Source organism: Monodelphis domestica, chromosome 5 (assembly GCF_027887165.1).
Source record: "Monodelphis domestica isolate mMonDom1 chromosome 5, mMonDom1.pri, whole genome shotgun sequence".
Taxonomy (NCBI): Eukaryota; Metazoa; Chordata; class Mammalia; order Didelphimorphia; family Didelphidae; genus Monodelphis; species Monodelphis domestica.
The window spans coordinates 233490433-233634611 of record NC_077231.1 but is presented as its reverse complement, the minus strand read 5'-3'; the positions used below and the strand labels follow the sequence as shown (position 1 = coordinate 233634611).

The following is a 144179-nucleotide window of genomic DNA, read 5'->3' as shown; positions in this document are numbered from 1 at the left end:
CATGCTGTCAGTATATAGCAATTCTACTCCATGACAATCTTCACTTTAGCTAAACCCATTCTATTCCTGAAGGATATGCCCCTAATGAGCTATGATCACTCATCCTTTCTCCAGACCAGAATCATGACAAATTAACCATGAGCAAGCTGAATAAGAGATCAACTTTTTTCTTTTCATAAGTGTAAATGACTTCTTTTAGCCCCATAATACAAGAGAAGAGTAGAGTAGTCCTAGTTATTTTTAAAAAGTTTATTGGGGGAGCTGGGTGGCTCGATGGACTGAGAGCCAGGCCCAGAGAAGGGAGGTCCTGTGTTCAAATCTGGCCTCAGACACTTCCTAGCTGTGTTACCTTGGGCAAGTCACTTAACCCCTATTGCCTAGCCCTTACCACTCTTCTGCCTTAGAACCAATATACAGTATTGATTCAAAGATGGAAAGTAAAGGTTAAAAAAAAAAAAGAATTTTATTGATACCTTTTTAAACTTTATAACACCCTCCATTCTCCCTTATAACAAAGAAAAACATTAAAGCAAAATTGATAAGGACTATGACTGACAGCAGGCACTATATTATACATCCACAATCTACCACTTCTGTACTGAGAGGAAGGGGTATTTTGTCATCACTTTTCCAAGCCTGAGATTAGCTATTGTAATTAATCAGTTTGACTTCTTTTTTAGTGTTCCTTTGGTTTACATTATTAAATGATAATAATATAATATGTAATAAATATGTATAATAAATAAAATAAATATATAATAAACTAATAATAATATTTTGATATATTCACCACAAAAACAAGTGTTTTCTCTCAGAAAAAGAGAGGCAACCAGCTCTCTGAGAGTCAGAGGGCACTTCAGCATTACCCCCCAAATTTTTTCTGGTGGTGGGTAGTAACAATAGCAGGTATAGAGGAGTGATAGACAACACTCATCCTTACTACTGAAGACTCCAGCCATGGAGTCCATCGTCAATGGTTTGAGTTCATAGGCATCAAGCCCATACTCATGTGATTTAGCGCTAGAAGGGACATTAGATATTATTTCTGGGGATTCTTAATCTGGGTTCCCCACATTTTGATAACAGTATTTCAGTATAATTGACTTCTTTTGTCATCTTATAGACTTTATTTTAATATATTTAAAACATTATTTGAAAATGGAATTCCCAGGCTTCCCCAGACTGCCAAAGGAGTCCACAACACACACATAAAAAAACGGTTCAGAAGCCCTGAGTTCTGATCTAGCACCTTCATTTTATGGTGCACAGCCTTAGGTGAAATGTCTTTACAATCACACAGGTTGCGAGTGGCAGACCTGGAATGGAAACCCAAGTCCTCTAATACCAATATTGCTTCTCAGGGCTGTTCATTCCTCCTGGCTGTCCTTCATGCCTGTAACGCTTTTCCTCCTCCATTTGGGCTACCTCCCTGCCTTCCTGTAAGTTCCACCTAAAAACCTTCCCCACCCCCTCTTCATTCCAGTGCCTTTCCTCTAGACCATTTCCTATTTATCTTCTACTGTGATAATGGGAGCAAGGGAAATATATATATCAATTATGACCGCTGAAATATGTTTTCTACTGTGTCTTGGTTTTATATAAATATAAGATGGTCGCCAGGGAATATATTCCCAATTTATGAATATGCCCAAGCAACTGGGTTTAATAGAGAAATTTAATTTATAATACACTGATTAATCAATAGAAAAAGAGAGAAAGTAAGAAAGGAATAAGAATGAATAAATCAGTCAGTTGGTTTTATCACTCACCCAAGATCTCTCTAGGTAAGGCTTCTCATGCCAACCTCAGGCTCCACCTTCAAGAGAGCCTCCTTCTCAGAAATGTTTCCAGAGAATTCTCCTCCTTCAGAGCCAGCCTTCTCTCCTGGTCCTCCCCCAGAGCAACCTCCTCAGTCCTCCTTCAGAGCAAAACCTCCTCCTTAGAGCAAAACCTCTCAGAGCAAAAAAACTCTCCTCCCTCTGTCCTCAGATCCCACTATATTTAAGGAAACCATCTAAGTTCCCTCCCTTCAGTTCTCACATCTACCAATCACTGTCGATGTCTCCCCTGTGCCAATGGTGGCTCTAGCTTAACCCAGGACTGCCCAGAGGTCTGTCCCCTTTGCACATGTCTGTTGAAGGTCATATTCTCAAATAATTAAATCTTGATCTTTGCTGCAGCCCTTCCTAAATCCTGTTACTCTGAGTAGGGTAGAGATTGTAGTTTCCAAGACCTGGTTCTGTCATTCCAAGTATCTCTATTGTATCAATTCTAAAATCAATCATGACTCAAAGAACTTCCTGTTCTATGCTTAAGCATAGGTCAAAGCCCTTTCCATTGTTTAGCAAAAGGTTTCTGTCCTAAAGTAGTCTTAAGTAGGGAGGAGAAGGACCCTCCCATGCCAAGGGTTTTCACATTCCAATAGAGTTCTTACTATCAGTAGGAAATTTTTTCCAAGTATGAAATTTCCCAATGGTGAAATTTCCAACATTCATAAGTCTAAGAAATTTTAAGGTTTACACTACATAGCTTGCTTTGTATATATTTGTTTGCATAGTTTCTTCAATAGGTTTTAAGCTCCTTGAGGATAGAGACTCTCTTTTGCCACCTTTTTGTCCCTAGCACTTAGCATAGTGCCTCAGATCTAGTAGGTGTTCTATTAATTAATTGATCAATTGATTAAAGAAATCATCTGCAAATCGGGTTGACCCACTCAATGGAAGCTGTGCAACTTCATTTGGCTCCACCCATATCTTATCTTGCCTCCACAAATAAGTACAGTCCCATCTTTTGAGGGGTGCTGATGTCTCAAGCCTTCCCTTATCCTCACCCAAATGAATCTCTTCTACTGGCCTCCAATAGGACTCAAACTTACTACCATTAGGATTAATTCCTATATCTATAAACATTCATTAACTAGATGTAGAGGGAGAGATGTAGAGAGTACCTGAGGACCTTAGCAAGGTACTTGGCTTCCCTCAGCCTCAGTCTCTGCACATATAAGCTGCATGGATTGTGCCAGACAGTCTTGAGGACCTCCTGGCTTTCCATCGGGGACCCAATGGTTTGTGTGACCTTGAAGAAGTCATTTCACTTTTGTGGGCCTCATTGTCTTAAAATGGACACAATATTGGATCCTTCCTCAGAGTTCTTTCGAGGAAAACTCACTTTAGGCCTGACAGTTCTATAAAAAGATGTGATGGTTATCCCTAAGGCTCCATGATGCTTTACATTCTATGTGTCCCATGAACCAAGCGCACAAATGCAGATGAGTCAGTCATAGAAATATGGAACGTTGGTCGGTCAACAAACATGTATTAGGTGCTTCCTCTGTCCAAACTCTGGGCCATGACTGGGATACAAAGAAGGGTAAAGGTAGTCCCTGCTTTAAAGAGTTGCCTTCAAATGAGGGACACAACATTTGAATAGCAGGGTGAAGCACCGCTAGATACCAAATAGAGGGAAGGGACTCAGCATCTGTAGAAGGCAGGGTTTGAGCTGATCTTAAAGGAAGCCAGAAAAGCTAAGTGCTAGAGGGGATGGAGCATCTTTCTAGATGGGGGAGGAGGATCTGCCTCTGGGACAAAGCCAAAGTGATGGGGAGTATCGTGTGGGAGAAGCATCACATAGACCCTTGTAGCTGCACTGGAAAGCTGGGGGGAAGAGAAATGTAAGAAAACTAGAAAGGGAGGAAAGTGCAAGGTTACAAAGAGCCAAAATGCCAAACAGAGAAATTTATATTTGCTTTCTTTTTTTTTTAAGCCCTTTCCTTCCATTTTGGAATCAATATTCCGTATTGGTTCCAAGGCAAAAGAACAGTAAGAGCTAGGCTATGGGGGTCAAGTGACTTGCCCAGGGTCACAGCTAGGAAGTATCCAAGGGTAGATTTGAACCCAGGACCTACCATCTCTAGGACTGGCCTTCCATCCACTGAGACTTCCAGATCCCCCCTATATTTGGTCTTGCAGATAGCTCCGAGAGCTCTTTGAGAAGGGGGTGCTTTGTGAGTGAAAGGATCATCTAGGAGAGATGTTGTGAAGGTAGAAACAACACAACTGGACCAAAGATTAAATATTTACTGTGAGAGCAAGGAGCTGAGGATGACTGTGAGGCTGTATGCATGGGGGCCTGGGAACAGGTGGCACCCCGACACTAATAGGGAAGTTTATATTTTTTATTTTTTTAAATTTTATTTAATTAGATGATTTGGAATAATTTTTCATGGTTACAAGACTCATGTTCCTTCCCTCCCCTTTCCCCACCCCCTCCCATATCTGATGCGCAATTCCACTGGGTTTAACATGTGTCATTGATCAAGACTAATAGGGAAGTTTAGAAGATGCTTTAGGGGGAAAGATCATGAGCTCTGTTTTAAACCCTTTGAGTCTGAGATGCTGTGGATAATCCAGTTTGAAATGTCTAAAGGGCAGCTGGTGAGGCAAGACTATAGCTCAGGTGTGAGATAAGGACAGAATCTATAGATTGAGGAGTCTTCACAAAGGTTAGATATGATATGATCATTGAGTCCCTAGGAGTGGATGGGAACACCAAGTGAGTTGAGAGAAACCTTAAAGATCACATAATCCAATTATCTCATTTGACAAGAAAGATAATTGAGGACTAGAGCACAGGAGCAATGGTATCCCACAAATATTTGGGAAGAGAACCAGGATTCCTGGTTTTCTGATTCAGTGCTCTTTCTTCAGGTGAACTAGCTATTGAGTAGCACAAAACTGGACCATGAGGAAGCAAGAATGGTGTAAAGATAATTTTAGGGTTGTGACTTAAATCTCAATTAATTGGTTGCCAAGGGAAAAAAATCCAAATAAAATACCTGTCAGTCTGGAAATTTATGGTAATTTTAATTAATATAGAGGGAAGAATTTAAGGAGAAAGAGGGAAGACGATTTCTCCCACCTGGCCTGTGCCAGGAGGAGTTCAAGATTTCTGCCACTAGGTCTCTGAAGGAGATTAGAGGCTTCTAAGAGGATAAGTTTGGAAAGTAAAGGAGAAAAAACTCATCCAGAAACTCACCACTGAACCAGACAATAGCTTGTGGCCACGTCAACATGCCAAAAGGCATCAGCCAAATCTCCGCTGCCAAAAAGTCCCGGAGAGAGGAAGTGAGACAAATATATAGACCTTTCACTCTTGTGTCCTCTCCTCTAAATGCCCATTCATTGGTTCTTATTTTCTTTGATTAGATTATATCTTTAGAGTTACTTCACACTTCTTTGTTAAGTTCACCTTTTGGTAGTTACTTGACCTTTTTGTGATTAATTTAACCTTTATAGTTACTTAACACCTTTTTGTATTAGGATCTAAAAATAGACTTAGCTTCACTATAAAATAAGAACTAAGTACCTTTATTGTTCAATCAGGAGATTACAATTTCATCTTCACCATAAAGTAAGATCTAAACAGGGTGGAGTAATTTAAAGTTCACAAGACATTCCTGATTTTGTTAGTCTAAGCAGGGTGGAGTAATTTAAAGTTCACAAAACAGTCCTGATTTTGTTAGACTAAGTATCTTCATTGTTACAATTAGGAGATAGCTAAATCCAATTTTCACAACGGCAACAGGTAAGTTTTGATGGAGAGGAGGGAAGAGGAAGAGGGTTGCTCATTTTTGAGTGAAGCCCTTGTTATCATTGTATCTCAAAGCCAAGATGGAAGTAGTAAGAAGTAGTGGCCAATAGACATGACGACTCTCTCTGCCTATGAATCCATGGAGTTGGGAAAAGAATCATTTTACCTTAAATAGCCCCATGGTGGAGAGAAGACCTCTTCTGTTCTGAATGATCTTTAGGTAGATAAAACATATCTTTAGTATTCTTCCCTCTGGCAATACGCCCTTCCATGTTTGGGAACCTTGTTCAGTGCCCTCCTGTTCACGAGCCTGTTCTCTTTGGGGAGATGGTGCACTGTGTTCCAGTCCTAGATACAATTAAAATTTGAAACGTTCTAGCTACAAGTTTCTAGAGGAAGTTTGAGACATTATTATACAGTACCTGAAACTATAAAAAACAAGTTCTGCAGTGGTATTGTCCCCAAACTGCTTTGTCAGTTGCTTTCCCCAGACAAATTATCTCACTGAATTGAAAAGTAATCTGATTCAGCAAACATTAATGGGACACCTACTATGTGTAAAACACTGACAACCAAATACAACTGCACTGGAGACTTCCTTGGGGTTCATGTCACAAGGCTATGTTCTAGGTGATATCATATAAAATTAAGATCTACTTGTACTTCCTATAACTAAAATCCCTCAGGCAATTATATAGAATTCCCAGCAATAACAGACCATGTCAGAAAGTAATCCCCATTTCAAGAAGCTGAGTGTGTCTAGGGGGAAGCTTTTACTTCTGCCCATTTTCTTTCTGTTTCTTAGTGCTATACTTTGTGATTGAGTATGGGCATATATATGAAATTATGTGGGTGGATATGAAAACTTATTCAGCAGTAATTATAGCCGTGGCAGTATCAGAACATCAAAGGCTCTACTTGTTCACCTAGGGGTCCTGGAGAACTGGATTTAGTTTCTAGGGCTGTCTGGTTGGCATCTGCTTCCTGCGCCTTGGTGAATGATAAGCTGTCTGTGGCTCCACTTATCAACTGGACAGCACTTGGCATGGGTGGATGCTGGTGATGATATAGAGTGTATTGTCATCACCAAATATTTATTGAGTTTCTGTGATATATGCATTGTACCAGGTGCTTTTCTTTGGCCCTTTAAGCAGAACCTTTTGTGTGTATTTGTGTGTGGGTGGGATGGGGATTTGAGGGCTGCTGAGATACAAGGTCTCAGCCCTATCAAAGGCAGAAAAATGGCGCTCTGACTCATTTTATACTGAGGAATAGAAGGAATATTCAAAATTCCTTTTGGTAACTTTATCCAAAATCAAGAAATCAAAACCATAAAATTCTTTCTCAGTTTGACACTGTTCTGAGTAAGGACAGTCTGGCACTTTGGGCCAGGGCTCAAAATTTAGTTATGTCTATGTACCAAAACAAAACACTATTCCTTTCTCCTATAGTCCTTCTTCTCAAGTAAAAACATATGCAAATAAAAACCAGTTAATATAAATCAGATCATATTGTTAACTTGTATTCAGGTTGTAGTTCACTAAAATCTCTAAATCGATTTTAGGCAAACTTTAGTCTAGGCACACAAGCTTCACCCACCTCATGCCTTAAAAAAAAGATGTTTTTTGTAAACGAAATAATGTCTTTTCATTCAAAGAGTTTCTAAGCCTGCATTTCTATTCATGTTACATAAAAGGATTTTTTAGAAACAAAGACTTCTAGATTAAATTAAATTATAATAAAAGTTAGATAAATGTAGAGAAAAAGCTATCCAATTTTGCTCTTCTTTGCCTTAGTTATCTTTTCTGTCAAATGGAAATAATAATGATAATTCCTCTCTCTACCCTTCATATTACAGGTGTGAATCAAATGAGATGACTTGGTAGGTACTTTGTAAAGAAATTATAAGTTTTAAAAATTGTCATTAGGTTGTTTTCAAATGTAGCTGTATTTCCAGAGACCCTAATCTTATCTCTGAGAATCTGACTTCTTACAAAGGAGTGAGTAGGCAAGGCGTAAAAATGGAAGCCCATCATTTGTCTAGGTTACATAGTTAGTGTGTTTCAGATCCTGCCATGAATCAAGAGGAGACTAGACTGATCTCCAGTTAGCAGGCTCTTGATTCCTATTAGCTTAGATAAAAATATGGGATCGCCCCTCTAACTATATTCAGTGTAAAGGGAATCAACCTTGACTGTGCCACCTCCTATAAAAATTCTAGGGTAGTATTTACAAAATTTTATTTTAGTTTTTACTTGGGGCTGAGCTATTTTCCCTGGCAGACTAAAAGGTTGCCAATATTTTCTGCCAGCCACATACCTTCTAACATCTCTTTGCAATTTTTTCTTTATCTCTAGAAAGAACATTAGGTGGTGATTCAGTCATTGAACCCAACAGTGACATCTCTGAGACAGCTAGAGAGAAAAGTCAAGGAATTCTGAAGATAAAGGCTATTTGAGAAAGATTTTTGTTTCTCATATGGTGAAAGATCACACCCCTTCCCCCCTCCAAAAGACTGGCTGACAGACCAAAAAAATATAATGGAAATATTGAGCTGAAAGGAAATCTCTACATGTCTCCAGAATACTTTTCATCACCTATGATCATTCTTAACAGGCTAAAGCTTCATTAATTTAGACTCCATTATCAGACTTTACTTTTGAAAAAAGGGATTTGCTAAGCAATTGAATGGAGGAAACAAGATTGGTGGTCTTATACAGATTGGGCATTTTCCATGCAACCTGCTTTCAAGCCTCTTAGAAACACTCATTTACATATAAGCTGGAATGCTAATTGACCCAAGGGAGTGAGATCTATTTTAACTCCTCCTCTAAGTAGTTCTCATCTGTTCTCTAATCTTCTCATGTTAGTTTTGTCTCCTTAAGGATACCTTAAGCTGCTTGAGCGAAAGAACCCTGTTTTCTTCTCTTTTGTCCCTCACTTCTGTCTTTGTCTTTCTGTCTGTCTGTTCTATAACATCTTTTGAAAGCACTACCAGTCTATCGCCTGCTTTGGTAGTTATTACTGGATATCTAGTTATTCAATACTTCAGTGGATCTAGGCTCTCTCAAATAAGATAATAATGTATGTAAAGCTCTTTGCAAATGCTAAGATACTTTGCAAAATTTCAAGTGCTATATTGATGTCAGTTATTATTATCTCATCAATATGAAGACTCTTTCCAAGGAGGCAGATCGAAACCTGTGCAACTTTTCTTAATCTCTTTGGATGCTTGTTCCCATTTCCTATAAATGCCCATAGAGACTTCACAACATCCTTGGGGCCTTCCTCTAAGTCTTAACTTTTCATGAATATCAGTACAGCCCTTGGGCAATCCATTGGTTATCTTCCTTACTTCATATATTACTCCCCACCTCCTTATCTGAACTGACATTTCCTTGATGATGACATCAACATGTTTTGGTTTTTGCCTAAAGTTACAAAATAAGAGCTTTACTTCAGTTTTGATTGAGGGCTTCAGTTTTTACCAGGTGAAGGGATTCAAAGCTACAAAATTCACCTTCAACAAAGACACAGTCCTGGGAGGAAGTCTTAACTCTTAACTGAGTTTTCTTTTGTTAGAGGTACTGTCTAGGAGATAGTTGTCATCCTCCTCTAGCAATCCCCAAGGGTCTGATGTGAAGAGCTCCTGGGCCTGAGCAACTTCCCAGGTACAGGTAGTTGGTGCTGCCTATTAACTTTTATTAGTTGGTGACATACAATTGAGGGCTTGTCATATGCTAATGAATTGTTGTCTTGACCAAACCTAAAATTGAGTTCAGTTCACATTATCTCAAAACTTTAATGGCAGCCTATTTTAAGGCTTTATTTATTTATTTAAGGCACTGATGCCTTCTGGCACAAAAGTGCCTCCCTGGAGCCTTTGCAATGGACACAAAGGGCTTACTTGCATTGGCAAAAGCCAAAAGTGGGCCTTGAATGATACAGTTTAGGGAGGGATTCCAGAGATAAAGACTTTTGAGTTCTGTCATTCATAGAACCATTCTGTCAATCTTTCTCATCTGCTACGTAAGTAGGCGCAGAATGATCTCAACTATTTGACTGTGCTTTGTAGAATAACACATTAAAAACCTCATCGATATAGGTACTCCCTCCAGTGGTACATGTCACAGACCATTGTAGTCCACTCACACTGTGTAATTCCCATTTGTGTGATTCCACATGTCCTCCACAGAGGATATATTTAAAGTGCCAGATTTTATGGTAACTAATGAAATTTAAGAGTAGTAGAATTCATCTTCTTTAAAAGTATTTCATAAGTTCTTTTCTTGAATGCAAATTGGCCTTCCAAATTGGTCCAGATCTGGGAGGTTTTTACTTTATTGAAGGGGAAGAAGTGATTTTCTGCCATATCTATTATAGTCAGGGTCAGTCTTAAAGGGCCTCAGCTAATTGGCCTGTGTGAGGTGAGGGAGGGTGTTCATTTTGATGCATCTAGCCTTCACAGCTCCCAGTAGAACAATAATCCCTTTTGTCCAGTCTAGCTTTTGCTCTACTGGTTTGCCTTGCATTCTACTCCAGTTTCTGTCCTATCCCATTGCATGATTCTTCTTTGATTGCCAAAGCTAGGTTTTCTCTTTTCTCTGCCATGATGCTTTTCTTGGTCATTTCTGACCCAATTTTACTTAGGTCTATTTTTTTTCCTTATTGCTCCTCCTTCCTTCCTCACGTTCCACCACTGACTTCAAGGACCAATTCCCATAGAGCTTCCTACACCCTGCAAATAGACATGTAAACAGATATATACCTACCATCTTTCTATATATCCTAGAATCCCTTCCATGGGACTTTCCCATTTTTCAGGCTATGTTATAACATATTTAGTGTCCATCTCTGTAATTGTGACTTGGAGGGTGATTGGAAGGCTCTCTGTTTTTGTTTTTTTTTTTTTTTGTCTTTGAACATATTTTGATGGATTGAGCTTACATATAACTCATGACATAGAAACTGAGGTTCAGTCAATCAATTAATGAGCCAATAAACATTTATTAGGGACCTACAATGTGCCAGGTGTTGTGCCTAGTTTCACAGAGAACAAAGACAACTATCAAATAGTCTCTGCCTTTAAGGGGCTTGTATTCTGTTTGGGGAAACAACACATGCACTTGCAATTAATTCAAAATATAGACAAAGGAATGACAAGGTAATTATTAAGGGGGTAAAGGCTCTAACAGCTGGAAGAGTGATGTGGAAAGGTTCCATAGAGGGAGTAACAAATGAGATAATCTTTGAAAGAAGCTAAGAGATGGAGATGAAGATGAAGTATATTTGGGGCATGGAGGTCAGCCTATGGAAAGGCAGAGAGTGGGAAGATGAAACATTGAATCCCAGAAATGGTAAGTAGGCTAGTTTGTCTGGACTTTAGAATGCCAAAAGGTAAAGAATAAGTCTGGAAAAGTAGGCCAGTCAGATCAATCAGCCCATCAACCAACTTATCATAAACATTTATTATATGCCTACTATATGTGCTAAGCTACACTGTGCTAAGCACTGGAGATACACAGTGGCAGAAGACAGTTCCTGACCTCAGGGAGTTTGCAATCTAATGGAGGAGAAAACCTATAAAGAAATATATACAAACAAGCAATGGAAAGGACAATTCATAGATAATCGATATATGGGAAGGTACTAGAATTAAGAGGGTATAGAGACAGCTTCTTTAGAAGGTGTGATTTTAGTATCTTGAAGGAAGTCAAGCAAATCAGTAGTTGGAATGAAGGAGGGAGGAGGTATCAGTGGCTTATTTGTGGAATGGCCAGGAGGTCAGTGTTCAGGAATGTGGAATAAAAAGATTGAAAATGTAGTTTGGAGAGGACTAGATTGTGAGGGGCTTTGAAGGCCAAGCCGAGCATTTTGTATTTGCTTCTAGAGACAATAGGAAACCACTGGAGTTTATTGAACAGAGGCTGATTGAACATGATCAGACCTACACTTTATGAAAATCACTTTAGTGGCTGAATGGAGGATGATGCGTTGGAGTGGGGAACGACTTGAATCAGGCAGACCCACAAGCAGGCTATTGCAATAATCAAAGTGGAGGAGATAAGGACCTATATTAAAGTCGTGTGAGTGTCAAAGGAGAGAGTGTACTTGAGAGATGTTGCAAAGGTGAAATGGATGTCTTTGGCAACAGATTGGACATGGGGTGGTGGCAGAAGAGAGTGAGGAATCTAGAATGACTCATAGGTTGTGAGCTAGGGAGACAAGGAGGATAGTGTTATCCTTTATAGTTATAGGGAAGATAGGAATAGGGTAGAGTTTTAGGGAAAGATAATGAATTCTGTTTTGAACATATTGAATGTAAAATATCAACTGGACATCTACATAAGTTTGGAGGTCTGGAGAGAGAATAGGGCAAGAAATGTAGATTTGAGAATTATCAGCAAAGAGATGGTAATTAAGTCCATGGAAGCTGATAAGATCACCAAATGAACTAATATAGAGAAAGAAGAGAGGGAGGGACACCTTGAGTTAGAAGGTGTGATCTGGAGGAAGATCCAGGAAAAGAATGGTCAGATAGATTGAGGAAAGAATGGTATCCTGAGAACCTAGAAAGAAAAGACCATCAAGGAGGAGTGATCAACAGTGTCAAAAGTGTCAGAGAAGTCATGGAGAATGGGGACTGAAAAAAAGCTATTGGATTTGGCAAATAAGAGATCATTACTAACTTTGGAGAGAGAGAATGCTTTAGTAAGGTTGTAAACTAGATTGTAAAGGGTTAAGAAGATAATAGAAAGACAGTGGAGGCACCTTCTGAAGATGGCTTTTTGAGGACTGGGGCAGAAGAGATAAAGGATAACAATTAGCATGAATTAAAGAAGCAAGTGAGGTTTTTTCTGGATTTGAGAGACTTAGACTTGTTTGTAGGCATTAGAGAATGAACCAGTAGAGAGGAAGAGATTATGGTGGGAGGAGGGGGATTGCTTTTATAAGTAGTAAACTTGGTAAGAAGTAAGGACATTTCATCATGTGAGACAGGAGTGAAGGAAGAGACAGTAGAAGGCAGTTGAGTCATTGGAGATGAGGAAAAGGGAAAAAGAGGGAGTTCATGGCAAATGGCCTGCATTTTTTTCTGTAAAATATGAGGCAAACGTTGGCTACAGGTGGGGGAAGGGAGGAGGGGAAGGGAAGAATATGAATCGTAACCATGGAAAAATATTCTAAATTAATTAAATAAATAAATGGAAAAAAAATGAGGCAAAGATTTCAGCTAAGAGTAGGGACCCACAGGAAGTTTGGAGAGGTATGAAAAGTTTTAGAAAAGCCTCTATCGAGAGGGATAGTGAATTGATAAGGGAGGTAGAATGGGATTGCCTAATATCAGTGAAGGCTAGGTTTAGGTCATGAGATATAAATTTGAGGTGGACCTAGTCAGAATCATTGTACAATTTTTTTCTCTACCTTTTTTCAACAATACATGTGTAAGGCTGAAGGCTATGGATGGTGGGAGTGATCTAAGGCTGAGCTTTGGCCAGCAGTATATGCTGATATATGCAGCATATATGCAGATATGAAGGCTAGAGATTTAAGAGAGGAAGCAGGGTAGAGTTGAACTGATTCACCAAAAGATCAAGATGGGGAGAAGAGGGGAGAGTGGCTAGCTCATGAGAGATGACTTGGTAGAGAATTGAGAGGTCAAGGAGATAGAAGTTACAGAGCAGATTAAGAAAAGCAGAGCTTAGTAAGGTAAGGCAGAGGGAGAAGTGAAAAGTTAATGCATTATGGTTAGATCAAAGAATTTCAGAATTTTTGAACACAGAGGTGATACAATGGTAGGTGATAGCAAGATCGAGTCTATGACCATCTTTGTGTATAGGTGAGGTGGGGCCAAGGAAGCCTGTGGAAGGTGAATAGGCTTAGGAACAGTGGTTAGGGCATTTGAGAGAGAATCCATATGTATGTAGATGTCCTCTAGTATAAGGGCAGGAATTTGGGAGGAGAGAAAAATTGTGAGCCAGGTGATAAAGGGCTATAAAACCATTTTTATAAAAAGTTTGTATTTCATCCTGAGTGCAATAGAGGGACTCTGGAGCTTTCTGAGCAGGGGAGTGAAGTGTGTTTAGAGCTGTGCTATAGTTTTGCAGTTTTGTGGAGGAGGGATCAAAAGGGAAAAGATGAGACAAATTTGGAGTCTTGTTGCAAGAGTTTAGATGAGAAGTAATAAGGGCTTGAACTGGGGTGGTCGTCATGTAAATCAAGAGAAAAGGATCTTAGAAAGGCCAAGACTAGGGAAAGGCAGTGTGTGATTATTGTGAGGCAGTCTACAAAGGAGTAGATGAAATCAAGGGTACACATCAAGGAACACCTTGACAAGGAGAGGTGCCACCTCTTCACCAGAGACAGTAATCAAAAGAGAATTGAGGAGGATGGCAAGGGACTGTCCAATAGAGATGAAGAATGTAAAGATGAGATTAAGAATAGGGAAGAGAGAAGTCAGTGAGTAGATTTTCTCTTCTCAATAAAATCTGAGGAAGAGTATTTTACAAAGAGTGAATATGGGTGTGAGTGTTGTAAAAAGGAGGTTAAAGGGGAGATGAGAAGTTACTGGGTTTACATAAACCAGCTCAATTTCCCCTTGCTTGTGCCTTAAGTCATGGCTTCTAGAAGCACCAGAATTTGACTTGTTTTTTTTCCCCACCCCCACCTCCAACTCAGGATTTACTCCAGGAAGTTGGTGCCTTTCTAGGTCTGCAGCAAAGATAAGGGGCCTTTAGTTTCCAAATACTCAAGCTAACAAAACATCAAGTATAAAGCAGGCTTTATTTAACCTAGCAAGAAACACAAAGGCGGTGTGGTGGTGTCCCATTTCCCTCACCCTCCCCTATCACCAAGCCCATAAACTATTAAGACAGCTTTCCTTTCTTCTCCCAGGAGCTCTTCTTCCTCAGGGACCTTTACAGGGACCTGTGCTATACTTATTGGTGCCTCTCTTGTGTTGGGAACACCCCCTCTCCTCTACCGGTGAAAGCACTTGTATTTTCTAGGGAGGCAAGCAACCCATATGTCCAGAAAGCTCTATGTTCCCAGGAACCCATGTAGAAGGAAAGAAGCAAGAAAGGAAGAAAGAAAAAAAGGGAGGGAGGCAAGAAGGAAGAACAAATATATACAAACTATGATATAGATGGTTTAAATAGTAAATAATTAAGAGAGGGAAGGCACTTCTAGTATCTTCTACATGCCCTGGCATCTTGTAGGCACTTAATAAATGTTGATTGATTGGTCAGTATTAAGAGGGTTGGGGAAAGGCTTCCCGTAAAAGATGAGATTTTACTGGAACTTAAAGGATGCCAAGGAGGTTAGTAGTTGAAGCAGAGGAGGGAGGGAGAGGATTCTAGACATGGAAGGACAGCCAGAGAGAATTGGGGGAGCCAAAAAATAGAGAGTTGTCTTGGTCAGGGAAACATCAAAGGAGCCAGTGTCTCTGGATTGAAGAGTATGTGTTGGGGAATCATGTGTAATAAGACTGGAAAGGGAGGAGTGGGCTGGGTCATGGATGGTTTTGAATGTCAAAGAGAACATTTTGTATTTGCACCTGGAGTTAGTTAACAGGAAACAGCTGGAGTTTATTGAGTAAAAGGGTGTACCTTGATCAGATTTACCCTTTGGTGACTGAGGAGGATGGACTGAAGTAGGGAGAGACTTGAGGCAGGCTACCATGGCGATCTAGGCATGAGGTGATGAGAGCCTGCTCTAGACAGGTGAAGAAGGACACTGAAAAAGGAGATAAGAGGGCATACATCCACTTTCTACCCTGACATTGTGGTTAGAGTCAAAATTAATATAAAGCTAGATTTTATAGTTGCATGCAATATATGTTATATGTAAAGTCACTACCCTTTATAATAATCACAAGAGAAACAAATATTTGGTTATGTTTAGGAGGATCAGTGGTGGGAAGAATGCAGACTTTATTTCACAGATATTGGTTATCAATTTCTTAAGAATTTAATACTCTGAAATTTCCATTTTTCCCCCTCTTGTTTCTATAAAGTCTGTGGCCTGGACTTGTCCTGACTCTTGAAATTCTCTATACCTATGCCTAGGAGGTTCTTATCTCAAAGACTGGATTTCATGGAATTCCTCTTTCCTCATAAATTAATGCTTTGTAACTATGGCTTACCTAAACTTTCTTCCCTTTGTTCTCTGGAAATAGCTCTCTAATTTTTTTATTTCCATTGGTACCATTGTAGGTCAAATCTTCATTACTTCTTGTCCAGACTGCTAGAATAGCCTCACAAGTGGCTTCTCTGCATCCAGTTGCTTGCTCCATGAAGATATCCTTTACCCAGATATACTTCAGTCTCTTCCACTATGCCCCAGCAACCTCTTCAACCTTAAACATCATTCCAACTCTGGAATTCCTACTTCCCAAATACTCTCCAAGGATGGGACCTTCCTTCTGATGGAATGACTCCTCCCAGAACCCCCACTGACGAAGGAAACTCAGGGAGCAGAACTAACATTCAATTTGGAGTCCAAGGACCTAGGTTTGAATTCTAGACCCGCAGTTTATTGTGTAACCTCTCTGGATCTGTTTGCTTATTCGTGTATTGAGGGAATTCGATGCCAGCTAACTTCTTTGGTTTGTAAAATTGAGATTTGGGGGTTAGTGTCCTGGATCACAGTGATCCGTGGAGAAGAATACTACAGTGCCTGGAAGCACAGCCCTGTTCTTTTCTGGGTTCTTTGTACTCTGTGTTCTGTGACCCTGTTTTCTTTTGATTCTGCCATGTTCTGATGTCGTATATGAGTGCTCTTGTCCTCTGAATATGGTGAATCATACTGTCGGGGCTCTATTGAGGAGTACTTTGTACAGAAGGACTTTATGTCAAAGTGAGTCATGCAGATAGATCTTTGTGCTGGGGTTACTTTATTCCAATGTGACTCATCCTGTCAGTTCTCCAGCCTGAGTGGCATTCTGAATTGGCCTCTCTATATTTTCATCTGTAGACAATTGATTCTAAGGTTAATAAACTGTGGTAGCTGGAAACTTCCTAAGGAATTCTAGTCTATTGCTGTGAATATTTGAAAAAACCATTCACAAATAAGTTACATACATGATAAAGAGGAAATGATCACCAGAGGGAAGGTACTAACTAGCATTGAGGGGGATTGAGAAAGGTTTCCTGTAGAAAGTATAGTCTTAGATAGAATTGTTTCTAAACCCTTAGAATAGATACTGGATACTGGGCAGAAGAGGGGAAATGGCTAGAGAATTGGGGTTCAGGGACTTGTGCAGAGTCACACAGCTAGGAAGTCTCCATGACCAGATCTGACCCAGGACCTCCCATCCCCAGGCCTGGCTCTATATCTCCTGAGCCACCTAGTTGCTCTAGTTTGGGCCAGAATTTGAAGTTAATTATTATAGAGGGAGAAGAGAAGAGGGGCCAGGACAGAACTTGGGAGATAACTACAATCACTAGGCATTATCTGGATGAAAATCTAGCAAAGGAGACTGAGAAGTGGTCAGAGAGGTAGGAGGAGAACCAGGTTAGAGAAGTGTCTCAGAAACCTAGAGAGGAAAGAATATCAAGAAGATACCCTCAGTTTCCTTATCTGTAAAATGAAGAATTGTGAATGACCTTTTCAGTCTTTTCTTGCTCTAAATCAGTGATCCTGTGAACTAACAACAAAAAGCATTGAATGTTTTTGCTTTTCTTTATAAGCACAGTGCCTTGAACATAAAGATTTAATAAAATCTTCTTGACTGACTGATATGCTTGTAGGACAAAGAAAACTTCCACTGGCAGAATACCCACTAGTAGAATGCAAGCTTCTTGAAGGCAGGGACTTTTATTTTTATCATCAGTGCCTAACCTAATTTTCTCAAACGTAGAAAGAAATTAGTATATGTTGAGTAAGATTAAATGGGGGTTGCCTAGCCATAAAAAGCCTACTGAAATCTAGAATCAGAAGAGAAGAAAGATTAAGCTTAACTTGGAATAACTTGTAAATTGCTATTGCTGAAAATTCATTGTCCTGTGGTCAATCCAGACATAAATCTCTCTTCAGATAAGGTACATAGTCCATCATTGGGCCCATGATCAAAGACTTTCTACTTTGGTAAGACTTGCCAAAGTTTGACCTCCAATGGCATAGCTTTTCAGCTGTAATGACCCAAGTTACTTCTGTATTTTGATCCACTCTCTCTGCATGTCTTCATTTATAAAATGAAGAGTTTGGATTAGATGACTTCTAAGGTTCCTTTCAGTAAACTACAATCTATGATTCTTCTATAGCAGGAGTTCTTAACCTGGGGTCTATGAATTTAAAAATTATATTTGGAGGGGGCAGCTGGGTGGCTCAGTGGATTGAGAGCCAGGCCTAGAGATGGGAGGTCCTAGGTTCAAATCTGGCCTCAGATACTTCCTAAGCTGTGTGACCCTGGACAAGCCACTTGACCCCCATTGCCTAGCCCTTACCATTCTTCTGCCTTAGAACCAATACACAGTATTGACTCTAAGATGGAAGGTAAGGGTTTAAAAACTACACACACACACACACACACACACACACACACATATATTTGGATACCTGTGTTTCAATGTAAGTAGTTTCCTTGGTAATCCTATGTAATTTATTTTATTCTTCTCAAAATATTATTCTGAGGACATCATAGGCATTGCCAGATGAACAAAAGCAGTCCATGATACAAAAAAAGGTGAAGAATCCCCTTTCTCTAGTATCATTGATAATTGTCATCCAGAATCTGTTTGAAGACTGCCAGGAATAGAGAATCCATTATCCCAGAGAAAGCTCATTCTTTTCTAGGACTGCCTTAATTGGTGAGAAGTTTATTTTTCCCTTGAACCAAAGACTATCCCTTCACAATTTCTATCCATTGCTACCAGGTCTGCTTTAAGAGGTCAAGATGAACAATTCTAATTCTACTCACAAGTAAAAGTCCTTCAAAGGCTTAAGTATAGGATCTTGGCTCTGATAAGATAACTTCAGCAAGTTAAATATCTCCAGTTTCTCCAGCCAATCCTTATAGAGCATGGATTTCATTACTTTCGCTACTTGGTCAAAGTCCTCTGGATGTACTCCACTTTATCAAAGTTTTCTAAAATGTGGTCCCCAGAAGTGAGATGAGTTCTCCAGTTGTTTTTTGACCAGGACTTAGTAACCCCTTTCTAATTCTAGATGTTATTCTATTAAGACAGCCTAAGTTATTTGAAAGAAACGACTATATTTCTTAAGAACTAACTTTCTGGGTCTTAACTTCTATTAATTCTGATTCTTTCCCTTCTCCCCTGCCAAAACCAATTTGAATCATTGAGGTTTTATACTTCAAACATATTGTAATACACAGAGTTAGTTCTAGGAAAATTGATGAACTGATCTTCACATTTTTCTTTTCCTTCTAGGCTATTGGTTGTATAATTAAAAATCTGTTACCCTAAAAAAAAGAACTACATTTCCCAGGACTCCACTGACTTCCTATCATTACATACTTCCTGTAGATAGGGGATATTAGGCAGGGACACAGAAGGTCCCATCTCTTTACTTCCTTTCCCTGGGCTTGGCGGTGGTAAGGCACGTGTTTGAACTGGCTGATCAGCCATGGGCACGTGGTTTTTATTTTGTATCTTCTTTATTCCTTGATTTCTAATGGTCATTAATAAATCTCTTAAAATATGTTATTTTTATTATTGAGATTTAATTTTAACTTTTACATGGTAAATAAATTCCTGTAGTTTTCTAATGCTGCTCGAGGTCTCCCACTTCCCCAGCCTGCCATTCCCAATCACACTTATTCTGAGTCTTTCCCAATCTTCTTTTTCTTGACTACTTAATCCTTAATCTTTTCTTGTTTCTTGCCACCTGCCATCATAGTTTCCCTATCCTCAGAAGCCTGCTCCTCCTAGTATAATGATGAATCAGGCCGGTTGTGAATGGGAGTGATTATAATGGCAAGAATATGGATCCTGAAAGGTTCAACTTCAAAAAAGCCTACTTTACTCCCAGGAAGGGATAGACCACTTCAGAGAGCAACTAGATATTTGATCTACCCTTTCCTTTAACTTCCTATTACTGTTGAGGCTCCCATCATTCTTTCAGTCACCGCAATTTGAAATTTCAGTGTCATCCTTGACTCCATACTCCCATTCAACCCACATATCTAATCCATTAACAAATCTTGTCATTTCTATCTCCAAAGCACCTCTCTTTCAAATGTATTATTTTCTATTCACACATCTACTGTCTTATTTTAGGCCCTCAGCATCTGTCGCCTATACCTTTCACCTAGATTATTTGTCTCCCTTCTAGTCTTTCCCCCTCTCCAGTCTATCCTCAACCTAGTGCTGCAGTGATTTCCATCAAGGGTAGGATTTGTCATGTCAGCCTCCCTATTAAAAAAACTCTAGTAGCTTCCTATTATTTCTAGGGTTTGACATTTTATTCCTATTATTTCTAGGTTTTGATATTTGACATTGAAAGCTCCTTGGTCAATCAGGCAATAAACATTTATTAACTTCTTACCATGGCAAAGAATTGGAAATTGAGGGGATGTCCATCAGTTGGGGAATGGCAGAACAAATTGTGGTACATATTGGTGATGAAATACTATTATGTTATAAGAAATGATAAGCAAGATGATTTCAGGAAAAGCTGGAAAGATGGACAGGAAATGATGCAGGGTGAAATAAGCCAAAATGGGAGAACATTGTATATAATAATTAATAGCTATAGTGTATAATGATTATCTGTGAAAACTTGAGTACTCTCAGCAATGCAATGATCTGGGACAATCCTGAAAGAGTTTTGAAGGGGAATGCTATCCACTTTCAGAGAAAGAATTGTTGGAGTCATTTTTCATATTGGTGTATGTATGTATTTTGGGTTTTGGTTACTTATGTGTTTGTTCTTACAACAATGACCAACATGGAAGTGTGTTTTGCATATCAATAATAATAATAATATAAAATTAATTTCCTACTCTGACAGATACTTTAGCACTGGGGTTAAAGAAAAGCAAAAACTTCCCTTAAGGAGTTAAAGTTCTAATGGAGAAACAACTTGTAAATATCTAGGTACAGACTATATATAGGAAGGCAATAGGAGGCCATCTGAAAAGGGAAGACAGTAGCAATTGGGGAAAAGACTGGAAAAGGCCTCGGGTAGAAGATGGGTTTTGAACTCAGTTCTGAAGGAAGTCATGGAAACCAAAAAGCAAAAGGGAGAAATTAGTGAATTCCAGGCATAGGAATGGTCAAAGCAAAGACTTATAACTGAGAAATAGAGCATGGTGTTGGAGCAAGCTGGCTTGAGTAGCTGGATCATTAGTGAATGAAGTAAAGAGTAAGACAATTAGAAAAGCAGGAAGGAACCAGGTTTTTTGTATTTTGTATTTAATCCATTAGCTGATCCTTTCCTACTTTTCCAATTTTACATTCCCTCCTCTCCCTCCTCCTTGGTCACAAATAACATTCCATCTCTCATTTGTCTCCCTTTGTATTGACTTTCAGCTATCCTTAAATATTCTCTCTCCTTATCTCTACCTCTTAGCATTCCTGGCATCCTTTAGAACCCAGCCCAAACTCTGTCTTCTACAAGACACCTTTCCTAGTTCTTTAGTGCTTTGCCCTATAAGGGTATCTTATGTCATATATCCTGTATGTATCTTGAACATACCTATTTATGTACATATTATATTTCCCATTGATATGTTAGCTTTGGAGGGCAAGGACCAGTGATTTTTTTTATATTTCCACCATTTTGCTTGGCAAAGCTAGCACATAGTAATTGTTTTATAAATGTCCTTTGATCGGTGATTAACCATCTGATCAGTTGCTATTTCATTGTAATCATTCAGGGTACCAGAAGGAAACAACAGTAGACTGCCATCGCTAGAAATTTTCCAGTTTCCTTATATCATGGGCATTTGCCCAGCCTGCTCATTAGATATTGTTCATTACAGTTCTTCGAAAACAGTTTGGCACAAGAAAAAAAATTCTGAGAATGCAGTTGTGACTTGCTTTATGGAAGTGTAAGAGAGGAATCTGAAACTGAATCTGCCAGAGGAAGAAGACAAGCAGATTCATCATAGTGAAAGATCATCTTGAATGGGGGAAGGGCAGGAAGGAGAGAGAATTCCAAAGGAAGAACAGAGGAACTGAGAAGATTCAGACAGTTGGACTCACTTCTCTTTGGGAAGCCTATGAGAGAGGTTGATCTGAGCAGAGCTCTGAGCCTGGAGCATCCTCCTGTGAAACCTGACCCCAGTATCCAGTGAAAATAAGCCAGAGTGAATAAGACTGCCTGAAAGCCATTCACCATAAGAAGAAGATCCTCTAAATCCCTCTAGACAGTCCTTTGAACTTGATAATAGCTAGGACAGCTAAGAGTCAGGACAATTCTGACAACTGGGGAGAAGGGGTTCGATTGTTATTGTTAGGGACTTCCAATTTCCCTCCTTTCCAATCACCTTATCCCACAACTCACTTGCCTTACCTTTTATATGTTCTTTAGAATAAATAGCTATTTATAAGATCAAGTACCTGCTTCAGAGTAGTCAAGAAGAGAGACTCAGAATCTGAGGGGAGGAAGATTATACTTCTCTCCTCAGAGAGGGAGAAGCTATCTACCCTGTACTTCTATTTCAACCAAGTCTATGAGGGAATAGTAATCCGTGATTCTGAAGGCAACCAGAGTGGGGTTCACTAGGGAAAGAGAGAGGGAAACCAATCTATCTTCTCTCTCTCCATTTCTTGGATACATTCCATCTCTACCACACTCTGGTCCTGAAATTTAGTGTTGGGAGACCCCATTCCTTCTCCCTCCATAACAGAAGTCTGAAATTTATTCATTTAGAATTTGTTTGCTGTGCTCCTAGTATGTAGAAAAGCATTGTTAGGCACTGTATAAACATCTAAACTAACACAAACCCCACTAACTAGCCATGTGACCTTGGGGAACAGCCACTCACTCCCATTGGTAAAGTAAAGCATTCCTGGTAGCATATCATTATCCTCTTTTTATAGTCAAGAAATGAAGTTTAATGACCTAGAGTCAAATAGTCAGTCAGTGACTAAAGCTTAGGTCTTCTGACTCCAAGTTCCAAGTTCTAACTATTATGCCACATGAGTCACAGCCTTTCTTGGCTTCAGACTTTGAGAGCTGAAAGAGAATGTTTTCTCATCTATAAAATGAAGGGATTAGACTAGGAGCTCTCTGTGATTCTGTTCAAAGAGGTAGATCAGCAGGTAATTCTCTACAGTAGACGAGTCCTCACGCTAGGGTCCATTAGCTATGATATGACTTTTCCAAGAAAGGTAGACACCTTACATGTGAAAACTCTTCACATAAAAGACCTTTTAAAGCTCAGATAATACCAAAGGGTTTGACTTAAAGAAAAAGAAACAGCCAAATACGATGTGGAGATAATTCATTTTAATGAATAAGAAGGCACCAATATATAATTTATAACCTCTGATGTAGAACCTTCTGAGAAGACTTTGAATCATGGAGTTCAAAGTCTCTGGCTAATGACCTGATAGGCTTCGGGTTTGTAAGTAAACACTGATATAATGCAACTCCACCTTTCTTTTATAAAATCTATAGATACCAAAGGACTGGTTAAGATTCAGTAAGCTCATACTCGTATCTGTGAGTGAGTGGAGGAGGGAAGGAGAATGGAAGGAGAGAGAGGGGAAAGTTTCTATGTCTGATCTTTTATCTTGCCTCTACCTCTCTCCCCCACCTCCATTTCTCTCTATCTCTCCTACATCCTCCACATTCCTGGGCAGCATCTTGGACTTTCCAGGTCTGCTATAATGGGAAAAGTGAATAGTGGGAACAAAATGGCTTAGAGGAACAAATATAGGACTGGGAATCCAAAGACTTCTGTTCTTGTCCCAGATGTATCACTAGCTAGCTAGCTGACCTTTGGCAAGTCACTTCATAACTCTGGGTCTATTTCCCCATCTGTAAAATAAGGAAATCCGATTAGGTGATTTCTAAGGCACCTTCCTATCTTAAGATGCCATGATTTGTAATTGGCCTTTTTACCTGTATAATTTGCCACATCATTAGAGAGGACTTTGAACTCGAGGCTCCTTTAAATACAGGTTGGTCAAGGGTGAGGATTTATAATTAGGTCATGGCATGTTGCTTTGTGGAAAAAGTTCTTTTCTTTTTTAAATAATAAAGGCTGTGAATAGCAAAACTAGATCCCCGTAATCTATTATACTGCACCACACCCCCTTGAGATGCCATGCTCACAATTCAGTAGTAACTGAATATTTTAGGTCTGGCGTGGATAAAAAACTAATTGTACTTTGTGTGTGTGTGTGTGTGTGTGTGTGTGTGTGTGTGTGTGTATAAAACCCATGTTTACCCATCTGATATTTTTATCTGTTCATTTCTGTAAAACTGAATGCTGAGTGATTCATATTCTCTCCTTAGCCCTCTATAATCTCTTAAGATAACAACTCACATTTATAGAGATATTTGTGAAATATTTTCCTTACAGCAACCATCTAAGGTAGACAAATATATGTTTTATTATGCCCCATTTACAGGTGAGGAAGCAGACACCCAGAAAGGCAAAGCAACTTGCCCATAGTCACACAGCTAATCTGTCATCACTGGAATTCAGAACTCAGTCCACTCTCTCTAAATCCAGCTCACTTCTCACTACACCACGCTGCCTTCGTTGTGGATTGTTCTCCTTTGTAGTTCATGGGGTTGATCTGGAGTTAAGAGTAACTGAGCTGAAATTTTGCCCAATATCATTGCTAGCTGTGTCAAGTCACTTAACCTCCAATTGCCTTGATTTTCTTAGTTGTAAAATAGGGTTGCTTCTCAAGGTTGTTGTGAAGATCAATAATATCTATAAAATAGGTGCTTAATAAATGCTTGTTTCTTTCCTTTCTTCACCTGGAATCCAACTTTCTGGTAAATAAGCTTCTGTGTTTAGACCTATAACGATTGACTTATCTCTACTGGATATGTCACTGGACTTGGAATTAGGAAAGACTTGGCATCAGTTCATTCTTCTGATACTAGCTGTGCGATGTGGGGAAAGTCAAATATTTGTAGATCTCATTCACTTCTCTGGGTCTTAGCTCCTTTGGAAAATAGAGGATTTAGCAAAATAATGATCTCAAAGGCTTCATACAGCTCAAGGTCTGTGAGCCTATGTTTTTTTTTAAACCTTTATTATCTTCTATGTTAGTATAAGATCTAAGACCAAAGAGCAGCAAGGTCGAGGCTATTGGGGTGGAATGATTTGCCCAGAGTCATACAATTAGGAAGTAGCTGATGCCAAATTTGAACCCAGGTCCTCCCAACTCCAGGCTTGGTGCTTTACCCACTGTTACTCAGGTGCCTCGGAGCACATGTTTTTTTTTTTTTTAAACCCTTACCTTCCATCTTGGAGTCAATACTGTGTATTGGCTCCAAGGCAGACGAGTGGTAAGGGCTAGGCAATGGGGGGTTAAGTAACTTGCCCAGGGTCACACAGCTGGGAAGTGTCTGAGGCCAAATTTGAACCTAGGACCTCCCATCTCTAGGCCTGGCTCTCAATCCACTGAGCTACTCAGCTGCCCCTGGAGCACATGTTTTTAATTGTAGGCCTCTGAAGGATTTAGATTTATAAATTTCTTCCCTGAGAGGATCAGAGGATCCCTATCTCTAGTCCAATGCTCTCTGGAAATGCAAGATTTTTGTGAAAAAGAAAAAAAATGCCATTGGCTGAAACCTGTACCAGTGAGTCTTTCTCCACCCCACCCATCCCCCAGAACTTGCTCATGATCAGTTTGTGATATTCTTCATCCTCCTCTTTACCTAAACATACACATCCACTGTCCCCTTTTATCACTATGTAAATATTAGCTGTTATTATTATTCTAGAAATATAAACTATGGTGAAGATGCCAAGGCAGCACTCAAAAGTTTATTTAACTGGCCAATAGTCAATCGTCTATACTGTAATAGATATATACTTGAGGGGTGTATATTTGATTGATTCTAGATGACTAATGGATCAAATTTGTCTACCCTCTTCCTCCCTCTTCAGAAGCCTTTTTGCTTCCCTTCCCCCCTCTTTCTTCTGTGAACTATGAGATTTCAGAGGAAACACTCTTTTCTTTTCTCAAGTAAGGGTTTATTTGGGGAAGACAGGACAAGGGTAGAGGAGAAGGTAAGAGGGGTAGGATTTCCCTATTCTCTATAGAGAATGTTAGTTTGGAGGATATTGAGGGAAATGGCAATCAGTCACAATTGTGAAACAGAGTCAATCAGAGAGACATGAGGACAACTGTCTTTCTTCTTCTTCCTCCTTCAAATCAGCCAGCCAGCAAAAGCCAAAAGTCCTTCAGCCCAGTCCAGCCGTTGACTTGGCTTCAACTGTTTTTTCAGGTAACATTCCAAAAGGAATCTTCCTTTTGACTGACAGCTTCTTGACTTGCAGCATGCCTTGTAAATTCTCTCTTCTCCACAATACATATTTATCAAGTACCTATTCTCTGTGAGGCATTGTGCTCAAGCATTGCTGGGGAGACAAGTAGAAAACAGAAAAGCAGTCCCTGGCTTCAAAGATCTTACCTTCTAATGGGGAGAAGTCAGAGACATTCTGCAGGACTAGACTTTCTTTTTTTTAAATTTTCTCTTTAAATATTTTTCCATGCTTACATGATTCATTTTCTTTCTCTCCTTCCTCGCCCCTTCCCAAGCTGACAAGCCATTCCACTGGGTTGTACACATGTTATCACTTGACACCCATTTCCATATTATTCATTTTTGCTATAGAAAGATCTTTTAAAGCCTAAACCCCAAAGCATATCCCCATATATACAGGTGACAAGTGATGTAATCTGTTTTGCTTTTGCATTTCCGCTCCCACACTTCCTTCTCTCAATGTGGTTAGCATTCTTTCCCATATGTCCTTCAGGAGTGTCATGGCTTGTTGCTTCTAGTAGCAAAGTCTGTTACACAGGATTGTTCCACCATGATTTACTTCTTGTATATAGACTTTTATTTTTGATTAATATTAATTTTTAATGCAAAAAAGACCCTTACCTTCTTAGTATCCATTCTAAGATGGAAGGCAGTTGGGGTTGAGTGACTGGACCGGTGTCACCTTGCTAGGAAGTGTATGAGGCCGGATTTTGAAGGGGAGATTCTACACAGATATGAGATGGAATGCAGGAGAAGCAGAAATGACAGATAGAGGCAGTTGGAATGTTCGGAAGCAAGGGTTTCTGGGAAAGCAACAAACTGTAACAGTTCCGTTTCTGAACCCTGGAGAGACAACAGCTCCTAGACCCCACTTCAGGATTGGCACAACCCCATTTCTGAGGGTTTTCCCTGTCATATCCAATGCCCACTGTGACAGTTTACTGATCCTGTCTATCTCCTGGGCCACCTGGATGCCTCTATACTTAAGACTTTTTAAAATTTTATTTTTTAAACCCTTACCTTCCACCTTGGAATCACTATTGGGTATTGGTTCCAAGGCAGAAGAGGGGTAAAGACTAGGTAATGGGAGTTTTTTAAGTGACTTGCCAAAGGTCAGACGTTGGGAAGTGTCTGAGACCACATTTGAACTCAGGATCTCCTGTCTCAAGGCTGACTCTGAATCCACTGGGCCACCCAGTTGTGCCCCCCTCCCCTACCCCCTTAAGACTTTTAAAGACAGGTCTGAGGTTCAAAAAGGTTTGGTGCCTGGTCTCCGCTCACTCCACTACTGAGGATTAGAGACGGAATTTGAACCCTGCTCCTCCACATTGCCCACTGGACTATGTTCCTTCTCATTATTATCAGGAGCAAACACCTTGGGTTGGTTATTTCATTATGTCAAAGCAATAACCTCTCAGAAAGAGAGCCGACCTCGGAGTCGAGCAGAACTGCGCTCCAGTTCTACCTCGGTACTGCGGATGGTGGGAGTCGGGCAGACTCGTCTCTGCCCTTCTCTGGACACCGGGCAGTGTCTGAAACAAGGTGTCGAGGAAGAGCGCTTCCACACTGGGGAGTTCTCTCTGCAGTCTCTCTCCGTCTCTAGCAACAGCCTTCCTCCTTCTCCTCTCTGTCTCTGAGAGTCCTCCTAACAATCGGACAGTCTTGGGGATTCCTCGGTCTTTCGTCTTCCATGAACGTTTTATAATGGAAATGAAACCGGACGGGAGAGCTCTTCTTCTGGGATTCTGTTTCAGGAAGGACACGTCCAGGCAAGAAGACACAGACTGGGGCGTGAGTCGTCCTATCGACAATTGCCCTTCAGGCCACCGAGATGAGCCCATCAGTTTCAACAGGCCTGATGGATGGCCAGGGAGGCTCGTAGAGGCGGGAGGACCCCTTAGGCCACCAACCGACTCTTGGTATTTGCTCTCTGCAGGGCCCAGAGGCTTGGGCACAGAGCTGAGCCGCACAGCTTCTACAAACTGGAAAACCACATTAAATATCACTTTGTAGAGGGGTGGGATAATAAGGATAAGATCTAGTCAGTTCAATTTATCCTATAGTTCTTTTACTGAGATAGAGGATCCTATGTGTTCTGGCACTGCGCTGGGCACTGTGGGGGGAAAAGTAACAGAAGATGCAGTGTCTGCCCTCAAGGAGATTGGTCTCCTAAAAAAGGCTTTAACATTAAAAAAATAGTTTATTAATGCCTTTCCCCCTTCATTCTTCCATTAATAAACCTTCCTTTGTAGGGAAGAGAAATAGTTAAACAAAAAGCCAACCTAGTAAACTCACTTAACAGTTTGGAGTCGATCCTCCAATCCTATTTCCTTCCTTCTCTAACAAGAAAAAGGAAGTATGTTACAACATCTGTTTTTCAGGGCTGATATACATTATGATTAATTTAGAGTTCATTTACCTTAAATCTGGGACTATAGGGGGCAGCTGGGGAGCTCAGTGAATGGAGAGCCAGACCTAGAGACAGGAGGTCCTGGATTCAAATCTTGCCTGTGACACTTTCTGGCTGTGTGAACCTAGGTAAGTCATTTCATCCCCATTGCCTAGCCCTTACTGCTCTTCTGCCCTGGAACTGATATCTAGTATTAATTCTAAGATAGAAGGTAAGGGTTAAAAAAATGCTACAGGGGGCTGCTGGGTGGTTCAGTGAATTGAGAGCCAGACCCAGGAGGTCCTGGGTTCAAATTTGATCCCAGACACTTCCTAGCTGTGTGATCCGGGCTTCTGCCTTGGAACCAATACCCAGTATTGATTCTAAGGTAGAATTCATATATATATATATATATATACACATAGTCATAGGATATATTCTTCTGGTTCTGGTTCTTCTGTTCTTCTGATTCACTTCACTCTGCTCTAGTTTTTACAAGTCTTTTTGTGTTTTTCTAAATTCTTTATATTCCTATATTCTTAGAGCACAAGAGTATTTCATTATGTATACGTATTTTATATTATATTATATTATATATATATATATGTTTGGTATTTGTTGATCCATTCTCTAGTCAACAGACATATGTTTAATTTCCTCTTTTTGTGGCCACAGAAAGTGCTGCCCTCAGCATTTCTGTATGGATTCTGGCTTTGACCCTGAAAAATCGGTCCTGCACTATTTCTTTAGCTCCTACTCTGTTCCGGGCACAGTGCTCAGCCCTAGTGAGACAAAGAAAGGACAGGAGATGTGATCTCAGGGAGCTTACATTGTAACAGGGAAGGTGATGGGAAGCTACAATTTAGAAACAAACTGTCTACAGGGTAAATTGGAAATAATTGACAGAAGGAAGGCACCAGAATTAAGGGGCATTGGAGAAGGTAGAAGGTGGAAGCTTAGCCAAGTTTTGAAGGAAGCCAGGCTTCATCGATGAGAGGGGTGAACATCCCAGGCAGGCACAGAGGAAAGTCCCTGAAAATGCCTAGTTAGGAGACAGGGGCTCTTGGGGGAGGGCAATAAAGATGGGGAGGTGGTTTTAGGTGTCAGAAGACTAGAAAATGGTGGTGGTGTGGGAGAAGGTTATGGAGGTCTTTGAATACCAAACAGATTTTGTATTTGCCCCTGGAGGTGGTACAGAGCCTCTGGAATTTATTGAGAAGGAGATGATTTGACCAGACCTGTACTTTCTGGAAGATCACCAATAGCTGAGTCGAGGGTGGATTGGAGGGGTGAGAGATTTGCCAGCAGGAAATTTTGGAAGGAGAGGTGGATTTAAGAGGGAAGATGACAGAGGAAGCAGCCATCCTTGGTATATGGGTACAGAGACCATTCCTCATTATTTACCTTCACACTCTATTTCATTAAATGCCTTTTGCTTTATATAGATTAATCCATTTAATTAAGGTACATCAGTAGGGTCTCAGAATGTGGACTGGAATAAATGATAACACAAATAGTACTTCTTACATTTTTATTGATATTTTTGGCTTTTACATCATTTTCATTTCCAAATATATTCCTCCCCAATTCCTGAGCCAGAGAGCCATCCTTTGTAACAAAGATTAAAAAACAAACCAAAAAATCAGTTCAAAAACAAGGCTGAAGATATAGTTCCACAACCCATTGTCCCTCCCCTCCACAAAGAATCGTGGCATGCATTTTCTTATCTCTTCTGGGCTATGTAAGTGTTAAACTTAATGGTTGGACAATAATTTTATGAAATTATTTGGTTGTCAATATTTATTATAGCTCAAGTCAGAAATTTATTTACAAATATTTAAAAAATGGAGAGGAAACAATAAAGAAGACAAATGTGAAGAGGTTAGAGGGGTTATCTATCTTTATCCAGGAAGAGATTAATTAGCTCTCAACCAGGAAGACTGGTAGTGAGTCACCATATGGCCTCCTCTAAAATGGAAGCTTGTCTCTCCAGAAACTAGAAAAGGAGTCAGCCTTTCACTTATCCCACAAAGTAGTTCAAGAGTCAGAGCCCAAATTGAAGTCAAGCATAATGAAGACTATCTCCAGAAGATACTCTCTTCAGACTTTCTTCTCAAAGACAATCTGCTCTGAGGAAGTTCTGGATTGCTTTTATGGTGCTGAAGGTGTCAATTCTTATCAAAGGATTCACTAGTTTCTGAAGTTGTCACCCATTTTAGTGACTTTCAAACTCCATCTATTTCAAGCTTTTTGTTGGTTCAATCAAAAGATAGACAAAGGAGAGTTAATCCTGTCTTAAGTCTAGTGAGGTACTAAGTAGGGGTACTTAAGTTAGTGTTAACTCAAGATAGACAATAAAGTAAAGAATTCTCTTTGACAGCTAACAAATAGCACCTCTTATATGACTTGATGTCCCAGAGCTGGAGAACAGCTCACAAGTCAACTGTTAGATTTTCAGTGGGAGTATCTATCTGCCCCTTAGAAATCAGCCAATGCCACAAATTGGGCTTCATTTGTTTTATTGATCATCTAGAACAGTGGCTCTTAACCTTTTCTAATGCCGTGACCCTACAATACAGTTCCTCATGTTGCAGTGACCCCAAACCAAAAAATTATTTTGGTGGCTACTTCAAAACTGTAATTTTGCTATAGTCATGATTTGGAATGTAAATACCTGATATGCATATCGTATTCTCATTGGTATAAATTGAGAGGTTGAGAACCGCTGGTCTAGAATTTAAAAAGGGATGTATGATGGGGCAGCTTAAGAGTCAGGCCTGGAGATGGTAGATCCTGGGTTCAAATCTTACCTCAGGCTCTTCCTAGGGTTTTTTTTTTTAAGTGATTGAAAAAATACCAATAATTTAGATTAAATTTCAAAACATGTCTAAGTAGTTGGGTTTTTTACCCCCTGGAATTGGTTGTTAGACACTTCCTAGCCCACACCTGCTTGTAATGTACCTCTTGGAAAAGGATTACTGTTTCTGATAGGAAAAGTAAGAACCTGAACAGGTTTTACTCAAAGAGTAAACAGCAGAGAATGTCACCATGAGGATCTGACCAGTGGAAAGACTGTGGGAACAAGGAGTCCAAGTCAATGGCACGAGTAAATCTATAGGTGGGGAACTCCAGATCTGTCAATAGGAACGAGGAACTTGGGACAGAGACAACTAGGAACATAGATAATAGGAAACTGAGCTGTAGAACAGACGTGTTTTGCTTGCTCATTGTGCTCCAGCCCCTCTGTTGTTTCCACTCTAAATGCTTTGACTGGAGCTCCTCCCCTTATGGTGCCAGAGGATTTAGACACTATGAATTTGGCTCAGAGCCTTTGCCTTGGGGTCAAGGACAAGATCTCCAGGATGGGCAAGACTGAACAGAGGGACTCTGGGTAAATCAGTGGCTAGCAAGAGGCCACTGGAAGAAGAAAGGGGTGTGGGAGCTGATGAAGTGAGAACAACAGAAACAGGAAATGGGAGCCAGCCCAAAACAAACTTCATCTACTTCAACTGGGCACGTAGCCAGCTAGGAAAATAAGGTTAGCAGGGTCTGCAGGACATTAGGAAAGCCCAAGTGAAATCAGGCAGTGGACCTTGAAGAAATGGAATATTTACTTTCTCAAGAATGTGCTTAGCAATTTCTGGGTCTGTTATAGCCCAGGTGTATGGTGTCTTGTAGTCTTTTGGGTGGTCCCCCTGCCTCAGATCTGACTCTTCTCTATCCTCTACTCAGCTGTCAAAGTGATTTTCCTAACCTGCATATATGATCACGTCACCCCCTATTTTACTTGTCTTGTCCACCTTCCCCCTATTACACCCAGGATAAATTTAAAATTCTCTTCATTCTTGGTATTTGAAACCTTTCCTAACATGACCCCTTCCTGCCTTTCCAGCCATTTAATTCTTTAGTCCCTTCCAAGGAGTCAGTGACCTAACCATAGTGGCCTTCTTTGTTGTTGCTCATAGCTGACATTCCATCTCCTGACGTCTTATCTTTTCGTGTTCTCCATACCTGAAATGTTCTCCTTCTTTACCTTTACCTTTTGGCATAGCCAGCCACCTTGTATGGGATACCTTCTACTGCCAATCCCTTTCCTCTCAGGTTACCTTCCTTTCACCGATATATCTTGTACAGAAGGAGTTGTTTGTCTGTTGTCTCCCTTGTGAGAACAGAGGTTCTTTGAAACCAGGAACCATGGCTCTGCCTTTCTTCTTATGCCCAGCACACCTAGCTCAATGCCTGGCATATCATCAACTCCAATTGATTTAAAGCAGTTGGTGGGTTTCAGATACGCCAAATGACTTCTTATAATGCTTTCCAGTCTTGTGAGTCTTACACATTCTCCCCTAATGCTTCAGCATGATTTCCAAATTGTTCCTATTTTGTGATGTAGGCAGGTCTCTCTTGCTTGCCCTCCCCTTTTCAAAATGACTTCCTCATTCTTTCCTCATCCCATGAGGACTAGCCTGCTGCCATGGTTTAGCTCCCCTTCTCCAAGCAATGAAATGTTCATTTTGGTGAAAGAGTGGGTTCACTGGGGCATCTGAAGGCAGTTGAGCTGATCCTTAGTGGGATGTAGAAAAACCCAAGAAAAAACAGCTGGTTAGAAAGAGATCCTGTGATGGGCTGAGAAAAAGGAAGGGGAGGCTCAAGGAAATGGTATCTGGTTGATTGCCCTAGCCAGGTGAAAATGAATTAGAGATGTTGTGTTCAGACCTCAAAGGTGTGGTCAGGGATGCCCAAAAGGGTCAGACCAGGGGCCAGAGACAAAATGAACCACTTCCCATGCTTCTACAGAGACCTGGGGAGCTGAAGAGAGAAAGGCTTGGTTATTTTAGGTCCTGTGTGACCTGGTACAAGTCACCTCCACTCTGTGGACTTCAGTTTCCTCTTCTGAAAAATTTTGGATTAGATAACTTCTAAGGTCTCATCCAGCCCCAAATCTATGATCCTTTGAATAATGTAGACCTGGGTGCAGAAGAAAAGATATGGATGTAAGGAATCTTCATTATGTAGTGAAAAGGGAGTGACAATAGAAGGCACTTGTAAGGTGTTTTAATGCTTTAAACCTGTGCTAAGAGAAGTAAACAATTTGAAATCTGCTACTGCAGACACTAAGTCATTTCCATAGGGTAGGGGTGAGAAATTATTAGAAAAGACCAAAGAGGGAATGCTGACCTCTGTTGGTCTAATATCCATCTTGGTGCCCTGGCTACAACATTTAAGTGTGTATTGTACTCCTAGTTGATTGTAGGGGCAATTGTTAAGAGTGCTGAGCCTGAAGTTGAGAAGACTCATCTTCCTGAGTTCAAAGCCAGCCTCAGACACTTATTAGCTGCATGACCCAAGGCAAGTCACTTAACCCTGTTGGCCTCAGTTTCATGAGCTAGAGAAGTAAATGACAAGCCACTCCGTAACTCTGCCAAGAAAAACTTCAAATGAGGTTGAGTCAACTTGACTTAACAACAAAAGTAAATTGTAAATTCCAGTAGGATAGGGAATCTGGATGACTTCATTCAGTGCCTCACACAGGGTTTCACAGCTAGCATATATGTAATGCTTTACATGTATGTGTTCATTTTATTCTTACTGAATAACCTCAGGAAGTAAGTTCTGTTATTATTATCTTCAGGTTACAGGTGGGAAAACTGAAGCAGACAGAGGTTAAATGACCTGTCCAGGGTCATACAAAGAGCTAGTGTCTTAGGACTAATTTAAACTCGGGTCTCCCTGACTCCAGGGCCTGATTCCAATGGTCTCTACCCACTATAACTAAATTAGATACTTAGATCAATGTATGATGGGGGAAAGAAAGGATCTTGAGAAACTTATTTTTGGAAAATCTGAGAAGGGAGAGAATGCATAGTTGGGAGAATGAGTCAGGATTCAACAGAGGAGCCAACCACCTGAGCCAGGGCTAGGTAGAAGGCCAGGGTAACCTTCTCTTTGGAGCTGATCAATTCCAGCTTGTGGAGTGGATGGTCTTAAATCCTGGGGCTCAGGGATCTGAGTAGCACCATTAGTAAGGGAGCCTCACGTAGTGCTAGGAAGCAAGAATTTCCTCATTAGGGTTGTGTAACCTCAGTGGGAACAGCTGATCTTAGTCCCTTAGAGAAGGACTGTCCACAGAGCTGTGAATGCTTCTCTATGTAATATTTTGCTTTAAATACCAATCATCTGCGCATTTCCATGGTCAAAGTGTGGCCACAGGGTTTCCAAGTCCAACAGGATGTTTGTTTTAGGAGGTTATCAACTCTGGGGAGGCCATTCACATTTGACTTGGGGTACAGATAGGCACTGCAAGAGAAGAAAATGGCAAACCACTCCAGTATCTTTGCCAAGAAAACCCCAAACGGGGTTATGAAGAGTCAGACAAGGGACAGGCACTAGATCTATGATTTCATTGGTCTAGGGAACTCCTAACCAACAAATCAAAAAAAATCAACATTTATTAAGCAGCTCAAGCACTGTGCTAAGCACTGGGGATACCAAAAGCAGCAATTGATACTTCCTGCCCTCAAGGACTTTACAGTCTACTGGGGAAGACTATGGTATAGGAAGCAATTAACAGAAGGAAAGGACAAAAAGGATTTGATGTGGCAGCTAGGTGACTCAGGTAGAGAGCCAGGCCGGGAGATAGAAGGTCCTACATTCTAATGTGACCTCAGGCTTTTCCTAAATGTGCATTCCTACGCAAGTCACTTAACCCCAATTGCTATCCATGACCACTTTTCTCCCTTGGAATCAACATTTAATATTGATTCTAAGAGAGAAACCCAGGGTTTAAAAAAAAATTGAAAAAAGACTTGGAGAAAGCTCCCCCTAAAAAGATGAGATTTTAGCAGGGGCTTAAAGGATGCAAGGGAGGTCAGTAGGTGGAGCAAAGGAGAGACTCCCTCTAGCAGAGCAGGTTGAAGTTAACTTGCCCAGAATGACACTGTGCCCAGCCTCTTGGTTCCAAGACAAGCTCTCTATTTACTAGATAACACTTACTCTCTTCACCCCTAGACTAAAGAAGAACAAATAGTAGATGATGATGCAAGTGGATATTTATTTTACATATATTAACTCATTAAATACTTAACTATTTGAGGCATGGAACACACGTTTTAGAATTTCCATTTTAAAAATGGAAGAATTGGGGATAGGTAACATTGACTTGCCCAAGGTCTATCAACTAGGGAGTGGAAGAGCTTGAGTTTGAACTTGTCTTCTATTTCTAAATCCAAGGTTCTTTCTGCTATAGTCCACAGCTTTAAATGGTTCTCAGTTCCCTGCTAAAGAACTAATGACTTCAGCAATCCACTCTGATCCCTAGATTTTTTAATACACTGCTTGGTCATGGGTGGTTCTCTTTTGAGCTATGAGACTTTTTCTCAGCAGGATCTTGTCTTGCCTTGCTATAAGTGTGTGTATCCCAAGCTTCTGTCTTCTGTCTTAGGGCCTCTCTTCTTTCTCTCATACATGATCTCATCTGCTTTTATGTAGCCAACCCCCAAGTCTATATATACAGCACTCATCTTGTTTTGGAGTTCTAGTCTCACATTTTCAATTGCCTGTTTTTGACATCCCCACCAGGAAATCCCATATGAATTTCAGACTCTAGTGGTCCAAAACAGAACTCATTGCCCTTTCCCCTAAGCCCACCTGTGTTCCTTATTTCTGTTTTTTTGCCCGGGGCACCATCATTCTTCCATTCCTTCAGGTTAGAAACCTAGGAATCATTGCTGACTCTACGTACCTCCCATATCTAGTCAGTTGCTTAGTCTCATGGATTCTATCTCTCATCTCCAGCTGCTTCTCCCTATACCTAATCATCCCAGTCTAAGGCCCTTACCACTTTTCACCTGGATTATTATAGCTTCTGTAATATTTATAGGGAAAGATGAGTGGATATTAGGAACAGGGCATATGGAAGGTTTGTAGCAGGGAATGGAGGAGTTGAAAGGAGAGAGGGAATATGGCTTCCGGTGAGGCAAAAAGAGAGAGATGCCCCCCGCTGAGAGGCTATTTTTTTGAACAAAATGAGAGAATGTTTTTTTTTTTCAAAGAACACATTGAATTACTGATTTTTTCCTTAATTTTTATTATTGCTTTTCTTTTCTTTTGATTAGAATAATTGATTTTTTCTCATTTTTTGTACTAAAGGTACCCATAATTAATATTATTTTTCTGCAGTACCACAAGTTTAAAATATATATATATTCTTGCTACAATATCAATGAATACCCCCAAAAGCTTTAAACTATGGGAACCTGCCATTTATTGATAAAATATTATGGGACTGTGATTAATGTATCTGATTCCAGAAAAAGGGATAAAAAAACAAGAAGCACAGACTTAACCTGAATAGTGCCAAAAAGAGCACACAGGAAATACTAATGTGAGACTAGAGGTTGCGACGCTTGACATATGTTAAGTCATAGGACTTCCTTGTATCTACACTCTTTGCAAAGTACTCATATAAGTACAAAATTTGACTATCATACTGGCTCCCTATATCCCTGAGAATATCAAAAGTCAGAAGAGGGAATGACACTTCCCTATCAAAATAGAATTCTAGTTACTTTTATTTCTTATATTATGGCAATTTCCTGTAGTCTTGGCTACAAATGGCTAAATGAAATATTACTGCATTCTGCCCTACAGACTTTAAATTGGACCTATACAAGGACCTATTTTGAATTTTTTTCTTATGTTTTTGATTATTTTTCTATTTCTTTTGATAATTGACTCATACACCCCCATAGCTAAACATTGCATCCTGAGCTGAACTGGATGTTTTTTAACACCTACTTCAGGGGGGATTATATCTTAATTTAAAATCCAAGAATTTTGATTTTTTGTTTAAGATTGTATTTTATAAAAATCCAAGATTTTGATTTTGTTCGAGAAAATATCTTCAAGGAAGAAGCTTAAAACTTCTATATCCAGAGAATGAATTGTTGCAGAAAGATGCCAGAAAATCCATACTACATCAAGAAGATCAAGAATGAACTTTGGATATGATTGAACTGAACTTTGATTGAACATTTATTGAAAATGTACACATTTATGCCAAAAGGGACTGCCCCTAATTTGGCTTTCTGTCAATGTGCCTAGCAAAACATTGGTTTTGCTTTCTTTTCTATTTTCTCCCTTATTACTCTAATTTCTCTTAGAAAATTGAATATTTTATATTCATATCTATATGATATTTATATTTATATATCTATATCTATAGTTAGAAGTACATTTAGAACTACAAATTGATTATGTTAATGTTAACTAGTCTCCCAATGATCATCAGGGGGGATTGTGGTAACTTAAGATTATTATTATTGCTGATCTTTTAAAGGTCTTTACACTCTTGGTGTCTTTTACTGGCAATATAAGGAGTTAGCAGTTTAGAGAAACAAGAGGGGCCCTCCTCCTGTGTGACCATCTTGTGCTTGCATCCAAAGCAGGGCTCTGCCCCTTGACCATCTTGTGCTTGCACCCAAGGCAGGGTGTGGTGGGCTTGGTAGTAACTTTTGGTTATAGGCCTAGGGACAAAAGGATGTAAACAAGATTTGATACCACCCTAAACTGTAACTTTCTTAGCTAATCCCTATAATTTTTATAAGGCAAATGTATCACTTTGACTATTCACTCAAAACTAATGATTATATTATTAAGATAATCATAAAAGGGAGTCAGGGGTTTCATACTCACAACAATCATGTAAAACATTTTTGCATGTTAGTTATTTTGTGGGAGATGAGAAAGGAGAGGAAAGGAGGGGGGGGGAGAGAGAGAGGAAATAAGGAAGGAAGGAAGGAAGGAAGGAAGGAAAGTTTCATTCTGCATTCAGATTCTACCAGTTCTTTCTCTGAAGCATTGCCTTTAAATACAAACTCCTCTGATCAGGTTTTTAATTTCATTACAGTCTGACTCTGGCCTGTTTTTCCTGGTGGATTACACATATTGTGCATAGATTATATTAGCACTACCTTGAATATACTACTCTATATTCCAGCCTACTTGTTCTTCCTCACACAGGAAATTCCCATTTACCATTCCCTTTACAAAGATTGTTTATCTCATGCTTGAAATTTTTTCATTCTTTATTTATACAGCTTGGAATCCTTAGGCCTCTTCAAGGCACAGCTCAAGGGCCATCACCTTCTAGAGTCATTTTCTAATCCCCTCAATTTTTAGTGTGTCATACCTTACCCCACCCCAGCACAGTATATTTATTTTGTATATGTCCTGTATTTACTTACCTGTGAACATATATTCTTCTAGTAGAATGTAAGCTCTTAAGGGCAAGAACTGTCTTATTTTTTATTTATATCCCCCAGACCAAATAGTGTACAAAACATAGCAGGTGCTTAATAAATGCTTTCTCCTTTTCTTGAGCTTTCTATTTCTGACTTCATGGGAAAACTATATGGAAAAGCCAGAACTGGTTGAGGTAAAAGGAGAAGAGGAAAAGAGGGGAAATAAACATAGGAAGGCTACTCAAGAGCTACTTCTACCAGATTAGAAATGGGGAAGAAGAGTTTATGTTCCAGTCCAGCCAGTCACCTTCTCCCAAAAGGTCTACCTATTTCTCTCTCTAGCCTCTCACACAATGTCTCAGAAGAGTGCCTGTAATACTTTGGGCATATTTATTAAAATGTCTGTTGATTGATTTGACTGACAACTGATTGCTAGGGCCAGTGGAGAAAAAGAAAAAAGGCAATGCCCGGCAATGCTTTTCCAAAGCCTTTGCTCTTAGAACCAAGGGCCCTAGAAAAGTTACAGCCAGACAAACTGCCCAGAAAGAGAATGAGGAAGTGGCATCAAAGGGGTGTGGGGGACCCTCAAACCTCAGCAATTGAGTTAATCCACAATCAAAGTGATGTCATAGTTTCACCAGGCTTTCTAGGGGTGAGCTACTTCCTTTGTAAAGTCATACCTTGCTTGGTTAGCTGTAATGTGGGAAAATAGGCAATTCTGGTTCACTGAATCTTCTGGGGTTACCTGGAGTCATCGAGAGACCTTTTAGAGCTCTACCGTTGTTGACAATCTTCATAAAACATGGACCCGTCTTTCAGGGATTGGTGACAGAACTGAATAGTTGTTTAATAATTAAGGATCTCTTCCTGAACAACCCAGAGGGATCTACGAGAAAGAACACTATCCACATCCAGAGGAAACACTCTGGGAGTAAAAATATCGAAGAAAAACATCTGCTTGATTACGTGGGTGGAGGGGATATGGCTAGAGATGTAGACTCTAAATGATCATAGTGCAAACATCAACAACATGGAAATAGGTTCTGATCAAGGACACATGTAATACGGAGAGCAAGGGAAAGAATATGAATCTTGTAACCAAGGAATAATGTTCTAAATTGACTAAATAAAATTAATAAATAAAATAAAAACCCTTGCAAAAAAAATAATTGAGGATGTCTGAGGACTTCTGGATTACCAGTTCAGTCATTAGTCTTCAGTCTCCAGGACTGGACATAGAGATGCAAAAGTAGAGGAGGAGGTAGGCTGAATCTGTCCTAAGTCCAGTAGAACCTCTGGAAGTTGGTTTTGAATAAGTCACTGATAGAATAATAACAATGACATACTTTCACAACTCAACAAACATTTTTTGAGTGCCTATTAGGCACTGTGCTCGGTGCTCGGTTGGTTTTGTCAAGACTTGTGAGATTACACAAGATTTCATTTGGCCTCAGACACTTACTACCTGTGTGACCTGGACAAGTCACAACTTCTTCTTGTCTACTTTCCTTGGTTGTAAAATGAGGATAATAAAAGCATTTTACCTTCTAGGATCAAATGAGAAAATGTAAAGCATTTCTAGTAGTGTTTGGCATTGAGTGGGCGCTTAACAAATTCTTGGTCCTATACTCCACCCCCTTTCCTCAGTGTAGGGACTTTCTAGTGTTGAACTCTCCCACAATGACCTTTCCACTTCTATATTTATACCCTTGATCCCATCTCTCCCTTTTCTGTTGGGGGCTTGCTCCATCTCTTATTCATAAGATCACAGGATCATGGATTTAAAGCTGGAAGGGGATCTTTAGAGACTGAGTCCCACTGCATCATTTGATAGATGTGGAAACCGAGATGAGTGAAGTTAAATAACTCATCATGGGTCACATAGCTAGCAAGTATCTGAAGCAGGATTTGAACTCAGATTTAAAATGAACTGGAGAGAGAAATGGCAAGCTATTCCAGAAAATGCCAAATGGGATCATGAAGAGGCAGAATCCACTAAATGACAACCATTTTCCTTTCTTCAAGTCTCACCTCCTATCTGTTATGCCATACTATCTCAGTTCCTTCTCTCTCATCTTCTGGTTCTTATCTACTGACACCTTGCTAGTTTTCTTAAAATAGACATGTTCAGGTCTCCTCTTGACTTCACTTGTTCTCATTTGATTTCATTCATTCAATTTGTACCTCCATGCATTTGATTCCCCAAACTATGTGTGTGTCCTATTTTATTCCTGAGCCCCAGTTTTACACTGATAACTATCTGCTTGACAATTTCACCTGGATTTCTGGTTGGTAACTCAAATTTAACATATCAAAAAAGGAATTTGTCATTCCCCCTCAAACTTGGATCTTCTTCAAATTCTGATGTTTCTTTTGAGAGCACCAACATACATACCCTTATGATGCAGGTCTACAGCCTTGGAGTCATCTTCCTCTCCCCTCCATTCCTACCTAACCCCTCTCTAGTCAAATAGGCAAGTCCAACCCCTTCTACCTCAGTGACATATCTCACATTCCTGTCATTCTTTCCAGGCCCTTATCACCCCTTTGATAGTCTCTTATAAAAACTTCCTCTCAGATCTCAACTCCACCCTCCCTCCAATCTGCTTTGGGCAGAGATGTCAAAAGAATTTTGATAAATACACAGAACTTTCCTGCCAAGAAACCTCAAGAAGTTCCCTATTATATCTTAAGTAAAATAAGCTCTTTAGCTTGGCATTGGTGACTACTCACAATCTGATTCCATTTTACCTTCTAAGTTTCCAGCCTGGCCTAATAAATTATTCCCAAACTCAGTATCCTACCTTTTCCTTCTATTCATTCTCATAAGCTGTTCTCCTCCTCTCCCAAACTCTTCAAGGCTGGAATGCATGCACTCCTCAGCTGTACCTTTCAGAAAATTCATCTTCTTTAATGCTTTGCTTGGTGACCCCTTACTCTGGGTTCTCCTCCCTCCTCAAATATTCCCAAAGCGCTTCATCTGGATTTCTCATTCACCCCAGTACCTTTTATTATCTTTATCTATGAATAGGTCCCATCTCCTTCACCTCCACTCCCTAGGAGAAAGTAAAGTTCTTTAGAGTAGAAATTGTTGCATTTTTGTCTTTGTTGTCTCACATTGTCATAATAAATGCTTGTTCAATTGAATTCCAGAGAACTGGCTATCCTGAGGCTAATTATAAATAGCTGGCCACTAGATAGGTTTTTTTTTGGTTTGTTTTTGTTTTTGTTTCTTGCTGGGGATCTGAGTGAATAGAATTTATCAGCAGCCTTGGATCTGGGTCAGAGGATCTAGATTCATTCCCAGGTCTACTTCTTACTACCTATGTGACTAATGTCATTTATCCTCCCTGGGCCTTTATGACTTCATCTGTAAAATGAAGAAGTTGGACTCAGTGATCTCTGAGCCTTCACGGGATGGTACCATGGTTTGATGTTTTCCTAAAAGTGGAAAAAGAGCTATTAAAGAGAGAGAATGAGTCATCATCATGAAGTCTTCTCAAGGATCCCATTTGGTCTTGCTTCTCCTATAGCCTGAGTCAGGCAACTGAAATGCAGCCCAATGATAGTTCCAACCTTGGGTTGGTCATTAAATTACCATGTGGTCTTAGCTGACTCAACTAAATATACTTTGGTTTTATTATCTGTAAAATGGGTATCTCAACATTTACTTCCCACCATTGGTTGTGCTGAGTAATCACTAATTTTAAAAAAATGATTCCCATCTGTCACATTCAGGGCTCAGAAGATTAGTTGCTTGCCCAGCATCTGACTTCCTGTTATAGTGTGATCCTGGCTGAGAATCTCCTCTTGCTCACAGTTTTCCATTTCCTGCTCACAAGGAAGAATAAGCCTAGAGGTATAGTAAGGGGAGAAATTCTTGCAACTTTGTTGCTTTTTTTTCCCCACATCAAACAGTGCCAAGATTGTCATTCCCATTTTATAGATGAGGAAACTGTCAGCAGACATTTAAACTCAGGACTCCTGAATTCTTTTCTACACTGTTTTCTCTCTAATAAAGAATATGGGTTTAGATTTAGAGCTTAAAGGAACCTTCAGCTCTAGAGTTTAAAGTGTCATTTAGTCCAGCACCTTCACTTTATAGATGAGCAAACTGAGGTCGAGAAAGGTTCAATGGCTTGCTCTAGATCATACAGGTGCTAAGTAGCAGGTGTGGGCTTTGAGCCAGGGTACAAATCCAGTGCTCAGCAGACCCACCACCACCAACCTCTCAAGGATTTTGAAGTGAATTGCCAAGCCTAACTTAACCTTAGTTAAGATCTCCCGTTTTCCTGAAGTATGGTTTAAATGTAAAGCTTTACTGGACTATTTACAAGATGACAAAAGTCTGGTTTCCTCAGAGCTCTGGAAGGAAGCTGTCTTGACCTTGGTACCTCTACAGGAGAATATGAAAAGGATATAGGGGCAGGGAAAGAGTTCAAGTTAATTCTGCCTCCCTTTGGCTCTTTTACTTTACAAAAGGGGAAGGAATAAAGAGAGACTAGCAGAGCCAGGGCTATAGCTTATCTATTATCTAGTCAAGTGCTAGAAGAACTAGCTTTGGGGCCTTGGGAAAAGGTAATTCAAGGGGCAGTTGGGTGGCTCAGTGGATTGAAAGCCAGGTCTAGAGACAGGAGGTCCTGGGTTCAAATTATGTATGACTCTAGGCAAGTCACTTAACCCCCATTATCACTCTTCTGCCTTGGAACCAAAAGGTAAGGGTTTAAAAAAGAAAGAAAAAGGCAATTCAACTTTTTGAGCCCCAGTTTTTATCTTTTAAGTAGGGATTAGGTGCTCTACTAACCTCACAGATTCACAGATCTAAAACTGGAAGGGAGCTCAGAGGTTTAGCCCAACATCTCTCATTTTACAGATGAAGAAACTGAGGCACAGAGAAGGGAAATCATTTTCCTAAGGTTAGAGATAAATGTAAAGGGTGAATATTATGGTTGAGACTGAAAAAAATCTAAATTTAAATGGTCACCAAGAGAAATCCCAAATAATAAAATACCCAAGTCAGCTGCCAAATTTTTATGGTGATTTAATTACAACAGGAGGAAGAAAATATTAGAGGGAGAGGGAGAGAGAGAAAGAGAGGGGGGGGGGAAGAAGGAAAGGAGTTTAACTCAGAACCACTCTGGCTCAGGCTGAGCCAAAGTGGGCGTTAAGGCCTTGGAAAGCCAAGGCAAAGAAAGGGGTCAGTCCTTATCACTCATGTGACTGATCTGAAGGAAAGCAGTCTGCTGGGCTCCTCCAAGCTCAAGCTCCAGGATCGAACTGAACTCTAGCCCTCTCCACAGGAAGTCACGAGAACTCCAGAGCTGTTCTCTACCTTACTTCCTGCATCTCACATGTGCCAATAGTGGCTCAAGCTTGACTTAGGACAGCCCAGAGGTCTGTCCTTTTTTTTGCACATGTCTGTTGAAGGCCATTTTCTCAGATAATTAAATCTTGAGTTTAATGTAGACCTTCCTAATCTTGTTAAACTAAGAAGGGAGGAGAAATGAAGTTTCCAAGACCTGATTCTGTTATTCCAAGTATCTCGATTGTTACTGATCAGGAAGTAACTAAATCAGATCTTCTAAAGAATGGTCTGGTTAGGGTGGAATAGTTTTGAAATTCACATAAGGAAGGCATCAGAGGCAGGATCCCCAGATCCCCTGATTTGGTGGTATGATGGATAGAGAGTTGGACTTGAGTTCCAAGCCAGCCTGACACTAGCTGTGTGACCTGAACAAGTCACTTAACCTGTTTGCCTCTGTTTCCTTTTCTATAAAATGGATCTAAGGTGGGGGGGGGGGGGAAGTGACATGAATTAAAGCAATAAATAGAGAGTAAGGGGCAGCTGGGTAGCACAGTGGATTGAGAGCTAGGTCTAGAGATGGGAGGTCCTGGGTTCAAATGTGACCTCAAGAACTTCCTAGCTATGAGTCACTTAACCCCACCTTACCACTCTTCTGCCTTGGAACCAATACACAGTACTGATTCTAAGACCAAAGGGATGAGTCCAAAAATAAAATGAAATAAAATGGAGCTACTAATAGCCTGTACCTCCAAGGGCTGTTGTGATGACCAAAGGAGATGATATTTGTAAAGCCCTGAGCACAGTGCTTGGCTGCTGCATTGTTTTTTCTTTCTACCTTGCCATACCAGATCAGATGAAGTGAAAAATTTGAACAGGCTTTGAGGAAGAATAAAAAGGCTATTCAAAAAATGTTTATTGTTTTGTGCAGGATCCGGACCAGGGAAGGACCTCAGAGTTCCCAACCCTGACTTCCTCACCTGATGAAACTCCCACCCAATGTGATTTTCTCAGGGTAATAAGTCACACAGGTCATGAATAGCAGCAGAAGCCCATTAAGTACTCCCACCACTGTGCCACACTGCCTGTCACTGCCCTTACTAACTGGGGTATAGCTGTACTTTTCCTGGCGAAAAGGTTTATAGGCAAAAAGGTAATGACTGCCTGGTCCCTTGGGTATCAAGGGCTGCAGGGACCCCCACCCCCCATTTGGACCTGAGTGTGTGTCCAGTAATGAGACAATTATCATCTAGGAAAGTTCAACTGTCTCCACCTCCTCCCCCAGCATTTGAACCCTCTCCCCCCCACACACACATGCACAGGTTGGGTGTCCAGTAGCCATTATTATCATTAACTGCATGAGGCTGGGGGAAGAGGACCAGAAAGAAAACCCCAAAGAGAGAGGAAAAGGGCAAGAACACAGAAAGGATGCACTCAGCTGTCATTCCTGACACTGAAAAAGGAAGAAAGGGAAAAAAAAGCAGCCGGGGATGGAAGAGGCTGGCAACGTTACTAGAAAGCTAATTAGGCAGAAATGCAAGGATAACATTTCAGATTTCCGGTGTGCCCTCCTCCACAGACAAAGATCATTGTTTGCTCACAGCCAAGCTGACTTGGGGGCTTCTCATAGTAATTGCTCATTAGGGCATGCTTTGAATATGCAAATCTTCTGGAGCCCTGGCCTCTTTGCCGGGGCAAAGGGAGAAAGTGGGAAGCTCCAGTTGAACTGTAGGGGGTAATATTGTTGCACACACAGCCCTTCCCAGACCAGCTGCAGAAGGCAGATAAAGCTGTCCGCCCGCTTATTATTTGACAGAACATGTCTATGTGGAGAGAATCCCATTACTCTCCACTCCCCGGGTCCATTCAGGCCTCCACAGCCATTGGCAGGGGAACTTGGGGAAAGATCCTCAGGTCTTGATAGCCCACTGAGGTTTGGTGCATTGTTAGCTGCCAAGGAAAGCCCCTAAAGGGAAAAACGGGGGGGGGGGGGGGGGAGGGGGGGGGGAAGTGTTAAATTCCTCATTGATTCTCTCTCTCCTTCCCTCTCTCTCCCTCTCTTCCTCCCTCCTCTCTCCCCCTTTCTGTCTGTCTCCTTTTTTCCTTTCCCTGACCCTGGGTCTCTCTGCTTCTCTCTCCATCTCTCAGTCTCTCCAAGCTAGCACTAGATGTGAATCTCCTGATAAACGCTCTGACTTCCTTTGCTTAGACATTGCTCCAAATGGAATCTGGCCACTTTGAAGCAGGACCAGGACTGATCACCCTGACTGTAAATGGCAGGCAGAATGGATCTCTAATGGTCTGGGCTAGGGTCGAAACTCCCTGAATATTTCTTTCTAGCCGGCTGAGGCAGAGAGGGGCCAAGGGAATGAAGATGGAGGTGCTGCAGACCCCAAATATGACAGAATTTGTAGGGTGTATGTGCTGGGGGTACCTAGTGAGGGCTGGCATCATCTTCAGAATCTGTAAGCTGTGTGTCTCTGATCTGTGTAGATGAGCGACTTACAATATTTGTTTTCATTTGAGGGGAATATCTAGCTGTGTGAAATTCATCCTTTGTTCACGTATTTTTACACAAACCCTTTTGTTTGTCCTCCCTCCCCCAGACATTTTTCTTTAATTTTTTTATTTCATTAAATATGTCCAAATCATATTTTAAAATTTTAAATTCATTACATTTTTTCCCCAAATTTTCTCCCTCCTGCTACTCCTCTATTCATGGAGAAGGCAAGCAATATGATACTGATTATACATGTAAAGTCATGCAAAACATGTATACATATGAGTCATGTTGCAAAAGAAAACACAGAGAACAAGAAGAACAAAGTGAGAAAAGCGTGCTTCAGTTTGCATTCCGGGTTCATCGGTTCTGTCTCTGGAGGTGGAGAGCATTTTTCATCATGAGACCTTTGGGATCATCTCTCCCCAGACATTCTGAGAATAAAATAAAGAGATCTGAATTCACTTCAACACTATTATGCCTGGTGCTTGGCACCTAATGAAGACTCACCTTAGTTCCCAAATGTGGAGATTTGAAAAGAAAAGCAATCTTAAATGCAAAGTACTTCTTTCCATCATTTAGAAATCACCTCCAGCTTTCTCTTCACTGTTTCTTTTCTTTTTTTTTTAATGCTGCTACATGTGCGTGTAAAAGGGAATAAATTCTACTTGGAATTCAATTCAATTCAATTCAACACATTTATTGGAAGAGGGATTAGACGTTTTTCTTACTAGATCCAGAAGGCAGAACTAGGAGCAATGGATGCAAGTGCAAAGAGCCAATTTAAGCTTGGGGAAGTAAAAATTTCCCAGTGATGAGCTCTCCAAGGTGGAATACGCTGTTTTGAGAGGTAGTGAGCTTCCCATCAAGGAGAATCTTTAAATATAAATTGAATGGGGCACGGTGGATAGAGGCCAGGCCTGCAGTCTGAAGGTTCAGGGTTCAAATACACCCTCAGATGCTTCCAAGATGTGTGAACCTGAGCAAGTCACTTAACTTGGATTGCTTAGCTCTTGCTTCTCTTTTATTTAGAATTGATACTAAGACAAAAAATAAGGTGTGTTTTTATTTAGAGCTAGATGACAACTTATCAGGTAAAGGAGATTCCCCATTCAGGTACCAATTGGATTATCTCCCTTCCAACTTGGAGATTCTGTGATTCTATAAAGTAAAGCTACAAAAATGTATGTGGGGCATATTTAAATCAGCTCGATGGTATTAGTTATTTCCTCCCTATTTTCCTCGAATGATTAAATTGGAACATCAAAATGTCCCCTAATTTGGCTTGACTTCTCCCTCCCTCAATGGAATGAAAACAGAAACACACTTTAATCTTTCATTAATAATGCAAAGAGAAGTTAGGTGGTTCAATGGATAGAGTGCTAAGCCTAGAGACTTTGAGTTTGAATCCAGCCTCAGACTCTTACTAGCTGTGACCCTGGACAAGTCACTTAAGTCTGCCTGGAAAAAAAAATGAATAGAGGTATGATTCTTTGAGATAAAAGAAAAATCTCAGTGGACCTCTGTTTACTACTCAGAAGTGAAAAAAAAATTTTTTTTGTAAGCTCAGACAGCCAAATATTCATGCCAGAACCTCCAAAGTCACATTGGGGTATGGATGTGTATCCCTGGGGTTCAGGAAGGATACCTTTTGCAAGAATGAAAGACTCCAAAACTTAGCTTAAAAACAAAAAGGGAAATTTATTAGTTTAGGGAGTAATGCTGAGAATGGCTAGGAGGATAGCAAGGTGGAACAGCAAGATGGAGAGCAGTTCCATGGGAGGACAGCATGAAAGGAAAGGCTGTTCCCCCAAGGACATCAGTTTTGGAGTTTTTATATTTTTTACAACAGATGCTTTGTCCTGGTGGGGGTGTGACTTAGAGTGGCAAGCCCTCAGGCATTTGGTGGGGTGAGATGGTCATCTGACTGGGGTCTGCCTGAAGTCATAAAGATCCATCTCTTTGTCCATCTTAAATCTAGAGGACTTTCAAAGGTAGATAGTCATCTCAGGATCCTAGGGAGGGTCATTGGGTGTTTCCAGGTTCAAAGTCATGAGGATGGAAGGGAGCAAGGGAGTTTCCTTGATAATAGTTCACCTGAATTTCTGGGGTACAGTGCCCAGGTCAACATGATGACTTTAATTTCACTGGCAATTTGACTTTACTGGCTTCAAGTAATCAGTGGGACAGAGGAACTAGGTGGTAAAATGTATGAACTGATGGGTATCAGTTTGGTAATAGAATGAGGGCAGAGAATAAATACATTCTCTGTCCCTTGTCCCCTTTGTCATAGACTCAGTGGAGTGAAATGTTTCAGAAGAGCACTGAATTTGTAGTCAAAGAATCTGGTTTCATATTGTGGTTCTGCTCTTTAACAGTTATAAGACCTTGAGCAATACACTGCCTCTCTTGGGCTCATTTGTAAAATTAGCATTTTTGAGGAGATGATCTCCAAGATCCTTTCCACCTTTAAATTGATGATCTGTACTGGTGGCATAGAAAGTTCAATCAGTGTCCCCATTCACTCCATCGGCCTAAATTTTTATATGTGATAGATATTTTTAAAATAGCATAAACAACAATACAAATAAACATTCATTAAGAACCTATTTTGTCTTCAGAATGCCAGTTTTCAAAAAATAATTGGTCATTGAAACTTTTTTAAATAATAGAAGAGGATATGATGATATACTTAGAGAACCCTAAAATATCAACTAAAAATAGTTGAAATAATGACTAACTTTAGCAAAGTTGCAAGATACAAAATAAACCCACACAAATCATCAATATTTCTATTTATTTCTAACAAAGTCCAGCAGCAAGAGTTAGAAAGAGAAATTCCACTTAAAAATCAATCTAGACTATATAAAATACTTGGGAATCTATTTGCCAAGACAAAATAGAAATGATAGGAACACAATTACAAAGCACTTTTCATACAAATAAAGTTAGATCTAAACAGTTGGAAAAACATTAATTGCTCATGGGTAGGCTGAGCTAATATAATAAAAATGATGATTCTACCTAAATTAATTTACTTATTCAGTGTCATACGAATAAAACTACCAAAAATATTTTATAGAGCTGGAAAAAATAACAACAAAATTCATCTGGAAGACTAAAAGATCAAGAATATTAAGGGAATTAATTAAAAAAAAAGAAAGAAAGGAAGATGGTCTAGCAGTTCCAGATCTTAAACTGTATTATAAAGTAGTAATCATCAAAATAATCTGAACTGGATAAGAAATAGAAGGGTGGATCAATGGAATAGATTAGAGATAAAAGACCTAAGTGATCTAGTGTTTGATAAACCCAAAGATCCCAGAACTCACTATTTGACAAAAACTATTGGGAAAATCAGAGATAAGTATGCTAAAAATTAGGTATAGATCATGATCTCAAACCCTATACCAAGATATGGTTAAAATGGGTATATGAATTTGACATGAAGGATAATATTATAAGCAAATTAGGGGAACATAGAATAGTTTACATGTCAGATCCATAGAGAAAGGGAGAATTTATGACCAAACAAGAGGTAGAGTATGTAATAAGATGTCAAATGAATAATTTTTACTATATTAAATTTAAAAGGTTTTGAACAAACAAAACAAATGTAATCAAGATTAGAAGGGAAACAACAAACTGGGGGAAATTTTTATAACAATTTTTCTGATAAAGGTCTCATTTCTCAAATATGTAGAGAACTCAGTCAAATTTATAAGAATACCAGTCATTCCCCACTTGACAAAATGGTCAAAGGATATGAATAAGCAGTGAATGAAGAAATCAATGAAAAAATCAAAACTATCAATAATCATATGGAAAAATATTCTAAACCCCTCTTGATTAGAGAAATACAAATCAAAACAACTCTGAGATAGCACCTCATACCTACCAGATTGGCCAATATGATAGTAAAGGAAGATAATAAATGTTGGAGGGGATGGGGCAAAATTAGGACATTAATAAACTGCTGGTGGAGTTGTAAACCTAGTCAACCATTCTGGAGGACAATTTGGAATTATGTCCAAATGGCTATAAAATAATGCATATCCTTTGATCCAGAAATACCACTACTAAGTCTATCTTCCAAAGAGATAAAAAAAGGGGGGTGGGGTGGGAAGGGGGAAGACCTATTTATACAAAAATATTTATAGCTGCTTTTTTGTGTTGGCAAAGAATTGGAAATTGAAGGAATATTCATCAATTGGGGAATGGATGAACAAATTGTAGTATATGATGGTGATGGAATACTGTTGTGCTATTAGGAATGATGAACAGGATTATTTCAGAAAGAGCTGGAAAGACCTACATGAATTGATGCAGAGTGAAATAAGCAGAACCAGGAGAACATTGTATACAATAATAGCAATATTGTGGAATAATCAACTATGATAAACAACTATTCTCAGCAATACAATGATCCAGGAAAATTCTGAGGAACTTATGACAAAGAATGCTATCCACTTCCAGAGAAAGAATTGTTGGAGTTGGAATGCAGAGCAAAGAATCTGATTTTTAAGCTTATCTGGATTTTTGTTTTGGGATTTTGGCTTTATATTATTTTCTTTTTAAAAAATGTACAATATGGAAATATTTTTTCATGATAATATATGTTTAACCCAGACTGAATTGCTTGGTGGCTCCAGTAGGAGGGAGGGAAGGAAAGGAGAGAGACAATTTAGATCACATAACTTTGGAAAGCTTATGTGGAAATTTGTTACTACACATAATAGATAAAAATAAAATACTTTATTAAGAAATAAATATGTAAATAATAACAAAAGAGAAGATAGTTCAGAAGGAAGCAGAGACAACAATCAGGGAAGTTTTGAAATTAAGGTGTGGATTTATTTTATATACATATATATAAAACAAATGATATGGAATGGAAATTCACTGAAGTAGCCTCTTTTTTGCATTTTTTTCTGAGCATATGAAACTCTCCATTTTTTATATTTAAGCACAAAACAAAAAATATGAACTTAACTATGTGAATACTACAGGGTCAAGAAAGCAAACATAAGTTGATTGAAAGTTTTATATAATATCAAGCCCAAGGTTGAAGGGGAAAAGACTATTCTGATGTTAATTGGGGAAAGGGGAGAGGAGGAAGTTCCACAGCTCAGCCTATTATCTTTTTTTTTTCCATTCCTGAGAGTATGTCATTCATTTGTTTCAGTCATGTCCAATTCCATTTGAGATTTTCTTAGCAAAGATACTGGAAGGGTTCTCCATTTCTTTCTCTAGCTCATTTTACAGTTGAGGAAACTGAAATAAAGAGTTAAGTGATTTGCCTGAGGTTATACCGCTAGTAAATGTCTGAGGCTGGATTTGAACTCATGAAGATAAGGAGTCTTCCTAACTCTAGGCTTGCCACTTCATCCTCTCTAAGCTGCCTTGCTTGTCCCATTACCCAGAAAGACTCTATTAGGGTATGCAAGTCTCAGTTAGAAGAATGCCATTTTTCTCTCCCTCCAGCTGCTTTCTTGGAGCAATGACTGTAAACCCCTTTTCATTGCTCAGCTTTTGTGTTACAGTATCTTGAAATCTCTTAAAGTATGGGGTAACAATTCACAGTGTGATGATCCTATCTAGGGACCAGGCTAGGAATAGAAGCTTGGATTGAGATTCTTCCATGGGATTGAAGTCTTCTAGGCAAAGGAACCAAGAAGAGGAAAGGAGGAAAAACTTCATCTAGAGAGGGTCCAGAGCATCAGGTTGCTCTTGAAGAGCCACAGTTGGTTGCTAGAGTTATAGCTTGCTGAACTAAGGGTCCAGAACTGGGGGAAACAGGATTAAGGTCAGTTGTTGGGGAGCAGTTATGTAGAACTGTGGATAGAGCACCAGCCCTGGAGTGGAGAGATTCTGGTTCAAATCTTTCCTTAGATACTTCCTAGCTGTGTGACCTTGGGCAAGTCACTTAATCCCAATTAATTGCCTCTCCCTTATTACTCTTCTGCTTTGGAACTAATACTTAGTATCAACTCTAAAACAAAAAGGGGTTTTAAAAAATCAGATGTTGGAATATGCATTGGGAGAGAAGCAATGTGATGTAGCAGTTCTTGCCACTTGCAACACTATTCTGTAATGAAATAGCTGCTTCTTAGCCTTAGCAGCCACCCCTAATTTCACAGCCTGGAGGAATACATGTTATTGACTTGAGTTTTTATTGTTGACTTTGTCTTGTTCCTTAATTGAGATATGAAACACTGGTGGGACGGAAATAGTCCATTCTGAATGGGGAAGGGGGACTTACCAAATGCACTTTTTTAATCTAATAAGTATTAAGTGCCTGCTGTATTTGCAGGAATTGCACCAGGTGTGAGGTGATACCAAATAAAAAACAAACAATCCTTGCTCCTCAAGGAGCTTACATTCTGTAGTAGGGACAAATTAAATACAAAATGTATACAAAGTAATTTCCTGGAGGAAGACATTGTAAGAAGGGCACCAGCAACTGTGGGGATCTAAATAAACTTCCTCTAGGAAGTGGCAAGAAGCTAGAAGTTCTTTGCGGTCATGATGATGAGGAAGAGGAGTACAGCAATGGGAGACAGCTTGAACAAAGACAGGGAGATGGTAGACCATATATCAAGTATAGTCAACAGCATAGCCATAGAAACCCAATAAACTGTGTGCAACAATTTATTTTTTCTCCCAAGAAAAAATATTCTGACTTTAGACACTTCCTAGCTGTGTGATCCTGAACAAGTCACTTAACTGCCATTGCTCATCTTATCTTGGAACCAATGCACAGTATTGATTCTAAGATGGAAGGAAAGGGTTTTAAAACAAGGCAAGAAAAAAACAAACACATTAATAAATCAAATAAATTAATCCAATATTCTTCCTCAACTTTATGAAATGTACAACTACAAACATGCAATAGAAAATTCTTAATTAGTTGGAATTCTAAGAGAAAGTATGAGAGGAAAGATCATCTACTCAAAAATAATCTTGGAGTCAGAACATCAAACAGTCTTTTTTTTTTACTCTCCCAAGAATGGGCACAACCCAGTCAGTATTTCAAATGCCATAGCCAGCAAGAAGTACAAAGTATGGAAGCTCACAGGCTCCTTTTATCCTGGTCCCTGCTGCAAAGATGGCCCTTCATCAAGGGCTGGTTACTTGAGAATTACAATCTTATCTCAAAAATAGCCAATCAGATTGTCAAATTATAAACCCAATTATCTTAATTATTCAAACAGGGTTTAATCAATCAAATTAAGGATTGGCGGTTAACCAATGAAAACCAGGATAGGGGTTTAGCCAATCAAAACAAGGACTGTTTCAATCCTATCTATCTGCATATCCGATAGCTTTAGGGGGATAGCTTGTCAGTTCAGGTTTAGTCAGCCCAAGTTGATGTGGTTTTGAGGAAATGGGGTTTAGGAGCAACACTTGGGTGGCATGGCCTGACCTCTTTCCACCTTGACTCTTGTATCTTTGTGAGAGGAGCCCACCATCTGCCACTCACAACTGGGTTCTGAATAAGACAATTTTGAAGTTAAAAATTTTTTTGAGTGTTTTAACCCTTCATGTTCAAAATGTTTCCAAAATACTGAGTCAACTTTCCAGCCTTAGTGAGAAAAATTTAGCGAATTCAATTGATTTTTTCTACAAGGGGTCTTGTGGGACCTGGGGCCAATATGATAAATTCTTAGACCAGGACAGTCAGTGTAGAAAGTGTGAGTTTGTATCTGAAGTGTATCGAGTCTGGAATGTTCTCCAGGAGCTACTTTTAGAGATTGTCTTGAAATTCACTTGGGCTTGACATTTTGTTATTTTCCTGTCTCTTTTTTCCCCTTGAAAGGTGAATGTTGGGAGAAAATCCAATTAAGTGAAATTCCAGTGATTAGTTGTTGTTGTTTTTTTTAATTGTGATTTGTGAAGTCAGCACCTTTCCTTGGTTTATCAGCATAGGAAGCTCCCTCCCTCACTGATGCAGGCTGCAGCTAGATTTCTGAGGAGTGATTGGAGCACTAAAAGGTCCAACCAAGTCAACAGATATGGATCAAGTGCTCCCTATATGTCAAGGATGGTGCCAAGACTGTTCAGTTTTTTTTTTACTTTGTGACCTTATTTGGGTGTTTTGTTTTGTTTTTTGTTGTTGGCAAAGTTATTGCAGTGGTTTGCCATTTTCTTCTCCAGTTCATTTTCCAGATGAGGAAACTGAGGCACATAGGGTTAAGTGACACTCACAGGGTCACCTAGCAAGGAAATGTCTGATGCTAATATTTGGACTCTGGGCTCCACATTGTTTCCACTGGACTACCTAGTCTCCTAAACAAGATATGTGTAAAATAAACTGGAGATAATCTTAGAGGGAGTACATTAGCATTAGGTGAGAACAGGAAAGTTGTCTTGACTGGGTGCTATTTTAACTGACAATAAAGGAAGTAAGAGAAACCAGAAGGAGAAGAGTATGGAAAGCATTCTAAGGATGGGGGAACAGCTAGGGCAAAGGGGTGAGAGCTGGGAAATTACATGACCCAGTAAAATGACTTGTTCATGGTCACAAGACTAGCATGTATCAATGGCAGGATTTGTACTCAGGTCTTCCTGCCTGAAGTTTACCTTCATTTTACTTATAATATGTTCATATTCTCTGTCTATATGTGCAAAATTGTGTGTGTTTTTAAAGTAAGTAGTTATTTTGAAACAGCGGGTTGATTTGGAACAACCAGTTATTAAAATTATCTTTAAAAAAAGAAACCCTTACCTTCCATCTTAGAATCGATACTGTGTATTGATTCTGAGGCAAAAGAGCAGTAAGGGCTACAGAATTGGGGTTAAGTGACTTGGCCAGGGTCACACAGCTAATGAAGTGTCTTGGATCAGAATTGAACTCTCAATCCCCTGGGCCACCTCACTACCCCACAAACTTTTATTTTCTTAAAAATCACTTTTTAAAAAGTTGAATTCATTCAAACTGGTTTAAGGTTATAGATATATCTTTAATAATACTTAAAATGTTGTTGAATAAACTGTTGTATGGTATGATTTCAGAATGGAGTGCTGTGTTTAATAAAATATTTTGGTTAATTAAGAGGTATCTGTAGGTGTGTGTAAAAAATGTGTGTGTGTGTGTATAATGATGAACATTTTTCAGAAAATTAAAATACAGCCAAAAACAACAGGAAACCCTCCTCATCTTGGCTGTGTCTTTCATGGCTGTTTCAGAAGGGTCTGGAGAATCTCACAGTACCTCAGGGTCATTTTGAACATTAACATTATCATTGTTATCTGATTTGTTCTAATCATAACTCTATTAATCTGCTTTTCTTGGCTTCCTAACAAGATAGAATTTAGCATATTTTTTAAGGAAGTGGGTGTTTAAATCATGCCACCTTTTACAATCCTTAGAGAGTGTTTCTTGATATAGGAACATGAGGATAGAAAAGTATCCTGTGGCTTTGAATGGGTATGGAACCATTGGGAAGAGAAATAATAATAATAATAACTAACATTTAAAAAGCATTTATTGTGTGCCAGACACCATACCAAGAATTTTGTACTTACTATCTCATTAGATCTTCCTAAAAACCCTGTTAGGTTGTTAGGTGCTGGTATTATCCTCATTTTAGAGAGGTTATATGACTTGCTCAAGGTCACACAGCTTAGAAGTATCTAAGGCTAGATTTGAATGCAGATCTTCCTACTCTAGACCTGGTGGTCTATTTACTGCACCCCTTGGCTGCAGAATAAAATAACCTTTCTTGAACCCTGAGTCTCTTCTGCCTTTCTTCTGGAATCTCTGGGATCATGCCAAGTTGCCCAGAGAGAGTCATACAGTTTGGACACAGCCTAGCTGGAACATCTTCAGGATGGTGACTGAGGAAACTCAAAACCATGCTCCAAGGATCCAAAATCATTCATGTAGATCTGGAAGGGCCCTAGGAGCCGGGCTTTCCAGAGGAGGAGAAGGAGTAGGAGGAGGAGGCAGCAAAGTTTTAGGGAACAATAAAACCAAAACTAATGAAAATGGAAGGAAAGAACTTCTCTATATAGTTTTATCTGGTAGCACTTGCCAGATAATAATATGATAATAATATCAACAACAACAACAATAATAATAACTAGCATTTCTATAATGCTTTAAAGTTTGCAATGCACTTTACAAATATTATTTCATTTTATCCTTACAATATCCATGTGAGGTAGGTGTTATTATTCCCCTCGTTTTTATAGTTGAGGAAACAGAGGCAGACAATGGTTAAGTGAATTGCTCAGGGAAGTCTCCCGGCTAATATCTGAGGCTGGATTTGAAATGAGGTCTTCCTGACTTTAGGTCCAGCACTATTCACTATGCTACCACACCTTCACTGGGTCTTAGTTTCCCCATATGCAAAATGATGAGGTTGGATTAGATCAAAGATATTAAACAGCTAGTCCATTATACTCCTGAGTAACCCAAATCCGAAAAAAAAAAAAATATATATATATATATATAATATATAATTAGGGAATAGTTAACAAAATAAAAGAATAGAGTAGATGTAATGTTAAAATGTGGTTTTCTAAGTTAATATGCACCTGCAAGGATCTTTTTGTATAGTTTAATGATCCCATTTCTATTTGAATTAATGCCACTCTATTCTTCCTCTCAACACTATATCAATTATTCTATGAGCAGGTAAAAGACCTGGAGAACCCTTGAAAAGGGGCATTTTCTAGGGACAATAGTTGAAGAGTTGTCACATGGAGCCGAATAGTTTGTGGTCCACAGACATGTGATATTCTCTCAACTCTCTTATCCTTTGATTCTAACCATTCTTTCTGGTGAAAGGCTCTTTTATCCTTCCTGTCCCTCCTTTGCCAGGATCGAAGCAGCACTTTGCAAAAAGATCCTACTGAATCTGTTCTCTCCCCACTTCAGTCTCCATATCTTTATTCACAAACTTAAGGCATCCTCCTTGTTTCTGAGAATTAAAGAAGGAAATGCATGCAAACTATTCTGGCTCTAACTCCTCTCCTCTCCTTTTTTCTCCTCTCTCCTCTCCTCTCCTTTCTTTTCCATGTCCCTTCCTTCAAAAGGAGATTAGAAGCATGATTTTTAGAGATGGAAATACTTTTTGCTTTGTGTCAATAAAACTAGGTCTCTCTTTGGAAAAGAGAAGGGAGAAGAAATATTCCCAATCACTGCATTTTTCTTTTGTGAAGAAGGGATATTTTATGCTCTGAGTGTGGGGTACCTTCCGACTCTATGATTAAAAAAAAAAGTCAGGGAGATTGGAAGAAGGAAACAGGCTTGTGAATTAAAAATAACATTAATTTTTAAAAGTATATATAAAATTCAAGACTAAGCAATTTAAAAAGCAAAATTCTACACAATGGAAGGAGAAGAAGGAGCTCCTTGGAATAGATTTTAAGCTTATAAACATAGTTATTTAAATCAGTCCTAGTAATTGAAAGTAGGTTGAATTGGATGAGACTTCATTAGGTCAAGCTATCATCCTACCTGGAAGAACAAAACCAAAACCAAAATAAAGCAAAACCTCCCATTGCCAGTACAAGGGAGCTGTTCACTTGGGAGTTAGGAAGGAATATTGCAAGTGACATGTAGGTATGGAATTTACAGGAGAGGCCAAATGCAGAGCCCTCTTTCAACCCTGATGTTCCTTTAAAAAAGGAGAGAGAGCGAGAAATGCAAGACTGAAAAATAGAAATGATGATTAAAGGTCATTTTCCTGATGTGTGGTGCCTCCAAGCAGGGATTAATAAAGTTAGCTGTTCCCTGCCTTTCGAAGAAGGCATCGTACACTGTTAAGCAGCAGGTTCCTAGAGGCTAAAAAAGAGCAGGAAAACCTATTCTCTGGAGCAAGCTGCCAGACAGGCACAAGTCCACACTTTCTTAGAGGGATCTTGAAAAGAACGTTGGAGGTTTGGGGCTTATATAGGAGATAAGTTGCTTAATAGAGATTGCCAGGTTTGTGTACATTTCTCCTTTGCTCTGATGGACAGCAGCAAGCCCTGAGGTGGGAACAACTGACTCCATCAGGCTAAGGATGGAATAAGGTCATTGTACCAGGAGAGTCAATTTCGGAAACCAAAATGTGGCAGTGGATTTTTTTCCCTTCAGACTGTATGCCTGTCTATTTGCTGACTCTGGTATTTCTAGGGACAAAATCATGAAAGTCCTCTGTGTTTATCTTCCTAAAAACGAATGTTGATTATGTCAAACAAAGGGCCACTGGGTAGTTTCTGAGCTGTGACCCTTTGAGCGAAATCCAGCTAAGTCAAGTTTAGCTTAGCCAGATTCTGAACAGTCATCTTTGCCTCCCACAGCTTGCCTGAACTCCCTCCTGGCCATTGCCTCCTTTTGGCTGAAGAAACAATCAGGCTGATGGAAACATGAATTAAGAGGATCAGAGAGAGAGAGAGACTATTTAGCTAGAGGAGAGACTGATAATTTTCTCAATCCAACAATAAATCATGTCATAGGTCTGTTTATTTGGTCTCTCTTGCTTGCTTGCTTGGGTCTCTTGCCGAAATGAGTTTATACTGAGCTTAGTTGAGCTCATGATTTTGGTGAAGTGATCAACTAACCATATACATTCCAAAAGCCTAGCCTCAGGAGAGAAAATGATGAATAGGATCATGCATGGAATGATTCTAGTTTGACTTTGGTTTGTCAGAATTTCCTAATGTGGGGGTTTGTGGATAGATTTCAGGGTGTCTATGAATTTGGATGGGGAAAATATCTTTATTCTCCCTAATCTTTATTTTTCCATTCAATTTCATTTCATTTATTTTTAGACATATAAAAACATTGTTCCCAGAGGCTTTTCCCAGACTACTAAAGGTCCAGGACAGATGCACAAAGGGTTAAGAAACCCTGGCTTACAGGGTTCTTCCCCAGAGCCTGATTATTAATAACCATCCTGGGAAAAGTAGAGATAATTACAAATAAGTTCAGAAAATGTCAGCATATCTAAGTTTAGAATTTAGATCTGGATAAAGTTTTTTTGTTCATTTCTAAATTTGTCAATTTGGACCTGCTCATCAGTTCCAGGAGGTGGGAGGGAAGAAGGGAAGTAAGACAACATAGATCAAATAACTTCAGAAAATTTACGTGTAAATTTGTTATTAAAAATCAACTTGTCAGCATAACCAGAAAAACATTATACACAGTAACTGAAACATTATGAGATGATCAAATTGTGATTACTTTTAGCAATGCAACGATCCAGGACAACTCTGAGGGATTTATGAGAAGGAATGCTTTCCACATCTAGAGGAAGAACTGTGGGAGCAGAATCACAGGAGAAAACATGATTTATCACTTGTTTATATGAGTATATGATTTGATTTTTTGGTTTTAAAAGATTACTCTATTACAAAAATGAATAATGTGGAAGTAGGTTTTGAGTGATAATATGCATATAAACTAGTGGAATTGCTTGTCAACTCTGGGAGGAAGGGGAGTGAAAAGGGGAAGGAGAGAGCATGAATCATGTAACCATGGAAAAAATTTTTTTAAGAAAATTTAAAACAATTTAAAAAATAAAAATAAACTGGCCAATTTGCAGATCAGGAAACTGAGGTCCAGGAAATCAGAACTAGTTGTTCAAAATCAAATAGCTAGTATGTGTCAGAACTGAGATAGGAACCCATATCTTTTCACTAGAGCAGCTAGGTGATGCAATAGATCTCTTTTGGTGAACCTATGGCACTCGTGCTGGAAGGGGCTGCTTCCTTCCCCTTTCTACCACATCTGAGGACATTTCTCACATCACCCACCCCTCTGCCCAGCAGCCCAATGGGAGCACTTCTTCTCTCCTCTGTTGGTGGGGGAGGGGGCTCACATGTGGCATGAAGGTTGTAGTTTGGGCACTTGGTCTCTAAAAGGTTCACCATCACTACACTATATAGTACCATTTAGCATTAGGAAGATCTCAGTTCCAATCTGACTTCTAACACTAACTGGATAAGTCACTTAAACCTGTTTATCTCAGTTTCCTAATCTGTAAAGTGAGCTGGAGAAGGAAATGACAAACTACTTTAGTATCTTTTCAAAAAAAAAAAAACACAAACAGGGTCTCAAAGAGCTGTATACATGGTTGAATAAATAGATCTTTTGACTCCAAATCCAGTGTTCTGGCCATTATAAGAGGATTTACTAAAAATGACTTCCCTGGCCAGCTTCAAGACTTGGATTCAGCATACCTCCTCTCTCTGCCAACCACTGAAGATAGCCAGGGTTTCTCTCTTGGAGCTTCCCATGTAGCTGCTTATGCCAAATTGCTACTCACACACACACACATCTGTTTATACCTGTGAATATATATTCAAGGCAGGGGCCAGCCCTGAAACCACAGACTGAACCCTCCTTTCTGTGGCTCTGATGGTTCTCAATCTGGAACTGTTTCCAGGATCTCCCCTTTGCCCTTCTCCCTTTATTTGAACCTTTGGACATTGACATTGGTTGGCTTTTATGGATTTCTCCCCCTGCTTGTTCTTTCTGGCTTAGTTTGGGTCTCTGGAAGCCAGACTTTATTCTCTCCCAATCCCTTTCATGTTGCCATGGAGTGCTCAGGCTCTGAATGTAGCTTTGAATAACTGGCCTCATGCTACTCATACTTTTTCCTTGCTTACTGACTCCTTGGCATTGATTCTGTGTTGATAGACTTTCTGACAGGCACCTTAGCCCCCTCTGTACAGAAGCTGTCCATGGTCCAGTATTGATACTAAGTCTATGACCTGAATAGATAACAAGATAGGTAATGACGTTGATTTTTACCTTAGTTTGAGACTTTTGCCCCAACCTTGGGTACTAATGGAAAGTTCTTTAATCCTTCAAGCTTGCTAGCCAAACACTTTCTAATTCCTGAAGATTTTAGAGGGATATAGATATATTTTAGAGGGGTATAGTAGAAACTATAAATCTCAGTCTTCCTAGCTCCTGGGTACTTACATTGGAGTAGATTTGGTACTGTGCCTGCTCCTTTTTTGTTTTCTATTTTCTGGGATGTGTGCTAAAAAATCAACCAAGCTAGCCCAGATAGGACAACTATACAGAAAATTGGAGGCTTTTCTACAATCCTAAGATACAGAGTTGTTAATGTGAACAGAATATTGGGGGGAGATGGGGTTTTCAGAGAGGACTAGCACTTCTGGTGTGAAGACTTGTTTAACCCTTTTCAGAGCTGCTCATCCACTTTTGGTGTCCTCTTTTCACCCAAATCTCACTGGTGGCTCCAAGAAGGTGTAGTGGGTATAGCAGCCACATTTTTGTAAAACTGTCTCAGTAAATGGGCTAAGCCAGATTAAGGGTAACCAGCAGGTATCAAACTTGTTGGTGAGTTAGGGGAATGTTTGGACAGAATGGACAGATGAGAACAATTTGTTCCAACAGCCCTGAAAGCAGGTGGTGGAATGCTAAGAGCTTGGTCATTCATCAAAGATGCCAAGGTCATTCACTGCATTCCAGGTCATTACCAATTATCTTGACTTTTGTCTCACTGTTAGATTTTGATGACTCTAGAAGAGTGAGTTTGATGACCTTTCAGCTCTGCCTCATTTAAATCCAACTCATGCACAAGTCAAGAGATCAATCACCCCATGATGCCACTGGTACTCTTCAAAAGAAAGGAACAATTGGGGGAGAGAGGAAACTGGTCATATAATAACATCATAAACCAAATGAGGTTGGAGAAAAAGATTTGCTTATATGGTATAAGGAAAGATCCTGATAATCTCTCATAGAAATATACTTTGTGAGGGTTGAAACTTTAGAGACCATGGGCCAAAGAAGGCTTAAAAATCACCAAGGTGCAGAATTTATTGTGCATTATCTAAAGTTAAAAAAGCAGGAGTAGCATTCATGATCTCAGATAAGGCTAAAACAACAATTGATCTGATTAAAAAAAAATAAGGAAGGAAAATACATCTTGCTAAAAGGTACTATAAACAATGAAGTAATGTCAACACTAAACATATATGCAACAAATGATACAGCATTCAGATTTTTAAAGGAGAAACTAAAGGAGCTTAAGGAAGAAGTAGTAAAACTATACTAGTGGGGGATCTCAACCTTCCCCTATCAGAACTAGATAAATGGAACCTAAAAATAAATCAGAAAGAAGTAAGGGAAGTGAATGGAATTTAGAAAAATTAGAGTTAATAGATATCTGGAGAAAAAATGAATAGGGATAAAAAGGAATATACCTTCTTTTAGCAGCACATGTTACATATACAAAGATTAATCATGTACTAGGGCATAAAGACATCATAAAAATGCAGAAAAGCAGAAATAATAAATTCTACCTTTTCAGATCATAATACAATAAAAATTATTAGTAGTATGGGTTCCTAGAGAGGCAAATTAAAAATTAATCATTAACTAAATAATTATTTCTTCAAAACTGATGGGTTAAAGATCATAGAAACAATTACTGATTTCATTGAAGAGAATGACAATGAGGAGACAACATCAACATTTATGGGATACAGCCAAAGCAGTGCTCAGGGGAAAATTTATACCCCCGAGTGCTTATATCAACAAGATAGAGAAAAAAGAGATCAATTAATTGTAAATGCAACTAAAAAAACTAGAAAACGAACAAATTAAAAATCCTCAGATAAAGACTAAATTAGAAATCCTAAAAATTAAAGGAGAAATTAATAAAATTGAAAGTAAAAGAACTTTTAAACTAATAAATAAGACTAGGAGTTGGTTCTTTTAAAAAATAAAGTATTGGCTAATCTAATTAAAAAAGAAAGAAGAGAATCACATTATCAGTATCAAAAATAAAAAGGGGGATTTTGCCTCAAATGAAGAGGAAATTAAGGCAATTATTAGGAGCTATTTTTCCCAATTATATGACAATCTAGGTGAAATGGACAAATATTTGCAAAAATATAAATTACCTAGATTAACAAAAGAGGAATACTTAAATAATCCTATCACAGAAAAAGAAATTTAACAAACCATCAATAAACACTCCAGGGCCAGGTGGATTCACAAGTGAATTCCATCAAACATTTAAACAGCATTAATCCCAATACTATACAAAATTATTTGACAAAAATAAGCAAAGAAGGAATCTTATCAAATTCTTTTTATGACACAAATATGGTACTGATAACCTAAAGCAAGCAGATAAAAAGCAGAGAAAGAAAACTATATACAAATCTCCTTAATGGACACAAATGCAAAAATCTTAAATAAAATGCTAGCAAAAGGACTATAGCAAGTTATCACAAGGATTTTGGTGGGATTTATACCAGGAATGCAAAGGATGATTTAACATTAGGAAAACCATCCACATAATTGACCATATCAATAATCAAACTAACAGAAATCACATGATTATCTCAATAGATACAGAAAAAGCCTTTGACAAAATACAACACTCATTCCTATTGAAAACACTAGAAAGTATAGGAATAGAAGGGCCATCCCTCAAAATAATAAGTGGTTATTTAAAACCATCAGCAAGCATCATCTGCAATGGGGACAAGTTAGAAGCCCTTTTTTAAAAATTAATTTATTTAATCAATTTAGAACATTATTCCTTGGTTATAATAACCACATTATTTCCCTCCCTCCCTCCATCCAGAATTCTTCCCAGTAAGATCAGGAGTGGAGTAAGGATGGCCATTATCACCTCTATTATTTAATATTATACTAGAAAAATCATTGAGGTATAGGTATTTAGTGTTTTGCAGGTTTTATTATTTGGGGGTTGGGGGTATGTGTACAGGAGGTGGGAGTATTAAGATGTAAAAATCATTCTCAGAAACTTGTCCCATAGAGAGCTGGTTCCCTGGGAAAGGTGACAAATGTCAACTACTGGACAAGGTAAACTTTGGGGGAAATCATAGAGTTTAGCAAATATCAGAGGATTACACATCATCTAATAGAGAAAAGTAGAACTGACAAACTACAAAGATCCAGAATTTAAGAGAGTTCAGAGAATGAGAGCTAAGAGGCAGGAAGTTTAGACTGTGGAGCAGAGGGAAATCACTTTGGGGCAGTGGAGGGCAGTGAGTAGGAAAACCCTCTGGGCATAGTAAAGGGTAAAATCCTGCTTGAGAGCAAAAGGAGGTTCTTACTTGGTTTAGAGTCTGGCACATAGTATACACTAGATAAATGGTGATGATGAGAATGATGGTAAGATCAAATTTAAAAAGGAGTTGAGGGTGCAATGGGGAACAAAAATGTGAAAAAAAAACTTTTTTCTTCTCTAACTAGCATCCCACCCAGAGCAGTGCTGTGAATCACAGAGATATCCCTTGGGGAGGTGGCCACAGGAACACATTTTTACTGGCTAATTCCTGAGGCTCAGAAGTGAGGTCTGTTTCATCACCTTGCAAATCAATGCTAATGTTTTGAACTTGGGTGTTTAGATAAGGAGCTGATTACTTCCCTTGGTGGGGAGAGGGAATGACAGTACTGTAATGAGGTCATCTGGTTGGAGCTGGTAAACCAGAGAAGTAAGAGGACCCTTAAGCATACCCAAATCTGATAGGTTGGGAGGAATCCTCTGCTGCAAGGGTGCAAGGAGGATCATTGTCTTTAGTAGGGAAGAGACCATGGGAATAATAGCCAATGACAGCTGGGTGGGAGCAGTGAAAAGAGCATTAGGCTTGGAGTCAGGAAGACTCAAGTTGAAATCCTGCCTCAGACCCTAGCTGTGTGACCCTGGGAAACCACTTAACATTTGTCTACCTCAGTTAATTCTTCTGTAAAATGGGGATAATAATAACACTTACTTCCAAGGATAAAATGAGATAATAATTGTAAAGTGCTTAGCACAATGTCTGGCATGTAGTAAATGCTATATAAATATTTATGATGATGTAAAATTGAATAAATGAGGAGCTGTGAGCTTCCAACTTGACTGAAATGTGGGGAGAGAGATGAAAAGGCCGGAGAAAGAAAGGATGGAATAAAAATGTAAAAAGAAGTTGGCATTGCTAAAGCCAAGATGAGACGCTGGGGAGAAAGCATGGAAGTGAGTCTTATTGGATAGCCACTGTTAGGATACTTTAAACAGAGAGAAAATGGCCTTTGACACCAGTTAGAGAAGAGAGAGCTAGCTTATCTGGTTCTGATCCGGGGAAATCCTGCCTTTCTCATCCAGTGGAGGAGTTGGTGGCCAGAAGTGAAAGTGGGATTTCTACCAGAAGCCAGGATAGCTCTGAAGCTTAAACAAGGAAGACTAGAACTCCTCTAGAAACCAGAAAAAAAGGCGGTAGCTCTCCTGGGACTAAAGGGTCAAACCTGGGAAAACCACAGCAGAGTGAAGGCAGCTAACCCCCAAAGAAGGCCTGCTTAGTACTGCTACATCTGTATTGTCTAGTGCTTGAGCAGCAGAATGATTTAATTGTCTTGGATTTAGAAGGCATGGGTTTGAATCCAGACCCTGCAATTTATGATGGATGCATTCTTGGCTAAGTCACTTGACTGCAGGAGAGAAGCCTTAGTTTCCTCCTGGGTAAAACAATGATAATTATATCAGTCTCACCTGTCTGTTATCATTGTTGTTGTTGTTCAGTGATTCTACATGATAAAGTCTATGGGGTTTTCTTGGCAAAGAAAAGTGGAGTGACTTGCCATTTCCTTTTCCAGTATTTCCATTTAACAGATGATAAACTGAGGCAAATAGGAGTTAAGTGACTTGCTCTGGGTCACCGAGCCAGTAGGGTCTGAGGCCAAATTTAAACTCAATCCTTCCCACCTCTAGGCCCTGCTCTATTTATTGTGCTACCTAGCTGGTAGTGAAGACCAAATGACATAAAAGGCTTATTGTGTCTACAGTGCTTTTTACTTAACCACTTAATGGCTGGGTCTGTGATCTCATCAGGAAGGATACTCCCCTCACCAGAAAAGCCTGCTCCTTTCTACAGTATCATTATTATGATGATCATGATTTAAACCTGAACGAATCAGACCAAATAATGTGAAAATAGAGTTTGGGAGAGAATGCCGGTTGCATTTACTTTGTTGCATTGAATATGTTGGACCTTCAGTTGTCTTTATGTACTGGCCGACTGCAGTGGCTGAGAAAGAAGAGGGAGGGAATTCCCTTCAGTGGAGGGCACAAGTCCCTGAGAATGCATGAGGAAGAGTCAAAATTTGGGAAGGAAAAAATCCCTCTCTTGGGTGGTGGTAGCAAAGAATCATCCAATGGATGATGGATGGTGGAGGGGCACCTGGGGAGGAAAAGCAAATAACCTGTTTCCTCCCAACCCCTCTGAAGGTATGATGTTTACTGACAGCTTACCAGACTAAGAAGCTCAGTGTCATAGAATGTGGGGAGGGGGAAAGAGGAGAAAGAGCATCTGACATGCTCAGTGAGAGGCAAACTTCATAGGACAAAGACGCACCATGCATCTTCCCAGTCAAAGGTGATCCATTTTGAGCTTGACCTGAATTTCTTTTTATCATATGGTTTTTGACCTAATTTCCCCTCATTTTTTAATTGATATCTTTTGTTTTTTACAACACCATTACAAAGAACGAAAAAGAAAGAGGGAGGGAAGGCATTTCAACAAAGCCAGCCTTCTATTAGGTCCTACGATATATGCAGTGCTTCCATCTATGGAAAGATGGGAAGATGGTGCATTTTCTCATCTCTGGGTCCCATTCAATTTAGTGGATTAAAAGTGATTCTGCCAAAATGGGGAGGCATACCTAGCAAAAAAAAAAAAAAGGAAGAAGAAGAAAACTTGTTGATTCCTCTTAAAGAATGATGCCTCCTCTTTCTAGGGTGGTGGCCAGGGTGGGGAGGATAAAAGGATTATGAGTGTGTTACACCTTCTGAACTACTTAATTAACCCTGTGAGTAAGCTGACTATTAGCACCAAGAAAAGCCTTTCTCTTGATCACGTGTTGCTTGGCTGATGGTTTTTGCATCCAGTGATAGCAATAAGGAAGCTAATTTGTCCCTGTCTTTCCCCCCCTCAACTCTGAAGTTTTTCAGGGAGAAGGTAATGTCCACTCCATAGAAAAATCATTTGGTAAACCTGATAAGGCAAATTAGGAGCGATGCCACTTCAAGAGCCCTTCCAATAACAACAATGCAATAGTTTTTTTTTTTTTTTAAACTCTTACCTTTTGTCTTAGAATCAGTACTGTGTATTGGTTCCAAGGCAGAAGACTGGTAAGGGCTAGACAATGGGGGTAAAGTGACTTGCTCAAAGTCACACAGCTGGGAAATGTTAGAGGGCAGATTTGAAACCAGGACCTTCCATTTCTGGGCCTGAGTATCCACTGAGCTGTCCCCTAACAACACAATAGTTCTGATAACTAGTTTTTACAGGAAGCCATGGAAATGATTTGGAGATGTTGTACTTGGGGCAAATTAGTCTCTAGGATAGTAGGGCTCCAGGGGAAATTATACTATGATTTTTTTCTTCTTGTCCTACGTGTAAATATTTTCATACCAGTGAAATCAAGTAAAATAAGCATCAAAGGTAGCCTTGAAGGGGGGAGGGGGGGAGAAGCCAGGAAAAAGCAGCCTGGGAATGTGGGCTAGAAGGGGAAGGGGCAACTTCTTAGCCACTCTCCAAGTTGATTGATACGGTTAATCAGAAACCCTTTTTGAGCATATGCTTTGGTGTAGAAGTTATGGTCTCTACATCCATATGAACCTCATCATCTCCTTTTCTGTCTACCCTGGTGAACCCTGTCCAACCTATCTTTATGAAGGCTTCCCTAAGGCTGTGGCCCCAGTGGAAATAGCCCAGGACCTTTGTGCTTAAAGGGATGAATCAGACAATAAGTATTTAAATGCGCAGGGGACTTTGTTCAGTGCTCAGAATTCAGAAACAAAAGCGAAGCAGTTTTCCATCCTTAATCTTATAGGACTTTCTAATAGGAGAGACATGTTCATATTACAGTTATCAATAAAACATACAAAGCACATAGATACAAGACAACCTTGGGGAAAGGAGATGCACCAATAGCTGGCTTCTTTTGATGGACACCAACTGACTGCGATGAAATAGAGGGGGATTCCCACCTTAGTGAAGAACTGGACTGTATACCATGTTGTTCTGTTATTCTAAGAGTCAGTATTTCTAGCTGGATCTTTTCCAGATTTGATTATCTAGAAAAGCTCTTTCTGTCTATACCATAGCTGGTTTTAGTCCATAGGTACCATGTTGCTTTGGTTATCTTTCTCAAGAATTAATAGTTTGGAAGTGGAGCCAAGTTAGTAGAGACCTCTGATGTCTACCAGATTACTCTCCAAAAACTAGAATAAAATGCTTCAGAATGAATTCTGAACCAGAATAACTCACAAAAAGATCTAGAGAGGTAATTTTCCAGCCCAAAATAACTTAGAAGGCCAGCACAAGGGTCCTAATGCACCAGAGAGGAGGTACCAGGGCAGGCCCCCACAATATGGCAACAGGTCTTGGGTACAGCTGAAGCAGGAGCAAAGGCTTCCAGAGCTCTCAGCCATACATGGTAAGGAGGATTAGACAACTGCTCAGAAGTAGATTACAGGGCTCTCTTTGTGGTCTCTGGGTGCAAGACTCTTGTTCAGGAAGCAGTCCTGAGGTAGGATCAGAATTGGCTCAAAGAGGGAAAAATGTACTGTGATAGAGACTTGAACTGAGAGAGGTTTTGCAGGACAAGCCAAGATGTAAGAACCAAGGCTGGGGACCTGTCTGTCAATCAAGAAGAAGGTTCCAAATAGAATGTTCCCAGGAGAGGCAGTTGAGGTTGGGTATAGGACCCTTGTGGGGCTGTTTTGGCTTTGGGTATCTGACCAAAGGAGGATCTGATTCTGTCTTTCTCTCTGGGGTTTTGACTGACCAAGAAAGGAGGCAAGCCTGACTGTAGGGGGAAGAAGCTGAACTGATATTTGTAGCTTCTGTCCCAGGCTGAAGGACCCTTAAGGGGGGCTTCTGAAATTAGGCTGAGAGACCTCTGTGGCTTTGTGAAGAAGAAAGAAGATTTTAACTGTTGTCCTCCATCTCTCTAACTGTCTCTCTGAGTCACAGTTGTGACACGACTATTTCCCAAACCCTCCTAAATTCTCCTTATAGTTTAGGGAAATCCTTATCCCTCTTCTCTGTTTCCCATCCTGTTGTTATCCCAATAAACCCTTTACCTGAGAAAATAAAGGAAGAATTCTTGATTGACAGACAGGTCCCCAGCCTTGGTTCTTGCATCTTTACTTGTCCTGCAAAACCTTTCTCTCTTCAAGTCTCTATCACAGTACACAATCAGTTGGATATAGAAAATTATCTTATCCTATAGGAAATTGGGAAGGAATGAAGATAAGAGAAGGGGGATGGGGTTAATAGAAAAGAGGGTGAATTTGGGGAGGTGGAAGCCAGAACTAAGTAGGGGGTAAATAGGATGAAAAATAAAACACAATAATCATAATGGTACAAATTTTTTTCCCAAGTTACTAATAAAGACCTCATTTCTCATATATATAGAGAGAAGTGAGTTGACTAGATAAGAATACAACCTCCAATAGATAGTCAAAGAACATGAACAGGAAATTCTGAAAGTAATTAAAGTTCTACATAGTAATGCCAAAAAATGCTCTAAATCACTATTAATTGGAGAAATGCAAATTAAAACAATGCTGAGGTACCATCACACAACTCTCAGATTGACTATTATTACAGAAAAGGAAAATGACAAAACTTGGAGGGGATTTGGGAAAGTTGAGACACGAATGCACCATTGTGAGAATTGTGAGCTGATTGAATAGATCTGTGTCGAAAGGGATATAAAACAGTATGTACCCTTTAACCTGGAAAATGCCATTACTAGATTTATATCCCAAAGAGATTAAAAAAAAGGGGGGGGAAGGACCTACATGTACAAAAATATTTAAGGCAGCTCTCTTTTTTGGGGGGGCAAAGAATTGGAAAGTGAGAAGATGCTCATCAATTGGGGAATGACTGAGTAAGTTATAATCTATGATTGTAATGGAATGCTATTGTGCTGTAAGAAATGACAGGCAGGAGGAGCTCAGAAATCCTGGAAAGATTTATATGAATGGAAGCAGGGCAAAATAAGCAGAACTAGAAGAACATCGTTCACAGAGACAGAACTATAATACAACAAACAACTGTAAGTAACAGCTATTCTTAGCAATACAATGATCCTAAAGGACTCATGATAAAAAAAAATGCAATCTGATAGAGTAGGAATCCAGACCAAAGCAAACTTTTTTAACTTTCTTTCTTAGTTTTTTTTTTTGATTTGAGTTTTCTTCCACAAAAAGATTAATGTGGGAAAATTTTTTGCATGACTGTATGTGTAAAATCTATATGAGATTACTTATCAATAGGACTGGAGGGGTTGGGGTAGGGGGGAAAGAAGGGAAGGAGAGAATTTGAGACTCAATATACTTTGAAAAATGTTGGAAATTTTTTACATGTAACTGTGGAAAAACAAAGTAAAATTTAATTTTAAAAAGGAGTTAATAATTGGATTCTTTTAAAAATATTGTGATAAATAGGCATTTTGATATCTAGAAGGAACAGTGGGGAAAACCCTAAATCTAGATTCAGAAGACCAGTGTTCCCTGACCTGCCTGCCTTAGTTTCCTCATCTATAAAAAGAAGATAATAATAGAACATATTTCCTAGGGTTGTTTTGAGGATAAAACGAGGTATTTGTAAAGGGTTTTGCAAATCTTAAAATACCATATAAATGTTAGCTTAAATAGCTGGCTCCCTCCAGGATTATATGTATACTATAAAGATGTTCAACTTAACCCATATTTCCACACTTCACAAGAGAATAATTTCTGCCTTTTTCTATGACATAGGAAGAACTCAAAGTTCATAATACACAAAGGCAGGGAAGGGAGCAGAACAAGAGAAATGAGAAAGGTGAACCAGGACAAAATGAAACTGATAGTGTAATCTTGCATAGAACCTACATAGAGACAAAAGAAGCAAGGGGCTCCTGGAACTTCACCCTGGCTGAGAGTGGGGAGATAAGGAGGAGATGCCTTTAAAGACCTTCCAGCAATGATTCTGGAAGAGAGAGATCCATAAGCCCAAGGTATGAGGAAGCTCTGGAGGAACAATGGCTATTCATATACATATATATATATGGTTTTTTTTAATGTGCTTTTTGTGGTAAAAGCACTTCTGCTAAAAAAAAGGGCTCTGGTGCCTAGAAATCACTTCTGAAACCTAGCCAGAAAGGGACTGCAATTCATTTTCTATACCTAGAACTAAGTGAATTCAACCCAGAGTCCAATTTAACACATTTTAGAACCCCAGTCTGGCTGATCATTCTCACCTGCTTAGCTCTTGCATGAGCTCAGTGAGCACTTGCAAATGGTTTCACATTGTAGAGTTTCCTACAATATAAGGAAATAAGGAGGTATAACTCCTTATGATGAGGTAGAGAAGAGTTTCTGTTCTGCTACATATAACTTGAGTATCTTTATGAGCCTGTTTCTTTATCTGTAAAACGGGAAGAATACAGATTTTATCCTATCTTCCTGCTTTTTGGCATTGTTGTAAGGAATATGCTTTGTAGATTATAAGGCTGGACACTGGCATTTGGAGATGGTGTTATGATGCAATGGGAAATAGTACTAGAATCACAGGACTTGGGCTCAAATACTGGCTCTATTACTTTCTAGTTGACTGTCGTCTCACTTCTCAGGGTCTTCTTGGTTTCCTCACTTGTAAAATGAAGCTTTACGGTTCTGTCAGGAGTTCTTAGTCTTTTTTGGTATGGGTCATGATTCCCTTTGGCAGTCTTGGGAAGCCTGTGGAAACTTTTTCAGAGTTAGGTTTTTGAATGCACAATAAAACCCCCAAAACGTAGAATTACAAAGGAAGCCAAATCTATTTGGATATAGTTGACAAAATTAATTTTCATTTTAAAATTCTATTTGTTTGTTACATTAAAATTCCCAGGTATCTTTCTTCCTCGCACTAGAGAAGACATCATTTGACAAAAAGATATCTATATATATAAAACTATGTCTTGCTTGATGCTGTTTACCAGTTCTTTCTTTCGAGGTAGGCATACACAAGTAATTCTTTGGATAACATTTCTGATGCTGTATATAATGTTCTCTTGGTTCTGTTCCTTTCAGTTTTCATAATTTCATGTAGAACTTTAAAAAAATTAACCTGTTCTTAATCTCTTATGGCACAGTAGCATTCCATCACAATCATATGCCAAAAACAAAACCCAAGATCCCAGGTTAAGAACCCTTGACTAGATCATCTCGAAGAATTCTGCCAATTCTATTAATGAATGCATCTGTAAGTACAGCTCTGAGGTTCAGGGATTGACTTAGCTCTAAAACCACTCTTGGGGAGGGCCTTGGGGCACCTGCTTGAAGCTAGTTATATCAGTGGGCAAAAGTAATCATCTGTGAGTAATTTTTCAAAGAGCAATCAGAAGCTGGAGTCACTGAGATATTCCACTCTGACTTGCTCCTCTGATAAATGGCTCATGGCAGAGAATAATTTTGGTTGATTTTTACCATATTATTGGAGATAGGGATTCAGAAAATGAGACACTCTTCAAGTCTATGGCTACTCACCCAACCTCATTGTCACAACTCTTGAGTAATAGTCCCATCTGAAGAAAACAACCAAATTTAGATATCTTTGAGGAACTCATTTCTCTTCTTTCCATCCCTCCCCCAAAACCTCAATATATAATATTTATACCTCAGACCGTGGATCTAAATGAGTCAACTAAGAAGAAATATTGTTAATTTGAACCTTAGTGCCTCAGTTCTTAAATGCTCAACTTATACTTTCTTACCTTCTTTCCCCTCCCCACAAAAATCTTCTCCCTTTATAAGTTCTTGGAGGAAAGGAGAAGTTTGGGAGTTGTTGGGTGAACCATTCTGTGAAGAAATGGGATAAATTGGTAGGATGGGTTGCCTTTATTCAATAGAAAGTATTTCTTCTTGTCTTTGTACCCTCAGAGCCTAGCATAGTACTTGGCAGGCAGTAGGTGCTTAATAATGCATGCTGAACTAGATATGATTGCCCATGTCTAGTTCTTGCTACTACTGGGGAAGATGCAGCTGGTGTCTGGAAAATCTGCTCTGTAGTTGGGCTAGAGCTAATTGGGGGGGCCTCACTAAGTCTGGCACCAATATTACCAATCTTGCATGCCTTTGGGTTGGGAGTGGAAACCAAGTTGTCTAAGGAAGCAGTAAACCAGCCCAGGCTGGGAAATGGAACAAATCAAAGCTTCCATGCCAAAATGGTTTGGGATTGAGCCTGTGAATGGCCGCCACACTTCCATCCTGAGCAATATGGTCTCCAAGAAAAAAAAAAGTTAATGTATGTTGATTGATTGATTGGAAAAGCATGATGATGCAGAGCTAATGAATTTCTTTCTCTGGACATTCAAGAACATAGCTGTTCCTCTGACTAGATTAGAGTAGGCAGTTGCCTGTTAGTTAGAACTGAATGAAAGCTAAAATGTCTCTCCCCATCAAATTGCATCTATCTGCCCCTGTATGATGACCTAGGTTCAGATGCCAGCTCTATTACTTATTATATGTGTGACCTCAGAGAAATCATTTAACCTTTTGCAGAGTCTCAGTTTCATCATCTATAAAATGAAGGACTACATCTTAGTATGTGAGTTTATTAATCTAGCTTTTGAGAAGATTTCACTGACTTAGAGATCTCCTATACATTCTGCCAATGCAGAATTTGTCATTTGGACTAAAGAAATCAGGCAGTTGGTGAACACGAGGTCCAGGGGCAGATAATGGGTCCATCTATTAACCAAAGGAAATAAGTGCTGATCACAGTCTTTAGTTCCACCTTCCTGTGTAAAAAACAAAACTGCTATGTCCAAGTGCAAAGGGCAACTCACGGAAATATTTAGTACATACTATCATTCATACTTAATACAATTTATGCATATGCCTAGATTCATGGATATTCACAATAGCAAAAAAGCAATACATAGTAGGTTAATGGCTACCTCAGGAAAGAACAGTTAGTGGCCTCACAGATAAAGGCATAATTCTGACTTAGATCATAGATCACAAATCAGAGATCTGGGTTCAAGTTCTTCCTCCAACATATACTGGCAATATATCTGTGAACAAGTTACTTAAGCACTCAAGCCTGTCAGCGAGTTAGGAGGGGTGTCCACCGCAAGCAAGTGAAGACTTCCCCTGGTGGAAGGGGTGAAGGCAGGAAGTGCTTAGAGTTTGGTCATCCACTACATCCTGGGCCATCACCGGTCATCCTGACTTTTGTTTTGTCATTGGACTTGGGAGACTCAAGGAGAGAAAGTGAGGCTAGCAAATTTGTGCAGCTCCATCTCACTTAAATGCAATTCATGCACAAGTCAAAGCATCAGCTGGTGATGTCATTGGTCCTCTTCAAAACGAAGGACAAAAAATCACTTCAGCTCTCCTTGTCTTAGAAGGCTCTCTAGGACAAGAAGTTACAGGACAAGTTGCTCATCTATATTGGTGGAAATGAAATCGCAGGTCTGGACCCCAAAGCACTTATGTGCTTTTTCCCTGTAATGGTCCTTTAGGCAATTAAACTGACTGGTTTGTGAGGAAGTTAAAAGTAGTTAAAAGACCCTGAGAGTTGTAGTTTTTTCCACCTTTAGAAGAGATGAAGTTATTGTACTTTAAGAACAGGAGGATGGGTTTTAGAATTTTTTTGTTTTTGTTTTCTCAGGTCCTTTTTTTGTTAGAAAAATCTACTTCACAGGATGGCATCTTTATCAGTTCCTAATCACTATAGAAGGGAGGCAAGCAAAGAAATGATAAGAACAAAAGTTGCTCACCGGAAATCATTTACATGGAAGGAAAATAGAATAAATATGAACAGAACAGACACTTTGGCTTACTAGATGTCAATACCACAACTTTAGAAGAGAGAAATCTTCCTCAATTGGATGAGACCATTGACAACATTCTGGAAAAGGACAATGTCAAGTCAAAGTCAACTCCCAATAGTCTATGTGAGCTGCTTAGTAATCAGTGAAAGGAGATGCTTCAGCAGTATAAAGAGCAAAAGCAGCTTCAAAAAATGAAAGAACAGTGAGACAGAATGAGAGGAGGAGTATTTAAAGTTGGGTTTTACAAACCTGATTCACCACAGTTTCTTAGAGGTCTTCCAGGACAGAAGACAGTGAAGCCTGAACCAAAGAAGTCTATCTGAATGGATCACAAAGTCAAAGATCAAGGACAAACTAGAGCAAGCAAAGGTCAATAATGGGCACAATATGGAAGCAGTCCAAGCTGGCTAGAAGACAACTTCTGAACACCAGCCTAGCAAAGAAAGGAAAGCTCTAGAACCTGATATGAGAGTAACAAGATCAGTTACCATAGCAGCAAAACAGATCCCTAAACCAGCTTCATCTGTTGCAATGAGAAGGCCTATGCCAAAACTTATCAGTGAAAACCAACTGGAAAGAAAAACATCAACTGAAGAAAGACCTCCTGCAAAGACTGAAGTTAAAGCTGACAAAGGAAAGATCCTTCCTTCTAAAGCTGGTGGTGAAGAAAATTCCTCAAAAGATGCACTTACTAAAGGACCTTCTCATAGCTTTAAAAAAATCCCATCAGAAGAAATTGCTGAATTTCTTGGAAAAGAATACATACCTGAGAAAAATGTTGCTTCTCAAGTGACAAAGAAGTATTCCTTTGCACCTGAAAATTTTCAGTTCCAACCACCAGATGTTCTGGTGAACTACAGAATAAAACTCATTTCCCCACAAAAGGAATGTATGGCACCTAGTTGTTTCTGGAGTCCTTTAGAAGTTAAAGATTATCACTCTCAGGAATCTAAGAGACATTTTGAAAGAAAATAAAGTTTACTGTAATGTCTCAGCTCAGCCAGATTTGATTGATTTACAAAGTCCTCCAAAATCGTTTGAAATTCTGCATAAAGATTGTCTTTCAAATAAAAATGGAGATACTACAACAATTTCAGATAACCTCCCATGGAATACACAGATCCCTTTGCTTGAAATAAATGAACATCAAGCGGCACCACCACAGCATGATGTACCATATTTCCGAAATATTCTTCAATAGGAAACTGAGAGATTAACTGGATTCTTCCATGAATGGGAAAAGAAACTTACACTTCTGAATCTTAAAACTGCTCAGACTCTACTTCAGAAGATTTGATTAAGCTATTCCCCATTTTAAACAAAATTACTCCACCCTGCTCAGACAGTGCCTATGGGGAAGATAAAGTTGTAAACTCCTAATGGAACAATGGAAAAAGTCCCAACTCATACTTATAGTAAAACTAGAACCTTAAGCTAGGTCTATTTTTAGATCTAATACAAAAGGGTGCTAAGTACCTATAAAGGTTAAATTAGTACCTAAAAGGTCAAGCAACTTACAAAGGGCAAGCTTAGCAAAGAGATGTCAAATACTCAGAAAATATAATCTAATCAGAGAAGGTGATAACAAAAGAAGATGTGAACTAAGAATGGTCAGTCCTGGGGAAAACGTCTACTGTGATTGGTAGATATGAAAATTTAGGGGAGGTGACATAAGAGAAAATTTCTTTAAAAGGAAGGAGAGTTCAAAATTGAGTTAGTTGGAGTTCAGACTAGTTGGAGTATGTAGTTAATTGGAGGAGCTGGGTCTCTGAACTCAGTTCAGGAGTTGAGGATTTCAGTGAAGGACTGAAGTTTTGCTTGGGACAAATCTTGTGGTGAGTGATAAAGGACTGACTAAGTCTCTCTTGAGGCTCAGGCATAGGCAATTTGGCCTAGGCCCTTCATACTATTTGCTCTTATTATCTCTCTCTCCCTTTCCTTAATTCCTTCATTTGTATTAATTAAAATCTCCATAAAACCCAGCTGACTTGGGTATTTTCATATTTGGGAATTTTTCCCATGGCAACCACTTATTTTTTTATTTAAAATCAAGACATTAAAAATTATCTTTACAGTTTTGGCAACTCACAGTCTTGAAACCCACATTTTCACGGTTACACACTGGATATTCCTGATGATGCCCAAGACCTCATTCAAGCTACTGTTGGTCAAATAAGACTCCTCATAAGTGAAAGGTTCAGACAATTTAAAGGGTTGGTGAATGATTGTGATTACACTTGTGGCCAAAAGAAGATTACCTGCATGGATCTGGATGGGTTTTGGGATGTTGTTCATTTTCAAGTAGAAGATGTGAACAAAAAATTTGAAAAACTGAGCAAACTTCAAGAATCAGAATGGCAGGGAAAAAAATACCATAAACCAAAAAGTTATTCAGAAAGCTGTCCCAGGTGAAAAATGCAAGTCAAAACAGGATGATGGTGCAAGAACAGCAGCTTGAAATCACCTGGCTGCTATAAAAGCCTCAATGAAAGAAAAAATTAAGCAGGAAGAACCTTCATTGGAGATAGCAGTTCCTGGGGTCTCAAAAGCAAAGGAAATTGACAAGATAGTTTTTGATGCTGAGTTTTTCAGAGTTAAAAGCCCAATTAAGTCATTCTCAGCCATCAGTGCATCTAAAGAAGCTGTACAAAGCAAATCATATGATCCAGCTAAATACAAAACACCTGGGAATAAGAAATCTTATTGAAGGAAACTGGACCAAGCTATGTTCTCCCTCATATCACTAATGTAAAAAAAGCCACAACAAACTCTGACTGAATACTGTCAAAGCCTTTCATTAATATTTTGCAAGCCTCTGTTTTCAGAGGATTACAGGTTGGCTAAGAAAACCTTTGTGTTAAGTTGACACTGATCAGCCTGGAAATGTTACTTAAGTACATTGACAGAAAGATTTCATTGATCATTGAAATTGGATCTTTATTTTTATTATTGTTCTTTTTTTATGTTAGAGTGATTGTATGTGGTAAGATATTTTCACAAATAGTATGAAAGGGTGAAACTACTTCTATTCATGCTTTGAATTTTTGTGCATATGTATGTTATATTAAATTCAATATTGAATACAAAATTTTTATTTGGAATAAATATAGTAGTAATGATAGCTTATATAGCATTATAAAGTTTGCAAAATGCTTCATTGTATCCTCATTTAATCCTCAGAACAACCTGTGAGTTTTGGGTGTCATTATTATCTTCATTTTCCAGATAAGGAAACCAACGTTCTAAAAGATCCAGTGCCTTGTGCAGGGTCACAGAAATATTCAGATGTTACTTCCTCCAAGTCCTCTACTCCCCCTTAGACTAAATAAGTGCTTATAAATAGGTCCTCAGCAGATTAATAGTAAATTAGTGGGGAAGGTTTATTATAAGGAGTGCTTTTGTTCATCAGAAAATTGTTTTCTATAACAGCAAGAAAGTGTCTCAGACCTTTTTTTTTTTTAATGTTAGCATGTAACTACAAATGAGGATGTCCATTTTCTACTTAAGGAACTCAGTCCACAAATCAAACAACTTGTTAGAAAAATTGGTTTAGACATCTAAACCCAGCAAACTCCTTAGGTTAGCAATGTTTGTACTCTTTTCAGTGTTTTCTCTATAATTTTTTCAAATAGGAATTTTCAAATTTAGCATTTTAAAGTGATCTAGTTTAGTTGCAACTTTCTGAGATTATTGTATATCATGATTTTATCAGTGATGTGAAGAATTAAATCTTCAAAATTATCATCCTCACTTTTCAGTGCTCCATTTATTATGAAATACTTGCAAATGAAAACAACACCCAACAAATCCCCACATTATAATGCCATTTTTACCTCAACTCATCATTCAGGAACCAATAACTTCTGATTGAGTATTCTTAGAACAAACAGAATTAGTTTAATTTCTTTTTGAGGGAAACTATAGCAACTTTCAAATGATAAATGAAATGGCTTTTAGAAAATAGGCATTGTGGCAGCTAGATGGCATAGTGGATTGAGAGTCAGAAGGACCTGGGTTCAAATGTGACTCCAAATATGTCCTAGATGTCTGACCTTGGGCAAGTCACTTAACTCCATTTGTTATTAAGACAAAAAGTAAAGGTTAAAAAAAAAAAAGAATGAGCATCATTAAGAGCATAAAGGTCTCCCATACAAAAGGTTCACAGTTGTTTCACTTCATAGTGCAAGTTGTTCAAATGTCTTAGTGCAGCTTTAAGTTGGAAACACCCTGTCTCATGCTAACATAAATTTATTTTGTATAGATGAGAGTACATCTATAAGTACCTTAGGGTCTGTGATGTTAGGGCCCAAGTGTGGTAGTTCCTCTATCCCCAATTCCTTGATGGATCTTTAAAAAAATCTTTTAAGAATCATCTATACCATAATTGAATTGAATATATACTGTAACTGAACTGAATCAATTAGGACATTAGTAGCAAACAAGCATTTTTTTTTTATGTAGCGGATACAAGATCCCATTATGCTTATCAATTACAAATATATATATATATATATATATATATATATATTTGATTTCATAGAATAAAACACCACTCTACAGGGAGACCCAGTCAAGTGTATCCCATTTAGACATCAAGATCATTCACTATCAAATAGCCCTATTTTGGTGACTGATAATAAATATCAAGTGAGGCATAAAATAAGGAGACCTACACTGGCCAGTGGAATAAGGAAATCCAGCACAGAGCCCAGTTCAAGAAAAGGATTCCCTGTGGATGAGGTCCTTCAGATGCTCCTGGTTTCATTTAATATCATGCTAATTGCATCGATCTCCCAAGGTCTCTTATTGCTATAATCGCTCCAAAGGATTTAGTCTGTCTACCAGCTCTGCAAAGAGCAAGTGAGGAAAAGCATGTTACCCAGATTTCAGCATGTTTGTGGATGGATAGTCCATAGGTCTTGTCCAACAGAATATCTGGAACAGGCTGCTCAGATAGTGAACTTGTAAAGGAGGGAAATGGGCAGGAAACTGCTTTCAGGAAACCACAAAGCTTGTTTACCATCCATCCCACAAGTTTCTGGTGAAAGCAAAGAACCATATTTTCAATACTAATATTTTACTGGTGCTGTTAGCACTACCACCTCAGATGAGTAGCATCACAGAGAAGGCAGTGGTGAGGAGAGGCACATAGTGGTTGTGAGCAGGCTCCATTATGACCAAGAACTTCTGAAGAACAGAAGGAAAGACAGTGGGAGGAAAAACACTGAAGAAAAACAGCTGCTTGAATACATGGGTGGAAGGGATATGGTTGGGGATGTAGACTCTGAATGAATATCCTAGTGTAAACAACAACATGGAAATAGGTTCTGATCAAGGACACAAGTAATACCCAATGAAATTGTGCGTTGGTTGCGGGAAGAGTGGGTGGAGGGGAGGGAGGAAAATAATGTGATTATTGTAACCAAGGAATAATGTTCTAAATTGACTAAATAAATTAATTCAAATGGGAAAAAAAGAAGAGTAGGAAAGGATGTCATGGTGGAGTTGTCTAAGGAAAAGGAATGGGCCTATCATGTAGCAAGAGTAGGAATGACAGATGGAGAGCCACAGTGCTCTAATATAGTCTTCATTAAGTTTATAGAAAGTGAGGAAAGTCTCCAAGAGTCAGTGGACTTCTATCCAACCCCAGTGAAATTTTATGACAATGGGGACAAGTCCCTGAATCAGCAAGCCAAAATGGATTGTGATCTACGTCATTGGCAGAAACTCTCAAATCTGTGGCGTCATAGAGCATTAAGAGTATTCAAAAGTAAGGGGCAGCTGGGTAGCTCAGTGGATTGAGAGTCAGGCCTAGAGATGGGAGGTCCTAGGTTCAAATCTGGCCTCAGACACTTCCCAGCTGTGTGACCCTGGGCAAGTCACTTGACCCCCATTGCCTAGCCCTTACCACTCTTCTGCCTTGGAGCCAATACACAGTATTGACTCCAAGATGGAAGGTAAGGGTTTAAAAAAAATTTTTTAAGAGTATTCAAAAGTAATTTGTAATATAGCATTTTAATGCATTTGTTATGTTTTTGAATATGTTTATTTCATTAAATGTCTTCATTTAAAAGTAGTTGCTGCACTTAATAAATATCATCATTGTGTCTAGAAAAGAAAAAAAAAAAGAACAGGAGGATGAAGTTTTCCTGAAGCAGTGGCAGTTTTAAAACCTCCCTAGACGAGATGGAGATGGAGACAATTGAGACATTGGCCAAGGGAGAGAGATGGGGGACCACAACAGCCGAAGATATAGAACAATCTCCAGGAGACTGCTTTATGATTTGCTGTGACTTGAGGAGGCTTTTCCTTTTAACGGTTTATGAACCAGTGTATTAAGAAAATGTAGGGGTGATTTAGTGACCTGTGGCTACTAGGAGAAACAGCTAGAATAATGGTAAATTTACTATTCCACTCAACACCCCACCCCCTCCAGCTTATAAATAGGCAGCATGACTTATTACTGAGTAAAATTAAAAATGAAAATGAAAATGTTAAAGATGGTTTTCTAGATAAAGATAAAAGAATTTTAGTTGCATTCTGAAATGGCATTTTTTTACATAGAAAGTGAGATGAGACGGGAGAAAGCAACTGCTGGGTTTGTACCCCAAAGAGATCATAAGGAAAAAGACTTGTACAAAAATATTCATAGCTGCCCTCTTTGTGGTGGCCAAAACTCGGAAAATGAAGGGATGCCCTTCCAATGGGGAAATGGCTGAATAAATTGTGGTATATGTTGGTGATGGAATACTATTGTGCTAAAAGGAACAATGAACTGGAGGAATTCCATGGAAACTGGAATGACCTCCATGAACTGATGCAGAGAGGAGCAGAACCAGGAGAACATTGTACACAGAGACTGATACACTGTGGTACTATCAAATGTAATGGAATTCTCTACTAGAAACAATGCAGTGACCCAGATAATTCTGAAGGACTTCTGAGAAAGAATGCTATCCACATTCAGAGAAAGAACTGTGGGAGCAGAAACACAGAAGAAAAACAACTGCTTGATCACATGGGTTGATGGGAATATGATTGGGGAGTAGACTCTAAGTGATCACCCTAGTGTAAATATCAATAATACAGAAATAGGTCTTGATCAATGACATGTAAAGCCCAGTGGGATTGCTCTTTGGTTATAGGAAGGGAGTGGGAGGAGGGTTGGGAAATAATATGAATCATGTAACCATGGAAAAATATTCTAAATTATAATCTAATCTAAAAATAAAATTTTTCAATTAAAAAAAAAGAAATGGGGAAAGCAGACAATTGAGTATCTCAGTATTCAATTGACTAGTAACCCTCACTTCCAGCCTAACAATCAAAGGATTATTTAAGGGCTCAGAGCTTTGTGAACTTTATTAATAATTAAAAAACATTTTAAACTTTGAGTGTAAAGCAAAGAAGCAATATGTAAACTAGCACCCTTGCCCTAGTAAAACAAAAGTTTTAGGAGTTAATCCCTTTATCTCCTAAGTGATCTAGTTACTCTGAACTGGTGATCTTTGGACTTTCTCCAGTTCCCAAGGGAAAGAGTGAATGGAGAGCAAAGGCAGGACTTTTCAAGTGAAAGTCACTCTCTGAGTGGACCCCAATGGGGAGGAGGGGAACAGATTTAGTCTGGGACAATTAATTGCACCTACTTCCTGAAAAGGAAGTGTGTGTGTGTGTGTGTGTCTGGAATTCCTCTTCAGCCAAATTGCCCTCTAAAGTGACATTTGTTGGGCATCAATCAGTCCATTCACCTGGAACCCTCTCTCTTGCTGTATCAGGCACCTGAAAAGTGGATCATAGCAATCGGGAGGGAATTCAGAGGCTCAACCTTCTAGTTTTACAGGTTAATAAACAAAAGTTCAGAATCTAGGTTAGGATATACCCAAATCCACATAAGTAGTAAGTAGTGGAATGAAATTTGAACCCAGCTCATTTGGGTTCTTTCTACCACATGACATAGCAACTCTGCCAAGGTGGCATTTATGGCATATTAGATTCAGATTGAGTTCCTGAGGAAAGAAAGTTAATAAGTATTTATATAGTACCTACTATATAACAAGCACTGCATTGGCAATCTCATTTGATCCTTACAACAACCCTTCCAGATAGGTGCTGTTATTATTCCCATTTTACATATGAGAGACTGAAGCAAATGGAAGTTAAATAGATTGTCCAGTGAGTGTCTTAGTCTGGAGTCTGAGATTGTAGTCTTATTGCCTCTGGGTTCAGTGCTTTATCCACAGTACAGTTTAGATGGCATGTCTTGTTCAAGGAATAGTAAGGAGGCCAGAATTACTAACTAGATCATAGACTATAAGGGGTAAATTTAAAAACTTTCACAAGAGGATGTGTATAGGGAGATGGGGGTGGGGGAGTAAAGTGTTAGAAAGACTGGAAAAGTTGTGAAGAGATTTAAAGATATATCAGATTTTATATTTGATCTTCGAAGTCATAGGGAGCCACTGGAGTTTATTGAGTAGATAAACCAATTTTTTTCTTAATTTTTTTTTTTTGGTATTTTTGATAGCTGAGTGGAGGATAGGCTGGAATGGGGAGAAACTTGAGGTAAGGAGACCAATCAGAAGGTTATCTCATTAGAGGGTTTGCACCAGGATGCTGGCAGAGATGGAGACATGGAGACATATTTGAGACATTGTGAAGGCAGAAATGATGAGACTTATCAACTGACTGGATCCATGGGGCTAGTGCAAGTGAGCCATCTCTGATGACACTGAGTTTGTCAACCTAGGACTGGGAGGACAGTGATGCTCTTGTGAATATTAGGAAAGTTTTGAAGAGTAGAGGATTTAGGGGGGAAAGATAATGGATTCTGTTTTGGACATACTGAATCTGAGTTGTCTATGGGACATCCTATTAGAGATGGCAGTTAGTAGGAAGTAAGGTGAAAGATTAGGATGTGGTGAAGATCAGTTACAGAGAAGATAATTGAACTTCTGGAAGTTGAGAAGATTATCAAGTGAGATAGAAGATCTCAAGGATCTGTCCTTGACCTTCTTTTCTGTTCTTTGGGGTGGGGGGTTGTATCTTTGGTCACTGAGAAGGAACACTCCCACAAGCAGAAGGAGAGAACAATGTTATAAAGACCTAGGGGAAAAGAGTGTGAGCATAATATCACAGGAGGCAGAAAGAAGATTGAGAAAAGCCTATTAAATTTGGCAATTAAGAGGTCACTGCTTATTTTGAAGAAAGCTGTTTCAGTTGAATGATGAAATCAGAAGCCAGACTGAAAAGGGTTTAGAAGAGTGAGAGAGAGAAGGAAAAGAAGAGGCATCAATTATATATAACTTTCTCAAGGAGTTTAGCCAGAAAAGAAAGGAGACATTTTGGATAATAGGAGTGGGGAGATTCAGATCAAGAGTGATTTCAAAGATAGGAAAGACATTGGAATATTCATAGGTGGCAGGGAAGTAGCCCACAGATAGAGAAAGATGGAAGATAAGAGAGATGGGGGTGTAAGGGAGGGAGGGAGAGAGAGACAGAGACAGACAGAGACAGAGACAGACAGAGAGACAGAAAGACAAAGAGAGAGAAAGATCAGCTAGAGGAGAAAAGAGAATAGAATGCATGACTTTGCCTTGACAAAGAGAAGGACTATCTCTTTAGGTGAGATGGAGAGGAAGGAAAACAAAGCTTGGGACAGTTAAGTGACTCAGTAGATAGAGAGCCAGACCTGGAGATTGGAGGTCATGGGTTCAAATTTGACCTCAGACATTTAATTTCTATCTGTGTGACCCTGGGCAAGTAATTTAACACCAAATGCCTAGCCCTTATCACTCTTCTCCTTAAAACTGATGCTTAGTATTGATTCTAAAATAGACAAGGGTTTTTTTTTTTTAAAAGAAGAGAAAAATAGTAAGTTCTCAGAAAATAACCTGACCTTTTTTTTTCCCCTCAGATATTATTCCTAAAATATGAGAAGAATAAGCTCTAAGCATATATTGATTTCAGTTGAAGGCAGGAGGAAATCAAGATTTATTGACTTAAGAGGTAAACATTGCCTGGGCTTGGAAACCAAGTCAATATTTACCTAAAAGAATCTGAAGTCAGTTTATGTTTTCTTAAGAACTTCACATGTTTATAATATCTTCATCAAGACCCCCTGAAAAGTGTGCTAATATGCCAATGAATTAAAAATGTGTCATCTGACTTCATATGGGCATACATGGCAGCAATATTTAGGGATGAGGTAACTTTAAAGCTCATTAATTATAAGGGCTGGGATTTAACAACTGCATATTAATTACAGAACCAGTCTAGAAACCAAACACTGAAGCAGAGAGTTGCTTGGTTCATTTACCTGTGAGAAAACAAGATTATCAGCTCCCTGAGGATAGGGACCCTTTCACATGTCAGATACTATGGATTGTTTCCTTGGTTATGTACAAGGATGCCTTTCACTGAATTGAATGGAATTGAGACTTAGGATTCCTGCAGACTTGAGTATTACTCATCACTTTGGAAACAAACACAGTACTAATTTCCAAATTAATTGGCAAGCTGTTTTCAGCTAAGCAGTGAAGAGGCACAGAGACAAGAATATCATTTGCACTGGATTCCTGGCTTCCTTCAAGGTTCAGTTCAGGAATCTGAACCTGATACTCCCGGTGGCTAAAATCTTTCTCCATCAGAAATTATTTTGTTTCTACCTTGCACATATTTGTATTTAGTTTTCGTTGAACATTTCCTCCCAATAGAAAGTAACCTCCTTAAGGGCAAGAACTAGCTTTTCTTTTTGTCTTTGTATCTCCATTTCCTAGCACAGTACCTGGTATATGATAAATAAATAAATGCATGTTACTGTCATATCCTTAGTCCTGGATAGTTTTTAAAACAAAATATAGAATTATAGAATCTTATAGCTAACAGGGATCTTAGGGGATATCTAATCTAATCTCCTATCTAATATAAGAATTTGTCCTACAACATTCTTGGCTGGTGGTCATCTAGACATTGCCATGGTTCTGATTTTTGAAAACTTCACTCTCATAATTTTTGTATCCTATAAATGACATTATTAGTACTCTGTTAAAAATAATGATATGAATGCATAGAAAATTCATCAAACAACAGAGATTTAAAAATGTAATAATAGGGACTGCCATTAATAGATCTCTTTATAGTTTGTGAATCCTTAAGATAATCCTGTGAGGTAGGTGTTATTATTATCATTACATTTTACATATAAGGAAACTGAGGAAGATGGAGTTTAAAGTAACTTGTCTAGGGGCCACACAGCTAATATCTGAGGCAAGATTTGAATTCAGGTCCTCCCAGTTCAGCACACTATCCATTACCCCATGGGGCTACCATAAAATATGGTGGGTATTGGAGTAGGAATAGCAAAATATGATATGGATCTGTAAGAATTGTATCACATACAGCAAGGATTATAAGGTTGTATTCCTCACATTAGTTCTAAGAAGTAGGTAGTAGAAATATTAAGTATCTTGCTCAGTGTCACACAACTCTTAATAAGGAAGATGGTCTGGATAATCTCTATGGCCCCTTTCAGTCCTCCCATTTTATGAGTGATTCTCATCAGACCAGTCATCAATTGTCATAGTGATGAGATTGCCATTGAATGCTACAAAATTAAAGCTAGCTCAAGCTGTCATTATCAGGGTGTGGGTTTAGGTCAAGAGCACTACACCCTCCCTGATGATTGAAGGGAGGTGGGATATCAGGACATTTTCCTTCAGTGAAGAAAGATCCATTCAATCTAAGATTGCAAGGGAAAAGGTCTAGGTAGCAGTTAGATTGATCATATTTTACAACTCAAAATGAACTATTATATGGTGCACTTGAGGAACAGAGAAAATGAAAAGTAAGACATCCCAGTTTGTTGAATTAATTCCTAGGATCCCAGGTTTCCTCTACTCTTTTTCCTGTTTTTATCTGAAGACCTCTCTGAGTAGTTCCGATTTCAAGGTTACTTGACTATAATGAGATGATTAGAATGAAAAAAATCCTTGTGTTCTCCTTCTGGGTTCTATAAAGAAATTTCAATTAGGAAAAATGGTCTTTACCATTTATCAGGGTCTTTAAATAAGGCTGTGAAGTTCAAAGCAGGCTGTTAATAAATGCCATAATCTCAGGAAGAGGTATGCTAGTACCATGAGAAGAAGAGGTATGCTAGTACTATCAGTCATTCAATTTACAGTTAAAGCATTTATACCTTGGAAATCAGCAAACACTATTAAATAGGTCTTAATTCATTGTTTTATTGATTGTTTAAACTTAAGAAAGTGAAGGAGAAAACATTAACAATGTAGATTAAACTTTATAGTGAGCTGTACATAATCCCCCCCCCCCCCCCCAGATCTGCTAGTTAAACATTTACTGATCCAGCACTAGTTGGAGGGCCCCGAGAGACCATATATTCCAAATAGTAACCTCCATAGAGGAATCCTCAGATTATTGGTTTGAGGAGTAGTTCTCATTTTTAGCAAGTTTTCATTATATTGAACATACATCTCCCTGTGCCACTTCTAAGCATGCCTCCTAATTTTGCCATCTCTTTATACAAAAGCCTTTCAAGATAGCTATCAAAACAGTCTTACTGCATTGCTATCATACCCATCAGATGCCTAAGATTTTTAATGCTGTCTCCTCCCTGTAATGATGTTTTCCCTCTCTGCCATGCTTTTGGGAAACCAGTTGCTGACAGTGAGTGGGGGGATGTTTGTAATCTGGAGCATCATCCTCCAGAGGTGGACACTTCTGGCTCTTTGGCTGCCACTGAGCTGGTACTGGCCTCTTCTTCTCCCTACTAGCTCACCAGTCCCAGTCCTGACGAATCTCTGGTAACCCTAATCAGAGATTGCATTGGCTGAAGACAGTTCTTCTTTAGAACCTAGAATATTAGGGATAAAAGGGCCTTATGGAGAATTTAATTGAACCTCTTCATTTGAAAGAGAAGCAGTTATTAAAAGGCAACAGAGTTAGAAAGACTACTACTGGATTTGTAGATAGAAGAGTCTTGACTCAAATCATTCAGGTACTTATTGCCTATGGGACCTTGAGAATATCACTACATTTCTTTGGTCCTTTAGTTTCCTCATCTGTAAAATGATGCCATTGGGCTAAATAATGTCTGAGGTCATTTCCAGCATTCAATCCTTTAAAAAATGTTTTTTCTTAGGTAGAAGTAATAACATTTGTATAATCAAGTGGAAGTGCTTATTGGATCAGTGAGGGGGAAGGAAGAGAGGAGGGAAAGAAAATGAAATATGTAAACATGGAAAAATATTTTTAAAATTAAAAAATTGAAGTTTTTTCTTTTAAAAAACTTCTAAGGTGCAAATATAAAATGTTATTTCCATATATGAGGAACAGAAAAAGGCTATGTATAGTACTGTGACTCTATTCTAGACAGCCTATTTTTTAAAAAAGTTTAATTAATTAATTTAGAATGCTTTTCCATGGTTACATGATTCATGTTCTTTCCCTCTCCTTCTCCCACCCCCCTCCCATTGCCATCGAGCAATTCCACTGGGTTTTACATGTGTCATTGATCAAGACCTATTTCCATATTATTAGTATTTGCACTAGCATCTACATCCCCAATCATATCCCCATCGAACCATGTGATCAAGGAAATGTTTTTTTATTATGTGTTTCTACTCCCACAGTTCTTTCTCTGCATGTGGATAGCATTCTTTCTCATAAGTCCCTTAGAATTTAGACAGCCTATTTTTAAATGGTTTTATTTTTATTTTTTCACTGTTCTTTGATGATATCAGTGAAACAAATAATAGGGATGATGCTATAATATGGGTTTGTTTAGTTACCATTTATTTTTTAAATATTTAACATATATATATATATGATTTATTATCAATATGTAATAAATTATAATATGTTTATCCAAGAGAAAAAATTCTCACATTAACTATGTCCAAAAGTCTATGCCTCATCTTCTCCCCTTCCCTCACATCACTCCCCTCTCCTGAAGAAGGCAGGCAATATGATTTTAGGTTGCATATATATTATCATATAATACATTTCCCCTTGTTTGTCATGCTGTGAAACAAGATATATATTGCTTACACAAGAGAACAGTTTATGGAGGAAATCAAGCGAAGAATGATATGCTTCAGGAGGCAGTGAGGTGGCTCAATGAATTGAGAACAGGATTAAAGATGGGTTGTCCTGGGTTCAAATATGACCTCAGGCATTTTCTAGCTAGGGCAAATCATGTAACCCCCATTGCCTAGCCCTTATTTTTCTTCTGCTTTGGAACCAATACACAATATTGATTCTGAGACTGAAGGTAAGGGTTAAAAAAAGAAAGAATGGTATGATTCAATCTGCATTCTGACTCTGTCCACTCCTTCTGTGGTGTTGGATATCCTTTCTTTGCCATGAGCCCCTTGAAGTCATCCTTGATCCTTGCCTTGTTAGTAATAGTTAAATCATTCACAGCTGATCATCATACATTATTGTTGTTATTGTGTACAACATTCAGAAAGCCTATTTTTAAAAGGATATTTAAATTTTTTAAATTTAATTCAATTTAATACATACTTTAAAACCCAGAAGTACCAACATTAGTTGGCTTCTCTATGTCTTTTTCTGCTTTCCTTCACAGACTTTTAAATCTTTCTGAGTACATTTTTCTTTCTTATCACTATCACTCTCCCTTGCCCCAAAACAACCCTACCTTCTCCCAATAAAGGCCCATCAGAGTATGTGTGTGTGTGTATCTGGCTACAACCAAAGTGTGAATTTGTTTTGCTTAACTTTAGCTACTTGTTACTCTATATATGTATATGTATATATCTTATTCTGTATCTACAGGTCACTCCCATCCCACTTCTGTCAAGAGGTAAGAAATATACTTAGAATATTCTAGTCAAATCCTGTAACTTGTTTTCCTGGTTCTGCTCATTTTGGACTGTATGAGTTCATCTGTCTTCCCAGGGTTCTCTGAATACCTCCTAACATTATTTCTTATGGCTCAATCATATTTCATTGCACATATTGTTGTTCAGTCATTTCCAGTCCAGTCTGACTCTTCATGACCCCATTTGTGGTTTTCTTGGCAAAGATACTGGAGTGGTTTGCCATTTCCTGCTCTAGGTTATTTGACAGAAGAGAAAACTGAAGCCAACAGGGTTAAGAGACTTGCCCAGGGTCACACAGCTAGCAAGTGTCTGAAATGAGTATAGAGACCAACCTTCGGTTCCTATATATTTTACCTGTGGGTGATAACCTGAGAAGGAGAAGGGAGACTGAAGGAAATAGGTGAATAATGAAGACTCAGAGACAACAAGTAAAAACATGTGGGGAGTCACGATCTCCGTGAATATTTCTCATCGACAAGTGTGCCAGAGAATTAATGGGAAATATGAGGAATAAGAAAACAGGTGGGGAGTAAGAACTCCTTAATGCCTCCTATGGACAAGAGTGTCAAAGGATTAATAGGAAGCATGGGGGCGACAGCGTCAGGAAGAAAGAGAGGTCAGGAGGAAAAAGATAGGACAGAGCAATCAAAAGATCCAGGGATTTAAGAGAGAGATTTGCACTTGTTCCCCAGTATTTATTGGAGGTTTTAGGAATGTGGATTGGGAGGTGATCAATGAATACATAACATGGCATAGGCTTTAACATTGGTTGAATTGACAATGTCAAGATCAAAGAGGTGCAGATTAACCTGACATGCGGCTTGTAAAGGAATGTGGTCTGACCAGGTGTGAGCTAGGACCCTGTGGCCACTCAGGATCTCTTGCCCTTTGGACTGTAACTTCTATACAATGAACATTAAGTGATCTGCCATGTGTCTAATAAATGGATATATAGGATACAATATCAATACATCAACCATACTTCCCAGATGCTAATATGCCTGGTATACTACTGTGAGATTTGAATTCAGGAAGCAGAGTGTTCCAGGTCTAGCACTCTATCTACTGTGCCACCATACTTTATTTAGCCATTCCTCCAATTGGTTGGCACCCACTCTTGTTTCCAATTCTTTGTTTCAATAAAAAGTGCTGCTGCAAATAGTTTCCCATATCTCAGCTCTATAAACTTGTGATCTTGAATGAACTGACTTCTTCAAAGTCACATAGCAACAACCTATTGTTGACAATTTAGGTCCAAGTCATTTAAGTGTTTTAATTCATCCATAGGTACAATCCAATGCAAGAAGAAGCATAAATTGGTACATAGGGGTGGGAATCTCTTTACAGCAAGATAGCTTCTAACTAATATGACATTTCCCAGATATACTTTTATTGTTCAAAAAGACACAGCCCTGCTGGATCCATAATAAATCAACTGCTAACCTTGAGTGGTCTGCCATGTTTCAGGGACAGGTCAGAGGCTTCTTCTTCTTCTTCTTCTTCTTCTTCTTCTTTAAATCCTTATCTTCTGTCTTAGAATCAATACTAAGTATAAGTTCTAAGGCAGAAGAGTGGTAAAAGTCAGGCAAGTGGAGTTAAGTGACTTGCCCAGGGTCACACAGCTGGGAAGTGTCTGAAGCCAGTTTTGAACCCAGGTCTTCCCAACTCAGACCTGGCATTTAATCTACTGAGCCATCTAGCTGCCCTTGACAACAAAGATTTATTCCTAAGTATATTTTATTTGGAAGGTAGTGAGTCAGGTATGGAGATACAAAAGCAAAAGGAAAATTTAAAAATTCCATTTCACTTGGCATTTGTAGTGATTTAAGGTTTACAAAACATGTTATTTCATTTTATCCTTACAACAATCCTGGGAAGTAGCTGGCTCCTATTATCACCCCCACTTTATAAGTGAGGAAAATGAGCCCAAGAGATGTTTAAATGATGTGTCCAAGGTCACACAACTTGTTAGGAGTCTGGGGCAGATTTGAATTTAGGACTTCTTGATTCCAGATTCAGTATTCTATCCACTGTACCACCTAACAGCCTGCTTGAGAAAGTACCTCTTTCCTATGGACTTTTCTGTTTCCTCAGTCTCCCTTCACTTGCATTAAGACTATAAGGCAAAGCATAGGATTCAAGCATTTTGAGGCCCTACTTTTAGCAATCTCTACTCCTAGCTTACTTTCCAGAGCAGGAGATGTCACACAAGGACATGAACAGACCACCAAATGATGTCTGGGCTCTGGATTCAGTTTTCTTCTATATTAAATTGTTTTCTACTACTCATTATCTCAGAGTATCCCTGAGTAGACAGAGGCCAAAGGGCTGCTCCCCTTTTATTGTGCTTGCCTTTGTGCAACCACATCATACTATAGCATTATTTATGCCCTAGTATTGCCAGGAGTTGTGTGGCTCCTTCCTCTTTGGATATAGATCTCAGGCTACAAATCTCCTTGGTATACAATCTCTTCATGGGTTGCCCTGCTGGGGCAAGCAAGCTAGTCTAGATAAAATCATAAGGGAAAGAACTCAAGGGACAGACTGTCTTGAGGGTGACACAAGAGGTAGCGTGTGCCTAAAGGGTGAAATCATTGTCATAATCTTTTTTAAATATATTTTTATTTTTTATTTTTCAGTACCTCAGTTTCTCCATCTATAAAATGAGAAGGAAAAGGCAACCCACTCCAATATCTTTGCCAAGGAAACCCCAAATGGGGTCACAAGGAGTTGGATACAACTGAAAAACAACTTCCTATTCTTGGAAATAGGGACTCTCCACTTTCTTTTTGAATTCTCAATACTCTGTATACAGCACTTCACTGTGATTTTCAGTTGGAATCACTATCTATTTCTCCTATTTCAAAAGGTCTATGGAGCCATCAGTTTCTTCAGTTCAGCAGCCAAGAAGGGGACACTTTATCATCTCCCTCCCATAGGATCACACAAAACTAGGAAGGGCACTCCTGAGACCTTATTACATTAGTGACTTTTAAGGGATCATAAATCAAAAGCTGGCTGGGATCTCTAATGCTATTTAGTACAACTCTTTTATTTTACAGATGAGGAAATTGAGGCATAGCGAAATTAATGAAAAGCTTATAGAAGTATGTATAGGCTTTGGAGGAAGTGGATAATAAATATATTTTTCTATCCATCCATCCATTCATCCATTCATTAGTCAGATTGATCTTCAGACGTCAGACAATAAAAGTTCATTGTTGGAATTATACTGGGAGCCTCTGCAGCAGACAAGTAGAACTTGTCATGTCCTGTGCTTTGCTGACATAGCTTTTGAGCACCCAAGGTCATCTCCACTCTCATTAGCTGTGCCATCCAAATAGAACTTAATTGTGATCTCATGCATCCTCCTCCACTAATTAGCACACCTATTTTCTTAGAGCAGGAATGTGCTGCTTCCCAGTTGTGTTTTCTGTTTTTGTCCAACTGCCTACGTTCACACACATTCCTATGTCTTCTCCAGTTATGAGGCTGATGTCCAAGACCTCCTTTATGTACTTTAAGTGGAAAAAGAAGCTTCAAAGGCTCTCTGTTGAGTTAGACCTTCAAAGTCAAACTTCCCTTGTCCATCTTTCAAGGACTTCTGTAATCTCCTCCTGACCTCCCTCTCGCAACACTGATTTCCATGCTTCCTTAGAACATACCATCCACCTTGCTAGGCTAATCTCATTGTCTCACAAATACGCTGTTCATTTCCATGTCTTGGTCTTCACTCACATTGTGTCACTCACGTGGAATGCCTTTGCTGTTTCTTCTCTGTCTACTTCATCACATTTTTTCATCTTCAATCTCAGGTCCATGTCTGACTCCCAGGAAACCTTTCATGATTCCTCAGGACTCCCACATCTTCCTCTCCTCTGAATCCTCCAAAGTCTATACATGTCTCTATATAGCTTTTCCTTAACTTTCCTGGACCTCAATTTACTCATCTGTAAAATGAAAGCATTGTACTCAACAGCATTAGAGGTCCCTTCCAGCTTTTGATCTACGACCCCTTAAGCCACTCATGTAATAAGGTTGCAGGAATGGCATTCCTAGTTCTAAGTGATCATTTGAGAGGGAGATGATAAAGTGTCCCCTTAGTGACTGCTGATCTGGAGAAACCAAAGTTTCAGTAGATCTTTTGAAATAGGAGAAATAGTGATTCCAACTGAAAATCACAATGAAGTTACATTAGAATAGTACTCCTGTGCAGGAGCAGGTTTCCATAAACAGGAGAATTTATAAGCTGAGAGATTAATTATATAAATGTAAACTGACCCCTAGCCTTGGTAGAGATAAGCCTTTGAGACAAAAGCAAGATAAGACTCAGGAAAGGGGATTATATATCTTATGTGAGGTTCCTCTTAGCTTTTTCTTTAAAAAAAAAAAGACTAACATGCCCTCTACCTCTATGAAAACAAACATTTGGAGTCCCTCTCCATTTATTTATTATAAGTGGGCATTCCAATTTCCCCTGAAAAGAAATCCAGGAATATCGACACTTAATCTATTTTAATGTCAATTTCTTCATCTGAAAAATGAGAAAGTTAGACTAAATGGCCTCTGATGTTCCTCCCAATTCTATATCTGTGGTTCTATATGCCTCTAAATCTGAGATTCTTACCCTTTTGGGTGATATGGACCCCTTACAGTGGAGGGATCCTCTCTCTGAAAGGCTTTATGTATACTTTGAATTTATACTTTGAGGAAATGCTAACATTTAGCTAAATATCAGTGAAAATAAAGATGTAATTATTTTCCCATTAAAGTTCACAGACCCCTGAAATCTGTTAACAGACCCCCTGGGGCCCTGTGGCTCCTAGTTTAACAACCCCTGATCTAGATGAACAGGTTCTCTAGATTTATTCTTTGAATAGAGTAACATCCAACAACAAGAGACCTTTAGACCTTATGTATTTCTTAATAGAGTTCCTTGGAGAAAAATATCAACTTCCCAAAGTCTAGAAAATGTTCTTTCCAGTCACTAGCAAATCCTTCTGTTCTTTCAACCTTTTTTTCCCCCCATGTCTCATTTCCTAAACAAATGGTGTAAAGATTAAAATTTAGGGGAGACTGAGGCAGGTAGAAATTAGTTTCTCTCTGCAAGGAGTATTATTTTTTTTAGAGGTTTATTAGAGATAAGGATTAAAGAAAATACAGGATAAGGAAAATGTGCCTAGGCCAGAGGCCTAGACAAGACCTCACCTACATTATGGAAAGAGCCACGTCTGCTCCAAAACAGAAGTCCAAAAAGAAAAAAGAGCGCCAAAAACCTTTGCCACCAGCTTAAATCCCTCCTCAATCTCGGCCCACCTCAGAACTGTGTGAGATTACAAAGCATTTTGGGGAAGTGGAGCAAAGGCTTGTGGGGATTGTAGTCCTGTATTCGAGTCTATTTTTTACATTGGTAAACTCTCCTATTACCTCTGTATCCTCTCCAGTAGTGTTGGACATTAAATTCCTATAGTAAAAGTTGTAATTTTACAAAGTCCTAACTTCTATGCTACTGGCAGAGAGAAGGAAAAGGAGAGAGCCCTTGGACCTGATTGGCCTTGGAGAAGGAGCTTATGAAGATTGTTTTTGGTCCCAGGGCAAGTAGGGCACAGTGAGTGGGGAGATTACAGTTGACCTAAAATAAGGTGGCTGTGAAGAATTAATTGATGTAAAAATCCCCAGGGTGATCAGCATGAGTGCTAATAGCCTCCCTCCTGATTTTCCAAACTCTTTAGATATGAATGGAGTCCCACCTCATGGAGTCTTTAAGGTCAGATATGTTCCACATGGTCTGGATTCACAGCTGTCCACAGAGACCATGTTATCAATTAGGTGGAAACTTGAGAAACTATTTCCTGGATTCCAGAAAAAAAACTGGCAAGTCTACAGCCAAGAAATAAAAGAGTCCACTGAGTCTGTTTCTCTCTCTCTCTCTCTCTCTCTCTCTCTCTCTCTCTCTCTCTCTCTCTCATTAAACAACATAAGCTATTTAGCTAATCAACTGTTAAAAAAATTATGTTGAAGTCTGTTTTGAGAGAAATCTGTCTTCTTCATAGGAAATCCAAACTTACAATGGATTAACTACCTAAACCAAGAAAGTCTCTCTCTTAGAGAAAAGCAAATAATTCCAATCCAAGGTAAACAAGCCCTGATTCAAACTAATAACAGACTTCCTTGCAATCTAAACCCCAGGCAGGAGAGAATGGCTTGGAATGCAGCTTTGTGTCTAACAGCAATAATTAAAAAGCATGCATAGCTCTAAAGTAGGACAGGAGGGAGTGCATCACCAGTCAGTAGTCAACAGTGTTAGATCATCTCAATAATAACAAGAGCTGACATTTATATGGTCCTGAAAGGTTTACAAAGCACTTTACATATATTATCTCACTGAATCCTCACAACAAGGAGGGTAGGTACTAGCAGTATTATTATCCTTATTTCACAACATGTGAGGCCCCCTGGGCTTCAAGACCCTTGACCATAACTCAACACTGAAGGACTCTGAACTTTAATGAAGCAATGTCTTAACTGACCAATTAGCCAGAATGAGCATCCACTAAGAAGACTCAACTTTTTTGTTTTTTTCTTTATTTTTTATTATTTTTATATCTTATATCCTCTAATTTTTAGTATTTTTCAGCTAATAAGCATTTATTTTCTATCTTTTCACCCTCCCCCTTGGAATAAAACACAAAAGAAAATCCTTGTAACAAAGGAAAGGCAACTTCTACTCTCGTTTTCTTCTTCCATTCTTCAGAATGTTTGGTACGGTGCTCTTCCATTGAGATTTCCCATGGCAGGAGGAGAAGAGCAGGTATTTTCTCTGCTAACTCTATGACCTGTGGCAGCTGGAGTATGTGCTGCTTCTGTGACCCTGAGCCTGGGCCAAAGGCCCTTTGCTGCTGCTGCTGCTGCTGCTGCTCTGTATTCCTTTCTTTAAACACAGGAGACCAAATAGATATGATAAATGGACTTTTAAGGAATGACTCTCTTGGAAGTTCAGAAGTTCCTATTGTTTTCTTTTCTTTTTTTTCCCCACTTTTTTTCCCACTTAGCACCAATTGCATTTAAGTTCAGAAGTTCCTATTGTTTTCTTTTCTTTTTTTCCCCACTTTTTTTCCCACTTAGCACCAATTGCATTTCAGATCTCTCTCTTAGAACTACTAAGATACTTCTTAGAGGAGAAGATGATGATAGGATCATGGGCTCAAGCCCTGGTCTGAATTGCTAGAAAATATATACCATAAAGATGTTGTTTGAATAACACAGAATCAAAGGGAAGGTGGGGTCCCTATTCAATAGCTTTACTAAGTGCTGCATGTATCAACTATTAATTAACCTCCTAGGAGAATATAATAGGAATGATGGGCTACTATACCTTGTTTTAAGTCTGTCAATACACTTATTAGTCTTTTATGCTTTATGTTTTTATTTTGTAGGGTAGGAAAAATAACTGTCCTATACCTGATCTACATTGTAGATTGAGTGCCTTTACTTATTGGGAAGACTCTGGACATGAGCCAAACCTAAACATTCTTTAAGAGGTTATCCCAGCAGCCTCTGGGTATAGGAAAGAGGTTTAAAAAGTCAGAGAGTAAGAGGAAAAGAGTCTGGCCTCCACTATTGAGGACAGATTTCCCCAGGACTGAATCCTGAACATGGGAGAACTAGAGCTAGGGGCTCTTGGTAGGAGAGGACAAGTATTCTATTCCCCTTAAGCCCACTACAGCCTATTGTTATGCAAGAAAACTACAAACCCTGAGCTAATCTTCCATGTCCAGGTTGAACAGGAATAAATGGAAGGGGGAACTTAATTATAAGATGATAGCATTTGAGCGAAGACCAAAAGGAAGTGAAGATTGGGCTTAGATCACACGAAGCCAAATTGCTGTTATATCTATGGGTAAAGGAACACTAAACTGAAAAATAAATGATCCCCAGGAGAGATAAAGAAAAGCAAATATTACTATACAAAGCACACCGAGAGGTAGTTGAGAAAATTTCCCTGGCGACTCCATTTACCGAAGTCAAGAGAAACACTAAAAATGGTGTGGAATAGGTTCCAATGGCCCTGAATGGTATCTGAGATAAGTATGACATTGGTTTAGATGAAGGCACTCCCAATTTAAGCAGCTGTCCTGAAAAGAAGTTGTTATACAAAAATATCTTACCTTTGAAAAGGAGATTAGAAGAACATAAGCAATATTCTAATCACCTAGGAAGAGTGGAGAACTCTAATAATCTTTAGGTAGAACCTAAGCTGCATGCCAAAGACCCAATGGTAGGTTCTCTTCTGTAGATGATCCACAGACAGGGCATTCATAAAGAGTTGCAAGTTCTTGCTGACGTGCCCAGACATTCCTAACAATGATTAGCCTAAAATGGTATCTCTGGTGGTAATGAGCAAAGAGGCCACCTATGTAGCATTCAGATACCTATTGGGACAGGGTACCTTTCTGAATTCTGGGGAAGATGGTGTACAAATGATAGGATGAATATAAGATATATTCTATGTGAATTACTATTCATGAACATTGTATACTATTAATCACCTGTGTGTGGATAGATTTTATGTGAATATCACATGGAGTGTCCAGTGTAATTTATAAGAACTATAATTCTTTTGACCAGGGGGAAAGATTTGGCCAGTTTAGAGATTGGGAGATTGAAGAAATAAACTATTATGTCCTAAAGGAATATTACACAACTATTTTTTTTTTAGCTTTTTAAACTATTTTTTCAACTACATATAGAAACACTTTTTGACAATTGTTTTTTGACATTTAAAAATTCAGATTTTCTTCCTTCCCTACCTCTTCCAATTCCCAGGCAGTGAATAGTCTAATACATGTTAGACCTGTACTTCCATGTAATATGTTTCCATATTGTTTATGTCATGATAAAACATACATATCACACATATGATAGAATCTAATTAAGGGAATATGGTGGAAGATGGCATGCTTTGATCTGCATTCGGATGCCAACAGTTCCTTCTTTGACTGTGAATAGCCTTTTCATCATGAGTCCCTTGTGGTTATCTTAGAGACTTGCTTTGCTGATGATGGATTAGTCTTCACAGTTAATCATCTGTTAGTGCATACATTGTTCTCCTGCTTCTGTTCATGTCACTTTGCATCAGTTCATATGTCTTTCCAGGTTTAGGGGGACAATAGTATTCCATTACAAGAAGAGTGGTAAGGGCTAGGCAACAGGGGTTAAGTGACTTGCCCAGGGTCACACAGCTAGGAAGTGACCAGGGCCAGATTTGAACCCAGGAACTCTTGTCTCTAGGCCTGGCTCTCAACCCACTGAGCTACCCAGCTGCCCCCAACACTAATACACTATTGGTGGAACTGCAAACTGATAGAACCATCCTGGAGAGCAATATGGAACCAGGCTCAAAGGGTCACAAAACTATGCATACCTTTTGATCTAGTGATACCACTACTAAGTCTATATCTCAAAGAGATAAGAGATAAGGGTAAAGGAGCTACTTGTACCAAAATATTTTTAGCAACTCTTTTTGTAGTGGCAAAGAATTGGAAACCACGGTATAAAACCCTCCTGACTGTGGTATATGATTCATGTGATATAATGTTGTGATCTCCTTGCTAATATGTTACTTAAATTTTTTTGCATCAATGTTTAATAGGGAGTGTAAGGGCCAGAAATGTGAGAGGTTTGTAAAAGGTTGAACTGGATTATTCAAGAGTGGGGTCACCAGAAATTTTAATTAATTCCAAAGAGATTTGTTTTAACAATTTATTTATAAAATATAGAAAGAGTAAGAAAAGCAGAGAGAGAATAAGGTAAGATATCTAGTTTATACACTAAGTATTTTGCTCCAGGCCAGGGCTCAACCCAGGCAGGGCTAATTAGTCCTTAGCTGAAGGGGCTTTGACCTTGAGCTGAGGACCTGGGGATGCAGGGAGCCTCTCTCAAGAGGGTAAGTCTCTCCTGAGGCAAGTCCCTTCAGAAAGTCCAGGAAAGGAGTCAGCCTTTTTCACATACCCCATGTAGTAGTTTTAAGGAAAATAGTAGCAGTCCAAGATCCTCAATCAGAGCTCCTCCAAAGTCAAGTGGAAGACGAAAGACTGAAGTCATAGCTCACAGGAAGAGCTTGGTATTTTTAAAGAGCATTTTCTTTTTGTCACTTCCTGTGACTTTCTTCCATTTTACGTGTACCAATTACAGCTAAAGCTTTGCTTAGGACTGCCAAAGGGGCAGTCAGTTGATTTTGATTGCCACCCACTATTGCACACACGGGTCACAGACCTCTGCCACTCAAGTATAAGTGGGATGTATATGCTTTTGGTGATTAAATCTAAAAACAGGAAGGGGAGAGTAAATTTAATATTCACAGGACAATGCTCTATAGTTTTCATTTTGTTTTAGTTCTTTCTGGTTTAGGTATCAATACCATATTTGTGTCATAAAAGGAGTTTGGAAGGATTCTCTCTTCCTCTATTTTTCTAAATAGTTTATGCAGTAATATTGGAGTTAGTTGTTTTTTGAATGTCTGGTAGAATTAATTTGTGAATACATCTGGCCCTGGGGCCTTTTTCTTAGAGAGTTCTTTGTTTAATTTCTTTTTCTGTGATGAGTTTGTTTAAGTATTCTATTTCCCCTTTTGTTTATCTGGGTAGTTTACATTTTTGTAAGTATTTATCTGTTTCACTTAGATTGTCAGATTTATTGGCAGATAGCTGGACAAAATAACTATCAATAATTCTCCAGTGGTAATGATTTTACCTTTTTCATTTTAATTCTGATAATTTGGTTTTCTTTCTTTTTCAAAATCAAGTTAACCAATGGTTTATCTATTTTATGAATTTTCCCATAAAACCAACTCCTTGTCTTGTTTATTATTTCAATGTTTTTCTTACTTTCAATTTTATTACTCTCTCCTTTGATTTTCAGGATTTCCAATTTGGTGTTTAATTGGGGATATTTAATTTGTTCTTATGCAAGTTTTTTTTAGTTGCATTCTCAATTAATTGATCTGTTCTTTCTCTATTTTATTGAAGCATTTATAGATATAAATTTCCTTCTAAGTACTACTTTGGCTGCATCCTATAAATTTTGATATGTTATCACCTCATTGTCATTTTCTTTCATGAAATTGTTGATTGTTTCTATGATTTATTCTTTGACCCAATCATTTTTAAGGATAAAATTATTTAGTTTTCAATTAATCTTTAATCTTTCTTTTTGCTTCCTCTTGTTTAAGGTATTTTTAGTGCATTGTAGTCTGAAAAGTATGCATTTAATATTTCTGCTTTTCTATATTTGGATGTGAGGTTTTTATGCCCTATTATGTGGTCAGTTTTTGTGAAGGTGCCATGTATTGCTGAGCAAAAGGTGTATTCTTTTTTATTCCCATTCAGTTTTCTCCACAGGTCTATCACATACAATTTTTTTAAACCCTTACATTCCATCTTAGAATCAATACTGGGTATTGGTTCTAAGGCAGAAGAGTGGTATAAGGGCTAGGCAATGAATGTTAAGTGACTTGCCCATGGTCACATGGCTAGGAAGTATCTGAGGCCATATTTGAACCGAGGACCTCCTGTCTCTGGGCCCGACTCTTAATCCACTGAGCTACCTAGCTGCCCCCATATCCAATTTTTCTAAAGTTCTATTTACCAACTTAACTTCTTTATTATTTATTTAGTTGTATTTATTGACTTCTTTAGAAGGCAAGGTTGTAGTCCCTGGCTAGTAACATTTACTCTTTATTTATTTGTTTGTTTATTTATTTATTTTTATAAACCCTTACCTTCTACCTTAGAATCAATACTATGTATCGGTTCCAAGGCAGAAGAATGGTAAGGGCTAGGCCATGGGGGTTAAGTGACTTGCCCAAGGTTACACAGTGTAAAAATGGAGATTTTGAACCCTAGACTTCATTCCCCAGAAGTCCTTGGTATTTCCCAGAATTCCTTATAATTTCTCCTGAGTCTCCACATTGGTGAGGTCACAATTGGTATTTAACTGGCAGTAACACCTCCTATGCTCTCTTCCTTTAGCAATGATGTAGCAAGTATAGTGGTAAGCTAAGTGTGGGGATTTTAAATGGACTAATCAGCCATGGGCACATAGTTTTTATTTTGTATCCTCTTTATTCCTTGATTTCTAAAAGCCTTAATAAACCTCATAAAATATAATATTTTTATTATTAGAGATATAACTTAATTTTTACAATAGCTAGGAAGTGTCTGAGGCTAGATTTTAACCCAGGACCTCCCATCTCTAGGCCTGGCTCTCAACCCACTGTGCTACTCAGCTGCCCCTTACTCTCCCTATTTATTGATTTAACTCATGTAACTTTTCCTTTAGGAATCTGGATATTATGCCATTTGGTGCATATATGTTTAATATTGATATTGTGTCATTATCTATGGTGCCTTTTATCATGATGTCATTTCCTTCCTTATCTCTTTTGATTAGATCAGTTTTTACTTTGCATGGTCTGAGATCATGACTGTTACCCCTGGTTTGTTTGTTTTTTTTTTTACTTTAGCTGAGGCATAGTAGATTCTGTTCTAGTCTCTTACTTTTACTTTATATGTGTCTCCCTGTTTTAAACGTGTTTCTTGTAGATGGCATATTATGGGGTTCTGGTTTTTTATCCACTCTGCTATCCTTTTCTTTTTTCATGGGTGAGTTCATCCCATTACATTCACAGTTGTGATTACTAATTTATGTTTCCCTCCATCTCATTTCCCCCATTTATCCTTTTCTCTTTCTCCTTTTAGCCTTTCCCTATTCACAGATGTTTTGTTTTCAACTACCACATTCCCCCCAATCACACTCCTTTTTGTCCATTTCACCCCTCCCTTTTTCTCTATACCTAAGATGGATTTTTGTTGATATCTTTTGTTTTTATATCACCAAGGTTTTATCCTTTATCCCCCATCCTCCTGATTCCCAGAGTGATTCCTTATTGCAAAGAACTTAAAAAGAAAAAAGAGAAAAATACTGCAAAACTACTCAATAGATTGAAAAAAAATTTCTCATTATATGCAATGTTCCACATCCATGGATACTAAACTTCTGCAACAGCAGTTGAGGGAAATGTCTTTTATCTCTTTTTTTTTTTGTGGTCAAACTTGTTCTTTATAACTTTGTTAACAACTAGTTACAATGATTTTGCAGTTATTTTTCTTTCCATTTACATTGACCATTGGGTATGTAATTTTTCTGGCTCTGTTTTCTTTGCATCAATTCATGTAAGCTTCTCTGCATTCATCACATTTGTCATTTCTTACAGCACAGTAAGAATCAACCAAAGAGACATCAATTTCTGTACTCAAGTTCTTTTGGTTTGTGTCAGTTAGATTATGCAAGGCGAGACATCAAGGGGAGAAGGGAAAGATGTCATCACGGAAAGAAGAGGGAAATTAGGAAAATAGTAATGAAAGAATAGTTTCCTATTCTACTTTGTAGAAACTCACTAACTTCACCTGAGAAAATTGGCAGACTGTGCATTCTGAAGTCATGAAGATGTCATCACAGGTTTTCTGGATGGATTTTATAATCTGAGAGGGAAAACGTGCCCCAGAGTTTATTGAGCTTTTTTATATCATGTGAAAGTTTCTGATATGAGGTTTCTTTCTCTTAATAATCAACAGATATATTTTGCACATAAAAGGATTATAGATGAAACTGTAAATTTGTTTTATTTATATATATTTAAACCCTTACCTTCTATATTAGAATCAATATTAAGGTAAAAGAGTGGTAAGGGCTAGGCAATTGGAGTTAAGTGACTTGCACAGGGTCATACAGCTAGGAAGTACCTGAGGCTGGATATAAAGCCAGTACCTCCTATCTCTAGGTCTGGCTCTTTATCTACTGAGCCACCTAGATGCCCCATATAGTTTGTTTTAAATGATATACATATATTATAATAATAACTTTGATAGACTATTACTGGCAATACAATGATCCAAGACAATTCTGAGGGATTTATGACAAAAAATGCTTTCCACTTCCAGAGAAAGAACTGTTGGAGTCAGAATACAAATGAAAGTACATGATTTTTCACTTGTTTATTTGGGTTTATGTTTTGGGATTTTGGTTTTATAAGATTACTCACTTACAAAAATGAACACTAAGAAGATATGTTTTGCATGGTAATACATATATAACCCATATCAAATCATCTTCCAGCACCAGGAGGGGGAAGGAAAGTGAGGGAGGGAGAGAAGTTTGATAATATAAAACTTGTGCGGAAATGTGTTATTATGTGCAATTGAAAAAATAAGAATAATAAATTATACATTCACATACATATTACATTTAACATGTCAGAAACAAAACTATTCCATTTGCTTCTGTCCATTTCTGAATCCCTTTTTGAATTCCCTTTTGTTTTTGTTTTTTCTTTCATTTTTCACTCGCCTCCTACCTGCAATAGGAACCCTGCTCTACCCTTCCTTAACATATAAGTACAATCAAACAAAACAAATCAGCCTATTGGCCCTGTATCTTTGATACCTCTAGCTAGGATTCCATTCTCAAAGATGCTTCTGATGCTGGAGCCGGTCCATGGCACAAGTATACCGCTGCCCAAGGGGAAGGACGAGTTCTGGGGCAATGGGTGATTTCTTTTTCTTTTGACAAAGCCAACAATATAAACCCCAGTTTCATTACTTTCTCTCGTCCACACACATTGGATCCAGAACTGAATGTGACATGATCTTATTTGCCCCTCCTTCTCTGTTCTCAATAAAGAGAAGGCAATGAAATCAGCCACCACAAGGGGCTAATGAAATCAAGGTTCAGCCCACAGTAACAAAGCAAGCCTGAGGCCCTCTGGGACCAATATGGCTTTGGGGTTGAGGGGTGGGAGGCAGATGAGGGACAGAGAAAGGTTAATTTGTTTTCTGTTTTTCCTTCAGGAACCCAAGATAATATCCCATGGCTAGGCGTTTGCATCTAATGTTGTTTTGTTGTGTGTGTGTGTTTTCTAATCTGAGCTTTATTAATCTTGCTCCTCCCTTTGTGTCTGCAGCTTTCCCGCTGACATAGCATCATGTAGTCACCTTTGGCCGTCTCCATGTCGTAATTTTTGTGTCCCCCCTCCCCCCCATCTCCTTCTCCCAATCATTTTTTTTTATTATCAAAAATTTGGGCATTTACCAGGCTGCCCTCCAGGCCTAGAGCTTGTTATTGAAATCTGAGCTCTTCAAGATTTCTAAGAACTCCAAGCCTGAAACTTAATGTGTGTAGTCAGCGAATACTGTGAGGAAACCACCCAATCCTTTCTTGTCAAAGACATGGGAAGAGCTCCCTGCCAGAGGGGCCCTTTCTACACCATTGGTGCTCTCTGAAGAACAGAGACATGGATCCTTCCCATGCATGACCCATTCTTCTGGGGACAAAGGAAGGAATCATCTACTGTATTCTAAATCTTAATATACTGCTTTGTTTGGGGGCTGGTATTATAATTTAAAATAGGACGAGAGGCAGAAAGGCAGAGCCTGATGTCAAGGTCCCAAATCAGTGATTATTAATCCACATTTAGATAATGAAGGAATAACTAGAAGAGGCAATGTGGTCTAGTCTTGCCTCTGCCCTAGTGTGTCTTTAGGTGAGTCACTTCTCATCTGGGGGCCTCAGTTTCCTCATTTGTAAATTGAGGTGTTCTTTCAATTCTAACAGTATAGATGTAATATGTTGGAAGGGGTCTGAGCTTTTGGGCCTACGAGCTACACTCACTACCTCTTTTTCAAATTGATTTTCTGTTTACCAAACACTGGTTTCCCAATGGTCTCCTTTCTAGCCAACCTCCACTCATCACCTCTTCCTTAGAGTTCTATTATCCTCCATGAATTACCTCTTCATTCTCCTTTCTCTCTCTCTCCTTATCTGTATATATAAACAGTTTGAACATCCCTAGCAGAACAAACCAATAGCAAATAATGTAAAATCCATGCCTCAGTTGACAAAGCTCTTTGAGAAACAAAAAAATGGGTACCAAGCTCACAAGGAGAGAGCTGACATATGAATAATTAAGTATATATATATATATATATATATATATATATATATATATATATGTAGTGTGAATGGGAGGTAACCTCAGAGGAAAAGAACTAGGGGAGGGGTGGGAAGACCTCCAGGAAGTGGGATTTGGGCTGAGTTCAATGGTAATACAAACAGCTGCTGATGGGAACTTTCCCCATACTCTTCTCCTATTGAGCAACTTGGAAGAATGTCTTGTCATAAATGGTGCCTGTCGAAGAGCACTTATGTCTTAAGACAACCCCCACTTTAGGGAGGGAAAGTCTCCACCCCCACCCCCAGCTGGCAGCAAGAAGATAATGACAGAAGAAACCAAGCCAGAAAACAATGTCTAGTGACACCCACTGAAGATGTCAACAATTCCAAAGATTTTGAAATGCTTAATAGATCTACTAGAGAGAAAATGGGATATTTGGTCAACTTCTGGACAACTGGGAATATTCTTTTCCCACATGGCAAAATAATAACACAAACTACTCACATTTTATATGATGCTTTAAGATGGACAAAGCTTTTGCCTATCTTATCTCATTTGATTCTCTCAATAATCCTGAGATAGGAGCTATCTTTATCATTTCCATTTTAGAGATAAAGACCCAGAGGCTGAGTCAATCCAGGAGTCAATAAACATTTATTAAGAGCCTTCTAGATGTCTGAAGGAGACATGACTGAAGCTTAGTGGATAGAGCACTGGGTTTAGATTCAGGAAGACCAGAGTTCAAATCTAGCCCCAGAAACTAATTGTGTGACTCTGGGCAAGTTTAATCTCTTTGCTTTAAATTACTGGAGAAGGAAGTGTAAAAGTGTCCCAGTATCTTTGCCAAGAAAACTCCATATGGGGTCACAAAGACCTGGGATGACTGAAGAACATATTTCAGATACTTCTGTTAAGCACTAGGTATACAAAGAAAGGTAAAAGGCAATCCCAGTTCCCTAAAAGCTTACATAGGGGATAGGGTAAAAGACATGTGCACAACTATCCACAATCCAGATATATATAGCACAAATTAGAGGCTGTCAATAGAAGGAAGGCACTAGAATTAAAGGAGAAGTGGCAAAGGTTTTTTGTAGAAGATGGGAGTTTAGCTGTGACTTGAGGGGAACCAGGAGAGCCAGGAGGTAAAGATATAAGAGAGAGAGAGCATTTATGGCATGGGGGACTGACAGGGGAGCCAGAAGATAAAGATATTAGGGAGAGAGAGCATTCCAGGCATGGGGGACAGACAGGGGAGCCAGGAGATAAAGATATAAAGGAGAGAGAGCATTCCAGGCATGGGGAACAGACAGGAAAGGCAGGAGATAGATATAAGGGAGAGAGAACATTCCAGGCATGGGGAACAGACAGGGAAGGCAGGAGATAAAGATATTAGGGAGAGAGAGAGAGCATTCCAGGCATGGGGGACAGACAGGGAAGGCAGGAGATAAAGATATTAGGGAGAGAGAGCATTCCAGGCATGGGGAACAGACAGGGAAGGCAGGAGATAGATATAAGGGAGAGAGAGTGTTCCAGGCTTGGGGGACAGGCAGTGAAAAGGCTGGAGGAAAAGTGACGGAATGTCTTGGTCAAGGAACAAGACTTGAATTGAAGAACAATTATTTATTTATTTATTTATTTATTTATTTATTTTTAGGGAGGAGGCAATAGTATAAGTTGTAGGAAGACTAGAAAGGTAAGGGAGAGAAAGATATAAGGGAGAGAGAGCATTCCAGGCATGGGGGACAGACAGGGGAGCCAGGAGATAAAGATATAAAGGAGGGGTTAGCTGGGTGGTTCAGTGGACTGAGAGTCAGGCCTAGAGATGGGAGGTCCTGGGTTCAAATCTGGCCTCAGACACTTCCCAGCTGTGTGACTCTGGGCAAGTCACTTGACCCCCATTGCCTAGCCCTTACCACTTTTCTGCCTTGGAGCCAATACACAGTATTGACTCTAAGACAGAAGGTAAGGGTTTAAAAAAAAAAAGGTACAAAGGAGAGAGAGCATTCCAGGCATGGGGGGCAGACAGTGAAAAGGCTGGAGGAAAAGAGACTGAATGTCTTGGTCAAGGAACAAGACCTGGACTGAAGAATAATTTTTTTTTTTTAAGGGAGGAGGCAATGGTGTAAGTTGTAGGAAGACTAGAAAGGTAAGGGAGAGCCAGGTTATAAAGTGTGTTGAATGCCAAACAGAGGGTTTTATATTTGATCCTGGAGGGAGGGAGGGAGCCACTGTGGTTTCTTGAGAAGGAAGGTGATCACTTTGACAGCTGAAAAGAGTAGGGAGAGACTTGTGGCAAGCAGACCAACCAGCAGACAATTGAAATCGTGAGTCTGTGAGATGATGAGGACCTGCTCAAGGGCAGGGGCAGAGTCAGAGGAGAGAAGCTGGGGTGGGAGTTGGGAGGTCCGTGTATAAAGTCAACCCACTGGTTAGTGGCTGAGCATCTCAGAGACAGCCAAGAATGGTGGCCTGCCAAGGGAGAGCTCGTGATGGCTTTCCCCTTGATGAAGAAGACCCGATCCAAAGTCAGAGAAAGTTTCATCTCAACAGAGAGGATTCTTCTCCACTTTCCTGGTCAAAAGACATTTATTAAGCTGAATAATAGGGCATGCCTGGTCCACGCTGGGGGAAAAAAGACAAGAGAAGGACGTGCTAACTAGGGTGCAAAATCTGGAATCACGTGGGCACAGCAATTAATATTATCTTTAACTAACTTCTCTGTGAGGTTAGAGGGAGAGGAAAGGAGGGAAGGATCAAAGCAGAAAGCTCCCTCCTTCCCCAGCAGAGAGCAACAGGTAATGGCAGAAGCAGCCAAACCGGAGAACAACGTCTAGCGCCACCTGCTGGAAGCAACTGGGAACTGCAGAGGAGGGAAACCTGCAGATTTGAGCCTGGAGGGATTGCCCTTTTCCGTAGCTCTTTGGAAGAGGGATTCGTCATTGGAGACCTCTTGTTTGTGCTTGTTCTTTTCACCCCTCTGTCTTTCAAGAAAACTTTCCTTTTCAATGGAGAATCCAGGGTAGGAGCAGTAATTAAGAAGAGTGACATCCTTGAGAGCAAACCCGGATCTTTTGCATTCTGAATCCCCAGACTGGAGTTAAGGGGCAGCTGGGGTAGCAGAGTTGATAGGATCCGGGTTAAGTGACTTAGGTTCAAATTTGATCTCAGACACTTTCTAGCTCTGTGACCCTGGGCAAGTCACTTAATCTTGATTGCTGTAGCCCTTGCCACTCTTGGGTCCTAGAATTGATACCAAGACAGGTAAGGTTGCAAAAACAAACAAAACCAAGAATGAAATGGTGCTTTTAAGGTTTGCGGAGAACTTTTCCAGTATCAACCCATTTAATCCTTAGAACAACCGTGTGAGGTAGGTGCTACTATGATGCTTATTTTGTAGATGAGGGAACCGAAGCTGAAAGAGATTGAGTGACTTGCCCAGAGTCACACAGCCAGACTAAGTCCGAGGCAGGATTCCAACCCAGGTTTCTTGACTTTCAGTAAGGGCTCTACACACCATAGCACTGAATGTTTAATATTGTTCCTGGTACATAGTAGGCACTTAATAAGTGTTTATTTCCTTCCCTTCCCTCCTTTATTGTCTGCATTTCCATAACTTCTAATTCTAATAATTCATCCACATGACAACCCTTAATTTTAACATTTGCCAGCTTCAAGTATGGGTGGCAGCTAGGTGACTCAGTGGATAGAGCGCTGGTCCAGGAATCAGGAAGACCTGAGTTCAAATTTGATTTCAGAGACCTATTTGTTGTGTGAACCTGGGCAAGTCACTTAACCTTTGTTTGGAAAAGGAAATGACGAACACTCCTGTATCTTTGCTGAGAAAATTCCATAGACATTATATTCCATGGAATTAAGAAGAGTTGGATATGAGTGAGCAACAATAATAACAAATTTCAAGTATTTGGCTTGTATAAGTCATCTTGGTTTTTTCCCCCTCTTGGCCAATCAGCCTCTGCTCCTTTAACCAATTCTTTCATGGTTGGATTTCCAGTTTTGTCAACACCTTGGTCATTCTCCTCTGGACATTCATCCAGCTTGTCAGTATCCATTCTCACACTGAGCACTCAGAACTCGACATAATACTCCAGAGATTGTCCAACTAGTAGAGAGGATAATGCAGCTCTAGTTTCTCTTAGTCTTATTATTCTACTTCTGTTAATGTAGCCTAAAATCCCATTCACTTTTTTGGCTGCTGCCAGACCATAACCAATATATAGGGCAATGCCTTGGGTGCCAACATCTGGGGATGGGAATAGCAGAGCTTCCTCCTTATGACATGCTCTACACCTTGCACTTCCTTGCCTTTTTGCCTCCCCATCCTTCTTGCCCAGCCCCAGAGAGTACCCCACTCCACTTCCTCACTATCAAATTTCTCTCTTGAAATTCAGGAAGACCTGGGTTCAAAGTTGGTCTCAGACACTTCCTAGCTCTGTGATCCTGGGCAAGTCACTTAACCCTGATTGCCTTAGTCCTAGCAGCTCTTGGGTCTCATCTTCACTGTTTCCCTTTTTCCCATCAAGTAGGGTGGGTGGAAGGGGTGATGGCAGACCTATGCTAGCGTACCCAGAAGGACCTTGAGATCTTTTTCTCTTCACCTCCTCCCAACTTGTCTCCCGTCCCTCTCAACAGATTTCACTCCAGATGCTCAGACTCCTAATTATGGACTTGGACTTATCCCTGGTGATGGGACTGAGTCAACCCCAGGGTCTAGTACAATCCATCGTACAAAGTGCTAATAAATAATTGCTGAGTGAATGCCAAAGGAACTCATGAATGAGTGGTCAGGAAAGGCTTTCGCCACTCCAGGGGTGGTCAGGAGTGACCTTCCTCTCCCGTTGTGGTTCCTCCCTGCAGAGCGGGGGGGACGTTTCCTGAGCTTACAACCCTGTCTCATGCTGAGACATGTGACACCAATGGAAAAACACAGAATTTGTAGTCAGAGGACTTCTATAAGCCCTGGATCGGTGCACCGAGTACCAGCTATATGACCCTGACCGAGTTGCTTCCCTTCTCAGTTATAAAATGAAGGGGTTGGATCAAGGATCAAACAACCTTCTAGGGGCTGGTCCCCCAGCCGGAGGTGCTTCTAACACCTGCCTGTGACAGCCATCCCAAAGTTGGCTACTGGGAAAATAGGAGTCTAGTTCTGAGGGTGAGAGTGTCACCTAGTGGCAACACTCGGTAATGCAGCCTCATGCCTTCGTGTCTGAAAGCAGTATCCAAAGTCATTAAGCATCGTTTGCCATACCTGCCTCGTCTGAAGCTCTGTTCTCCTCAGGGAGGAGGAGGGGGATGGATCACCTTTAATCTACTTGTAAATCAAATTTTGCTCAGGATGTAATTCCCCTCATTCTTTGCCAGTGTAGAATCCTCATGCATATTCCATGTCTATGTTCAGGGTGCCTCTAATTTCCCTCCTGCCTCTGCGTCTTCTCTTTTCATTACCATTTTCTTGGCAGTCTCATTATCATGGCAGACAGCTCTCCAAACCCTGCCCTCCTCTCTCTTTAGCAAAAGGCTGCTCACCTCATCTAGCCTTCAAAGCCTCTTATGGGGGTAAAGAAGATGGTTCTGTTGAAAATCACAAAAGGCAAAGCTTTAACATAAGAGATAGTTCAATAAATGCTGGATCCTAATGCAGTTGAAACTCCATTTAGAATGACGTTGTTTGAAAGGGGGAAATTATGAGGTGAGTTTTCAATCATATCCAGTAAAATACTTTTGTTGACCTTCAAGATTTTGTTAGATCTATGTGGTAATCCTAGAGAATGGATTAGCTGTCCTAGAATGGGACTTGGTATTATTCCCTTAGCTAGAAATGGTTGCTCTCCTTAAAGTATTTTTCCCCCTGGGAAACTGAGGAAACATGATTCTGGAGTTTATTATCTTTTCCCTCTCTTAATATTTCTATTTTCCTTTCTCTTTTCTGCATCATCATGATTTCTCAATGAATCTTCCCCCTCCTCTTTCCTTCTTCCTTCTTGCCCCTCCATTCCCCTCTACAGTCTTGGACCATCCTAGAACTTACCTGAGACACCCTACTACCACCAAGTATCCTCTGCACTTTTTGCCTTCCTCCATTGACAACTCTCTCTCTCTCTTTCTTCCTTCCTCTCTCTCTTTTTATCTCATTTTTTTCTTCCTTCCTTCCTTTTTCTTTCTCTCTTCCTTGTTCTTCTCTCTCTTTCTCTTTCAATTAACCCCTACATTCTGTTTCAGAATCAATATTATATATTGGTTCCAAGGAAGAAGAGTGATAAGGGCTAGGCAATGGGAATTAAGTGACTTTCCCAGAGTCACACAGCTAGTAAGTGCCTGAGGTTCACATTTGAACCCAGAATGGGTCTCCATCCACTGAGCCATCTAGGTGCCCATGTCAACAACTTTCTTGGCAAAGCTTCCTAAAATCTATGCCATCTTCTTGACTGTTCCTACACTTTGTATGAAATGGTAGTACAAAACTTGATTCTTCTGGTGAAATGGTACTGCTTTGTCTTACCATCTCTGTCTCTACACCCTGCAGACCCCCCAGCACTCTCTTCTGACCTACTTTCACAGTCAGGACCAGAAGCCTTGTCAAATACCTCATGACTGAACCCTCTGAACTCCAGGGCCTCTGTAGATATCTTGTAGCTGAACTTATCTCTCCCAATTAGAGTGGAACTGTTTAAATCACTGCTACTTTGTTATTCAGTTGTGTCTGTCTCTTCATAACCCCTGTTTGGGAATTTCTTAGTAAAGATTCTGGAATTGTTTGTCATTTCCTTCTCCAGCTCATTATAAAAATGAGGAAACTGAGGCAACCAAGTTTAATTGATTTTTCCCAATATCACACAGCTAGTGTCTGAGGTCAAATTTGAACTCAGGTCTTGACTCTAGGGGAAACTAGTGGATAAAGTGTCAAGCCTAGAGGCAGGAAGACTTGTCTTCCTAAGTCCAAATATGACCTCAGACACTTACTAGGTATATCATTCTGTTTGTTTCAGTTTCCTTTTCTGTGAAATGAGCTGGAGAACGAAATACATCTTTGCCAAGAAAACCCCAAATGAGTCATGAAGAATCAGACAAGACTGAAAATGACTGACCAACAACTTTCTGACTCTAGGACCCTGACTCTGCCCACTGTGCCCCACAATTAATTAGAGAAATGCAAATTAAAGCAATTCTGAGATACTACCTATCAGAGTGGCCAAGATGACAAACAAACAAACAAAAAAGGAGCTGTGGGGAAACAGGCATTCTTATACACTGTTGGTAGATCTATGAGGAGGTCCACCTATTCTGCCAAGCAATTTAGAATTATTTACCAACAACTTACTAAATAGTACATGCCTTTTTACCCAGCTATACCATGGTTAGGTCTATACTCAAAAGTAATATTGAGCTCAAATTTGTCTCTATAACTTCTACCTTTTGGTCCTTTATTTGTCCTCAAGGGATTACTGAAGGTCTAGTTCCTTTTCTATGTGACAACCCTTTAAATACAATCACAAAACTCTAGACTTGGAAGGAACTTTAGATATCATCTACCCTCTTCCTTATTTCATGGATTGTGATCCAATAGATTATAAGCTATTTGAGGGCAGGGACTGTCTTCAAAATTTTAAAAATTCTAGTTCTAAATTCTCTCCCTCCTTCTTGCCCCTCTTCCACCCATTGAGAAGGCAACTAACATGATATCAATTACACATGTGAAGTCATGCAAAACATATTTCCATATTATCTATGTTGCAAAAAAAAACCCCAAACAATCTGATCTGCCCCCCAAAGCAAGAAGCATAAAGACAATGAAAAGAAATATATTTCAATTTTCATTTGAGGTTCATTAATTCTCTTTCTGGAGATAAGATTTTTTTGTCATGAGTTCTTTGAAATTATATTGAATCATTGTCTTGATCAGAGTTGCTATCTTCTACAGTTGGTCATCATTATAACATTGCTGTTACTTTGTACATGTTCCCCTAGTTCTGTTCACTTTACTTCATTTAAATCTTCCCAAGTTGTTGTTTTTTAAGCCATCCTGCTCAGCATTTCTTTTTTTTTTTAATTTTCTTTTTAAAAAATTTTCCATGGTTACATGATTCTTGTTGTCTCTCTCCCCTGTTCACTTCCCCTTCCCAGAGTTGACTAGCAATTTCATTGGGTTATACATATATTGTCACTCAAATTCTATTTCCATATCATTCATTTTTGTAATAAAGTAATCTTTTAAAACCAAAGCCCCAAATAATATGCTCATATAAACAAATGATAAATCATGTTTTCTTCTGGATGTCTACTCCAATAGTTCTTTATCTAGATGTGCATAGCATTTTTTCTTATCAGTCCCTCAGAGTTGTCCTGGGTCATTGCATTGCTTTTAGTAGCAAAGTCAGTTACATTTGATTGCCCCACAATGTTGTAGTTGCTGTGTACAATGTTCTCCTGGTTCTGCTTATTTCACTGTGCATCAGTTCAGTAGGTTTTTTCAGTTCTTATAGCAATCAAGCAGTTCACCATTCCTTATCTGGTCAGCATTTCTTACAGCATAACAATCCATCACAATCATACAGCACAACTTGTTCAGCCATTCCCCATGTGATGGACATCCCCTCAATTTCCAATTTTTTGCTGCCTCAAAAAGAGCAACTATAAATATTTTTGTACAAAAAGGTTTTTACTTTTTCTTTGATCTCTTTAGGATATAGATCTAGTAGTGGCATTATTGGATCAAAAGGTATGTACACATTTATAGCCTTTGAGCATAGTTCCAAATTGTTCTCCAGAATGGTTTGATCAGTCCGCAACACCACCAAAAAGTGCATTAGTATCCCTATTTTTCCACATGTCCTCCAGCATTTATCATTTTGCTATTCTGTCATGTTAGCCAATCTGATAGTTGTGAGGTGATAGCTCAAAGTTGTTTTAATTTGCATTTCTCTAATTTGGAGTGATTTGGAGCATTTTTTTTTTCTCATGTGACTATAGACAGACTATATTTATTTCCTTGGGAACTGTTTTTTCACATCTTTAGATGACTTTTTTTGACTGGGGAATAGCCCTTTTTTCCTTATGAACTTGAATCAGCTCCCTATCTATCCTGGAGATTGTGGAAGAGGCATGAAGGAAGAGAGAATTTCATGCATGCAAAACAAAGTAAAGGACCTCAGTTGTCAATCAAGAAAGAACATTCCAAATAGAATGTTCCCAGGAAAGACAGTTGGAGAGTCAAGCCAGGCTGAAGGGGGAAGCAGCTCTGAACTGGACCCCTGTTAGCTTCTGTCCTAGGCTGAAGGATCCTTGGGGCGGCTTCTGGAGCTATGCTGAGAACAAATTAACTTTTGATGGTGGCTTAGAGGGTGAAGAACTGATTGTATATTTGAGATTTGAGTTTGAAGGAAGAAAGAAGATTAAACAGTTGCCCTCCCATCTCCCTGACAGATTTTTGTGTCACAGCTGTGACAAGACTGACATTTCCTAAAATCCTCCTAACCCTCTTTATAGATTAGGGAAAACCTCATCCCTCTCACCTCATCTTCTATCCTTCTATCCCCAATAAACCTCCTTACTTGAGAAAGAGAATAAGAGTATCTTTTCTAAACCTCACAGTTCACCTTTGAATTACTTAGAAGGGTGGCTGACTAACAGGGGGGAGGGTAAGGGAGGCAGGAGGGTGTGGGTGGAAAACTGGGAGGTGAAGGGTGGAGGGTAGGAAATATCTTGATCTATTAGCCATTAGTAGTGATCAATAGGCAATCCCAGAGTATCCCCTCCAGTAGTATCTCTCTATCTCTCAGAAGTATCTCCATCTCCATTACAACTAGGCACCCACAGGTTTCCCCTAGTATCTCTTTATTCAGCCAGAGTATCTCAGTTATTATAACCAGAAATATCCCCAACTGATTCCATAAGATTACACTTTTATCAGAGAAACTTGCTCAATATAAAAAATGAATTATTAGCCATCTGAACTCTACAAAAATGAGTTGGGTACATGAATGTAATGGAATATTGTTGTATACATATGATGAATACAGAAAAGCATGGAAAGACACAAACTAGTGAAAAGCGAAGGATAGCAAAGAAAGCAATAGATACAATAACCATAACGTAAATGGAAAGAACAATGGAATAATGAAAAATGAATGGTATAAAATTACAAAGAAAAACCTTAGCCCCAAAGAAGGGCTAGGCAAGGACATTTCCTCTTAGTCCTCGCAGAGGTAAGAGATCTAGAGGTGTGGAAATTTTGCATATTGTCAGATTTTTTCCTATTGATAAGTTTAACAGATTTTTTCCCATTTGTCCTCTTTTTCTTTTTTCTTGTTTAAAAAATTCTTTATTGTAAAGGATAGCTCTTAGGGAAAGAAAGGTGAGGAAGCATAGGGAGAGATTTTGATAACAGAAAGTCAAAATATGCCAATAAAAATTGTTTTTAGGAAATAATTTGGGTTGCTTTGGGAGTAGTGTTTTCCTGTTAGCTGAGATGTTTACCTGAAAGCTGATCACCACTCATATGTATATTGAGAACCAGATTCAAGTTCTGATAATATTTGAAGTTGAGGATCTGTGAGGGTCCCTTTCAACTCAGTGAGGAATTGTAGAGAATCAAGGAATCTCAGAGATTGAGACAATTTATTGATATGAATAAAACAAAGAATTACGCTTGATTAAAAAAAGAGAAAGTGGAACTGTCTCATCATGTCTATTTGTATATATAGTGTTGGTAAGTACGTAATATGTGCTTTTTCATTCTTTTATTCACCCTTTCCTCCTTGTAATGAGTACCTATAATCAGACACAACTAATCAACTCATCAGCCATGTCTGAATGCCTCAATCTGAACCTATCATTATAGGTGCCTAATCTTGCACTTATCTATCTTCTCTCTGATGAAAGACAAAGACCTCACCATCAATTGCTTGAAATTATGATTGATTGCCACAGAAGAGTTCTAAAGCCTGGATGTTTTTTTTTAATATTATTGAGCTAACATGTAAATTCTTCTCTTGATTCTGTTTACTTTCACCTTTATTAATTCATATGTTCTTAAGCAGTGTGTGAATTTCCTGAATTCTTATTTATGGTATAATAATATTATATTACATTACTTCACCACAATTTATGCAGACATTTCCCAATTGAGGGTCACCCCCTTTCTTTCCAGTTCTCTGCTGATGAAAAAATGCTGCTATATATATATATATATATACATACATACATATATATATATATATATACATACATACATACATAGATATACACACACATATATATCTGGAACCTTTCTGTTGGTCATTGAATTCTTTGATGTGTAGGTGGGAGGGAAGGGAACTAACATTTATGAAGTGCCTACTATGTTCTTGGCACTGTGCTATGTACTTTGCAAACATTACCTCATTTGATCTTCACAACAACCCTGAGAAGTAGATACTATTATTATTTCCATTTTACAGTTGGAGAAACTGAGGCATACAAGGTTAAGTCTAGCATCACACAGCTAGTATCTCAGGCCATACTTGAACCCAGGACCTCCTGACTCCAGGCATGGGGCTCTTATCCACCGAGCCACCTAATTGCTCCTATTAGCTTTCTTTCATGTGGTGGTTGATAGCTAGAATCTCATCTTTTTAAAACTTCTAATGCATCTTGATTACTTATCTTTTAAGAGACAACTCTTATTCTAATATGTATAAAAAAATAGATACCCAAAATTTTTAGAGAATTGATACAGAGATATTTATGACAAAGATTTTTTTTCCTCAAATAACTGTCTCTTCTGATTCAAGCTGTACTGGTGTTGTTTCTGCAAAAGCTTTAATTTTGTTTGTTTGTTGCAAAAGCTTTAATTTTATGTATTCATAAGTATTTTATCTTCTATGAACCCATTTCTCCCTTGTTTTTATAACTTTGCCTCCAAAAAAAGTGCATACTGAAGCCTCTTTTGAATTCCCTCAGTGCTTCTAGATTAGAAGCAGCTAGGTGGCATGGTGGAAAAGGTGCTGGGTTTGAAGTCAGAGGACCTGAGTTCAAATTCTGCCTCAGATATTTAGCTATGTGACCCTAGGCAAGTCACTTAACCTGTTTGCCTCATTTTCTTAGTCTATAAAATAGGAGTGATATCGTCCCTACCTTCTAGGACTGAGGTTAAATGAAATACTAATTGTAACGCATTCAGCATAGTGCCTGGCACATAACAAGCACTATGTAAATGTGAGTTATTATTTCTTATCTGCCTTGGGAACCAAGGAGAGCAAGTTGAATCCCTTCACCACCTTTCAGATACCTGAAGACAGATAGCATGCACCTCCTGAATCTTCTCCAGGCTAAACATGCCTAAATTATGTCAGTAACTGATCCTTATATGATGTGAACTCAAAGGTCTTTCACATTAGAGGATGGCCCTCCTCTAATACTCTCCAGTTTATCTGTGTCTTTTCCAAACTGTGAGCACAATCCTGCAGATGAGGTTCGAGAAGGGCAGGGGAAGATGTGGTTATCAGCTCCCTTCTCCCAGAAGCTGGAGCTCTCTTCATTCATCCCAGGCTTGAATCTGTTTGGTTTGGTTGCCACATCCCAAAGTCCCTTCATACTGAGAATGTGATACATCATATTTTTATTTCACATTTGTGCAATTGAGTTTTGGTACTATAACCTTAAAATTTCTTAGACTTATGAATGTTGGAAATTTCCCCATTGGGAAATTTCATACTTGAAAAAATTTCCTACTGATAGTAAGAACTCTATTGGAATATGAAACTCCTTGGCATGGGAGGATCCTTCTCCTCCCTACTTAAGTCTACTTTAGGACAGAAACCTTTTGCTAAACGATGGAAAGGGCTTTGACCTATGCTTAAGCATAGAACAGGAAGTTCTTTGAGTCATGATTGATTTTAGAATTGATACAATAGAGATACTTGGAATGACAGAACCAGGTCTTGGAAACTACAATCTCCACCCTACTCAGAGTAACAGGATTTAGGAAGGGCTGCAGCAAAGATCAAGATTTAATTATTTGAGAATATGACCTTCAACAGACATGTGCAAAGGGGACAGACCTCTGGGCGGTCCTGGGTTAAGCTAGAGCCACCATTGGCACAGGGGAGACATCGACAGTGATTGGTAGATGTGAGAACTGAGGGGAGGGAACTTAGATTGTTGGCTTTGTTTAAAGATAGCGGGGTCTGAGGACTGAGAGAGGGGATGGTCGGAAGGAGGTCTGAGAGGAGAGAGGTCCTGGAGGGAGAGCTCCTGGAGAGGTCTTGAAGGAGGCTGTGGAAGGAGAACTCAGGAGGAGTCAGGAGGAGAATTCTCTGGAAACATTTCTTGAAAGGAGGCTCTCTTGAAGGTGGAGCCTGAGGTTGGCATGAGAAGCCTTACCTAGAGAGATCTTGGGTGAGTGATAAAACCAACTGATGGATTTATCTCTTAGGACTGAGGTCTAGGCCTTATTGGCTTGAGGCCCTTCATTCTTATTCCTTTCTTACTTTCTCTCTTTTTCTATTGATTAATCAGTGTATTATAAATTAAATTTCTCTATAAAACCCAGTTGGCTTGGGCATATTCATAAATTGGGAATATATTCCCTGGCGACCATCTTATATTTATATAAAACCAAGACACAGTAGAAAACATATTTCAGTGGTCATAATTGTTATATATTTCCCTTGCTCCCAAACATTTTAATTATCACAGTTTATGGCTCCCACTCCCTTATCTACAATTATTTAATGCTCAAAACTATTTTAAATCTAACAGTACCCAAGTTTGAGACTCCATTTATCCCAAGTAAATTTTATATGATTAGATTAAGCAAGCCCCTGATTTAGCCTGTGATTTTTAGATTTTCTCCATCTTGCTCGGTCTAGCACCCAGGAATGTGCACACCCACACTACACGAGCATGTGCTAGCAAATGACAAATCAGAAACAACTGACTTCCCCTGGGCTGTCCTAAGCCAAGCTTGAGCCACCACTGGTACATGTGAGACACAGGAAGTGAGATAGAGAATGGCCTTTGGAGTTCTTGTGATTTCCTGTGAAGAGGGTGAGACACCAGCTCAATCCTGGAGCTTGAGCTTGGAGGAGCCCTGCAGACAGCTTTCCTTCAGATTGGTCATGTGAGTGATAATGACTGACTCCCTTCTTTCCCTTGGCTCTCCAAGGCCTTAAACTCCCGCCTGGCTCAGCCTGAGCCAGAGTTGTTTTGAGTTAACTCCTTTCCCTCTCTCCCTCTCTCTCAATTTCTTCCTCCTGTTGTAATTAAATCGCCATAAAACTCCATTCTGACTTGAGTGTTTCATTTAGGATTTTATAAGTAAAATCCTTGGCGACCAAATAATTATTACATTCAGTCTCAACCCTAATTTTAAGCTTTACAAGCCTGTCTAGATCCATCATTCAGTGTGTCACCAACTCTTCTGACTTTGAGTGGAGTGAAAACTTGATAAGTGTGTCTTTATCCAACCCATGGATAAAAGTATTCAATAAAACAGGGCAGGAATGGGCATGGATCTCTGGATAACCTTCCTGGAGATGTCCTAGCATGTTGACATCAAACCACTAATAACTCTTCTTCCTCTAGCGATCCAACCAGGTTGGAATGCAACTGACTACATTATCATCTAATCCAATGGTATCAAATAGAAATGAAGCAAGGATTCCTGTGTATATGTGTTGACTTAGAAAACTACATATTAACATGATCTTGGTTTTACTATATTTTTATTTATTTTAAAAATATTCTCCAATTACATTTTAATCTACTTTGCTTATACTCAGGAATATAGTAGGCTGAACTCTTGACTGTTTCTGATACTATTGATCTCATCTGCATCTCACTTTTTTTAATTCTCATGAATAGGAAGATATTTTATCAAAAAATTTGCTAAAGACAAAGAATGCTATCCACCTCTAGAGAAAGAGCATTTGGAGTTGTAATATAGATCCATGCATATTATTTTTTACTTTAGTTTATTTCTATTTTTATTTGGGGGTTTTGGTTTTATGGGAATATTCTCTCACAACAATGACCAGCATAGACATATGTTTGGTATGATCATACACATATAACCCAAATGAAATTGCTTTCCTTCTCCAGGAAGCAGGAAGAAAGTGAGGTAGGAAGACAATTTGGATATTATAATTTTAGAAAATGTGTTGAAGATTGTTATTGCATACAATTGGGAAAACAAAATATTTATTTAAATTTTGCTAAAATCTGGGGAAATTATATGTACAGTATTCTTCTCATCTACTAATTTATGAACTCTATTAAATAAAGCAAATGAAGTTAGTATGGCATGACCTATTTTTGCTACATAATCTATGTCATCACTGTTTCCCTTTCTAGATATGAGGCAAATATCTCTAAAGATCTGTTTTAGAAACTCCCAAAAATTGAAGCCAGGCTTGTGGTTTATGGACTCTTTCCTCTTCTCTGTTTTGAAAATTGAGTCAATACTTACCCTTCTCTAATCTCCTGGTATATATTCCTCCCATTTCCCCATTATCGCTTTTATGGGCATGGTGCTGGTGGCAGAGGGGGAAATCAGAAAAACACAGAAGTTAAAAGAGGAAACATTTTCAAGCCAATCTAATGGATGAGGTGAAATGTCAAAGTTGCTTTAATATACATACATTTCTCTAATGAGCAAGTTGGGGCATTTTTTCATATATCTACAGATAGCTTTGATTTATTCTCTTGAGAACTGCCTGTTCAGATCATTTGACTATTCATCAAATGGGGAACTTCCATGATCTTTCAAATACATCACTGATTGTGTTTCAGGAATCACATCTGTCCATTGTTTCAGGACCAGAGAAGACTTGAACCATTTGATCTAGGTAAATTGGCTTCATGCTTATATCCTTATTTTGAGCATCAATTGTTAAGTTTATTTTTTTAACTGTCATGCCCAGTACAAAGTTCTCTGCAGAGAAAACAAGCAAAACAAAACCAAGCAGCTCTGCTTTCTCTCCATTGTCAGTTATCATCTCATTTATGCCAAACAATGGCTCTCTCCTGGTTCTCCTCCTACTTATCTGCCTGCTCCTTCTCTGCCTCCTTTGCTATATCCTTTTCCACAAGTATCCATTAGGATTTTGCCCTGGGTCCTCTTCTCTTTTATACTATTTCTTCTTCCTCTTTTTTTAACCTTTAGATCTTAGAAGATACTGAATATCAGTTCCAAAGTCAGAAAAGTATATTACCCTTTTATCTTCTTTCTATTCTTTCTATTATACTGAAAAGAATAGTATACAAGGTCACACAGTGAGGAAGTATCTGAGGTCAAATTTGAACTCAGGACCTTCTGTCTCTAGTCTTGGCATTCTATCCACTTAGCCACCTAGCTGGATGCCCTCCCCCCAAATATCTCAATAGCTTCCATGGATTTAATTACCCTCTGTATGCTGATGATTCTCAAATCTACTTTTCCTGCCCCAATTTCTTTGCTGACATCCAGCCTCTCATTTCTAACTGCCTTTTAGGCTTCTCAAACTGGATGTCCAGTAGATATCTTAAACTTAACATGTCCAAAAAAGAACTCATTATCTTTCCCCCTAAACTCTACTTCTATCTCCCCTATTACTGTATCTATCCAGTACCTCAGGCTCATAACCTAGGAATCCTCTCCCTATCTTTCACCCCTCATATTTAATCTATTGCCATGACTTCACTTTTCCAACATCTCTCAAGTACATCTTCTCTCCCCTGACCCTGCCATCACTGTGGTATAGAGCCTCATCACCTCACACCTAGACTATCACAATAGCCTGCCTTGAGTCTCTCCCTACTCCGATCCATCCTCCATTCAGCCTCTAAAATGATGTTCCTAAATGGTAGGTCTGATCATGTCACTCCCACCTCCTCCTTTTTACTTGATAAATTCCAGTGCTCTCTATTGGCTCCAGAACCAAAAAGCACTCTGGCATTCAAAGTCCTCCATAACTTAACTTCTCCTACCTTCCCAGTCTCCTTACACCTTACTCCCCAACATGTACTCTTAGATGCAGTGAAGTTGGCTTCCTAGCTGTTCCATGAGCAAGACATTCTATTTCTGGGCTTCTAGTATTTTCTCTTGCTGTCCTCCATACCTGGAATGCTCGCCATCCTCACCCCCAACTATTGAGCCCCGTGACTTCTTTCAAGTCCCAACTAAAATCCAACCTACTAGAAGTCTTCCCTAACCCTTCTTAATTCCAATGCCTTCCTTTTGTTAATTATTTATTTATCCTATAGCTTAACATATATATTTGGGTGTGTGTATATATATACATATATATGTATGTGTGTGTGTGTGTGTTTTCATACTATCTCCCCAATTCAATTATAAGCTCTTTGAGGGCAGGGACTGCTTTTTTGCCTCTTTTTTGTCCACCCAGTGCTTATCACCTAGTAGGTGCTTAATAAGTATTTATTGATTGGTTACTTGATTTTTAAAGTCTCTTTTTATCTTTTGATTCCCTTATTTGCCTTTGCTCTTTATGACTACTTTTTGGGTTCATGCCATGCTCTTCTACTCATTCTCTGGGGTTTGACCTTGTATCTTTGGGGTATTTCTTTTAATAATTTAAGTTGTCTGGTGAATTTATAGCTCCATTTTATCAATAGGAAAACTGAGTTCCATTGAATCCAATGTATATAATGTTTGGCAAGTCACTTCCCTTCTCTGAAACTCAAATTCAGTTCTTTCTTTCATCTTCATTTTATCTTCAAGGCTCCTTTCCTACTGCCTATACTTACATCCAGATTCCTCCCTTCCTTAAATAATAATAATACTAATAAAAAAACTTTTACATGACCATGCCATTCCCTTGAGCATTTGTCCCATGCTTTGCCACCCCATTCATTGCCAAATGTTAAGAGCTGAGGGTCAAAGCAAGCCCCAAGCAGTAAAAAAACAAAACAAAAAAAAACACCAGTTCAGAAAGGTATAAACTCCCAGGAAGGAAATTAAAAGTAGTTGGGTGGATAATTCTCTTGGGTCTCTGGATCCCCCTTTCAAAATTCTAAAAACTACTTTTATATTCTCCCTATTTCCATATCTGGTAAATCAGTCCACCTGAGGCCAGGGTAAACTTCAACTAGGTCTGTTCAATTGCTTCTTGGCTCATAACAGTTCTAGTTGGTGGTACGGAAGTATGAGGGTTAGCTCAAGCATCCTGTTCCATTAATGTCCTCGCTCACACCCACAGCATTTGTGAATTTACTTTTTAAAGGTATCTTTCATTTTTAACATCACCTTTATTTCTAAGTATTGCTTTCTCTCCTCCCCTAGCCAGTAAATCTTCCTTTATAACAAAGCATAATAATAATAAAAACAATAAAGCAGAAAAAAATCAGCAAAACCAACCAATATATCAACCAATCACCTGGACTCTACAGTATACTTCCCCCTTTCCCCCACCTCTTCACTCTCTACACATATGTTAAGAAAGGATGGAAGTGCATTTTCTCAACTCTTCTCCAGGGCCAGGCTTCTTGATCATAATCATTACATCATGTTTTTTCTGTTTTTATTCTTTCCTACATTTAAATGGTTGGAGTCACTGTGCATTTGATTTTCTTGGTTCTGCTAACCTCACTCTGCATGAATTCATTAAAAACAGTCCTAGGGTTCTCAGAATTCTTCATATTGCTCATTTCTTATGACAGTGGTATTCCATTCATGTTCTCCAGTTGGTTTAGTTACTTCTCACTCAATTTCCTTGGTTTCTACTGCTTTCCTATCATAAGTTTTTTTGTTTATATTTTGGGAGTCATGAGAATTTTCTCTAAAATTATCTTGTATTTATCTCTGTGTGTGCATATTTTATCTACCTGAAATCTGTTGACTGTGGACAAGGACTCTTATTTTTGTCTTTGTAGCCATTGCACCTAGTGTGGCACTTTTCACATAGAAAACACTTAAGAATTTATTGAATTTAATTCAATTCAATTCTTATGGCTCTAAGTGTTCCCCTATGCCACACTCTATACAACCATTGAAGTTTATAAGTAAGGATGTTTGTACACTTCTTTGATACACTCAATTCCTGAAATGTTCTCATTTATAGAGGCAGGAGGGGCCCACAATTGCCAGGAAATGGACCTCACATTTTATTCTATGGTTATGTAAAATCATGCCCCTTACAAGAGATGTTTGGATCTTCCAGGAGGTAATACCGAAAACAAGGTGGGCAAATTCACATTTAAATTCTTATTTCCATCCTTTGCTTTGTAATAAAATAAATTTCTTAAAAATACCGGAGAATTATAGTCACAGAATTTTAAAATCGAAGGTCTTAGATCTAGTCCATCTTGCTTAAACTCCTCATTTGTAGATAAGGAAAATGAGGCACAGACTTTGTCTACTTGTGTTTTGTGAGAGCTGTGTTAACTAGATGTGGTTATTCAAATATCACCTATATAAAAAAATTTTTTTAAATAAAAAAAAGAATATCACCTATAATGGGGATATCCTGGTGTGATGGAAAGAGCATTGGTCAGAAGGTCTAAGGTCAAGTCCTGGTTCTGACCGGATATACACATACTTTAAGACAAGGAAAATCAAACACTATGTTTTCAAGATATTTCTTTAGAGTAAAAAAAAAGGCAATAGTAAACACTAATTTATAACAAAAAAAAAAGTGGGGATGTCCAGAGCAGCATAGTTAGTGGGGAGTGAAGAGATGGCTGGCTCTGGGGGGGGGGGCCGGGGCAGATGGTACTTACTGAGGTGAGAGTTTCTGGGATAAAATGATCTTAGAGGATGAAGAAGTTCCTGGGACTTGATATCCAGAGCATTGGAACTGGCTGGGAAATTCTTTCCTACTTCCCTGTGTTATTATTTTTATGAGAGTAATTGATGAGGTTTCTGGACTATTTCATCTGAGATCTCTCTAGGATCTGCATCTCAGGCAGGCAGGCAGGGGAGACAGGTTTTGTGTATCCCTGGGATGGTCCAGGGGTCATCAAGCCCTAGGAAACATCTGGTTTGTGCCATCCAAACTCGGGCAAGCCAATCTGCTGAGACTATCTGTATAAGAATTTACAAGGAGAAATATCTTTCCAGTAGGGAAAGCTAAATAGGAAACCGCATGAAGGCTAAGAAGTAGCTTAGTGAGGGTGTGGATTCTAAGCGAAGAAAGGCTGAGAGTAGGCAGACCACTCCTGTGCTGCTGACTAGTCGAGGCTCTCTTCCCCTGCCAAGGAGATGCTTCTCCTAACAAGTACATGCAGTCTCTGCTCAAACAATTCTAGTTCCAGGTAAATCTTGACATCGAGGCAGAATTTAGAGTTAGAAGAGACTTGACAGATGATTGAGTTCAAGCCTCTCATTCTCTGAAATGAGGCAGAATAATTATGGGGTTGACAAGGCGGAAAGTGGTCCTTTCCCATTTTCCACAGGGGAGGAAACAGAACATGCTGGGGCAGGTGTTGCTGCCACCAGTCCCTCCATGAAGGCTCTGTGAGGTCGCTGCCTCAGATAAAATGTCAGAACAAATGCTTCCTGAGTCGGAAAATGTCTAAAGTGCTAGTTCAGTGGGTTCCAGAAAGGGATTATTGCTACTGCATGGCAGGTCTTCTGTCCCAATCCCTCCCCAGGGAGAAAGGAAGGCTGAAACTGAGTCCTGGCTTGAAGAAGAGGATGACCTGCTGGGCAATGGCTTGAGAGATCTCTGGTTTTTCAGAGGAGCTTCTAAGTTAACCATTTACCAACTAGTTCATTCATAGAGAACATTGCTTTAAGCCATGACATTTCACTCTGTTCGCCACTCATTCTTCTTGCATACTTTCTTCTCTCTATTTTTTTCATGGTTTCAGGTTTTTCAGGTTTGCACAACAGTGTTCTCTTGGTTAGGAATTCATAACCTGGGGCCCATGAAGTTGTTTTTATTTTAATAATAATTTCAATAGAAATTGCATAAATTGTAAATTCAATATAACGAATGATCTGTATTTTATGCATTTAAAAACATATTCTCTCTCTGTCTGTGTCTCTGTCTCTCACACACATTTTTCTCCCTGTCTACCCTGTCTCCCTGTCTCCCTCTCTCTCTCTCTCTCCAACTGGGTCCCATCCATCTTCTTGCCTGTTTAGATGGCACTCCTGACTCTAGGCTCCTCTTCACTGAGGAAGCTCACTCCATCTTTGGACTTCACACATTGGAAGGCTTCTCCTTCTGACAAGCTGGCTCTTCCTAGGACCTACAAATTTTAAGAAGCATGCCCAGTCCTTTCAGCTTCTTATTGGTTTCTTCCTCTGTATTTAGAATGTAAGCTCCTTGAGGGCAGGCATTATCTTTCTATCTCTAAGTGCTTGGCTTCTAGAAAAGGTTTAATGAATTCTTGTTAACCTGGCCTGAGTCATCTCTCTCAGACTGGAAGGGCAGAGGGTAGGTCCCACTGAGATAGGACCTGTTCCATTTCCTAGAAACTAAGAATAGAGCCTTGGTCAATTCAACCCTTCCTGTATAGCCTCTTCTTTTCCCCTCTCCCCAGTACCCCCCACACACACACACCAGCACATATGTCTGTGGCTTAGAGTTCCCAAGTTCAAGAGACCTTCCAACTTCAACTTTTCTAGAAACTGAGATGACAAGCATGAACCACCACTTCTGACTTAAAATCATTATTCTAAGAAGGGATCTAGAGCCATCACTAGACTGCCAAATTTGGGTATGAAGCAGAAAAGATAAAGACCCTCATTCTGGGCACATGGAAAATAGTATATGAAGAAATGGTTCTTTTCCTTTTGAATCAAATCATTGAATATTAATTGAGTACCCACTTCCCCCATTCTCTTCTTTCTTCCACTTATGGAAGAATGTAAACTCTTGGCGAGCAAGGATTATTTCAGTTCTGTCCTTGGCACACAATAGGAGCTTAATAAATGCTTGCTAATTGGTTGATTGCTGAGGTCCACTACTCTACATTTATCCTTGCCATTTTCTCCTGTTTCCTTTAGGAGCTTGTCTTGTCAATCGTTTCTCTTTATAATCTCCAATCTATTTTAATCCACTGATTCCTTCCCCAATGCTTAAAATATGCCCAGATCTCTGCCATCCTTTAAATCTCTTCTGTTAAATTTATTGTTGGACTAAATAATAATATTTTAGTTAGTTATTAGGGATTTAATTACTAAATCCCAAATGAATTACTAAAGTCAGAATGGAATTTATGGTGGTTTATTTTACAATAAAGAGGGAAGACATTAAGGAAGAGAGAAAGAGAAGAAAAGAGAGAGAGAGATGCTCTGGCCTCCTCTGAGCCAGGCAGGAGTTCAGAGACCCAAGACAAGGGGAAAAAAGTGACAAGATGATGGGCCTCTCCAGAGGCTGGTGCCTTCAGAAAAGACAAGGGAAAGGGGATCAGCCTTTACATTCACCATGCATCAGTTCAAAGGAACAGGTCACCAGGAAAAACAGGTCCAGTCAGCACTCTTCTGAATGAAGAATTATTCTCCACTCCAGTAAAACTCCAGCAGAAGTGGAAGTCCAAGTTGAACTGCCAGAAGACCTGACTTCAGGCCCTTGTCACTCTCTTTTAAGGGCCTTTTTTTCTTGCATCACTTCCCTTAATCTTTACATCTACCAATCACAGCTGATGCTCCGCTTTAGGATCGCCCAGAAGGCAGTCAGTCGATTCTGATTTGTCACCCGCTCTTTCACACATGGGTCACAGACCTCCCACTCAATATATGAAATGGGTGTTCAAACCTTTTTGTGTTTAAATTCCAAAATGGGTAGATCTTCATACTCAACTTTAAGTACAGTGCTTTATACTTTGGGGATTAAAGTCTAAAAATAGACAGGGGATTACAATTTAATCTTCACAATCAAGGAAGAGCTAAGTACCTTCATTGTTACAATCAGGGGAGAGCCAAATCCAATCTTCACACTTCACTTGGTCCTGTTATCCCCTCAAGCTATGGTCCTACTTTTTTCCTTCCTGTCATCGCTAGATTCTGGGGGTGGTGTTGAATATCTATACCCATCACTCTACTTCCTCACATCCCACTTACTTCTGAACCCTTTGCAAACTAGCTTCCAAACTCCACCATTCAATTAAAATTGGTATCTACATGGTTAACAACTGTGTAATTAGAATCTGCTCCCCGGGATTCTCTCTCCCATCATTCCATGTTCCTCCCTACATTACGGGCTAAGGTAGGGAGGGTATAAGATTTGTGTAGCCCCGTCTCTATCTCTCTTTTCCCTTGATCACGGTTTGTGGAGGGGGGTGAGAGGCAGGAGAGTTTTACTCAAGTTTTATTTCTATTTCTTTTAGTTTATTTTCCTTCTACTTCAAGTGATATATTAATAAACTTCACAAAATATAATACTTGGAGTTATTGCATATTAATTTAAATCTTACATTGTGGTGACCACGAAGGAATCTTTACACATTACTCTGTGTGTGTGTGTGTGTGTGTGTGTGTGTGTGTGTGTCTCTCTCAAATAAACCCTTACAGTCTGACTTAGAATCAATACTAAATATTGGTTCCAAGGAAGTAGGGCAGTAAGGGCTAGGCAATTGTGGTTAAGTGGCTCGCCCCAGAGTCACAAAAGGTAGGAAGTATCTGAGGCCAGATTTAAACTGAGGACCTACCATCTCTAGGTGTGGCTCTCTACTCACTGAACCGTATAACTGCCCCTACAACAATCTCTTAATTACTAGAAGCTAGGACTCAAAGAGACCCACCAGAGATCATTTATTTCACTTCCTTCATATTAGAGATAATTAGATTGAAAAGTGGAAAAGGGAAGTAATTTATTTACCTTAGAACTCTCCCTGTACAAGGTTGATTTGGGTAACAACATAAGCAAAGATAATTGAGATGGAAATGGAGCTGGTCTGCTTTGATGGTGATGATGATGATGATAGAGGACAGACAAATAGAATAATGGCATTATTACACTTTCTCAGGTACATGAGCAGGTGTCTCCTCTCCTATGAAGCCTTCTCTGACTTCCTACCTTTCTCCCAGCTAAAAGTGATTTTTGTCCCTCTCACATTGGACTTTATTATACTTATCTGGGTATAGATCTTATTACTTCATGGGACTATAAGCTCCTTGAAGGTAGGGACTGTATTATCTTTAACCTTAGGGAATATGTAGCATCTAGCCCAGTGTCTTACATTTAATAAGTGTTGGGAAAAGGGTTCTATTGAATTGCTGAAGAATTCCAGGCAATATGTGCCTTTAATTGTGGAAGAGGGAGTGTTTGTGTATTTAGTGAATCTTCCTTGCTTCTCTCTAGGGGTGGGGGAATGTCAGTTTTCTCAACTGTATCCTAATGTTGAGGAGTTAATTTAAGTAGTTAACACTAGTAGAGCATTGGGTAAAAATTAATTGTAAAGATGGTTCCATCAAAACCTAGATGAGAAAATAAGAGATATACTCTCTCTCCAGACAGAGAGAAAAAAAGAGATTCACTCAAAGGAGAAAGTCCTTTTTTTTATGTGTACAAAACTATTTATAACTGCTATTTTTATTTTATTTTTTGTGATCCTATGTACTTTGTTTTATTTTAAAGTTTGTTTATTGAATTAATTTAGAATATTTTTCCATAATTACATGAATTATGTTCTTTCCCTCCCCTCACCCCCATAGCCAACAGGCAGTCCCACTAGGTTTTACATGTGTCATTGATCAACCCATTGCCATATTATTAGTATTTGCACCAGGGTGATCGTTTAGAGTCTATATCCCCAATCATATCCCCATCCACCCATGTGATCAGGCAGTTGTTTTTCTTCTACTCCCACGGTTCTTTTTCTGGATGTGGATAGTGTTCTTTCTCATAAGTCCCTCAGAATTGTCCTGGTTCATTGCATTGCTGCTAGTAGAGAAGTCCATTATATTCGATTGTACCACAATATCTGTCTCTATGTATAAGGTTCTCCTGGTTCTGCTCCTTTCGCTCTGCATCACTTCCTGGAGGTTGTTCCAGTCTCCATGGAATTCCTCCACTTAATAGTATTCCATCACCAACATATACCACAATTTGTTCAGCCATTCTTCAACTGAAGGGCATCACCTCATTTTCCAATTTTTGGCCACCACAAAGAGCACAGCTATGAATATTCTTGTACAAGTCTTTTTCCTTATTATCTCTTTGGGCTATAAACCCAGCAGTGCTATGGCTGGATCAAAGGGCAGACAGTCTTTTAGCGCCCTTTGGGCATAGTTCCAAATTGCCCTCCAGAATGGTTGGATCAATTCACAACTCCACCAGCCATGAATTAGTGTCCCAACTTTGCCACATCCCCTCTAGCATTCATCACTTCCCTTTGCTGTCATATTAGCCAATCTTCTAGATGTCAGGTGGTATCTCAGAGTTGTTTTGATTAGCATTTCTCTGATTATAAAAGATTTAGAACATTTTTTCATGTGCTTATTAATAGTTTTGATGTCTTTAGCTGAAAATTGCCTATTCATATCCCTTGCCCATTTACCAATTGGATAATAGCTTGATTTTTTGTACAATTGATTTAGTTCTTTATAAAATTGAGTGATTAGACCTTTGTCAGAGGTTTTTGTTATAACAATTTTCCCCCAATTTATTGCTTCCTTTCTAATTTTGGTTGCATTGATTTTGTTTGTACAAAACCTTTTAATTTAATGTAATCAAAATTATTTATTTTGCATTTTGTGGCTCTTTCTAAGTCTTGCTTGGTTTTAAAATCTTTCCCTTCCCAAAGGTCTGACATGTACACTATTCTGTGTTCACATAATTTACTTATAGTTTCCTTCTTTATATTCAAGTCATTCACCCATTCTGAGTTTATCTTGGTGTAGGGTGTGAGGTGTTGATCCAAACCTAATCTCTGAGAAAGTCCTTTTGAGGAAGGAGACTACTTCTTGAACAAAAGCATAGCTATGGACATGTCAGAGGGCATCTTGGTCACTGGATGTTGAGCTGTAGAGAGGCGCAGACCCTGAGAACCCTATGAGCTATACAATGCCCCCAGCAGAGAACTACAGCCAAAGGGAGCTGGGTGAGGACTCCATGAAAAAAGGAGAGATATTTGATGTCCTAAAGTACCAGGAGGTTGGATTTACCAGAAGTAACTATATTCTACACACATACTTCACTCCCCTTAGATGCCATGTAGATTTGTGGGAGAGCGTGACCCAGATCTGTGGGTAGATTATTTTGCAGATACTCTTCTTTCTCTGCCATCTTAGTAAATGTCTTTCATAAGAGTTTATTATGGGGTAGGGGGTGGGGAGCAGCTGGGTGGCTTAGTGGATTGAGAGCCAGGCCTAGAGATGGAAGGTCCTGGGTTCAAATCTGGCCTCAGACACTTCTTAGCTGTGTGATATTCCTCGGTAACCCCAATTGCCTAGCCCTTACCACTCTTCAGCCTTGGAAGGGACACTTAGTAAATGGTAAGAGTGTGTGTTTTTTAAAGAGTTCATTATGACTTCGGGCAAACTTAAGTCGAGAGCCTGGAGTTCAGACCAATAATAGGAAATGGAAAGAAGCATCACTTTTTGGGGATGTCGAACAAGAAGAAATGGATCCCCAGGGGCTGCTTATTGACTTAGAAAACCACAAATGAGCATTATCTATGTTGTATTTTTATTTATTTTGATAAACATTTCTCCATTACATTTTAATCTGGGTCATGCTAGGTCTGTGGCCACGAGGTTTGAGTTTGTTGGACTTTCAAGGCATTTCATCTCAGGTCTGGTCCTCATCATAGGGTCAGTCACAGGCCTAGAACTTCATTGTAACAATGTACAAAGATGGGAGAAGGACTCATGGGGGCTGTGGGGCAACCTGACATCTGTAACTTAGTGGGCTACTGTCTAAAGCAGCAGAGAGTTGCCAGGTGTTGTCTGTTTCCATTATCCCGCTCTATCTGGAAGAACTCTGTCCCAGGCTAGATGCCAACTTTCTCCAGCTTGACCCATTTAACGTGGCCTCCAGGCAGGCCATGGAGCTTTAAAAACTCTCCCGTTCCTCTTCCCCCACCCCCAGCAGCCCCACACTCTGGATGTAAATATAGCTTGTGCCATAGATCTGTTCCACGTCCCAATGGGTCATGGGAATCATACTCAGAATTCCCCAGAGGGGTCTTTATTCTCAGAAGACCCTTGTTGGAGAGTTCTTCCCATCTGGCTGGGACAACTCTCCCCAGATGAAGGCAATGACACACACTTGGTGCCTCTTTTTTTTGTTGTTGTTTGACCAGAAGATGGAAAGAGTGGAGCTAGGGAGTTCCAAAATATTTACTCTAAGCAAGAAGTCAAATCATATTTTTGTGGCCTTTTTTTTTTCCTAAAGGAAGCATGTTTGGTTCCTAAGTAGTGTCATTTCTGTCATTTTGTAGACCCTTCCCAGTTACAAATTTGTTTGTTTGTTTTGCAGTTAGGTGGTAATGGATAGAGAGCTGGTCCTGGAGAGTTCACTGTATGACCCTGATACTAGCTGTATGACCCTGGGCAAGTTACTTGACCCTGTTTGCCTCAGTTTCCTCATCTGTAAAATGAACTGGAGAAGGAAATAGCAAACCACTCCAGCATTTTTGCCAAGAAAACCCCAAATGGGATCACAGAGTTTGATAGGACTAAAAGAACTGAATGACCAACATCAACAATGGTTATGAATCATTTTGCATATATTATTTCATTTATTTAAATCCTCTGAGTTAGATCAAGTCAAGACACATTTATTAAATTGCTTACCAGGTACTGTCCTGAACACTGGGGATACAAGTAAAAAGAAGCCTGCCTGCCATTTCCTTTCTATCTACTGTCTTCCTCAAGGTTTCATTGGAATGGAGGAAGACAGTATATAGAAAGGAAATGGCAGGCGGTGGGGATAAGGGGTAGGAGATGGAAGAAGGAAGAAGCAAGAGAATAGTGTGTGTGTGTGTGGGGGGTGAAGTCCAGAAAAATGGTGAATAGTTGGGTCTTTCCTCAGAATGGCAATTCCAGGAAAAATGCACCAATGGGAGGAAGAGGCAAAAGAAGGGAAGAGAGCAAAATCTGGAGAGTGGAAGTACGATCCCTTCTGTCTTACAGATGGGTAGAGTGAGGCTCAAAGTGGTTAGGTGACTTGTCCAGGGTCACAGGGACAGTGGCAGAACTAGAACCAGAAACAAAATTGGTCTGTAGTCAGATCCAGTGGTGGTCATGACAATGAGAAGAGCGCTGAAGGCTTTTCATCTTCTTTCTGCTCCTCATCACAGGTCACAGGTCTAGAGTTAGAAGATACATTATAGGCCATCTAGTGTAAACTGCCTCATTTTACAGATGAGGAAACTGAGGCTCAGGAAAGTGAATCGGTCAAGGTCATCCACAAGATAAAAAGAAAAGGCTGGAATCGAACTCTGAAGCTCTTTCCATCCTGCTACACGTCCTTTTAACATGTGTACCACCTACCTCCTGGGGAAGTTTTGAGGCTCGAACAATGGAAAATCTTTGAAAATTTTGAAGTGTGGTATAAATTGTAAGCTCGTTCCTTGTTTCCTAGCACAAGATGCCACCTTTTCACATTTTGTTTCAAAGCTAAATATATACAGTGAACACGGTGGTGTTTTGTTCTCCCTTCTGGCTGTCACCTCAGCATCCTAAGGGGATATACACGATCTGTGGCTTTCCACATCCAAACATCCCCAAATTGTTCTATGCTCCACGTCGCGGTGGCTTCGTTTCCCTGCAGAGGAGGCATTTGTTGAATCCAGGTATTAAATCCAAAGTCAGTTGCATTCTCATGAAACCCTCGGGAGGAAGAAACGCTAAAAACAAGGTGACATTTTGAGCGTGAAACATTCATCAGGATGAGTCATTTTCTCCTGGGTCTTGCTGGAATTCTGTCTTGCTGCTTTGAAAATCTTGGCATGCTGTACCTTTTATAAGCCACCACAGAGCACCGACTATTCCATTCAGCCCACTTCCCACCCACAGATGTGCCACATTCCTGGCACAGAAATTCCCTTCGGTGCTTTATAGGAGAGGTGGCTCCCATTTTTAGATGTTTGTCTGAACATGAACACTGGTATGGCACCTGCCAGTTCTTTTCCTTCCTCCAGAGAATGGGCCTTTACCAGTCTCTTTACCAGAACTCTTGAGGAAGACAGGAAAATTGGTTTTTCTCAATAAATGCCCAATATAATAAGGGAAAAAAAGAGGGGCTGGTTATGTAACAAGAGTAAGAGATTAGACCTTAGCAAAGAGCAGGAGTGATCCACTAGTATCATAGAAAGCCTCAGGATTGTAGTTCCAAGGCCACTGCAAAGGGTCACTCAGATGGAAAATTCAGATGAACAATTACTTTAATAAAAACATAGCCAACAACCTCTGGGTAAAAATAATCTCCAAGGCAGTAGAAAGGAAGAAAGGAATCCTGCATTTATTGTCTACTTTATGCTAGCACTGTGCTAGGCACTTTGCAAATATTTTTTCCATTTCATCCTCACAACAACCTGATAGGATACTATTATTATCATCCTCATTTTTCATTTGAGGAAGGTAGAGGTTAAGTGACTTGCCCAAGGTAATTCAACGAATGTCTCTGAGGTGAGATTTTAACTCAGGTCCAGCCCTCTGTCCATTGTACCATCTAGCTATTTCTAGGAAGTCCAGGAATATAAAAGCCGGCAGAGGCAGAATAAGGTATTAGCCAAAATCCCCAAACTGCTTTTATGTTTTACTTGCCCAAAGGACTCACAACCGGGTCCCAGAACAATCTAACTGGAGGCAAAGTTAACTCAAACTACCATAGGTCTCCTCAATGTTGTTGTCCCTCTGCTTCTTCTCCTCCTCCTTTTCTTCTTCTCCTCCTCCTCCTCCTTTTCTTCTCCTCCTCCTTCTTCTACTTCTTCTCTCTTACCTTCTGACCTAGTAACAGCTCTAAGACAGAAAAGCAAGGTCTAGGCAAACAAGGTTAAGTGACTTGCCCAGGGTCACAAGCTAGAAAGTGTCTGCAGTCAGATCTGAATCCAGGACCTCCCAATCTGAGGCATCAAAACTTTATCAAGGGGGCAGGCAGCTGGGGGGCTCAGTGGATTGAGAGTCAGGCCTAGAGATGGGAGGTCCTAGGTTCAAATTTGACCCTAGACACTTCCCAGGTGTGTGACCCTGGACAAGTCACTTGACCCCCATTGCCTAGCCCTTACCACTCTTCTGCCTTGGAACCAATACACAGTATTGACTCTAAGACAGAAGGTAAGGGTTATTTAAAAAAAAAAAAAAAAGACTGTATCAAAGCACAAAGACCCACGCCTTTGGAGAAAACTCCAGTGGGAGTGTGGCAGGGAGATTCCTTTTAATAGAATGCTCTATCTATAAATGTTGTTGTTCAGTTTTTTAGTTGTTTCTGACTCTTTGTGTGACCCTATTTGGATTTTTTTTTTACAAAGTTGCTAGAATGGTTGATTATTTCTGTCTGTAGCTTATTTGACAGATGAAGAACTGAGGCAAACAGGGTTAAATGACTTGCCCAGGGTCATACAGCAAATAAATGTTGTAAGCTAGATTTAAACTCAGGGAAGGTGAGTCTTCCTGACTGCAGATCCTGTGCTCTATCCACTATGACACTCAGGTGTCCCATATAAGTGTTTATGCTTCTAATGACAGATTTTTTCCCCTTCAAAATACAGGGTACATGTTTTGTGATACCCCAATACAGTTTTTGCATTGAAGACAACTTTATTTAGGGTTTTTTAATTTGGGTTTTTACAAAAATAAATGGGACAAATGTGAAGCAAAACAAAGACCCTAAGACCTCTCTTGGGGAGTCTGATGAAGCCTAGAGAACCCTTCTCACAGGATAATGTTTTTAAATTCATAAAATAAATGCATCTGATTACTAAGCAAACCAGAAGTAGCAAAAATGAAGGTAGAATTTTGTCCCCCATCCAAGCTCAGAGATCCCTGAAATCTTTCCAAGGACTCCTTGGGGGTTCTTGGACCCCAGATTAGGAATGTCTGGAATGATTATCTCTAATGTTCCTGTCAGCTCCAAGGGTTCTTTTACCAACCATTGAACTTAGATTATTTAAATAGAATTGCAGCAAAAATAAACTATCTTGCCTCCAACATTTACATTCAATCATTATTATAACCCTGGTTGTTGTTTTTTTTTTATCTGCAAAATAGGGTTAATAATACTTGTACTGCTCTCCTTGGAGAGATATGGGTGAGACTCAGCTGAGATAATGCAGCGATTGTACTTAATAATGACTATTAAAGTCTCTCTCTACTTGCCATTCTTCACTGCCTTACAGAACCAACACTAGATCTCTTAACTGTGTCTCTTGTTTCTGACGTTCTTTCTTCCTCTGTCCTGCTGCTCATCAGTCAGATGGGTGAGGAAGTCAAAGAGGAATCATTATCAGAGACCCAACCCAAGAATTCCTGTTCCTTCTTTCATAGAAACCCTCGGCAACTCAACCGGCATATTAGAGACCCTTCAAGAGAAGCATTTGGCCAACAGTAATAATCACAGCCATCTCCTAAAGACTTTGTCTGGTGAGCTCCAAATGTGAGGGTCTCCTGGCTTTTCCTTGTTGGTGTAGTTAGAGAAAATGATGGATTTTCAACAATTACATGGACTAAATACAGGAAATACCATTCTTGCTATGGAGCTATCCAGCCTAGAATGGTCTGCTCCATTAAGTAGCACTGCACATAACAAATGTTTAACAGATGCTTGTTGACTGAACAACAGCCTGAGGCATTCATAGACTCAGCATTTTGGAGCTAGAAGACAAGCTCACTCCTTTCTCCTCTTATAGATAAGGGAGATGAGACCCAGAGAGAGTGACTAGCCAAAAAACCTTAGGCAAGCTAGTAGAAAACCAAGTCTTGAATTCAGGGCTCCTATTTCCCTTTCCAGTATTCTTTTTATTACATTGGGCTGATTCTCTGAACGGCACAAATTCCTTAAGCGGGAGATGAGAATTCTAAAACCTCTTAGACTGGATGATCTCTAACATTTCTGGTGTTTTTGACTCAAAACCTAGGAACCAGGAGGCAGTAGAATTATTCCTCATTATTAAGAATTTCAGTTATTATTTATTTGTTTCAGCATTTTGAAAAACCCTTACCTTCTGTCTTAGAATTGATATAAAGTATTGGTTCTAAGGCAAGTAAGCTATAAAAGCTAGGGAATTGGGGTTAAGTGACTTGCCCTGGGACAGTTAGAAAGTGTCCACTGAGTTACCCACCTGCCCCAAGAAGCTATTATTTAAATGAGATTGCAGGAAAATAAAACTCTAAATTCTAGGGTTGATAAAATAAGTGTTTAAATTGGAAAGATCTTTAAGGACAAATGGGGCTGTCGTTTCTTTTTTTTGCATGAACTTGCAAATGTACTTTATTTTTTAAAAATATTTTATTTGGTCATTTCCGAGCATTATTCATTGGAGACAAAGATCCTTTTTCTCCTCCCTCCCCCTCATCCCGTAGCCAACGCTCGATTCCACTGGGTATCACAAGTGTTCTTGATTCGAACCCATTTCCATGTTGTTGGTATTTGCACCAGAGTGTTATTTAGAGTCTCTACTCAGTCATATCCCCTCAACCCCTGTATTCTAGCAATTGGTTTTCCTTGGTGTTTTTACTCCCACAGTTTGTCCTCTGCTTGTGGATAGTGTTTTTTAGATCCCTGCAGATTGTTCAGGGACATTGCATTGCCACTAATGGAGAAGTCCATTACCTTCGATTGTACCACAGTGTATCAGGCTCTGTGTACAATGTTTTCCTGGTTCTGCTTCTTTCACTCTGCATCAATTCCTGGAGGTTGTTCCAGTTTCCATGGAATTCCTCCATTTTATTATTCCTTTGAGCACAATAGTATTCCATCACTAACATATACCACAATTTGTTCAGCCATTCTTCAACTGAAGGGCATCCCCTCATTTTCCAATTTTTGGCCACCACAAAGAGCACAGCTATGAATATTCTTGTACAAGTCTTTTTCCTTATTATCTCTTTGGGCTATAAACCCAGCAGTGCTATGGCTGGATCAAAGGGCAGACAGTCTTTTAGCGCCCTTTGGGCATAGTTCCAAATTTCCCTCCAGAATGGTTGGATCAGTTCACAACTCCACCAGCAATGAATTAGTGTCCCCACTTTGCCACATCCCCTCCAGCATTCACTACTTTCCTTTGCTGTCATGTTAGCCAATCTGCTAGGTGTGAGGTGATACCTCAGAGTTGTTTTGATTTGCATCTCTCTGATTATAAGAGATGTAGAGCACTTTCTCCTGTGCCTATTAATAGTTTTGATTTCTTTATCTAGAAACTGCCTGTTCATGTCCCTTGCCCATTTATCAATTGGAGAATGGCTTGATTTTTTGTACAATTGATTTAGCTCTTTGTAAATTTGAGTAATTAAACATTTGTCTGAGGTTTTTATGAGGATTGTTTCCCAATTTGTAGCTTTCCTTCTGATTTTGGTTACATTGGTTTTGTTTGTACAAAAACTTTTTAATTTGATGTAGTCCAGATTATTTATTTTGCATTTTATGACTCTTTCTAAGTCTTGCTTGGTTTTAAAATCATTCCCTTCCCAAAGGTCTGACATATATACTATTCTGTGTTCGCCTAATTTTCTTATAGTTTCCTTCTTTATGTTCAAGTCATTCACCCATTCTTAATTTATCTTGGTGTAGGGTGTGAGGTGTTGATCTAAACCTAATCTTTCCCACACTGTCCTCCCATTTTCCCAGCAGTTTTTATGAAATAGTGGGTTTTTGTCCCAAAAGCTGGGATCTTTGGGTTTGTCATATACTGTCTTGCTGAGGTTGCTTGCCCCCAGTCTATTCCACTGATCCGCCTTTCTGTCTCTTAGCCAGTACCAAATCATTTTGATGACCGCTGCTTTATAATAAAGTCTGAGATCTGGGACTGCAAGGCCCCTGGGCTGTCGTTTCTTAATCTGTTTAGGTTTCAGGGGTATGTGAGTATAAAATAAGATCACTGTCCAAGACTAGGAGTCTCTGAAATTGTTACTAATTCAACCACAAAATATTGAGGAATTATTCTGCATGGGCCTTTTTTTTCTAAAAGCTGATCAAGAGCTTGTTTGCAATCTTATATTTAGTGTTTTACTGCCTAGCTAAAGCAAACCCACAATATCCCAAAAGCCAGAAAACAGAAAAGACAGATTTCACAGCATCTCAGAATGGGAAGGAACTTCCAAAGCCATCCAACTGATTCAAATCCCTACAAGGAGGAACTTCCAAAGCCATCCAGCTGGTTCAAATCCCTACAAGGACTTCCTCTATTCCATACCTGATGAAGAGATTCACCTGCCTTTGTCTGAAGATCTGAAGTAAGGGGAAACCCACTAAAATTGGAAGCAGCTCCTAATTTGGGATCTCATTGTGGGCAGATTTATCCTTATATTGTGTCTAAATCTGCCTCTTTTCTCCCTTCCATTCATTGTTCCTAGGGTCTGTTCTTTGGCTCAAGTTTAATCTTTCTTCCACATGCTAGATTAAATAAAAATCCTTATCTTCCATCTTAAAAACAATACTGTGTATTGGTTTCAAGACAGAAGAGCCATAAGGGCTGGGCAATGGAGGTTAAGTGACTTGCCCAGGGTCACAAACAAGGAAGTGTCTGAGGCCAGATTTGATCCCAGGATCTCTATCCACAGAGCCACCCAGCTGCCCCCTACATGATAGACTTTTCACACCTGACAACAACTGTCATTCTCCAGCCTACTTCCCACAGTGCTGGCTTCTTTCTTCTTCCTCCTTCCTCTTCCTGCCTCTCTGCAGTCCGTGTCTGTCTGTCTTGCCTAGACTCACCTGCTGCAGTCCCTCATGGGCCAATCCTACTCGTGACTGCCACAAAAGCTCCAACCTGCTCCATTTTTCTCAGCTGGACCCCTTCATAGGCACCTTGGTGGCTCTCCATTTGGGAAGACCCGTCCCATTTCACTTAGTGCAGATACTTGATTGGCTTTCACCCCAGTGTTGCTCCGACTCCCAAACTGAAGCAATCAGCTTCAGACTTCCTAATAGGGGTGACTATGATGGTTTCTCCATAGCTTGTGCTCTTCTCTCTGGGCTTCACAGCCTCTGAATTCCTCCAGCTGATTTTCAGTTGGCTTGGACTCTGTAAGTACCCCGTAATTAGATGCTGAATAGAGTGATAGAGATAGAGTCCTGTGAGTTCAGAGGAGCTTATTCTAAGATGGAGTGATATTGGAAGAACTTGAAGGATGGCCAGGCCTTAGCTAAGCCTGGAAGAGGGGAGGGGGAGGACATTCTGGGTCAGAACCCTCTCGTGACCACAGACAGAGAAATAGGAATAGAGATGGTGTAGGCGGGGAGGCTGAGGAATCGGGGATGGTTCATATACAAGGCTCCTCTGGGAGGTTAATGAAGGGTAGCTCCAATGGAACCCAAGGTCCTCCATGATCTGTCTCCAAACAAAGAAGTCTAGACTCCACTCAGGAGACATTCCACCCACTATTGATTGTCCCTGGTGTCCTGACGGTCAGGGAAGCACGTGGAATGTAACAAATTATAATTACCGATGCCCGTCTGAGCACTCTCCTTCCACGCCACCAAATAATCCAGGAAGAGCGATGAGTTTGTCAGAAGGCCCAAGCTAATGAGATAAACATGCCACTTTAGCGACTGATAATGAATAAAAAGGAAGTCAAAAGACAAAAGAATTGGAAGATTAGGTTTGCTTAATAAAAATCTAACCTTTCATGGAACGTCGGGCCAGCTGATGCCCTATTGCCAAGGGATGAGGCCATAACTCTTTCGTCTCACCATCCCCTGAGGTCTCATCAGGATAAAATTGACCCCATTTGTTAGGAGTCTTTCCATCCTTCAACCTCTGGCCGTGCCTTTAGGGGGCATGTCTCTCAGATTTCTCCCTTCCTGGGGGAGGCTCCTGACCCTGGGTAAACTTCACCGGCTATCAGTCACTCTTCTGCTTCAGGATGCCCCAAGTACCCTCATTTGTGCTTCCTTCAGTCTACTGTGGCGCCTACACTTTGCTGGGGCCGTCACACATCCTCTAATCCCCAGGATTAAAAATTCCCATCTTGTGCCACTTTTGGAAATTGGGCATCTATACCCATTTGAACTAGGATGTCAATGACCAATCATGGCTCCGGGTGTTGCCTCCACCGGTGGTCTTTTCTTGCTGGACCCTGCTGGGCAGGGATTCTTTCTTTCTCTGTTTCCCCAGAGCTTAGCAGAGCAGCTGGCACATAGTGGATGCTTAATAAATGTTTATGGACTAAAGTGGTAAGTGCTAAAGGGACACTGGCAGGGAGAACAAAATTATTAAGAGAGATTGTCTCTGCCTTCAAGGAACTTGTAGAGAAAACATGAGACACAGCAAACCCATTAGGGTTTTCTTGGCAAAGACAGTTTTTTGCCATTTCATTCTCCAACTCCTTTTATAGATGAGGAAACTGAGGCAAACAGGGTTAAGTGACTTAAGTCCTTCTCAGAATCATATTTTGAGATAAATAAAATAAATTACATAGGATTACCAAGGAAACTAGCCTACCACAGATATCCAAATATATGTGTGTGTGTATTTTTAAACCGTTCCATCTTAGAGTCAATACTATGTATTGATTCCAAGGCAGAAGAACGGTAAGGGCTAGGCAATGGGGGTCAAGTGACTTGTCCAGGGTCACACAGCTAGGAAGTGTCTGAGGCCAGATTTGAACCCAGGACCTCCCCTCTCTAGGTCTGACTCTCAAATCCATTGAGCTACCTCCGATGCCCCCAATGGGAGAGTTTTTAAAGCCCCATCACATTCCTGGAGGCCAAGTTAAATGGGTCAAGCTGGAGAAAATTGACATCCAGGTTGGGACAGAGTTCTTTCAGATAGAGTGAGATGATGAAAATAGACAACAGCTGACCTGAGCTTGGGAGGAAAACTGGGATTGAAGAGACTGAAGAGAAGAGAAGGCTAGGCATGGAAGACAGAGTCAGCAAAAGCACAGAGGCTGGAGATGGTATGTACGTGAAGAACAGTAAGATATGTTAGCCTGGAAGAATTATTATTATCTCTACTTTATGGCTGAGGAAACCAAAACTAAGCAAGAGCGAGTGAGCTACCTAGTAGATATCCAAGGCCAAATTCAAATTTGTCTTCTTGACTCCAAATCCAGTGCTCTCCTCATAGAAAACAATACCGAGGGGCAGTTGGGTGTCTCAGTGGATGGAGGTCCTAGGTTCAAATCTGGCCTCAGACACTTCCCAGCTGTGTGACCCTGGGCAAGTCACTTGACCCCCATTGCCTAGCCCTTACCACTCTTCTGCCTTGGAACCAATACACAGTATTGATTCTAAGGTGGAAGATATGGGTTAAAAAAAAAAGGATTAAAAAAACAGTACCAAACAGCAAAGAGTTAATACAACACAATTTAAGTTGGGAGAATTTGGGACCAATGCCTTATTGGAGACTGTGTCTTATTGGCTGCCTGCTTATCCAACTTTGGAATAGGGGAGCCAGCTCCAAAATGGCGGTAGGAGGCAATTCTCATTCACAGACCAAAGCTGCGATCTCAACCCAGATGAAGCTCTTTGGCAGGCCTTGCCCTGATTTCCAACATTCTGGCCTACCACAGCAACACTAATTAATAGTGCTATTTACAAATTGTGTTTCCCAATTTATACCTGGGGACAAGCTTTCCTTCTAATCATCATGTTTATCATTTTTCTCTGGAGAAAAATTGGTGTGGTTTGTGCTGAAATTAAGAGATTTTCCTGGCAGGGCAATTTCTTGGGAAAATACAAGAGAGCCTTTGCCAATGGCCTGGCTAAAGGAGGAATAAATGAGTTTAAAAAATTGATTTCCAGCTTAGTGGCTAGAGGCATCATTAAACCTGACATTTTGTACAGTATGTGGCCTGAGCCCTTGCAAGCTCTAAAAATAATTCCAATTTGCTTTCTATTCTGTGTCCTGGCAGGATCTTTTCATGGCCTTGCTACTTAACGGTAATGAGGATGACACATTCTGCACTTTAATCTCCTCCTTGTTAATTCTATCTCAGTGACTCTCCATGTGGATGTTTGTTTTAGGCTCCTGCCTGCCCCATTTCAATTCTTTGGCTTAGGGTTCTC

General features: G+C 39.4%; 1 long non-coding RNA gene across 1 annotated transcript; it reads left to right on the top strand.

Annotated features, from left to right (window-relative positions):
- The first annotated feature begins 28140 nt into the window (after positions 1–28140).
- On the top strand, positions 28141–128579 carry LOC103100305 (uncharacterized). Its single transcript, XR_008912363.1, has 4 exons — positions 28141–28551; positions 121909–121964; positions 125178–125296; positions 128308–128579. It is a non-coding gene; the product is annotated as an uncharacterized LOC103100305 (long non-coding RNA).
- The last annotated feature ends 15600 nt before the right edge of the window (positions 128580–144179 follow it).